This window comes from Dasypus novemcinctus, chromosome 6, assembly GCF_030445035.2.
Source record: "Dasypus novemcinctus isolate mDasNov1 chromosome 6, mDasNov1.1.hap2, whole genome shotgun sequence".
NCBI lineage: Eukaryota > Metazoa > Chordata > Mammalia > Cingulata > Dasypodidae > Dasypus > Dasypus novemcinctus.
In genome coordinates this window covers 113683906-113828084 of record NC_080678.1, presented here as the reverse complement: position 1 = coordinate 113828084, position 144179 = coordinate 113683906, and the positions used below count along the sequence as shown (strand labels likewise).

Genomic DNA, 144179 nt, shown 5'->3' with positions numbered 1-144179 from the left:
ATTTGATTTGCTGGTGACATGAAAGCTGGCCTTTGGGTCCCTCCTTGGGACGGTCCCCACCCAGCCCTCCTTTTTGCACTTTCTCTGGCACAGGATGGGTGGAATGTGGCTGAGGCACAGAGTCCTGCTCATCTGTGCCTGTGTCACCCCATTAGCAATTTGGCCCCTTCAGGGCCTCTGGGATCAGGCTCTCTGGAGCCAGGACTCTTTCATACTTCCCAGAGGCGAGCAAAGCCACTCCAACCTTCGGGATGCCAAAGGTTGCCTCTCCTGTGGCTCCGGGCTCAGTAGCCTACCTACATCTTTTTTTTTTTTTTTGGTTTGTTTCTGCCTCAGGCATATTTTCTCTGTAATTTTTGGAACCCAAATATAAGGGAAATCTCATTTTCTCCATTCTGACTCATTTACAATTAAATACACTTGTTCCCATCTGTGTCTGTATACATCTGCATACATTTGCTATAGCATCACCCTTAATTTTGGAAATGATGTGGCTGGTGCTATTTTTACCCTGGCTGCCAAATTGGCTGAGAAGACCAGTGGGTGATCCAGGGATGACCCCCACCCTGGCCTGTCCCTGGGGGAGGTGGTGACATTTCTCCCATGGACTGGACATGCAGACCCCAGGCTCCTGGGTGGTACTGGTCTTTGTGGCTGCTTGTCTCAGCCGCCAGGACTGAGCATGATCCTGTCCATCTCAGCAGGAGGCCTCACTGCCCACAGAGATGAGACAGCCTTCCTATGCTGTTTGCTGGCAGCTGCTTTACCAAGCACTGAACTTGGAGGTGGGGGTGGGGGCTTTGGTGACTCTCACGTCTGCTGAGGAAGCACTGCCAGGCCATCTCGGCTCCATCCCCTCTATGCCTGGGAGAAGTAAGGTGCTCTTTACTCTTCCGAAGGATGCTGTGGCCTCGTGCGTGGGTACTTTCCACACCTACCTACTTAAAAATACCACACTGTGATTGTCAACCTCATTCCCCCCCCCCCAAAATCCAAGTTACATTGTATTCACAATTAATGAGATGGTGGTACCTGTCAGCACACTTAGAGCCTTTCTGATATTATCTCATTGAGTTGTTTTATTTATAACCATATGCTAAAATAGAACGCCAACAAGAATTACGGGATGCAGAAAACAAGATGTCAACTGCTGCCAATCAAAACAAGCTAATATCAAAACAATATTTGAAGCAATTCTTATTTTCTGCTGACTTTGAGAAATTTTGTGACTGGACAGTGCTGTGGCTGGTGCTGGTAAATAATTTGGTTCTACTCAGGGAAAGGCTGGGCTTTCATGATATTTCTGCATCAGTTTCCAGACATACTCCATTTGGAGCCAAGTGCGCTGTAAGAGCAGTTTCCTCCTGGCCCATCTTTAAGGATAGCATCTTCATCATCATCATCGTCATCAAACTTCAGCAATCATCAGCAACAGCATCATCCAAAAGGCCTTTCTTAAAAGCAACTATTTGTACATTTTGCTGTTCTGTATTTTAGACAATAATTACACAGATTTCTAAAAGCTTAGCAACTACAGCTTTGGTGAGCATGGTAAAGGCTCCCCAGTAAGGGTACAGAATAAAGGCACAGCCATACAGCACCTTGCTCCTGGTGGTGTCTCTGTGGGCAGGCTGCTGGACCTCTCAGACTCACTGGCAGGATGTTAACTACTTTCCTTCCTCTTGGACCCCAGTGAGAGAAGTTTTAAGGAAGCGTTTAGTGGAGTGGGAAGCACTGTGCAAGGTTTAGCTGGTGCTTTTCCCCGACCTCTTTGTTTGGTCCTGCCTACTTGGATAGTGAGACCCCTCCTGCATCTCTCACTAGTGAATTACTGGCTCTCACCCACTTGGAAGTGCATGAAGGATGAGAAGCAGAGTCTTTTAGGCCATGTCCACCTGCTTTTGCTCTTAGTTACCAGCATTTAATATAGCATTATTTTCCTGGTTTGGCCAATAAGAAGGGGCTGCCTCTCTGCTGTAGATTTAGGTTTGTGATAACCCCTCCTACCATTGTCATAAAAAAGACCATGGTTTTCTAATCTATGTTTCTCTGAACTACATCTTGCTATCTGGTCAATCAATCAACCTTAGTGGAGCACCGACTGTGTGCTGATTATTGTGCTAGGGATAAGGAAGTGAATGGGTGCCTTTTTTCAGGAGCTCACAGGTAGGGTAGGCAGCTGACTGCATCTGCAAGGCTCATCTAGTCTTGATAGAGGTATGTTCCAGGGTTGACTATCTGGAAGGATTTCAGAATCTAGAAGAAAAAGGAAAATGAGTGTGGGGGGGGAATGTTGGTGATATTCCAGGCTGAAGGAATTCGGGGCCTCAATTCACAAGGCAGGTCCGAAGACCCCCACAGACCTCCATTTGTCTAAAGCTTAGGGAGTGAGTATAGGAATGGAGTGAAATGAGGCTGGGAATAAAGGCCAGGACCATTCATTCATTCATTCTTTCATTCATTCAGCACCTACGATGTGCCAGCCATTGTTCTAAGTACTAAGGTTAAAACAATGAGAAAGAAAGATAAATCCCCAATGTTAGGCTCAATTCTAGAGGGAGAAGACAGACAATAAGCAAGAAGGAAACATAAATGATAATTTTATATGGTGATGTGCTATTAAAATAAACAAAAGATTAATGGGTTAGTAATGAGTAGCCAGCTCCCTGTGAATGCTGGTCAAGCAAACCATTTTGAGGGGGTAATATTTGAGTTGAGACCAGAATTGTGAGAAGGAGCCACCATGAGAAGATCTGAAGAAAGAGCTTCCAGGCTGGTAGAAAGGAACAGATCTTAAAAGGTTCGGTACTACTCTTTCCCTCAGGCCAAATTGTTTAGGTTTTATCCTGTAACAAATGGGAAGCCATGTGAAGTTGGGAGGACCTGCCTAGATCACAAATTAGAAAACTCACCTGATCCCCTGGGCCTCAGTCTCAGTGAACACCTTCTCCTCCACCCTCTAACTCTAAAGACGCTTGGAGGACAGGGAAGTCAGAAGGCACTGTCCAAAAACCAGGGGGAAAAGGGCTTTGGTCCATAGAGTCAGAGTTTGTTTGAAAGTAGTTCATGGTGAGAACAAAACTGCTGAAGGCAGTTTTGATCTTATTTTAAGTAAATTAATGAGGAAGAATAAACCATTGAGCTCTAAGTGGTCCTTGCCTGTGTACTGCATCACTGTCCATTAGGCAACAGAAATGGGTCCCTGTTGAGCTCAGTTCTAGAGACATTCGTGGTTTGGTGCTCGGCATAAGGAGCAGATGTCTTCAAAATCCATGACACCTGCAGTGCACAGGCTGGGCCACTGAAGAGGCAGCAATGAGATGGCCAATGGTATTTGCTAGTCTGGCCTTCCCTCAACCCAGAGAAACTTACCAAGAGGGATTTCACGGAGGATTTGCTGTGTTAGATAAAGGCCCCTTGTGGGGCGTCACCCAGCCTCCCCTCTGTGGCCGAAGCAGTCTCAAATATTCCTTTTGGCCCTGTCACTTTCTTGCTGCCCTCAAGATAAAATTTAAAAGAATGTCTTAGCATGGCACAGTTCTGATCCTGCTCACTTCTCCACCTTTTTCACCATGCCATGTAGGCCCACTTTATTTTTATTTTTTTTCAAACAAAAGGTCTCACATATTTACTACTGAACCAACTTATGTATGCCAAAGCATTAAAAAAACCCAACAAAAACAGTATTTTCTTCCAATAAAGCCTAACTATTCAGAAAGAGTCTCTTTCAACAAGATGTAAGTGAACTTGATATGGTGTAAACATGTGAGTCATCACATGTGCGATTCCTTACAGACCCAGCTTGGTTCTTCTCCAGCGTCTTCTCTTGGAGTTGAACCTGATTTTATTGCCAGTTTTCATTCGAATCCATTGAGGAATGGGGCAATTCTGTTTTTGTTTCTTGGCCAGGAATTGCTTGATTCTAAAAGTCCTATGAGAAGACATGGCAAAACTGGAAGGCAAACGCACACACGATGATGGACAAAGAGAGATTAACCCGGCCCACTTTACAGCCGACTTGTTGAAACACTTGCTTTTCCTTGAATCCGCTAAGTTCTGTTGCCTTCACGCCTTTGCACAGGCCTTGCTGGAATGCCTCTCTCTCCTCTCCAACTCTCCTCATCTGGCTAACTCCTACTCATCCTTCAGGACTCAGCTTAAATGTTAGAAGGCCTTTCCTGACCCAGAGAGTTTTGGCAGGAGCTCACTGGGGCCTTAGCACTTTCCCTTTTTACCTACTTTACTTACTTGCAGTTCATTCTTCAGACCTCAGCTCAAACAGCTTCTCCTGAGTCCTCCTGGACTATACCCCAGGCTTACCTCTTAGCCACTCTCATGTTATTTTTCTTGCAATGGGTAATGATATGTCACTGACAGTGTCTGATTAATGTCTTTCTCCCCCACTTATCTGTAAATGCTGTGAGGGTATGTGCTTGTCTATTCACTATTTTATCCCAAGAGCTTTACACATAAATATTTATTAAATGAATGAATGAATGAATTCCTCTGGGTTCTCTTAACACATGGAAATTACCCCAGCACAGCACTTAGCTCATTACACTAAAAGGGCACACGTACTTCTTTGTTTTCCCAGCTGACCTGTAAGCTCCTTGAAGGGAGGAATAATGGTTTACCCACCATGATTTCCCAGTGCTTGCACAGTGCCTGGCAATTAGGCACTCAAAAAATAATTTTGACTAGACACACAAATGAATGAATGATAACAGGCATGCATTCATGTTCCCTTACACTTCATTCTTCATATAACAGCCTAAGTGACTTTTTTTTTAAATTGTGAAAATATCTTTATTATTTTTTTAAAAGATTTATTTATTTATTTATTTATTTATTTATTTATTTATTTCTCTCCCCTTCCCCCTGCCCCGGTTGTCTGTTCTCTGTGTCTATTTGCTGCGTCATCTTCTTTGTTTACTTCTGTTCTGTTGTCAGCGGCATGGGAATCTGTGTTTCTTTTCGTTGCATCATCTTGATGTGTCAGCTCTCCGTGTGTGCGGCGCCATTCCTGGGCAGGCTGCACTTTCTTTCGCGCTGGGCGGCTCTCCTTACAGGGTGCACTCCTTGCACGTGGGGCTCCCCTACGTGGGGACACCCCTGCGTGGCAGGGTACTCCTTGCCCGCATCAGCACTGCGCACGGGCCAGCTCCACATGGGTCAAGGAGGCCTCGGGTTTGAACCGCGGACCTCCCATGTGGTAAACGGATGCCCTAACCACTGTGGCAAGTCCACTTCCCCTAAGTGACTTTAAAAAAAAATTTTTAGGAGGTACTAGGGATTGAACCTTTTTAAAAAATACAGACCAGATCATGTTCATGGCACCCAGGGGTTTCCTATTACTCTCTCTCTCTTTTTTTAATATAATAAACTTTATTTTAAAAGAGGCTTTAGATTACAAAAAAGTCACATAGAAATTATGAGGAATTCCCATGTACCCTCCTCCCTCTCCCATATCATCCCCTATTTTATAAAAAAAGATTTTATTTATTTCTCCCCCCACCCCCCATCTATTCTCTGTGTCCATTCACTGTGTGTTCTTCTGTGTCTGCTTGTATTCTTATTAGGTGGCTCTGGGAACTGATCCTGGGACCTTCCGGAGTGGGAGAGAGGTGATCATTCTCTTGCACCACCTCAGCTCCTTGTTCTGACACATCTTCTTATTGTCTCTCCTCTGTCTCTTGTTGTGCCATCTTGCTGTACTAGCTCTCTGCATTAGCCGGCACTCCTGCATGGGGCAGTTTTCCTGCATGAGCTGGCATTCGTGTGGACCAGCTCGGCATATGGGCCAGCTTGCCTTTACCAGGAGGCTGTGGGCATCAAACCCTGGACCTCCTATATGGTAAACAGGAGCCCAACTGCTTGAGCCACATCCATTTCCCTTATCCTCTATTTTTTAAAATGTAGCAGTACAATTTATTATATATCTATAAAATCCAGTCACTAAAAAAATGCACATTTAAGAAAAATGACTCATTTGTAGTAAGGACTAACTAACTTACAGTAATAATCTAAAAAATAAAACCATCATTGTGATATTATCAGTACTTCACACATGTAACAAATACTGAATGAGGCAAACTTCCATTGTTATAATTTCTTTAAAGCCAAAAATTTAAGCACAAATCAGAATTAAGAGAAACTTCAGAATGTTCACATTTGGATGCATTTTTGGCTGAACTTTCAAAGATTCCACATATAACAAAACCACAATTTTAAGTCAAAATGATTATTAAAAACATTTAAGGTTTGTGACAAACCTACTCTACAGAAGCAAGGAAAACAGTGCATAGTAACAGCAGTATATTTTTAGGAGAGAGAGCAATCTCTTATTTCCTTTATCATAAAACAAAAGTCAATGAGTAGACATTTTAATAACAATGACCAAGTTATTTACTACTCAAGAATTTGCTTTTCAGGTTGTGTCTTTAAATATATCCATCCATATATTTGGATTAAATTAAATTTACATGTCAAAAACATTTTGCTCAGAATTCTGATCTTAAGTACAAGCCATAACTTATCAAAGCATAGCCCAAATACTATACAATAATGTTACCATTTAGATTTATATGCTTCATCTGAAAAACTTATCTTACAAATAGTAGTTTTGCCCCGTTTCTCTGGAATAAATGTCCCTATGTCTAATACTGTAAATGATAATCAAAAAGGACAGATTCAAATAATTCATGCTATGCATTTTCCTTCATCGGGCTTTGATAGGAACTGAGTCATCTGGTGTTGAAGCACCATCTTCCTTCTCCCTTACAGTCTCTACAGTCCCAGAAGCAGACACAATAACCATTGTTTTATTTGTTGAAGTTGTCTTCTGTTTCTCAGCAATAGCTGCATAAACAGTAACAATCTCATCACTTTCAAAGTCATGCTCAGGAATTGACTTTGGAGAGAAATCTGTTTACTTCTGCTGATGATTCACTCTTTTTAATCCGCTGTGCCACTTTCTGCTGCTCCTGGAGTGTTCTTGCCCAAGAAAGGTCATCTTTCCATATTTCAGGGTTCTTTGGATAGATGTGAAGAGCTACTTGAAAACTTCAAATTGCTTCATCCATTTTGTCCTTCGGCTCTGCTGTCATCATTCTATTGTCTGTATTCTTATCCTTTAGTTTACCCTTCCTAATAATCTTCATTTCTTAACTCTTCTACAACTCTCTCACCTGTTTTTTTTCCTTCCAGGCTGCAGCACACCCTTTAGTATCTCTTGCAAATATGGTCTTTTGGTAACATTCTATCAGTTTTTGTTTGTCTGTGAAGACTTTAAACTCACCCTCATTTTTGAAGGACAACTTTGCCAGATACAGAATTCTTAGCTGGCAGTTTTTCTCTTTCAGTATCTTAAATAAATTTTTTTAAAAGATTTATTTTATTTCTCTCTCCTTCCCCCCCCCCCAAGTTGTCTGTTCTCTGTGTCCATTTGCTGCGTGTTCTTCTTTGTCTGCTTCTGTTGTTGTCAGTGGCACAGCAACCTGTGTTTCTTTTTGTTGTGTCATCTTGCTGCGTCAGTCCTCCGTGTGTGCAGTGCCATTCCTGGGCAGGCTGAACTTTCTTTCATGCTGGGCAGCTCTCCCTATGGGGCGCACTCCTTGCACGTGGGGCTCCCCTACATGGGGGACACCCCTGCATGGCACGGCACTCCTTGCGCGCATCAGCACTGAGCATGAGCCAGCTCCACACGGGTCAAGGAGGCCCAGGGTTTGAACCGCAGACCTCCCATGTGGTAGAATGGATGCCCTATCCATTGGGCCAAGTCCACGTCCCTTAAATACATTATACCACTTTCTTTTCTCCTCCATGGTTTCTGGTGAAAGGGCAGCACTTAATCTTATTGAGTTTCCCTTGCATTTAATACTTTGCTTTTCTCTTGCTGCTTTCAGAACCCTCCATCTTTGATATTTGTCATTCTGACTAGTAGGTGTCTTGGGGTAGGTCTATTCAGATTTATTCTGTTTGGGGTGCATTATCATTCTTGGATATTGATATTTATGTCCTTCATAAGGGTTGCGAAGTTCTCACTCATTTCCTCAAATATTTTTTCTGCCACTTTTCTATTCTCTTCTCCTTCAGGGACACCAATAATGCAAATGTTTGTGCATTTTGTATTGTCATTCAATTCCCTGAGACTCAGTTCCATTTTTCCCATTCTCTTTCTGTTCTCCTGTCTTTTCCAGTTCAGATGTTCTGTCTTCAAAATCACTAATTCTGTCTTCAAGCAATTCAAATCTGCTCTTATGTGCCTCTAATGTATTTTTAATCTCATCCATCATGTCTTTCATTCCTAAGGTCTGTTGTTTTTCTTTGCAAACTTGCAGGCTTTCAAATAGTGCTTTATGCTCTCCCAGTGTCTTTTTTTTATATATATATTATTTATTTCTCTCCCCTTCCCCCCCTAGTTGTCTGTTCTTTGTGTCCATTCACTGTGTGTTCTTCTGAGTCTGCTTGTATTCTTGTCAGCAGTACCAGGAATCTGTATGTCTTTCTGTTGTGTCACCTTGTAATTTTTTTTTTTGCTAATATCTAGGTATCTGAATATGTTGGTATATTTACCCTGATGGCTAATTTCTCTCTCTTGCCTATTGTGTTTCTTTCCCCCCACAGCTCTTCTTTGATATTTGGGTCAACTTATTCTCGGTCTTTAAAAACTGCCCAGGTTAAGTTTTCAAAATCAAGCCAGGGACTCACTAGTGGGGCGCAGATTTTCTCCCAGGGTTTGGATACAGAGAGTGCAAGCCATTTTTGTCATGCACTTTCCAGACCAGCCAGCAGATGGCACTAGTCAATGCACCTTTCCATGGAGGTGTTAAGCCTCAGCTTTCTTGTATTCCTGTGTTGAATCTCCACATCAGAGATTCAAAGTGGGCTCTGCTGGCCAAATTCACTGAAGAAAAGCACCCTGACATCCCCTCCCTTTTCTCTTGAAAACAGCTGATAGGGAGGAAGATGTCTGTACCTCTCAGTTGGCTACAGTGAGACAAGGGTTTTACCCCAACCTAGTATCTTGGGGGTTGGGGAGGGGAGCCCTTGCTGGCTGCTGTGGGGGTTTGGTAACTCACATTTGTCTTTTCGGCTTCTTTGTCTGTCTGTCTCTCTCCCTCCTGGGAGTTATGTAGCACTGTCCTGGTCTGCTGACCTCCAAAGCAGGTCCCTGGGGTGCTCTTGGTTCTTTCTCAGTTGTTTTTGTGAGAGCACTCAGCTCTGCCTACCAGTCTGTCGCCATCCTCCTATTACTCTTAAAGTAAAACTTGAACTCCTTACCATCACCTACACAGCTTGACGTGATTAGACTCCTGCCCACTGCTCACACCTCAACCAGTCCTACTCTTTTCCTCCGCTCATTACCCTTGGCACTTTGGCTTTCTTTCAGTTCCTTGGACATGCAAGGCTCATTCCCACCCAAGGGCCTTTGTACTTGCTGCTCATCCCAGGGCTCGTTCTGGTCATTCAAGCCTTAGCTCGAACATCACCTTTTCAGTGAGGCCTTTCCTGACTCCTCTACCTAAACTCTTCCTCCTTAACATTAACCCCCATCTAAAATATCGTTCATTTAATCATTACCTGCTTATTGTCTATCTTCCTCTCTAGAATGTAAATTTCATGAGGACAGAAATCATGTCTGTCTTGTCCACCACTGTATTTCCAAGGATTTGGTACAAGGTGTGGCACATAGTAGGTGCTCCAAAATATTTCTTGATTGAGCAAATGAACTGGTGAAGGAATGAATATGATTATTAATAGTCTTTTGTGATGGTGGGACAGGTCCTGCCATACTCACAGAAGAGTGACTTACCATGATTTTAAAAATATATACATACACACATGCAAAAATACTAGCTGGACTAGTAAGACTGATGAAGAGAGCCAGACTGTAGGTTTGCTGGACTCCACTGTGAGCTCCTGGAGTCCAGGAGTCCCAGGACCTATGCAGCCTGCTTGACTCCGGTCAACCCAGAATCAAATTCTACATGGGTAAACCAAAAACAAAGGCTGCCTCGTTTTCCACTTTTAGTTCTCCTGGATTCAGAGTGCCCATATGGGGAACTATGAAGTCATGAAAAAATTCCTGGCAGATGTATCAGTCAAATCTGTTTCAAACAGGCTTTCTTTTTCTACAAGTTTCTTGGAATTTTTAGAAAATTGTTGTTAGGCAACAGAAACAATGAATGGAGATAGATGACTCATTTACTGATACAGCTGATATCTAAAATGCATTAATTTAATTTGGTTTATATTATAATGCAAAGATTCTTATTTATTTATTTTTCCAAATTCTACTCAATTTATTCATTTTTTAAAAAATATTACATTAAAAAAATATGAGGTCCCCATTCACCCCCACCGCCCCCACCCCACCACTCCCCCCACAGTAACACTCTCCCCCATCATCATGACACATCCATTGCATCTGGTGAGTACATCTCTGGGCATCACTGCACCCCATGGCCCGTGGTCCACATCATAGCCCACACTCTCCCACGTTCCATCCAGTGGGCCATGGGAGCACATACAATGTCCGGCAATTGTCCCTGCAGCACCACCCAGGACAACTCCAAGTCCTGAAAATGCCTCCACATCTCATCTCTTCCTCCCATTCCCCGCACCCAGCAGCCACCATGGCCACTTTTTCTACACCAATGCCACATTTTCTCAATTATTAACCACAATAGTTCCTGAATAGGATATCATTAAGTCCACTCTAATCCTTACTGTATTCCTCATTCCTGTGGACCTTGGCTTGGTTGTGTCCATTCCACATCTATGTCAAGAGGGGGCTTAGATTCCACATGGATACTGGATGCAATCTTCCTGCTTTCAGTAGTAGGCCCTCTAGGCTCCATGGTGTGGTGGTTGACATTCTTCAACTCCATGTTAACTGAGTGGGGTAAGTCCAATAAATCAGAGTATAGGAGCTGAAGTCTGTTGAGGCTCAGGGCCTGGCTATCACATTGTCAGTCCAGAGATTCAAATCCCCTAGATATATCTTAAACCCCAGCACCAACTACAATTCCAGTAAAGTAGCATGAAAGCCTTGTGAAAAGAGATCCCATCTGAGTCCAGCTCCATCACGCAGAAACACCAGCTCCAAAGAAGGGCCCACTGACATGGCAGTGAACCCCATCTGCCATGATATTTATTTTTATTTACTATGGGCTTGGGATTGAACCCCGGGCCTCTCATGTGGGAAGCTGGCGCTCAACCACTGAGCCACACCATCTTCCCAGAGTTGGCTCTTTCATCTGTTTTGCTTATTGTTCGTTTTTATTTTTTCAGGAGGCACTGGAAACTGAACAAGGTGGGGGGCAGGAGCTCAAACACTTGAGCCATATCCGCTCTTAACAATTCTTACTTTGATAACACTTTTCGTACTCTATAAAAAGCTGAATATCCAGATTTGAAAAAAAAAAAAAAAGAGGGAAGTGGATTTGGCCCAATGGATAGGGTGTCCACCTACCACATGGGAGGTCCAAGGTTCAAACCCCAGGCCTCCTTGACCCCTGTGGAGCTGGCCTATGCACAGTGCTGATGTGTGCAAGGAGTGCTGTGCCACGCAGGGGTGTCCCCTGTGTAGGGGAACTTCACGTGCAAGGAGTGCCGCCCTGTAAAGAGAGCCGCCCAGTGTGAAAAAATTGCAGCCTGCCCAGGAATGGCACCACATACACAGAGAGCTGACACAGCAAGATGATGCAACAAAACGAGACACAGATTCTGGGTGCCTGTCAAGAATAGAAGCGGATACAGAAGATCACACAGCAAATGGACACAGAAAGCAGACAATTGGGGGTAGGGGAAGGGAAGAGAAATAAATACAAAATAAATCTTGAAAAAAAGAAAGAACTTTTAAAATGGTGAATACAAAGAACCAGTTTTCTATAATAAAGCCCACTTATGCTTTAAGGAAGTAAAAAGCACAACCCCCTTCTCAAACCTCTCCCCTTTCTAAATGACTTCTTTTTAGACATAATTTTGCTTGGTTGTCACAGTCTTTAACTCTCGCCCCGCCCCCCCCCGCCAGGATCTCTTTCCCATTGTTATAAAAAAATACATGAGCATGAAAGGGGCAGGAAGTGTCTGTTTTTGTGTACACGTCTTTGATCACATTGAAGAGGAAAGAATCATGAACACCCACTGCCAAATGATTTTAAGAACTAAGTGTTGATTTCAGTTTCTGCAGGGAAGATGAATAACATGAATAAAGAGATGCTTACACATCTTTCAAAAGTGTCAAGGGACTATGTTTGGTTCTTCTTATTTAAAATTTAACTTACAGTTTAAAGCCAATGGCATCTTCTGTTAGAAGAGGCCAGGAAAGTATTCAAGTGAGCTCCTGCCCCAGACCCTCTCCAAACCCCCAACCAGCCCACTTATCAGACTGCTTGAAGCTATGTAAAAAGGCAAAAATGTATACAGCATAACAACTAGACATTTAAATGACCTCCAGCAGGGGGTAATCCTGACGTGAAAACAATTTTCTTTTTTTAAAGATTTGTTTTTTTATTTATTTCTCTCCCCTTTCTTTCTTTCTTTTTTTTAAAGATTTATTTATTTTATTTAATTTCCCCCACTCCCCTGGTTGTCTGTTCTTGGTGTCTGTTTGCTGCGTCTTGTTTCTTTGTCCGCTTCTGTTGTCAGCGGCTTTGTCCGCTTCTGTTGTCGTCAGCCGCACGGGAAGTGTGGGCGGCGCCATTCCTGGGCAGGCTGCTCTTTCTTTTCATGCTGGGCAGCTCTCCTCACCGCACTCCTTGCGTGTGGGGCTCCCCCCACGCGGGGGACACCCTTGTGTGGCATGGCACTCCTTGAGCACATCAGCAATGCACATGGCCAGCTCCACACGGTTTAAGGAGGCCCGGGGTTTGAACCGCGGACCTCCCATGTGGTAGACGGACGCCCTAACCACTGGGCCAAAGTCCGTTTCCCTCTCCCCTTTCTTGCTCCTCCCCTGCAGCCTCCTGTGTCTGCTCTCTGTGTCTATTCGCTGTGTGTTCATCTATGTCCGCTTGTATTCTTGTCAGTGGCACCGGGAATTTGTGTCTCTTTTTGTTGTGTCATCTTGCTGCATCAGCTCTACAGGTGTGTGGCACCATTCCTGGACAGGCTGCACTTTTATCTGCGGCGTACTCCTTGCGTGTGGGGTTTCCCTACACGTGGGACACCCCTGCATGGCATGGCACTCCTTGTGCACATCAGCTCTGCATGCGGGCCAGCTCACCACAGGGGCCAGGAGGCCCAGGGTTTGAACCTTGGACCTTCCACATGGTAGGCGGACGCTCTATCAATGGAGCCAAATCCGCTGCCCTGAAAACAATTTTGAAGATCAGTGTTGGCTTTTCCACATAGTTTTTTTGGTGTGTGTTTTTTCAATGCCATTACCATTTTAGAGGCTAAGTGGGGATGGTTAAGTGCCTGGTTCTGGATTCTGGCAGATCCAGGTCCCAGTGCTACCAAGTGTTGAGCCTGTTTCCCATCTCTAGAATGAGGAATATAGTAGTAACTATCTTAGGATTGTTGAGAGGTTTGGGTGAAACATGAAGCTCTTAGAGCAGAGCTCAGCATATACCAAGGACTTAGTAAATAGGGGTTATTAACTTTTAAAAAATTAATTTAAAAAAATCAGTTTTACTGATACATATTCATAAGGCATACAACCATCTGAAGTGTACAATCAATGGTATTTGGTATAATTACGTAGTTGTGCATTCATTAGTTCAATCATTATTAGATACTCCAATAATAATAAAAAAAAGCAGACAAACAAAAAAACCTCTAACCCCTAGTAATCACTTCTCATTCTCTCTATCCTTCCCCTTCCATATATAGCTGTTATTCTGTTTCCATCTCTTGAATTTATTTATGTTTATATTTTGTATAGGTGGAGTTAAACAATATGTAGTAGCTTTTGTCTAGTTTTTTCCCTTAGTACATTTTCTTTTCTTTTTTTACCCTTAAAGGAATATTATTAATCTATTACCAAACACTACTGTCCATAGTTTGCTTTGGTTGTATTTTTTGCCTGATATTAACATCTTGTAACGTTAACAGAATTTGTTCAGTTTCAAAGAAAATATGGGTTATTATTTTTAGTTATTGAGAGTAATAATTACTGTATGAGCAAATGAGTTTTTTTCTCCCCCTGCCCCCTACCCCTCTGTTTTGCTGTGTCCATTTGCTGTGTGATCTTCTGTATGTTTCTTTTTGTCTTCTCATTTTCTCCTCTAGGCTTCGCCGGAATTTGATCACTGGGGACCTCCAGTGTGGGAGAGACAGTTCCTGGTTTCTGTTGCATCTTGCCTTGACTCTCCCCTGTGTCTCTCTTTTGTTGCATCATCATCTTGCTGCGGCGCTTGCCTCACGGACTTGGCTCTTCTTTTACCAGGAGGGCCCAGGGATTGAACCCGGGTCCTCCCATATGGTAGGCAGAAGCCCAATCGCTTGAGCCACATCCACTTCCCAATGATTGAGTTTTGACTAATATATGGTTTTTCTTTTTTTCCACTCAGGCTTAGGCTAGGTATCAATACTGCACAACTCTGTCTGCACATTAGAAACACCCAGGGAGATTTTTTAAAAAGTGCTGATCCTTAACCAAGAACAATTGAATAGGAACCTCTGGGCGGTGGTGCTGGGTACAGTATTTAAAAAAAACCAACGAACTCTCCAGGTGATTCTAATGTGCAGTCAATGTTGAGAATTATTGACCTACACAGAGAAGAAGATGTGAGCTAAGCAAACAGGTAAAACCCCAAGGTGGCCTTGGCCTTCACAGCTTCCCTCCCCACCACACTACCCAATCTGAAAAAGAACTGAAAGTGCCAGGCAGCCAGGAGCACCAGACATACAGTTGCCTTTGATGTAGAGAGTGGTCCCAGGCTCTGGTTGTACCTTATGCTTGTACTGACTCTTCTCCACATCTGACCCCCGTGGTTGCCTTCTCCAGGTGAGTCCCTTTGATCTCCTCTATTAGGGGATTGGTGGGAGGGGCAATCATCAATTCATGGCCAGCCAAGGTGGTAAAGAGTTTCCATCCTCTCATTTCAAAGCTGCCAAGTTCAATCTCATCTTCATCATTCTCAGATCTTCATTCATCTTGGTTTTTATCTTCCTTACAGGTTGTGGAGGGCCTCAAATGAGAGAACACCCAGAAGAGAGCTTTGTAAACTGTAAAGCTATTTATCAGTATGAGGTAGATAAACAATAATGATGCTTTCACCATGTAGAGGAGCTCTAAAATGACCTCTGACTGTTCATCTTTATTAACATTTTGACTCTTTCTGTTATTTTTTAGAATACTCTATAAAGTCTTGCTGTTTGACTTGTGTTTTCTGTAATACTGTTAGCATATCCTTAACCCTTGTAGGTATGTGCACTATATTCAGCAATGTCACATAAGAAAGTTTCAACCCAAATGCCATCAATTGATATCAGTGACCAAATCCTTGGCTCTGATGACACCTGATTATCCTCCATTATAGAGAGGGGTGAGTGCTATAAAAAATAGAAATGCAGTGATGTGGTAGAGAGAGACTGGGGTGAGAGGGTGGGGTAAGGAAGGGCTCTGACCTGGTGACATCCAAGTTGTCCCTCAAGAATGAGAAGAGATTTCCAAGTACGGGGTGCAGCAAATGCAAAGTCTCTGATATGGGAAAGGAATTGGTACATTTTAGGAAAGAAAAGGAGTTATTTTTTTAATAAGGTGTGAGATAGGGACCCTCTTTCCTTCTTTTGGCTATGGATACCCAGTTCTCCCAGCACCATTTGTTGAATGGACTGTTCTGCCTGAGCTGGGTGAGTTTAACAGGCTTGTCAAAATCTCTTAACCTTAGATGTTAGGGTCTGTTTCTGCACCATCAATTTGGTTCCATTGGTCTATGTGTCTGTCTTTATGCCAGTACCTGCTGTTTTTACCACTGTGGCTAGGTAATATGATTTAAAGTCCAGAAGTGAGAGTCTTGCAAATTTGCCTTTCCTTTTTGAAGATGGTTCTGTCTATTCAGGATCCCTTACCCCTCCAAATAAATTTGATAACCATGCTTTCCATTTATTTAAAAAAATGCTAGTGGAATTTTTATCAGGATTGCCTTGAATCTGTACACCAACTTTAGTAGAATTGACATCTTAATGCTACTTAGTCTTCTAATACAAGTGCTTTACATCATTGGTTAAGTTTATTCCTATTTGAGTTTTATCTGTCATATTTTATTTTCACCACTCTTTTGAGACTTTCAGTTACTTTTACTGATATAATCTTCATTTCTAGACTTTTTTTCTAGGCCTCTCTCTCCTGTTTTCTTTTTTTTTTTTTTCAGGCTGTAACATACCCTTTAGTATTTCCTGCAAAGCCAGTCTCTTGGTTATAAACTCTCTCAGTTTATTTTTATCTGTGAATATTCTACACTCACCCTCATTTTTGAAAGACAATCTTGCCAGATATAAGATTTTTGGCTGGAAGTCTTTCTCTTGCAGTATCTTAAATAGATCATACCGCTGTCTTCTTGCCTCCATGGTTTCTGATGAGAAATCAGCACTTAATCTTATTGGGTATTCCTTATATGTTATGCTTTGCTTTTCTCTTGCTGCTCTCAGAATTCTCTCTTTGTCTTTGGCATTTGACATTCTGATTAGTATGTATTTCAGAGTTGGTCTATTTGGATTCAGATGGGAGTACATTGTGCTTCTTTGACATGGATATCCATGTCCTTCAATAGGGTTGGGAAATTTTCTACCATTATTTCTTCAAATATTCCTTCTGCTCCTTTTCCCTTCTCTTCTCCTTCTGGGACATCTATGACACATATGTTTGAATGTCTCTTGCTGTCGTTTAGTTCCTTGAGACCCAGTTCAATTTTTCCATTCTTTTCTCCATCTGTTCTTTTCAGAGGCTATTTCTTCAAGCTCACCAATTCTTTTTTCTGTCTCCTCAAATCTACTATTATATGATTACAATGTATTTTTAATCACATTTATTACACCTTTCATTCCCATAAGATCTGCTATTTTTCTATGTAAGCTTTCAAATTCTTATTTGTGGTCATCCAATGTTTTCTCAATATTCTTAATCTCTTTAGCCATCTCATTGAATTTATTAAGGAGATTTGTTTGAACATCTATGATTAGTTGTCTCAACTCCTTTATGTCATCTGGCTTATTTTTGTCCTTTACCTAGGCCATATCTTCTTGTTTCTTGGTGTGGATGGTAATATTTTATTGGTGTCTTGGCATCTAGCTTACTAGATGTATTTTTTTTTTCTTGGGTGCAGTTTTCCTCTTTAGTTTAGGGCTTTCTTGCTCTTTCTCCCTGGATGGTTGTGTAGTATCAGCCAATGAAGTAGTTGGCGCTGTAAGATGTGGAAGCTCAAGCTGCCCTCATTGCCCCAGGGACCCATGAAGCTTCTCCTAACTTTCCCCTTTGCCAGGGGTAGAGACAGAGCCACAGCTGTGTATAATAATCCCAAGTCAGTGCAGGCCTAGACTGTAGTTGCCCAGAGAGACTGATGAAGCTTTAAGCCCCTTTCTCCCCTGCCTAGGGTGAGGATGGAGCTGCAGGTGTGGACAGCAATATATGCTGTGTGGGTCCAAAATGACCACAGGTGACCTGGTAGACTTCTGACTATTCAGTCTGTGCCTGCCGAATGTACCTGCAGTTACCTAGAGAGGCTGGTGCAGGGTCTGCCAGCTTCTTCCCTGCTAGAGGTGGGCTAGGGCTGAAGGCTGATCTGGGTGAAAGAAGTTGGTCCCTACCGACACTGAGATTTTCAGGCAGCCAGGCTTCCCCTCATACTGGGGGCAGAGTCAAAATGGTGGCTACTAGTCTCTTTCTGACTTGGAGAGGTTCAAACTTTAGCTGTTCTTAGGATTATACTTTAGCCAGACGAATTTGCTAATCAGTAGCTGAAGTTGGTGGCCAACTATCTTTTTCCTCCCTATTTTTTGGAAATGGAGCTTCCAATTCCAACCACAGAATAGCCCCTGAGGTGGCTTGTGCCACCAGAGTAGGATGATCACCAGCCTCTGTGGCGTGGCCTGTATTTTCCTGGAGAGGCTGGTGCAGGTTCCCTCAGCTTCTTCCCTGCTGGAGGTGGGGCTGGAGCTTATCCTAGAACTGCAATCTGATCTGGATGAAAAGAAGCTGGTCCCTACCAGCACAGTGATTTTCAGTCCATCTGCTTCCTCTCATGCTGATGACAGAGTTAAAATGGCAGCTACCAGCCTCTTTCTGACTTGGACAGGTTCAAACTTCAGCTGTTCTTAGGATTATACTTTAACCCACCAAATTTACTAATCAGTAGCTGAAGTTAGTGCCCAATCATCTCTTCTTCTTCCGTTTTTGACAAGTAGAGCTTCCAATTTTAGCCACAGAATAGCTCCTGAAGGGGCTTGTGCTGCCAGTGGAGGAGAGGCACTGGCCTCTGAGGCGTGGAGAGATCTACTTAGGAATCTTCTCTGCAGATGGGCAGTCTCCTCCTTCCTTTCTTTGAAGGATGTTGCAGGATGGTCATGGTGTCTTGGATACCCCAGACAGGTGCTTTAGGTAGCTCTGGGTGATTACTAACTGCCCTGTAGCAGGAGCTGACTCTAGGAGCTCCTTACTTTCGCCATGTTGCGGATTCCCCCTAGATTTTTATTTATTTTTATTTTTTAATTTTTTAAAGATTTATTTTTTTATTCCCCCCCACCTCCACCCCATAGTCTGTTCTCTGTGTCTATCTGCTGTGTGATCTTTTGTGTCTGCTTTCATTCTCATTAGGCACTCCAGGAACCGATCCTGGGACCTTCTGGAGTGGGACAGAGGCACTCATTCTCTTGTGTCACCCCAGCTCCCTGATCTGCTGCATGTCTTACTGTCTCTCTTCTGTGTCTCTTTTTGTTGTGTCATCTTGCTGCGCCAGCTCTCTGCATGGGCCAGCACTCCGTGTGGCCAGCGCTCCTGTGTGGGCCAGCTCTCCTGCACAGGGCAGCACTATGCATGGCCAGCTCTCCACTCAGGCGAACTTGCCATGCAGGCAAGCTTGCCTTCACCAGGAGACCCCGGGTACCAAACCCTGGACTTCCTATATGGTAGATGGGAGCCCAATTGCTTGAGTCACATCCGCTTTCCCCTAGACTTTTAAATGAATCATCTTGACTGCTATGAAAAAAGGCCATTAAAACAAGTATGTATTTTGTATCTAAAGCTCCTTTAAAAATAAAGAGGGGAAAAAAACAAATATGTACACAGTTTATAAATATATATGGAATATTATATGCCCTGCTTTACAATCTGCTTTTTCCAAAATGAATTTTTGATCATGTCATCCTATTGTTTAAAATCCTTTGTGGCTCTCAATCCCCTCACAATACAGCCCAAAGCCTTACAAAGCCCTTTGGTCTGGCCTCTGCCTATCTCAACAGCTTCTAACTGTAGGTTTTTTTTTTTTTCCTGGAATGGGCCTTGGGGCCTTCACATTTGCTTGTTCCCTTGGTCTAGAATCAAACTCTCCCTCCCTCATTTAGATCATTTAGGCCTTCTTTAGGTCCCACCCATTCATCCATCTATCAAATATTTATGAGATGTCTGCTGTGTGCCAGGCACCATGCTAGGCACTGGAGATAGAGTAGTGAACAAAACAGGCAAAAATTCCATACCTTATGTAGCTTATGTTCTAGTGGGAAGAAGATTGGAAAAAACAGAAAGGGAGAAACCCTACGAAAAAACATAAAGCAAAGAAGGGGATGAGATGTTGAGGAAAAGGCTTGTAATTTTGGATAGGGTAGACAAAAGAAACCCTGGCTTAAAAAACAACAGCTGAGCAAAGACCTGGAGGAGGTGAGGGAGTGAGTCAGGCAGCTAACTGGAGGAAAGCAGTCTAGGCTGAAAGCAAAGGCCCTAAGGCACAGCCTGCCAGATAAGTTCCAGGAATAGCAAAGCGGCCAGTGTGTCAGAGAAGTGTGTGGGGGCTGGAGGGAAGGAGCAGGTGAGCTTTGGAGGCCCTTATAAGGAACTTGCCTTTTACTCTGAGTGAGATGGGAGCTATTAGAGGGTTTGGAGCAGAGCAGGCAGGAGTGATATATTCTGACATATTCTAACAGGATCACTCTAGCTGCTGAATTGAGACTAGATTTAGGAATACAAGGGCACAAGGAGGAAGACCACTTATGGGGTCTGTTAGTATTCTAGGACTGCTATAACAAAATATCACACACTTGAATCACATCAAACTACAGAAGTTTATTGTTTCATAGTGCTGGAGGCTAGAAGTCTTCAGTCAAGGTGTCAGAAGGTTGATTCCTTCTGGAAGCCCTAAGGGATAATCTGCTGCATGCCATTCTTAGCTTCTGCTGGATGCCAGCAATCCTTAGTGTTCCTTGGCTTCTAGATGCTTTACCTCAGTATCTTCTTTTGTTATCACATGGTGTTCTCCTTCTGTGTCTGTGTCCCTGTGTCTTCACCTGGTTTTCTTATAAGGCCATTAGTCAGTATGATCTCATCTTAACGTAATTACATCTGCAAAGACCCCATTTCCAAATAAGTTCACATTCATAGGCACTGGGGTTAAGACTTCAACCTATCTGTTTGGTGGACACAATTCAACCCACAACAGGAGGCTACTTAAGATTTTGACTAAGGTATGATGATGGCTTGGCTCAGGATGGGAATAGTGGAAATGGTGAGAAGTTGGCAGATTCTGAATATATCCTTGAGGTTAGAGCCAAAAGGATTTGCTGAGGAATCAGATATGAAATGTGTGATAGAAAGAGAATAGTCAAGGATGACTCCAAGGTTTTTTTACCTAAATAATAAGACTGGACTTGCCATTTCCATGAAATGAAGAAAATGATCAGCAGGTTTGAAGGGAAATACCAGATAATCAGTTTTGGACATAAAAAGTTTGAGATGCCTGGATGCCTACTGGATATCCAAATGGAGATATCCAGTAATGTGCTAGATACATGAATCTAGAATTCTGGGGAACATGGAATTGAGTGAAGTAAGCCAGAAACAATAGTACAAATATTTAATGATTTCGCTTACATGAAACTAACTAGAATATGCAAATTTATGGAGACAGAAAGTAGAATACAGATTTCAGAAGGGGAAAAGAGGGAGTTAATGCTTAATGGACACAGAGTTTCTGTTGGAGTAACGGAAAAGTTTTGGTAAAGGAGGGTGATGATAGTAGCACAACATTGTGAAAGTAATTAATGTCACTGACTTGTATGCTTAATAATAGTAGTTAAAATGGAAATTTTATGTTATATGTATATTACCATAAGAAAAATTTAAAAATTGATAGAATTCAGAGAAGATTTTTAGGTTGGAGCTATAAATCTGGAGTTGTCAGCACAATTGAGAGCTAAAACACTGTATAGCTCACTAAGAGATTAAGGGTAGAAGTAAAAGGATAGAGTCCTAGCACACTCTTAAAAGCAATTCTTGGGAAGTGGATTTGGCTCAACTGATAGAGTGTCTGCCTACCACAAGGGAGATCCACGGTTCAAACCTAGGGCCTCCTGACCCATGTGGTGAGCTGGCCCATGCACAGAGCTGATGCGCACAAGGAGTGCCCTGCCATGCAAGGGTGTCCCTGCATAGGGGAGCCCCACACGCAAGGAGTGTGCCCTGCAAAGACAGCCGCCCTGTGTGAAAAAAAATAGTGCAGCTGGCCCAGGAGTAGCACCGCACACACAGAGAGCTGACGCAGCAAGATGACACAACATAAAGAGATACAGATTCCCAGTGCCGCTGATAAGAACGCAAGCAGACACAGAAGAACACACAGTGAATGGACACAGAGCACACAATGGGGGAGACGGGAGATAAATAAATAAATCTTTAAAAATAAATATAAGCAATTCTTAATCTTTTTAATTTCAGGACCTGTTTGCACTCTTGAAAATATTTGAGGATATCAAAGAGCTTTTGTATATGTGAGTTTTACCTGTCAATATTAGAAATTATAAATTAAAATAGAAAATTTCAAAATATGTATTTATTAATTCCATTAGAAATAACAATAACCTAGCACATTATCATAAATAACACTTTTTTAAAGAAAAAATAGTTTTAAACCAAAAAAAAAAAATCAGTGAGAAGTGCCATTGCTTTGCATTTTTTCATATCTCTTTAATGTCTGCCTTCATAAAAATAGCTGGATTCTCTTATCTGCTTCCGTATCCCACTGACTTCCTAAAAGGATTCCAGGGGCCCCAGACTGCACTCTGAGAACCCCTGTTGCTCTAACATGTAGAGGTTGGGAGGGTTTAGAAAGAATCATTAAAGGAGACTAGGAATCTGCAGCCAAGTAGGAAAATCAGAAGAGCTTGGTGCTCTGGAGGCTGAGTGAAGAAATTATTTCGAGGAGAGTGAGCAAATGCTGCTGATGGTACAAGTTAGCCTAGGACTGAGACTGGCTGCTGGATTTGGTGATGTGGAGGCCTTCTGGAACCTGGATAACAGCAGTTTTGGTGGATCTCAGCATAAAGGCCACTTGGTCAAGGCACTGATCTGAAGTTAGGTTAATTTTCCCCAAAACCTATTTATTTTATATCTCCCCCCATCTTCACACTTTCCTTTTTTCATTTTTTAAGTTTACTTGTTTTAATATCTGCCTCTTCCACTACATTTTTCTTTTAAAGATTTATTTTATTTATTTCCCTTCCCCCTTGTTGTTTGGAGTTGCTGTCTGCTCTCTGTGTCCATTTGCTATGTGCTCTCTGTGTCTGCTCATCTTCTCTTTAGGAGGCACCAGGAACCAAAACCGGGACCTCCCATGTGGAAGAGAGATGCTCATCGCCTGAAACACCTCAGCTGCCTGGTTTGTTGTGTCTCTTTTGTTGCACCATCTTGTTGCATCAGCTCTCTGTGCCTGCCCACCGTGCCAACTCACCTTCTCCAGGAGGCACTGGAAACTGAACTCAGGACCTCCCGTATGGTAGTTGGAAGCCAAATCGCTTGAGCCATATCTTCTTCCCATCCACTACATTTTAAGTTGTGTGAGAAGAGAGAGAAAATCAGTTGTATTTGCTGATGCTTCCTCAGCACATAGCAAGTGCCTGGAAGACAGTGAATGATCAAGTCTTCTCCAGGAAGCTTTTTCAAAGTATTTCTGAAACTCCATCCTTACGGGACACTGTAAACCTCTCATCATATTATTTCTGTCATTTGGACCCTTCTTCCCCAAACAAACCCTGCACATTGATCTTCAGTTCTAGCTTTATTTATTCCTTCACCTGTGAGGTTTCATTTCTCTCTTTTGAAATCGTATACGTTCTTCAAGATTAATGACACTCATTCATTCATTCAAGAAACAGTTATTGATAATCTACCATATGAATAGTTCCTGCCCTTTAGGAACTTCACAGTTTGTTGGAGGATTCAGATATATAAATTCAGGTAAATAAAATATGGTATGGGAAGTCTGGGTCCATGCTTACACAGGCCTGGTGCTTGGTTTAATGCTATACTGTCATCCTCTTGAAATTTTTAATGATTTTTGTACACGGAGCCCCTCAAAGAAAGTAGATGGTCCTGAGTGAAGTGAGGGATATACAAATTTCTGGAACATAATCCCATTGCTTTTGCTCTTGATACTTGAAACAAATATTGATTGAATATTCTGTTCTGAGGTGACCAGGTGAAGTGGAGGGAAGGCATAGCCACTCCAGGCAGAGGCAATTACAGGAGCAAATACCCTGGAGCCAGAAACAGCACAGGGTGTGGCAGGAAAAGAAGGGTCTAATCACGTGTATTAGTCAGTCAAAGGGGTGCTGGTACAAAGTACCAGAAATCTGTTGGTTTTTATAAAGAGGAACAGCCCAGTTTACAAACATAATCCTTCTTTTTGGAATTCATAAATAATATCAAATTGCTACATCAAGGTATGCTTTTCTCTTTAAGGCCTTTTGCCCCCCACCTCATGATCTTATTGCCCATTGTCAGCACCTCTTAACTACACAAACCTATAGTAGTTTAAATCACACTGTGAACATCCACAGATGTTCACTGGACATTTCATAGGGGATGGGCATTGTGCTAGAGAACACAGCACAAAGAAGTGTGCATTCCTTAGGTGAGCGAGAGATGTGAATAATGGGTGGTATGTTGAGGAAAGGTCTCTCTTGTACACAGTTCATTACTCACCACAGAGACAGCAGTGGATGTTGTTGTTTTGCATTATTTTGGATTCATAGGTCAATGCTGAAATCAACTTTGTTCAGCATTTCAATAGGAGATTTTCTATCTCAGGTTAATAGCAAGTATGGGAGAACCTCTGGGAAGATGGTAGACTAGACACAGGATTCTTTTCCCTCTCAGAAAAATAGAAGACAGGCAGAAACAGCATGGAAAAAAAATATTCTAGGGTTTAGGACACCAGGGGAAGGCTGGACACTGCCCAGAAGAGAAGGGCAAAGGAAAAGAATTGCAATTGCAAAACTGTGAGTTAAAAGCCACAGTTGCAACTACCAGCATCCTCCCCCAACCCATTATAGACCAGGGTTTTTAACAAGGGGTCCATGAGCTTGATTTGAATTAAAAAAAAAAAATTCTTGTGGGGACATGTTGGTGAAGGTGTGATATATTTATTAAATAACACACAGTGTAGTGTAGACTTAGTAAGGGGTCCATGGTTTTCACCTGACTGGCAAAGGGGTCTGTAGCAGTTTGATATAGTTATGAATTCCAAAAATAAATATTGGATTATGTTTGTAATCTGGTCTATTAGTGGGCATGATTGAGTTATGGTTAGGGCTTTGACTGGGCCACGTCATTAGGACATGGAGTCCCCACCCCTTGGTGGGTGGGGACTCACAGATAAAAGGCATGGCAAAGGACAGAGTTGAAGCTTTTGATGTAAGTGTTTCTGATATTGGAATTTGATGCTGAAGATTTAAACTGGAGCCCCAGGAAGTCAGCATGTGGAGGAAAGAGAAGCCAGCCCCAGGAAAGAAGGAACCTTGAACCCAGAGAAAAGAAAGCCCCAGGAACGGAGGAACCCAGGAAGCCTGAACCCTTCCTTGCAGACATCAGCAGCCATCTCGCTCCAAATAGACTTTGGTGAGGGAAGTAACTTATGCTTTATGGCCTGGTATCTGTAAGCTCCTACCCCAAATAAATACCCTTTATAAAAACCAACTAATTTCTGGTATTTTGCATCAGCACCCCTTTGGCTAACTAATACAGGATCCCTGGAACAAAAAAGGTTAAGAATCCCTACTATACCCCTATATTTTTTAATGTAACATTTTATGTAATCTATGTATCTTTTTTTTTAAAAAAAGAACCCTTGCTATAGATACTTTTGTTTTGTTTTTTAAAGTTGAACTACCTTTTTTTTTTAAAGATTTATTTCACCCCCTCCTTCCCACTGTTGTCTGCTCTCTGTGTTCATTCACTGTGTGTTCTTCTGTGTCTGCTTGTATTCTTATTAGGTGGCTCTGAGAAAGCTGCCCTGGGACCTTCTGGAGTGGGATAGAGGCAATTACTCTCTTGTACCACCTCAGCTCCCGTGCTATGTCTTCTTATTTTCTATTCTCTGTGTCTCTTTTTGTGTCATCTTGCTGCACCAGTTCTCCGTGTTGGCTGGCACTCCTGCATGAGGTTGCTTTTTCCCACGCAGGGTGTCTCTCCTGCACGGGGTCACATTCCTGCATGGGCTGGCACTCTGCGTGGACCAGCTCAGTGCATGGGCCAGCTTGCCTTCACCAGGAGACCTGGACCTCCTATATGGTAGACGGGAGCCCAGTTGGTTGAGCCACAGCCATTTCCCCTGCTACAGATACTTTTGAATTCGCGGGCCTTGTACTAGCAGCTACAGACAAAGGGGGTCCCAGGGATCCACCTTCCCAGGAAAGGGGAGAGAGACAGACACGGCTTAAGGCTGACTCAGCTTTGACCCACAAATTTGACCTGGTGTTCCAGGAGCCCTTCCTTCCAGCCAGGCACGGCCATGCCATTGTTTGTCTTGGTTGCTGGCAAGGGACTAAAGAGATCCAGCTCTCTCCATTTCCCATTCTACTCATCAGGACTGGCTGTTGAAGATGCAGAGGGGAGTGGAATTAGTTCCTACCTGGGAAAAGGGAGGTGGCTGCTGGCAAAGGCTGGAGAACTGCCTCTAAGAAAGTTTGAATCACAAGTCTCTTAGCCTCCAGGAAGCCTTCCCTATCACAGTGATCCAGTCTGTGTTGCAGCAAACACACTCTGACAAGGCACTGAACTGTGAGGGCTGCCAAAGAGCACCATCAGCGGGTGGACTAGGGAAGTGTATGCAAGGAAATTAAAAGTAAATAAGTAAGAAAGGTTTTTTCTGGCTTTTACAATCTCCTTCCCCAAGGCCCTTGGAAGTGGGTCTGCAACCGATTACTGGGTGCAGGGCCCAGATTTGAGGTAATAACAGGGACAATCCTAAAGACCCAGAACAAGCTGAACTAAGAATAGCAGTAACACACAGCCTCCCACCAATAAATCCCTATGAAAGAGAGAGAGATCGAGCATCTGAATAAACTCAACATCCTAAACAGACACCTAGACATCAGCAGAAACTTACAGGCCATACTAAGAAAATGGAAGAAATGGCCCAAGAAAAGGAATAAATCAAAGTCCCAGAAGAGACATAGGACTTCAGAAAACTAATTGAGATGCATATAAATTTCCAAAATTTATGAGTTGAAAGACACTATGGCTAATGAAAAAAGGACATCAAGAAGACACTTGGGCGAGCATACAGAAGAATTTGAAAACCTGAATAGAAAAGTAACAGAGCTCATGGGAACAAAAGACATGATATGTGAGATAAAAAAACACATTAGAGGCATACAACAGCAGACTTGAAATGACAGAAGAAATGTCACAGTGTGGGCTCGCCTGGAGGGTCGCTGCAGGGGCGGTGTGGGCTCAGGTGGAGGGCTGCAACACACGGAGGGGCCTTCCGAGAAGGCGCTCCGGGGCCGGCAAGGTGCGGAGGACGTGCGGTAGGAAGAAGACTACCGAGGAGACCAGGATCTGTGTGCAAGTCTGATTTATTCAGGAAGTACAGCGGTTAATATAGGGTGAAGATGGGGGAGGGGCAGGGGGCATGGCCGGGGGCCGGCAGATGGCTGATAGGTTCGTGCAGGCATGCATCACTGGTTGCGGGCAGAAGACAGGGTAGCCAGGGTTCTCGGCGGCAGTGAGGCGGGGCTGTCATGGCGTGGCGGTGGCCCTCGGGGGAGAGGCGGGGTTAGGCCACCGAGGGGGAAGCGGGTGCAGCTGGGCAGAGGGGCGGGCAGTACGCCCGAACCCCAAGCGGAGGGCCTTAACGCCCGTTCCCGCCACCCGGGTCCGACTCGCACCGGTGCCTGGAGACGAGCCGACCCTTGCTGTTGCCACGCTCCCACACGGTGCCACCCTACATTTCCCCCTTTTCTTTTATTAAGCGCCGAAGAAGGTGGAAGAGGAAGGGCCAGCGCTCATTTTGTTGGGGGGGGGCCTCGCCAGGCAGCACGTTCGAGAAGCCTGTCTTGGGGGGGGTGAAGGTGGGTGGCGGCGGCCGCCGGGCCCTTTCAGCTTGGGCTAGGTGGAGTAGCCGCAGAACTTGTTGGCGGAGAGGGTCGGGCTCGGCATTCAGGGTCATCATGGCCATCTGAGGGGCGAGGTGTCGCTGGCGACGTTTCTCTCTCCGGGTCAGGCGGTTCGGCAGTGGCAGGCCGGATGAGGTGTCCTGGGATCCAGATGGGCTGGGCGGCGTCATCTGGAAAGACACAAGCAAAACCCCTACCCTGGGCAAGAAGGGGGGCAGGCCCTGACCAGATATTAGTCTTGGGGTCTTTCCACTGAACAAGGGGGGCCTGTGTGGGCTGGTAGGACGGGCCCCAATGAGCATGTACTGGGGAAAGGCCATCCTCATCAAAGCAGAGGAGGTTGTGGTGGATTAAGGCAGAGGTGACAATTTCTCCAGGTGTGTGGCGGGGATGGTTGCTCCTTTCCTTTTGAATAAGATGCTTGAGGAAGAGATGAGTGTGTTCAACCATGCCTTGACCTTGGGGGTTGAACAGAATTCCAAAGTGATGAGTGATGTTGTATAGTCTCAGGAACGCGGCGAAGGAAGCGCTGCGATATGCTGGTCCATTGTCGGTTTTCAGGTCCCATGGGACTCCCATGAAGAGGATGGCTTGTCTGAGGGCCTGAATGCAGTGCTTGGCTGTTTCTCCTGGGAGGGGAACGGCATAGCACAGGTGGGAGAAGGTGTCGATGGCCACATGGAGATACTTGAGCCTGCCAAACTGGGGCACGTGGGTGACGTCCATTTGCCATCGGGCATTGGGGCGTAGCCCACGTGGATTAACTCCTTGCGGCTGTAGTGGCCCAAGGGGCAGAAGGGGTGCACAGGTTTGGCAGCATCTGACCATGTGCTTGCAGGCCTGGATGGAAAGTTCCGGGAACAACTTGTGAAGGCTCCTGGCAGAGAAGTGAAATCGAGAGTGGAGTAGCTTTGCTTGGTTGAGGAGGTCGCCAGGTGGAGGGGCGGGCGGTCGGCCTCCCGAGCACTCTACTGAGGCTGGGAGGGCTTGGATGGCTTGATCGGCGAGGTTATTGCCGGCGGCGATAGGTCCAGGAAGGCCAGAATGGCTCCTCACATGGGCGATGTACCAGGGCACTGTGCGGTTTTCCAAGAGACTCTGGAGAGTTAGGAGTGCTTGGTCGATAGGCCTTTTGGCAGGAAAAAACGTGGCGAAAGCCAAGACTTGGCAGACTTGCAAGGTGTACAGGCTTTCGGTGAAGATGTTGAGGGGTCTGTCGGGACAGGCGCGGAGAGCTAGGACGACGGCTTGGAGCTCTCCTACCTGGACAGAGTTCACATTGATGTGGATGAGCATTTGAGGCTCTGACGTACCAGGCGAGTAGATGACAGCTGCGAACTTGTTCTTGGAGGCGTCAGTGAAGGTGGTGGTGGCATGTGGGTAGGGGCGGCGAGACGGGAAGGGGTGGTGCGGTGGAGGGATGAAGGATAACTGGGAGATGCCCTGAAACAGCTGATGGCTGGGATAGTGGTTGTCAAATTTGCCATGGAAGAGTTCCGCAAGGACTTGCATGTCTGGACTGGACAGAAGCAGCGCAGTGGTTTTCTTGGCATCAAGCGGCCACACAATGGTGTCAGGGGGAGTACCATATGTGTGGGTGCATTGCCGGACGAGGTCAATGGCCAAGGAGATCCAGAGGGTGACTTGCAGGCCGATTTTTCTGAGCTTGCTTTTGGCAGTATGGAGCCAGAGAAGGGGCCCCTTCTGCCAGAGGAGCCCGGTGGGCATACCCGTGGTAGGCAGGATCAGTGCCAAGATGGCTCGGTTGGGGTCGTGACACTGCAGTTGGCATTCTCGCAGGGCATCATTGACAGCTCGGATGGCCTCCTGCACAGCCGAGGTAATAGCGATTTTCTTTGTTACGGCCTGCGGAGGGTCTTGGTCGGTTTGCAGAAGGGTGAAGAGGGGTTGTAGTTGAGCGGTGGTGATCGGGAGAGCCGAACGGAGCCAATTGATGTGCCCACAGATTTGCTGTAGCTCTGTCAGAGATAGCTTCTGCGGAATGGCCAGTTGGGGGGCCGCAGGCGTAATGGTGTTGTGGATGTTGAAGCCTAGAAAGGTGAAGGGGAGCTCCATGCGTACCTTATCTTGTTGGACTTGTAGGCCAAGGTTGTTGAGATGGCGCAGTAATGCCGTGACGATGGCTTGGAGGCCTCCGGGGGTTTCATGCGCCACGAGAAGGTCGTCCATGTAATGAACAATGTATGCAAAGTTCTTTAATGGCTGAATTGCCTTATTGACATAAAGCTGGCAGATGGCCGGGCTGTTTCGCATTCCTTGCGGGAGGACTCGCCATTGGTAACGCTCAGCTACTTCTTGGTGATTGGTGCACGGGAGCGTGAAGGCTAATTTTGGGCGGTCTTTTGGGTGCAGTGGAATGAAGAAGAAACACCCCTTGATGTCGATGGTGGCGGTGCACCAGTGTCTAGGTATAGCCATGGGGTGGGGGCACCCCGTTTGGGGGGAGCCCATTGGGCGGATGTGCTTGTTGATCTCACGCAGGTCGTGGAGGAGCTGGTACTTGCCTGACTTCTTCTGAATGACGAAGACGGGTGAGTTGTACGGACTGGTGGATGGCTCAATGTGTCCTGCGTCGAGCTGGTCATAGACAAGAGCTCGGAGAACTAAGAGTTTCTGGGATGAGATGGGCCACTGCTCCACCCAAATGGGCTCCTCGGTATCCCATTCAAGAGGAGTGGGTGCTGGAGGTGTAATGCGAGCAGTGGCGTATATCATTGGGGGGGAGCCGTGGATAGAATGGCTCCGCAGTTTGAGAGGACATCCTGGCCCCAGAGGATATTGTTGATGCCGGGCAGGACAAGGGGGTGGAAGATGCCTTGGTGGCCTTCCTTGTCCTTCCAAATAAGATCTTGGCTGGTTTGGAATGAGGGAGCTGTTTCGGTGGCTCCAATGACGCGGGGGCCAGGGAGCACACCCCAGTTGTGTGCGGCTGTTTCTGGGAAGCAGGATATTTCTGCCCCGGTGTCAAGGATTCCCTCGAACCATTGGCCTTCAACCTCTAACTCCATTATTGGTTTCTTGGGTCCCAGTGGAACGGTCCACATTACGGCAGGGGGTGGTGGCGTGGATGAGTGCCTCTTGCTGGCGGGGCTGAGGCCTGCCCCCTCTCACGTTTAAAGGCTGCCGTTGGCTGTTGGCGGTGTGGCAGTATGGGCCCAATGGTATCCTTTGCCGCAGCGGGGACATGGGGTGGGAGGCGCGCGTGGCCTGGCTCCTCCGGTGTCTCGAGGCGTGTTCGTGGATGGTCGTGGTCGGGCAGCATGAGGGCATTCGCGGGCAAAATGTCCGGTTTCTCCGCATTTGAAGCAGTTGGAGGAGAGGGACATGGCCGTGGCTATGGCCTGAGCCAGCACGGTGGCCTGCGGGTCTATGTGGGAGCATGCCAGGATCCAGTTGTGTACTCCCCTTTCCTTCATTGGTAGGATGTCTTGTCGGCAGGCATTGGTGGCCCTTCCAGAATGAGTTCCCGGGCAAGGGCTTGTTGTGCATGCTCGCCAGGGACCTTGCACTTGCAGGCCTCCTGAACCCGGGATACGAAGTCGGCGAAGTCTTCGTCTTTTCGTTGGACTAGCTTGGCAAGTGGCTCAGGTCTGGTGGCGGAGCAGCTGCGGAAAGCGCGTAAAGCCAGCTCGTGAAGTTGGAGCCAGAACTCGGGGGGGGGGCGTTGTGATATTGGGCCAGATTGGCAAATTGGCCCATGCCTGTGTAAGCGTCCGGGGGATGGCGAGCCCCGACACGGGCGTTGTGTGCCACTTGCTTTTCTGCCTCTGATGTAAAGTGAGCACGCCAGTCGATGAATTGGCCGGGGGTTAGAATGGCCCGAGCGAGGGAAACACAGTCATACGGAACCGCGAGCTGAGTGCTAAGCTCCTCAAGCAAATGTTGGGCGTACGGGCTACCGAGGCCGTCCTCTTTAACTGCCTTGTGGAGGTTTTTTATTTTGTCGGCTGTAAAGGGGTACCGATCCTGCGGACGGTGCCGCGAGGGGGCGGCATTCAGCGGGTATAAGAGCGGCATCTGATGCGCGGGGGCCTCTGCCCGTGGGGGCCAAGTACCCATGGGCCCTCTGGCGGATGAGGGATCCGCAGTGGGGGGTGCCCAGGGGGTGGGGAGAGAACGTGGCTCGTCCCAAGATGGCGGCGCCTCACAAGATGGCGGACTGCCCCAGGGGGTAGGCGGCTTGTAAGATGGCGGCCGCTCCTCTTCCGGTGGGGGCCAAGATGGCGCCGTGGCCGGAGGGGGCGGGTATAGGGGGAGGGACTTCCCTTTATCCTCCCAAGAAGAAGGCGGAAGTTCGCCATCTTGGGGTAGGCGCGTCTGGTTTGGGCGGGCAAGAGTCCAGGGCGTTGTTGAGGCAGCTGGACAAGGACTCGGTGTTGGAATCACTGTCTGACTGAGACCCCTCTCCCTTGCTCTTACCGCAGGTGCAGTGGAAAGCGACCCGATTGACGGGGGTGCCCTGGAGGCACGAGCGAATGGCGATGAGCGTGGGGAGAAGGCTGGGGGGAAAACGCTTGTTCTCATATTCCATAGCCGCCATGACGCGGTCAATGAGGTTAGTGTATGTGTCCGGGTCCCACAGCTGGCAAGTGGAGAGCCAGGGGTTGAAAGGCAGCAAAAGGTCCCAGTACATTTGGAGCTGCTTTACTGAGACATTCATATGATTGGTGTCTAAAAGGCTGGCAAGGGCCCTAACCTGAGGCGCCTGGTGGGAGGAAAGACGGCCGCCCATGGCGCCGACGGCGGGGCCTAGCGAAGACGGGGGTCCTTACCTTGCGGGCGAGGCGGGTGGGGGTCTGGCCGGGAAGTTGTTGCCCCCATGTTGGACGCCAAATGTCGCAGTGTGGGCTCGCCTGGAGGGCCGCTGCAGGGGCGGTGTGGGCTCAGGCAGAGGGCTGCAACACACGGAGGGGCCTTCCGAGAAGGTGCTCCGGGGCCGGCAAGGTGCGGAGGACGCGCGGTGGGAAGAAGACTACCGAGGAGACCAGGATCTGTGCGCAAGTCTGATTTATTCAGGAAGTACAGCGGTTAATATAGGGCGAAGATGGGGGAGGGGCAGGGGGCATGGCCGGGGGCCGGCAGATGGCTGATAGGCTCGTGCAGGAGTGCATCACTGGTTGCGGGCAGAAGACAGGGTAGCCAGGGTTCTCGGCGGCAGCGAGGCGGGGCTGTCATGGCGCGGCGGTGGCCCTCGGGGGAGAGGCGGGGTTAGGCCACCGAGGGGGAAGCGGGTGCAGCTGGGCAGAGGGGCGGGCAGTACGCCCGAACCCCAAGCGGAGGGCCTTAACGCCTGTTCCCGCCACCCGGGTCCGACTGTGAGCCCTGGGATTCAGATCTTAAGTTTGGGGAGAAAAAAAAACTTTTCTTGGATTAGAGTTTTAAATATTGTACTGTGTTGTTTTGTTTTTCTTCTTAAAGGAATCCAACAATATGCATACTGGATTTTACTTATTTGCCTACCATTCATTTTAACCCCTCCCCTTATTTTAATTTTATTGAATGTTTTCCATTCCTTCTTCAGTGCTTTTAATTACATTTTTATTCATTCTATTATTCTTTGGGCATCTTTAATTTAGTCTCAATTGCTGATGTGATATTGTCAACTTTACGTATTTGTTTCCTGAGTTCAATGAATTTTGCTTCATTTCTCTCCTGTCTTCTGTCCATTTATGTTCTTAATTTTCATAATCCTGTTGAAGGTATTTTTCTCATACCCCCAAATGCTTTTTTGAGGAAATTTAATTTAGTTTGGAGTGTGATTCAGTTTTCCTCTGCCTCATGGTTGTTTATGGCCGTTTTCACTTTCATTTTTTGTTTTCTTCCTATGGCAATGTAGTATAAATTGAGACTCCTTTTATTTATGGATTCCTTTGGTAGGCCTGGCTATTAGGGTTGTTTACACAATTCCCAGTTATAGAATGCTCTCCTCTGTAATGTAGCAAAGTGTGGTTTCTTTAATGGAGAAATCTTTCAGGTGTAGCAGGGTAAAGAATTATTTGCCCTTTGATTTTTCGGTTCTCTTTTGTTCTGCACATGTTCCTTTGTGCCTCCTTTACTACCACGTCCACCTCTAAATTTTGACACTATTCCAGAACTGCCAGTGCCTGTAGGGCACAAATATTAGGCTTTTCCATCTGCATCTGTTTTTTTCCTGCATCTTGGCCATGTCATAATCATTTACTGACTCGTTAGCTCCTCAATATCATCCAACAGATTTTTTTAACAGTCAATTTGATTGATATTTTACCCTCAAATTCCAAGCAAAAATAATAGGTCCATAATCATTAAAAGTCAGTAGTTTTTACCCTGGGTTTGCTTTTTGGCTTTTCTTTTCTAAAAAATTATTAGGGTGACATACATAAAACAAATTTCCCAAGATAACTGCTTTCAGGTATAGGGTTCAGTGGTATTAAATACATTCACAATGTCGTGCTACCATCCCTACCATCCGTGACCAACACGTTTCTACACCCTAGAAACTCTGAACCCATTAAGCCCTAACTCCCCATTTCCCACAGCAGATATATAAGCGCAGTTTCTGCACCCTGCCTGGTGTTCTGAGCAGGACGGGTGGAGGGAAGGAGCTTGCTGTGTTGAGAGGCAGGACCCCCCTCTGCAGATTCTCCTTCCAGCCCCCAGAGCAGAGCCAGATGATCATTAAATGAAACTAACCGAGGAGTCAGCAATTTTGGCCATTAAAGTCTTGCTGGGACTTGAGGAGCAATTTGAGAATTGTCTTGCCAAGCCGGGTCCCTTTGAAGGCTGCATTTAGACAACACACTCTCATAATTTCACTGGGATTCTATAAGGCCCCATCTTCACAAGGGGCTCCCTAAACCTGCAAACATCCACACTTCTGTCTCCACAGTTTTTGGGAATCAGGTAGTTTTGATCCGGTCACTATAGGTTCTCTTGGCCACTTAATCTCTCCTCAGCCATGAATCCTGTTCTTTTTTTTTTTTTTTTAAATAAAGTGTTCTTCTGTGCTGCCGGCCATGAGCTCCTTCTGGACACATGCTCGTGTCCCCTCCCCTGCCAGGTGCCTTGTCCTGCTTCCACCATGGGAAAGACCAGATGCTTCTGCCATTGCTTCAGAGTGAATTATTATCAATGCCACCGCTAGATTACTAAGTGACTGATATCCCATACATATTTCAACTTCAATCCTGATTATGTGTTTTAGAATTAATGATGAAGAGCTCCTTTGAAATCACTTAACTTTCACAGGCTGTTTATTAAGTACCAGCCTCTTGTGATACAGGTGCTTCAAGAACTGCTTCCATTATCGATCATGTGAAAAAACATTTTGATGTTGTAAAAATAAAGATGCCCCTATTTTCAATTTGATAATGGTGTAGCTGTATTTTGGGGGGTGGGGAGGGTAGAGTGTTTGGTAAAGAATATTTTCAGAGGCAAAAAATGTTTACTTTTAAAGAACTGGTGAAAAATGCAAATACATCTTATCTACCCCTTTTAACGTCTGCCCATGAATTGTGTCCACTACCTCTTCTCAGGTGTTGTATGTCCCAGCCAGCAGATTCCAACAGCCCTCCCTGCATGTAAACACCCCAACTGCCTGTCCACAGACTATCTCACCACCTTCCATTTGTCTGTTGATCTGTTTATCATTATCCCCTCCCATGACCCGTTCCTGAAGAAGGTAAACGCAGGGAGCGGGCACTGTGTCTCCAAGACCCTGGCACATGGTAAACACTAATTTTTTTCTTTAACGAGTAAATGAATAATCTGGTTAGGAATGCAAAGTACCAGCCAGTTGTTGAATGAGGGGCACTGAGGAGCCAGAGGGATGCAGATCCAGAGCTGCGCCTGCTCTGCCCTGGCCTGGCCTGCGGCAGGCATCATTAATCTAACTCAGAACATGGGAGTCCACGGAGACCCCAGCTCAGAAGCCTCACTGTGCAGCCCTCCAGGGAGCCACTCCCCACCCTTGAGAGTTGAGCGGGGTAGAGTGGAAGGTGCGCCTTGTGAAGAGGCTGTGCATTCCTTGAGGATGCCCGAGGAGCCAGGGAGGCTTCCTGGAAGAGGTGGCAGGGTGGGCCTGAAAGGCATTGGGGGCAGAAGGGGAGAGAAAGGAATACTTTGGGGGTGGGGAATAGTGTAAGATTTGGAGGAAATAACGAAGTAGAGGGGAGGGTGTGTGATAGGCTGGCTCGGGGACCTGCTGGGCTGCCCCAGATCAGCTCCTGCAGGGTGGCACAGCTTGGCACCTATGCAGAGCCTTGCCTTCTGCCAGCTGGAGAGGAGAAGTTAGGGGGTCTGAGGAAAGGAGAGGCAAAGTGTGTGCACTGCTCAGGACGCAGGGCAGAACACGTTTCCAGTCGTGAGAGAACGGAGGTGATTTCCTGGGTTCCTTACGATCAAGAGTTGAGAGGTGTGTCGAGGGGCCTTTGTCGCATGCAGCCTGATGCAGCCTCTCCTGACACCCACCCAGGAGGGCACAAATCTCCTCTGCCCTGGGCCCAGGGCCCCCTCCTTTCCTTGGGTCACACCCAGTGGTGGGAACATGTCTCCCTTCTCCAGGAGCCTGCGAGGAAGCCCCCGAGGGCAGGGACCCCCTTCCCTCTCCCCCAGGGGGCTACTGCGGAAGCCTCATGCCCTGGGTTTAGGAGGACGTGCATTTTTCTTATGCTGATGACAAAGCCATACATATTCACCAGAGAAAGTGTGGGAAACAGCCAACAGGGATAAATGAAGAGAAGAGGAGTCGAAAGAGAGCAGGAGAGAGATGAGGCCCCCCTATCCTGAGAGTGCTTGTGATCGCCTGCTGTGTGAGTCCATGCACACGCGTACATGTGACATGGAACATGTATGCTTCCCAGCACTTCTGCACACATGTTGTGCAGACATACACACACGTGCTAGATGCAGACATGGAGACACACTCACCACACATATACATGCACAAACATGTGCATACATGCAGAGGCACACAAACACGCATATGCAGACAGAAACACACGTACACAGGGCTACATGCACACACAGACACATCACACACGTGTGCACACACACACTCAGATGGGCTGTGTTTTAATCGCTGTCTGTGGCCCAGGGCCGGCATTCCTCCCACATGACGTCCATGGAAACCTCTCTGTCACCCATTTTCTCCTTTTCCTCCCGTGACCTTGGCCTTTACCCTGCCTTGAGCTCTGTGTTACCTTAAAAGTTACTTTGTGTTTGGTGACTACATTTTGGAGCACTGCTGCTCCGCATGGATAATAGTTTATGCTGTAGTTTACCCTCTCCCCCAGTCCACCCAGTGGGTTATGGCAGCTCTTCTCTCAACATCCACTCAAAATATAAGTGATACGCTAAGGAAAAACAGGAATATCATTTCTTTTTCTTTAGAAGGCTTTTACAGTTCTTTGATTCTGAAAACTATGTATTTGTTTTAAGTACCTTTATTAAAAATAATTAAAAATTAAATGTAAAAAATTAAAAAGAAAAGTTACTTTGCAGCTTTCACCGGTGAAGATGGATGGCTCCGAGCTTTAACGCTCTCTGAGCTCTTCCTGCAGCAGGGCGGCCTGTGGGGGGAGTGCAGGACGCTGTCTCTCTGTGGGCCTGCCCTGTTCCTGGCCATCTTTGGAGTGCTGTTGGGGGTGGGTGTTGGGCGTTTGTCCCGGGCCATGGAGCTTGCTGAGACCCGCCTGTGCTTTCCTTGGGCTCTTCCATGGTTTCCATCCACTTCACCCCTGCTCCTCCCCCAGGGCCCCTGCTCACCCTCCCCCCTCCCCCCTCCCACCTCCTCGCTGGCCTCAGCCCACCCACCACGCTCAGCCCGCCCACGCGTCCTGGGCCTCCCCAGCTCCCGTGGCCCTTGGGATGCCAGCTCTGCCCCCCCACACCCCTTCTCTTCGCGCCCTGAGTGCCTGTCCCCCAATCTCCCATCTCTCACCATGTGTGCCTTCCCCCTCCCCAGCTCCCTGCACCTCTCATGCGTCACCCTGCGTCACCCCCACCTTCAGTGCAGCCCTCATCTGCCCAGCCCTGCGTGTTTGCCACCTCGCCCTCCTCCACGCCCTGGCTCCCTCCAGCCTGCGCTGTGCTGTGCCTCCTCAGCATCGCTTCCTGCAGTCTCTGGGCCAGCCTACAGCAGTGCCTGTTTCTGAGTCCCTGCACACCCACGCAGGCAGAGGATCTGAGCTTGGCCTTGTTCACAGGTCTGGCAGGAGCCTTTGGTGGGCCCTGCCTGCCCGACACCCCTGGGGCGTGGCTGCCCCCTGCTCAGCCCAGCCCTGCACCCCAGTCTCTTCTCACACTACTGCTGCCTGCCTTGGGACGCTGATCATGGAGGGCGGCTCAGGAGGGGTTCGGGGCGACCGGCATCCCCTCGGCCTGCAGGAGGCAGATGCCTGATGGCTGAGCTCCTGAGCACCTGAGTGAAGAGGCAACTCACCTGTGCGGCCCCTCTGGTACAGGTGCAGCCGTGACTCGCAGCTGATGGCCGAGGACACTGCATTTTCAGTTACCGCTGCTGTCCCTCAGCCAGGCCACCCCTGGGCCTGCCCTGGGGTGGTGCCTGGCTCCTGGAGGCAAAGCGGGATTACGGCCCTCCTCTGGTGTTTATGTGGGCAGGGAGGTGGGTCCCAGGCCGGGCCGGGTGGGCAGGGGCACGGCAGAGCCTCCTGCTGCTGCAGCGCTCCTCCGGGAACCCTTGCCCCGTGGACGGGCAGGAAGAACCGGCTCTGCGGGCAAGCACTTTGGGAAGGCTCCTCTGGACAGGGCTGCCACTCCAGGGTGCCAGGCGTGTGGCTGCGGGCGGGCTTGCTTCCCTTAGTTCTCACAGCACTGGAGCGCTGCTGGGCCCCTGGGCACACTGCCTTGCGAGGGAAGTCCCATGGCGGGGAACCAGAGCCCCCAGCGGCACCAGCCTTGCTCTGTCCCGGAAGCTCAGGGGTGTCAGGGCACCCTGAGTCACACCACTGAACCGCAGGGCCCCTGCTGTTTTGCTGGCCACCTCGAGCAGGTCCGTGCTGCTTCTAAGCCTTGCTCTGTGGGGTGGGCAGAGGCTGTGCCCAGAGTGCATGGGGCTGTGGGTATTGGGTGTGACCCCACCTTAGGGTGGTGCTCAGAGCCCCTCCTGGAGGTCTAGAAGAACCCAGGGGGCAGGTGCAGAGGGTGGGCATGGGGCCAGGCCTGGGGCCGGGCGGAGCAGGAGCCCCCCACACGCTCGAAGATGGCGGAAGGACAGTGGACTGGCCGTCCTGCTGGGTGCACGTCCTCAGCCTGACCCCAGCTCCTAGGAGGATTTGGGACATCAGCTGGGGCTCTGCACACTCCTGTGCCTCGGTTTCCCTCCCTGTAACATGGAGAAGGGGACATGTCAGACTCCATGGCCCGTCGCTCCCTCCTGCCCACCTCCGGCCCGAGCCATTGCTGCAAGCCCTCTCCATGGCCAAGGCACTGTCCTCAGCCCTCGCCTCCCCCTGGGGAGGGGGCACCCTCTACCCATCCCTGTCACAGTGGCAGGAGAACCGCGCCCCCAAATCCACCTTGTGGGGAAGAAAGCATCTTCAACTCCTGGTGCTGCCACGACCAAGCACCACAGGCTGGGGCTTAAACGACAGAAGAGGATTCCCGCAGGCCCCGAGTCCAGAATCCAGACCTGGCCAGGCTCCCTCTGGGGCCTGCAGGGGAGACTTCCCACACCCCTCTGCCGGCTTCTGGCAGGGGCAGGCTGCCAAGCCAGGGCATCCCACCTTGGCTGCCCTGTAGCCTTCTCCCCTCTGTCTCTCTGTGTGTCTCCTCCTCCTTTTTTTTGAGGTATCGGGGATCGAACCCAGAACCTCATACATGGGAAGCAGGTGCTCAACCACCGAGCCACATCCAGTCCTCTCTCCTTGTAAGGACACTGGTTGTACTGGATTAGGGCCCATCCCAAGGGCCGTCAGAGGTTCAGGGGTTTGGACTCAAGCAAGTGCTTTTGGGAGCCGCCGTTCAACCCATAACAGAACATTGAGTCCCATTTTATGATGGGGAGACCGAGGCTCCCAGAGGCCAGCCACAGCGGGTGTCTGCCTCCCAAATCAAGAGCTCAGACTCAGCCAGGGGTGGCTGACCGTAAGTCTCATGTCCTTTTAATGGCACCCTCTGGCCCAGAGACAAAATCACCCTTGGGCACAGAGCGGCCTCCATGGGCCCCCAAGGTGGAGGCTGCCCAGCCCAAGTCCCGTGGCTTCCAGAAGGCCCAGCCTCAGGGCCATGCCCTGGCACTCCTGCCCCCACGTGCCAGGACTGCTGCAGCCCGTGGAACCCCAGCCTCAGAGCTTGGGGGCCGGGTCCTGTGTCAGACTTCCCCAGTGGAGCCCTCCGGCCCAGACAGGTCCCGTGGAGGGGTGTGCTCCGTGGACAGCAGGCGGGCCCTCATCACGGACCCAGGAAGCTCCTGTGGGCGCCCCGTGAATGTCCATCCCACCCTGCAGTCCCAGCTCCGGGGGGCACCCTCCCCTCCTGCGGCATTGCACAGTTGCTGTGGCGAACAAGGGCCTTCCAGGTGGTCCTGGGGACCCACAGCGCCCGCTGGGCAGTGCAGGACACTGGACAAGGTCTCTTGGCAGTCAGCAGGTGGAAGGAGGGTGCCTGGGTGTCCCCTGGGGGCAGGTGTCCAAAGGGGCCATGTCTCTGGAAGGCGGCAGCTGCCTGAAGCCGCAGTGGGTGCCGAGCCCGCGCTGCCCCATCTTGGGGCGCTCCGGGGCGAGGGTGCTCCGTGCAGCCCCTGAGATTGGCTGGTGGCCCCTGGGTCCCACCCCCACCTGTGGGGCACACCTTCCCACCCACAGCCACCCACCCAGGGGGCTGGGCCCTGGGGAAAGGCCCAGCGCCCGAGGCCCTGCAGGCAGCGTCTTCCTCCCTCTTCACCATAGGGAGAAGCTGTGGCCTGAGGTTGGGGCTCACACGGAGAGGCAGGGACCCCACAGCAGCGGGGTGCACGGAGCCCCTGGGCACAGTGGGGCCCGGAAGGGCTTGGCGGAGTGAGGGGGGCACCGGGGCGGTTTCTGGGACTCACTAAGTGTTTCATTCGTTTTGTTCCTGCTGTGCCAGTGCCCCAAGAGCTGGGCACCGTCCCTGTGTCGGGCAGGAGTGGACGGCTCAGAGCGCCCCGCCCTGCCCGCTGTGGGCTGTGGGGTGATCGGCAGGAGCGCAGCTCGGCGGGATGGGGAGGGGGTGTCCCTGCAGGAATGGGGAGCTGGACCACGGCGTGCACGATGGCATGCGGCCCTCAGAGAGCTCCTGTCCCTCTGTCCTCAGGGAGCTGACTCCTCTTCGACTCGGTTTCTCCAGGGGCTGCACCACCTGCTCCTGCCTGGGGGTGGTGGACGCTGGCTGACCGGTGGTCCCACGGCCTGGCCCCATCCTTGAGCCTGCACCCGAGGGAACCGGCCTCCTGCCTCTGCAGGGTCCTGCCGAGCCCTGGCTGCCTCCTTGCCTGTGCTGCCGTGGGGGTCCTTGGGGACCTTGGCAGCCCTTGGCAGCCCTTGGGGACCCTGGGGACTGGCTTCCTCTGCTCTGCGAGGTCCGTGAGCCTATCCCCCGTCCTTAGGTCACCTGCATCTTCCAGAACCGCTGGGACACCTCTCACCCCTTACTGCCCCCCCCACCGGCAGCCTTTGACCCTGCTTCTGGGGGAGCAGAGCCGTGAGGCCATGTTTACCCACAGCCTGCCTTTTCCCTGGGGGGCTGAGAGAGAGGCCGAGGCCCCCGATATCCCCCAAACGCTCCTCCCCCTGCGCCAGCTGTCTTGTCTAGGGTGCAGCCAGTAGCAGGCCTGGAAGGGCCCTGGGGCATGCGCGCTGCCCCTGCCCTGCCCCAGCCTTGCTTTTTCTCCCTGACACCTTGATTGTTGCACGTGGGTTTGAAGTGTAAGATGCATGAGTCCTTGGTGATGTACCAGGCGGGGAAAGCATCTGTGCAAGCAGCCTGGGCTCCAGAAACCAGCCCCTGCTGGGTGCCCCAGTCCCCGCGAGCCCCCACCCGCCTAGTCCCTCGCCCCAGGGATCAGCCCTCCTGCCCTCCAGCCTCACAGGCGCCCCTTGCTGTGTGCGGCTGTCCCCCTTCCCGCACGCGGCTGCCCCATCCGCGGTGTGGACCATGACAGTGCGCTCAGCCGACCTGCCAGGACCGGCCCACCTCGGCTGGGAGACGGCAGTCGGCCCTGGGCCAGGCCAAGCAGGTTCCTAAAGAAAAGTCTTTCTGTGGTCTGTTAGCCATTTCAGAACTTTGGAAATGTTATAGTCAATTCACTAGAAAGTGATTGGAAAAAAAACCCAGAGCTGTTGAGTGCCTTTGTAGCACCAGGCCAAAGCATCTTAGAAGCTCTAGTGTTGATTGATTAATTATCAAAGTTGTTTAAAAATATTTAAATTTTTAGATGTATTGATATTTAAAAAGATAACAAAACAAGAGATCCATTTGGGGAAATTTTCCCTCCAAAGTATTTTTCTAAAAGTTCAGATACTTAAAGTACTCTGAAAAATTCATTATGAGTGACAGATAAGTGAGACATTATTTACTCTAGTTCTAGAGACTGGGAATCATTTGTCTCTTAGGACCTTCCCATTACTTTTTTTTTTTAAGATTTATTTTTTTATTTTATTTCTCTCCCCTTCCTGCTCCCCCCCCCAGGTGTCTGCTCTCTGTCCATTTGCTGTGTGTTCTTCTGTGTCCGCTTGCATTATCTGGCGGCAGTGGGAAATTGCATCTCTTTTTTGTTGTGTCATCTTGCTGCCTCAGCTCTTCATGTGTGTGGCACCACTCCTGGGCAGGCTGCATTTTTTTTTGTGCTGGGCAGTTCTCCTTACAGGGTGCATTCCTTGCGTGTGGGGGACACCCCTGTGTGGCACGGCACTCCTTGCATGCATCAGCACTGCATGTGGGCCAGCTCACCACATAGGTCAGGAGGCCCTGGGTTTGAACCTTGGACCTCCCATGTGGTAGGCAGATGCTCCAGCAGTTGAGCCAGATCTGCTTCCCTCATTACTTTCTGGAGAATGTACAGAAGCCCCTAGCTCTTGGGGTTCAAGCTGGAGCCTGGAGAAGGACTGAGGGTCATGGCTCTTGGTTATATGTGAATGCAAAGCGCCAAGGCTTCTGGAATAGACACAAAAAGTCAGAAAATAAAGCCTTGTAGACAAATTATAAGTGTTGGGATGGTTTCAAACCCAGAAAACTGGACTTAAACAACCCTTGGTATAATCTTCATCCTCTCTTCTAAGAGGCCCTGACAGTTCACATCCAGCTAGGTGATGTCTCCACTGAATGGCATGAGTGCTGGCCACAAAGAAGAAGAAACGTTCCCAGGAGCATTCCCAAGGTGAAGGAGACCAGAGCCCTTGTTTCCTGGCACCCTGACCTTATTTTTATACAGAATACCCACCTGCTGCTTAAAAACATCTTGTTTCACATCTCTCACAGGGTCAGAAGAGAAATCCCAAGGGCCGTCAGAATGAAAGAGCATTGATCAGTCTCACAAGGTGCAGGGCCTGGCCTGGGAGTTCCCAAGGAGGCCCTCCCAGGCCGACCTACAAGAAGAGATGCTCAGCAGCCCGGATGCCAGAATGGGGCCTGCAGGTAGGGCCAGCATCTCTTCTGTCTGGGATTCAAAATATAAAGTGGGCAGAGCCGGGGATTTGGGCCTCCTGAACTTGGGCTCCTGTGGCTGTGATTAAGCTGAGCCTTCCATTGAAAAATTGTGATAGCCTGCTTTTAGGAACAGTCCATTTTAATCCATGATGTCTTGTTGGAAGCCATTCTTGGAAAGGAGACTGAAGTATCTTCACTTCAGCTGCATAGCTATATATGTATTTTTTTCTTTGTCTTTTTTTTTGTTGTTGTTACATTAAAAAAAATTTGAGGTCACCTATACCCCCCACCCCCCTCGCCCCACTCCTCCCATAACAACAAGCTCCTCCATCATCATGGGACATTAATTGCACTTGGTGGCTGCATCTCTGAGCATAGCTAGATATTAACAGCATCCTCAAACCATGAAACAACCTTTTCTAGTGTGGACCCACCGAGCCACATGTACCAAGTAAAATCTCAGCTCTGCTGGTTCTGTGTGTATAACAAGGCAATAGCTGAGTATGCTTGAGTGGGTCTTGTGCCATTGCTGAGATCTGTTTCTTCTATTGCATGTTTGCTTTGGAGGGGACAGCTTCTGACAGAAGTGAAATCATCACCAAAAGAACAGGGCATAAGGTGGGACAGAACTTGTTAGCAGTCAGCCTCATCAGGTTAACTGTGATTTCGAGGCTAGGAGAAGTCCAAAACCACGGTGTCAACAAGGAGATGCTTTCTCCCTTAAGGCTGTGGCATTCCGGGCTCACTCCTAGCTATCGTTGGGCCTTGTTTTAACTGTCACATGGTGATGGACTCTCCTTTCTCTTCTGGATTCCCTTGATTTCCCTTGCTGGGATTTTGATAGGAAAAGTTGTAAACCAATAAATCATTTTGGGGAGAAATTCCCATCTATGAACACAGCATGTCTCTTCATTTACTGAGATCTTCTTGGATATCTTTCATAAGCTTTTTGTAGCTTCCAGCATGCAAGTCCCATCTATATTTTATTAGATTTACATCTAAGTTTTTAGTTTTTTTGAGCAATTGAAAATGGTTTTGTATTTTTAGTTTAGATTTACACATACTTTATTGCTAATAGAAATACAATTGATTTTTGTACATTGATGTTGACACCTTAGTTCCCTAGGGCTGCCTAACTTAAGTATCACAAAATGGGTGGTGCTGCTGAAGGCGGCTTAAAACAACAGGAATTTCTGGTCCCACAGTCTGGAGGCTTGAAGTCCAAACCCAGGTGCTGCTGGCAGAGCCAGGCTCCCCTGAAGTCGGTAGGGTTCTGCCCGGCTGGTGGCATAACTCCATCCCTGCCTCCGTCACATGGCTCTCTTCTCTCTGTCAGAGCCTGATCCAGATTGGTCTCATCTTAAGAAATCATATCTTCAAAATCCTGTATCCAAATAGGGTCACGTTCATGAGACTGGGGGTTGGGATATGAATATGTCCTTTTGGAGGACACAACTCAATCTGTAACAGTTGATCTTGTATCCAGTGACCTTGCTTAACTTATTTGTTCCAGGGGGTTTTTGTAGTTTCTTTGGGATTTTCTATGTAGCACAAGGGGCTCTCTAATGTCTTCTGTTCCAATCTGCCTTTTCATTCCTTTACTTGCCTAATTTGGCTGACAGGGACTTCCAGTACAATGTTGAATAAGAGTGGTGAAGTGGACAGCCTTCCCTTATTCCCAACCTGGGGGGAAGCATGCAGTTTTTCACCATTAACTATGTTAGATGCTCTTTATCAAGCTATCAAGTCGAGGTGGTCCCTCTAATCCTAACTCGTTTGGGGTTATCATGAAAGCTTGTTGGATTTTGTCAGATGTCTTTTCAGTGTCAACTGATATGATTATATGATTTCTCCTTTTTAGCCTGTTGATCCTCTAGATTACATTGATTATTTTTAAAAAATTTTTAGTTTATTCATTCCCTGTTCCCCCCCCCTGTTGTTTGCACTCACTGTCTGCTGCTGTCCGCTCTCTATATCCATTTGCTGTGTGCTCTGTGTCTGCTCATCTTCTTTAGAAGATGCATTGGGAACTGGTTCTGTGACCTCTGATGTGGGAGGGAGGTGCTCAAACACTTGAGCCACCTCAGCTCTCTGCTTTTCTTATATCTTTCCTCTTTGTGTCTCCTGCGTTGCGTCATCTTGTTGAGTCAGCTCGCCACATCTGCCCATTGCTCCAGCTCACTGTCTTGCTGGTCTTCTCCAGGAGGCACTGGGAACCTAACCCAGGACCTCCTATGTGGTAGGCAGGAGCTCAATCACTTGAGCCACATCTGCTTCCCTGCATTGATTTTTTTTTAAGGTTTATTTTTTATTTATTTTTCTCCCCTTCCCTGCTCCCCCCTAGTTGTCTGCTCTCTGTGTCCATTTGCTCTGTGTTCTTCTGTATCTGCCTGTGTCAGCGGCACCCAGAATCAGTGTCTTGTTTTTGTTGTGTCATCTTGTTGTTTCAGCTCTCCGTATGTGCAGCACCATTCCTGGGCAGGCTGCACTTTTTTCACGCTTGGTGACTCTCCTTACAGGGTGCACTCCTTGCATGTGGGGCACCCCTATGTGGGGGTGCCCCTGTGTGGCACGGCATTCCTTGCACACAGCAGCACTGCGCATGGGCCAGCTCCATACAGGTCAGGAAGCCCTGAGGATTGAACCCTGGACCCTCCATATGGTAGACCGACGCTCTATCAGTTGAGCTACATCTGCTTCCCTCTATTGGGAATTTTTGCCCCCTTTTTTCCATTTTCTGGAGTAGATTGCATAAAATTGGTTTAATTGTTTTTTAAATATTTGGTGTAATTCTCTAGTGAAACCATCTGGGTCTGGAGATTTTTGGGGGAGTTTTTAAAATTACAAGTAAATTTGTTAGTAACTTGAGGGCTATTTAAATGATCTATCACATGTTGGTTATAGTAGCTTTTTTTTTAAGATTTATTTATTTATTTCTCTCCCCTCCCCCCCTCCGCCCCCGCCCTGGTTGTCTGTTCTCTGTGTCTATTTGCTGTATGTTCTTCTGTATCTGCTTCTGTTGTTGTCAGCGGAACGGGAATCTGTGTTTCTTTTTGTTGCGTCATCTTGTTGTGTCAGCTCTCTGTGTGTGTGGCACCATTCCTGGGCAGGCTGCACTTTGTCGCTGGGCAGCTCTCCTTACAGGGCGTACTCCTTGTGCGTGGGGCTCCCCTATGCGGGGGACACCCCTGCATGGCAGGGCACTCCTTGCGCGCATCAGCACTGCGCATGGGCCAGCTCCACACGGGTCAAGGAGTCCTAGGGTTTGAACCGCCATCCTCCCATGTGGTAGATGGACGCCCTATCCACTGGGCCAAGTCCGCTTCCCATATAGTAGCTTTTGAAGTGTTGGTAAATTTCACCAGAATTGTCTAATTATGTAGAAATTGTCATAGTTTTCCCATATTACCCCTTGAAGTCTTTTTCCAAAATTGGAAAATTTTCTGCTATTATTTCTTTGAATAATTTTCTAGCCCCATGTTCTTCCTCCTTCCCTTCTGGGACTCTGATGACATGAATGTTAGATGTTTTGTTGTAGTCATACAATTCTTTAAGGCTCTGTTCATTTTTCCTTTCTATTTTTGCTGTTCAGATTGGGTAATTTTATTTTTCTATTTTTCACTGATTTTTTTTTTTTCCTCCAGCCTCCATCCTGTTTTTAAGCTCATCCAGAGACTTTTTTTATTTCAGGAAAATTTTCAGTCCTAGAATTTCTGTTCAATGCTTCCTAAAATCTTGTATCTTTGCTGCGGTGATCAATTTTTTTTCATTTGTTTCAAGCATGTTTATAATTGCATTGCTCATTAAAGCATTTTTATTATGGCTGCTTTTAGAATCCTCAGGTATTCTAATATCTTGGTGTTGATGACTGTTGATTTTCTTTTCTCATTTAAGTTTTCCTTCTTCTTGGTATGATGAGTGATTTTCATCTCAACTTTCTAGTTTTCTTTTCTAAACATTTGACTTGGGTCTTTTTGTATTTTCCAAGCCTGTACTTAACTTTTTGAGTATATAGAATATAGTTGTAATAACTGTCTTTATAAGTCTTTTTCTGCTAATTCTAGCACCTGCATCTGTCTGGATCTGTTTTGATTCATTCATTATTCCCCTCACTAAAGGTTATGTTTTCTTGTCAGTTTGCATGCTTCATAATCCTTTGTTGGATGCTAGACATTGTGAATTTTACTTTGTTAGATGCTGGATATTTTTGTATTACAAAAAATCTTCTTGAGCTTTATTTTGGGACATAGTTAAGTTACCTAAAAACGGTTTTGTCCTCTTCGGTCTTCCTAGTCTTTGTATGATTTCTTAGGGAAGTCCAGTGCATTGCTCAGGTGAAAGTTATTTTCCCCCACCTCTGAGGCAAGCTCTTCCTGCAAACTCTACCCAGTGGCCTATGAATTATGAAGTTCTCCCACTGCAGGCACTGTTCCAGGTCCTCCAAGAGTCCTGGGTATTGTTTCCTCCAATCCTTTTGGATGGGTCTTTGCCTGAGCCTGAGTAATTTCCTGATCAGTACCGTGCTAAATGAATATTCAAGGGGACCCTCTGCAGATCTCTGGGGGCTCCTCTCTGTGCAACACTCTCCCCTTTGATACTTTATCCTATGAACACTGGGTAGCTGTATTGATCTCCCCACACTCTCAATTCCATCTCCTTAACCCAGGGAGTCCTCCAGGCTCCATCTTAACTGTCTACCCTGGTACCACAGGCTAAAATCTCTCTCCAGGAAGTATGCTGGGCCAGTTGTAGGGCTCATCTTATTTGTTTCCCATTTATCAGTGATATTACTATCCTTCATTGCCTGAAAACTGTTGTTTCATATTTTGTCAATTTTGCGACTATTTCAGGTGGGTAGGTTAACCTGGGCCCTGAAACTCCATCTTGCCCAGAAGTGGAAGACTTCCATATTTGTTTTAATATAAATAAATACGTTCTTTATTTAGCTATTACATGTATTTTTTTTTATTTGAGCCTCAGTTGTATAGACAGTGAGGAAATTTTTTTCCTTAATTTAAAAATACTTATGGTCATTTTGTTGTATTTATGTTCTTAGTTCCATTAATTCCCGTATCTTACTTCCATTCCCTGAACTCATATAGGCAGCAATTCTAATGTGTATTGTGGATATCCTTTTATTTATATGTGAACTTGTAAAATGTATAATTTTTTTAAAACATACTTTTAGTTTTACTTCAGCCATGTTAGGTTATTCGTGAGCTGTGAATACTGGCTATGCTACTTAGTAATAAGCCCATCGGTTCTACAAACTACATTGTAAGCTTGATCTCTAGTTATAATTTTTTTTTAAGATTTATTTTATTTCTCTCCCCTTCCCCTCCGTTGTCTGCTCTCTGTGTCCATTTGCTGTGTGTTCTTCTGTGTCCACTTGCATCTTGTCATGTGGCACTGGGAAACTGTCACTTTTTTTGTTGTATCATCTTGCTGCGTCAATTCTCCGTGTGTGTGGTGCCACTCCTGAGTGGGCTATGCTTTTTTTACGTGGAGTGGCTCTCCTGGAGGGATGCAGTCCTTGCGCATGGGGCACCCCTACGTGGCGGACACCCCTGCTTGGCATGGCACTCCTTGCATGTGACAGCACTGCACATGGGCCAGCTCACCACATGAGTCAGGAGGCCCTGGGTATCGAACCCTGGACCCTCTATATGGTAGGCAGATGCTCTATCAGTTGAGCCACAACTGCTTCCCATCTAGTTATAATTTTTTATGACCACTTATTTGTAATGAACATAACCAAGATTCTACTGGTGGTTTTTTGTTCTTTTGTCACTTATGTTGCTCTATGTGTATTCATTCCATTCAGACTGCTTCTAATTGATTCTTTCTCTGTCTACCACTTTTAATTGATGCTCTTTTATCTGCCTCCTGCCTTTCACTTGTGAGAATTCCTCTTGGGCACATTCACAGCAGCAGGATTACTAGGTCTCATATTACACACATGCCTGCTCTACATTCTATTTGATAGCTTCCATGTGGAAATTATTTGCAATCTTAGTTTTGGAATTTTATTTTTAAAAATCTATATTTTAGACTTGTCAATATCTTTTTTTTTACATTTATGGCATCACTGTTGTTTAATGCCATGTCTTCCTTTTAGAATCAGGTTTTTAAAAAATTTCATTGGTTTAAAAATGTATAGTAGAGAATAAAACAATTTAAAGTCATTATAAATTTACAGCACATTTTAATGATTCTAAATGATTTATTTTGGTGATCCTAAGTGCAAAAACCTGAGAGTTAACAGTTTTCATGTTGGCTACCCAATCTATCCAGCCTTAAAATCCAATAATGTTTAAAGTGTGCAAATGCTATGAAGGTGGAAAGACAGATTCCCATTTACTGAAAAGAAAATTAAGGCACAGACGAGACTCAAGATCATAGCACTTGATCAGTGGCACAACTACATTTATAAACACTCTTCGTATACAGGACAGGAATTCCTGTTGGCAGATTTACTTTCTTAACTGCATTTATATATGATCCAAGCATTAAAAAACAAATGTGAATTCTTGAAGTCTGGAAAACAGACTCCCAACTATAAGAATGATGAGGAAAATTCACAGTGTAACCTGGAATGGAGAGGGGGTCGATGCTAGGTGTATTAGTCAGCCAAAGGGGTGCTGATGCAAAATACCAGAAATTGGTTTTATAAAGTATTTATCTGGGGTAGGAGCTTACAGATACCAGGCCATAAAGCATAAGTTACTTCCCTCACCAAAGTCTACTGTCACGTGTTGGAGCAAGATGGCTGCCACGTCTGCAAGGGTCCAGGCTTCCTGGGTTCCTCTGGCTCAGCTCCTGTTTGCTCCACAAGGACAGCTGTAGATTATAAGGCTCTCTAGGCTTTGCGTCCCTCCACAAGGACAGCTGTGGACTATCAGGCAAACGGCTCTGTCTCTTTCCATGGGGCTCTTACACTAGACTTCAGCATCAAACTCCAACATCAAAATCCCAACATTAAGAAACCCCCAACTCTGTTCTTTGCCATGCTTTTTATCTCAACTCCCTAATCATAACTCAGTTTTGCACAGGTACAGATCAGAATGCAAACATAATCCAATACCTATTTTTGGAATTCTTAACTATATCAAACTGCTACACTAGGAAAGGGGAAAAATGATTTGAAAGATCATAATATGGCAAAGTTCTGCCAAACATAACCTAAACTAGGAGAAAGAAAGGTGGCCTACGCTGGAAAGCCAATATTCAGACAAAGGGGGAGAGAAAGGTGTTAAAATAGGATAGGAACTTATTTATCTCAGTATCTCCCAAGTGTTTGGCACACATCTCCATATGAATAATCCTCCTATTGAGGTAGAAAAATATTGGAAGTGAACTGAGTTTATGTTAAAAAAAAAAAAAAAAGAAACAACAAGCCCTATTTTTAATGCTATCCGTAACATTCACATTATCTGGAGGAATCCCTTTCAGGAAAGTAATTAGATGCCATTTTATTCCTACATTTACAGGTTTTGATATTAAGTAGTATCTTATAACCGAAGGAACAAAGCCAAGTTGGATTTAAAAACAAAAAACAAAAACCCACCGAAGTTCTCAGCAGGTCTGTGACACACGGTGCCTAAGGACCCTGCTTCCCTCCTCAGGGCCTAGCAGGCTCCTGCTGGGGTTCCCGCCTCCCGCCTGGCTCGGGGCAGCGCTCCTCCTGCCCAGGGCCGGCCGGCGCCCTCGGGCCGCGATCGCAGCTGGCCTCCCCGTGGCTGACAGCCACTCAGGGCCGAGGTGGCCTGCCTTTCCTCTTTACCTCTAAAGGACCTAGCGCTCAGAGGGAACGCAAGTTACACAGCACGTCTGACTCGTCTCCAGCAGTTCATTTTACCTAAGGTGAAAAAACGTTTCCAGTTTTTCTTTCACACTTTTAAAATGAAAGTTAATAGAGCACAAAGAACGTTACATTAAAAAACATACAAAAACCATGAGGTTCCCATATACCCCACTCCCCACCCCCACCCCATCATTTCTGTAAATTGTATTTTTTTAAAGATACACACATCACAAAAAAATGTTACATTGAGAAATATAAGAGCGAGGAGCGTGTTAAAGGGCCAAGATCGTTCGTGGCTAACCGCGCCGGGCGCTAAACTTGCTTTGCCCCCTGGAGGGGCCGCCCACGCGGCGCTGCCTGGGGCTGGCCGCGGCGGCACGGTGGCGTCGCGGGACCAGCCCACGGGCCCGCGCCGAGCGCGCGGCCCCGCCCTCCCATGTGCGCGTGCGCGCCGGGCCGCGTGGCCGCCCCAGCCAGGCTGGAGAGGGCCGAGGCTGGGGGAGGACCGAGGTTGGGGGAGGGCCGAGGTTGGGGGAGGTCCGGGTTCGCGGAGGCGGCCTTTCAGCGGGACCGCGGGGAAGGGGTCCGGCAGTGGGAACAGGCAGGCGCGAAGTGGGAGGTGCGTGGGGAGGCGGGAAGGGAGCCCGGGTCCTGGAGGGTGGGCAGCAGAGGGGCAGGGAGGGCGCGGGCCCTGGGGGGGTGGGCGGCAGGGGGGCGGGGAGGGCGCGGGCCCTGCGGGCTTGTTCTTCGCGCACCGGGCTTCCCGGGCTGGGGGTGGGGGAATGAAAAAAATGTTCTGTATCCCCCACACCCCACTCCTCCCGCACCAACAACCTCCCTCATCATTGTGGCACACTCATCGCACACCGCCAACACATTTTGGGGCACTGCTGCGCCACATAGATAATAGTTTACCCTGTAGTTCACCCTCTCTCCCAGTCCATCCAGTGGGTTATGGCAGGATATAAAATCTAGCATCTGACCCTGCCATATCATTCAGGACAACTCCAAGTCCTGAAAATGCCCCCACATCACATCTCTTCTTTCATCTCCCTGCCCTCAGCAACTACTGTGGCCACTTTCTCCACATCAGTAAGTTTGCAGTTCTTCCAATCAAATATCCTCTCAACCTATTTTTGTTCCCATTTTCCCCCAGGAAGAATTAGTCGACCAGGAAGAATTAGCAGTTATCTAGGTGAGTCCCTCTTTCTAACCTCATTTTTCCAGAATTACATTTATTTCATTAAAATATCCTTGGGGTGCAGATGTGGCTGAAGCAGTTGCGTGTCTGGCTCCCACATGCCTTCCCGCGGGTGCCTCCTAAAGGAGAGAAAGGGAGCAGACAACTACCGTGAACAGTGAGCAGACGGATGAGAGGCCACGGGGGACAGGGACGTGGAATATCCTCACGTATTTACAAGTAACAGTCCCCCGAAGGCAACAAAACGTGCTTCTTAATAATACAAAAACAAATCTTTATGATATTAGATTAGGTAAAAATAAACATTCTTGTAGCTGAATTTCATTTTTAAGAACCTGACCATGAATTTGAGACTAAACTTCCACTTGAAAGACCTCCAAGAAAAAACTCATGAATCAAATGAAGGAAAATAGCTACTCAAAGGAACGTCCTTTTGTGCTTGTTTTGCCTCCGTTTCTGCCATGCAGATTGCTCGAGTCTTGCTACCCACATCTAAGAAATGAGATGAGTGGACAGGGTGCAGCTCGGTGCTGAGCGTGACCTCCTAGGAAAAAAGAAGAGATGAGGTGAAACTTGAGCCGCAAGCTGGCTGGTGCGCACAGAACAGACGCCAGTGCGTCCCACTGGGGCACGGCCACGAGTAAGATCCAGCTGTGCCATCACCCAGTACTTCCCATCCGGTGAATGGGACCCAAGAAGGTCCCTTTCCTGTGAAACAGCCCAGGCTCCTAACCATTCCGCAGTGTCTCTATCAAACACTTGGGTTCTTTATTTCCTAGGTCATTTGTAAAGATCTCCTGTGCCCTCCACATATAATTCTGCAGGGTTGTCAAGTAGCAGGGGATTCAAACTCAAACCAGTGCCCCCACCCCTTTCTTTTTTGAGACCCCGGAGCTGGGGATTGAGCCTCGGACCTCGAACAACCACCCCACCCCCCCCACCCCCCAGCCACAGGGGCTCTTCTGAGTTGTTTCCCTCATTGCTTTGCTCCTTTTGTTCTTGGAGGCACCGGGGCCTGAATCGCACCTTCCAGGTGGGAAGCAGGCGCGCCACCCTTTGCGCCACCTCCTCCCCCCAGGGCCCTTTTGCCCGGCGTGCCCGACACCTGAACAAAATCACCAAAGGAATCGTACTTTAACAGCGCGGCCGGAGGGGCCTTCCACCAGCCGTGCTCCAGACGGAACGCCCACGCGGGGCGCCAGCCGGAGTGTCCAGGCTCGGGAGTGTCCAGGCCTCCGCGGGCACGGACGCCCCCGGGCGCTGGCCAGTGTGCCCCGGGCCGGCCGGGGAGGGAGCCAGCTGCCGCACCAACCCGGCTCCGGCGAAGGCTCAGTGCTCAGGCCAGCCCCCGCCCCGCGGCCAGGGAGGCTTTCAGTTCCACAGGGAGTGTTAGGAGCAGGGCTCGGTAAATCTTAGGGCCGCAGCACCGCGGCGGCAGGGCGGGCGGCGCCACGAGGCCGGCACCGCCGGGAAGCCCCGCCGCCGCGCACGCTCCGGGCCTCCCGCGGGGCTGGCGGGGCGCGCGGGGCCGCGGGGCGCGTGGGCTGGCGGGGCGCGGGGCGGCGGGGCGGCGGGGGCGCGGGGGCTGGTGGGGCGCGGGGCGGCGGGGGCGCGGGGGCTGGCGGGGCACGGGGCGGCGGGGGCGCGGGGCGGCGGGGGCGCAGGGGCAGCGGGGGCGCGGGGCTGACGGCGGCGGCAGGGAGCCTGGCAACGCCCACTCAGCCCGCGCCGCCCCCAGCCTTGAGCGCCCTTAGAATCAGTTTTCAGTTTTGGTACTTTACATCATCTAATGATTCTTTCAAGTAGTGCTCATGGGTTGAAATAAATCTGCGTTTATAGGCCTTATACTTAATTTTTTTTTTTTCTAATTGAGAATTTTAGGATCCAAATTACATTCCCTTAGCAGATGGAAGCCATTGCTCTCTTGGATTCCCGGAAAAATTGTTGCTGCCTTATTTTGGTTCCTTTCTATTTTATTGTTATGTTTTTATCAGAAAGTTATATCCATTTACAGTTGAGAATAGGTTGAAATCGTGGTTCCTTTCTAGAGCTGCCCAAAAGTCCTGTTGTAGTCGTCATTCATTTTCACCTTAACCAAAATTTCTTAAAAGGGTAAAGCAGGTGGTTGCTCCTGTCCACAAGGCACATTATTTTATTGGTTCTGTTAATTATGACATGATAAAAAGTCCTAGACCGTAGGTAAAAATTGAAAAGGTTTGATCAAGGTGAAATTCAACTTCCATCACCAATTATATTCTGTGAAAATATTCCTCCTAACATAAAATATGGAAGCAAGTATTATTAACTGCAAGTTTTATTATACTTAACAATTATAATTAAGACTATCACAGAAGAATAAAATTATCAAAAAATTTTTTGATGATAATATATGGAATGAATATAAACCTAACAAGAAAGCACCCTTGTCTTAACCTGACTTGTATATTCCTACTATGTTCAATAGTCTCCTGTTTTAATATAATAGTACATATAATCCAGGGGATCATATTTTTTCTCCAGTTTGGAGAAATTATCTTACTATTAAAGTACTGCCCCAGTGCATTCTCTTCTCTCTGCTTCTAAAACATTTAGTAGTTGGCCACTAGAAACCTAGCTCAGTCCCTTAAAACTATAACTCATGCTTACTCTTCTTTGGCACTGCATTCTGGAACATTGACCAGATCTTCCAGCTCAGTCTTATGCTTCAAATTTTCTTCTTCTTTGCTATTTCGTTAATATTATCTAAATTTTTTTTTCGTATTTTGACCTTTTTAACATCTCAGACTCCTAATTTTTTTTTTTTTTTTTTTTGAGTTAACCGGGCTGGGGATTGATAACCTCATATGTGGGAAGCCAGTGCTCAACCACTAATCTACACCAGCTCCCCAGAGGTTTTTTTTCCCTCCTCCATTTGTTTGCTTTTTGTTATTGTTTTAGGAGGTACTGGGGATCCAACCTGGGCAGGCGCTCAAGCACTTGAGCCACATCCGCTCCCCCTAATTCGTTCTTTTTCATAATAGGCATTTCTCCTTTTATAGATGTCTTGTCTCTCATTTCTTTGGCTATGTCAGGTAAACATCTTTCAAAATCCCCATTTTTCTGTACTGGCTACGTGTTTTCGGTGTTAGCTCTTGTCCTTCTGATTGGCAGCCGCCCTTTGGGGTGCTGGTTTTCCTCGGATGTTGTGCTTGCATTTCTTGACTGGAAAGTCCTGCCACTGACTCCAAGTCCTCTATTTACCTGTTTTCTTCTTCTTTTTTTATCTTTCTATGGAATTAATTCATTATTTTAATATATTTAAAAATTTACTTTCAAGGGGTTAAAAACAACCAAGAAAATAGAATAGGAAGAAGAGGCCATGTCCAGGGGAGCAGATGTGGCTCAAGTGGTTGAGCATCCACTTCCCACATATGAAGTCTCAGGTTCAATCCCTGCTACCTCAAAAGAAAAAAAGAAAGAAAATTGGTGCACTGATGGCCTTCATCTACTAAATTATTTTTATTTTTAATTTTCAAATTTACTTTTGAGGTACTGGGGCTGGGGTTTAAACCTGGGACCTCATTTGTAGGAAGCCAGCACTCAACCACTGAGCCACGTTGGCTCCCCGAATTATTTTTAATCAATTTTACTGATACATATTCATAAAGCATACAATCCATCCAAAATGTATAGTCAGTGGTATTTCTTGTGATCACAGAGTTGTGCATTCATCACTTCAATCAATATTAGAGTGTTTTCATTATTCCAATAATAATAATAAAAAACAGACAAACCAAAAACTCTACCCCTTAATCTCTCTTTCCATCCCCTGCCGTACATAGCTGCTATTCTGTTTCCATCTCTCTAATTTATTTGTATTTATATTTTGTATAGATGGAGTCAAACAATTTGTAGTACCTTTTTTTCTTTTTACCCTTAATAGAAGATTGTTAATAGATTACTACACACTATTTTATTTCTTTATTCCCCCTCATTGTTTACGCTCGCTGTCTGCTTCTGTGTCTCTTTGCTGTGTGCTCTTTGTCTCCTCCTCTTCTCTTTAGGAGGCACCAGAACCGAACTTGGCATCTCCCACGTGGGACAGAGGCACTCAGTTGTTGGAGCCATCTCACTTCCCTGGTTTGTGGTGTCTCTCATTGTCTTTCCTCTTTGTGTCTCATTGTTGAATCATCTTGTTGCATCAGCTCACTGTGCCTGCCCATCACACTAGCTCGCCTTTTTCAGGAGGCACCGCAAACCAAACCTGGGACTTCCCATGTGGTAGGTGAGAGCCCAATCACTTGAGCCACATCCACTTCCCCTATTAACATTTTGCATCCTTTTTTTTTTTCTTTTTTACCCTTAATGGAAAATTTTAAGTATATTAGTATACACTATTGCCCATAGTTGGCATTGGTTGTATTTTTGTCTAGTAACATCTTTTTTTTTTTTTAAGATTTATTTTTTTTTATTTATTTCTCTCCCCTCCCCCTCCCCACCCTGGTTGTCTGTTCTCTGTGTCTATTTTGCTGTGTCGTCTTCTTTGTCTGCTTCTGTTGTCAGCGGCATGAGAATCTGTGTTTCTTGTTGTTGCATCATCCTGTTGTGTCAGCTCTCTGTGTGTGCGGCACCATTCTTGGGCAGGCTGTACTTTCTTTCATGCTGGGCGGCTCTCCTTTGGGGCGCACTCCTTGCGCATGGGGCTCCCCTACATGGGGGACACCCCTGCGTGGCAGGGCACTCTTTGTGCACATCAGCACTGCATGTGGGCCAGCTCCACATGGGTCAAGGAGGCCCGGGGTTTGAACCGAGGACCTCCCATGTGGTAGATGGATGCCCTACCCACTGGGCCAAGTCCACCGCCTCTATTAACATCTTGTAATATTAATATATATTTGTTCTGTTTCAAAGAAAAATAGTGATATATACGCAATGTTAACCCATACTCCTATTTCACATGAGGTTTTGCTACGCAACACAGTCCTGTGTTACTTTTTTTAGCTTTCTTTCTAGTAATGTATATGACCTTAGACTTTCTCTTTCAACCACTATCATACCCATATTAACACCGCTAGTTACACAAATGCTATGATGTGCTTTCACCATTTCTGCACATTTCCAAAGATTTACAAAAACTTTTTAGCAATTCTGTGCAGATTAAACCTCAACTTTCATTCTCTAACCTCATTCTCTTTTCTGGTGACCTATATTCTAATTATTAACTCCATGAGTTTGCAGTCATTACCTGGGTTGTTGAATAGCAGGATGGGACATTCAGTGGGGTGTGGGGTGCCAGGGGGCAGTGTAATGGCATGGGACTCCCAAGGTGCCTGGCTGCTGGGGGAGAGGGGGCCACTGCCGCTGCCTCATTGGCCACCCTCAGCCTGCGAGTGAGCAGACAGCTGCCTCTCCAGGCTCAGGGAGGAGGGAGCCTCAGGGCTCGGACTGCCCATGGAGCTTCTCGCAGCTTTTCAACTGTCATCTCCTACAGCGTTCTGGGTGATGGGTCTAACCCTATGGTCATCCTATCTGAATTCTTCAAAATTTTATGTACATTGAGGGTGACCTTTCTCATTTTCCAGCTATGATACCCATTTATATTTTTAAAATATCTTTTGTCATTTCTATGAATTTTTGTCAGAGAGGGGACTGCAGTATGTGCTCTGAAAGTCACTTTGATTCTGTTTAATTGTGCACATCTATGAGAAGTGTTAGGTAGTTCTTGGGGGTGGGGTAAGAATGGTTGTACAAGCTTTGGAATCAGGGAGACCTGGAATTAAATCTCAGCTCTAAAATGTCTTTTTTTTTTCTTAAAGATTTATTTTCATTTATTTATTTCTCTCTCCATTGCATTGTTTGCGCTCGCTGTCTGCTCTCTGTGTCTATTCACTGTGTACTTGTCTTCTTAGGAGGTATGGGGAACAGAACCCGGGACCTCTGGTGTGTTTGGTGGTCGCCCAACTTCTTGAGCCACATCTGCTTCCCTAAAATGTCTTCTTTAAGGCCTTTGTTTAATATCACTCAAACTTACCTTCCCCACCTGTAAATGAGGAAAATAGTGTTTATTATTTCTTCTTATTAAATTTCCATTATTAAATGGAAAAGTTTGTAAGGTAGTTTTCTCTTTCTTTTCAGCCACAGGAACCTGCACACTGAGCTGGTTGACACCTGCCCTGTCAAGTCTCCATGATGCTGGGTCCCGAGGGAGGCGAAGGATTCGTGGTCAAGCTCCGTGGCTTGCCCTGGCCTTGCTCTATTGAGGATGTGCAGAATTTCCTCTCCAACTGCTAAATTCAAGATGGAGCGTCAGGCTTTCATTTCATCTGCACCAGGGAAGGCAGATGGAGTGGTGAGGCTTTTGTTGAACTCACATCAGAAGATTATACCAAGTGGCCTTGAAAAAAGGACAGAGAAACCAGAGGACACAGATGTACTGACATATTCAAGTCTTAAACAGAACCAAAATGGGTGCTGAAGTACAGTGCTGCATTTAGTACTAGTTAAGACAGTTCAAGTTAATACAGCTTATTTTCTAGGAAAACCCTTCTTTTGTCTATGCAAGGAACAGTAAGTGGTTATTTTTTATTTTTTTAAAAAAATATTTGTGTATTTTTAAAGATACATAGAGTACACAAAATATTATTTTTTACAGAAGTCTGTACTTTATGCAGTTACTCACAGTTACTATGCTATCATAACTGAAATTTCAGTTGTGTTGTTGGGAGACTGATATTTAATTGATGCCTTCTCTGATGTGGGAGTCCACTCTAGCAGGCCCCTTCAAGCATTCTGTCAACCCTGGATGTTGACTTGCCACCTGTTAGCTATAACTTGGATATTTACATTTCTTAGCGCTTTGAGACTGTGTATTTTTTTGTATAAAGAAAGCAAGTTTTTATTCAATAAACTTCTCCTAATATTGAAAAAAAAACCCAAAATCCTGAGAAAGCAAGGATTACCTCTGTAGTATAGTGCTGTCACATTTTATGGAATTTAAATCAGGATTCACTCAAATTTAAAATAATAAGAATAAATGTTTGAAAGTTGTAGGTAGTTCTCTTAATCTTTTAAAAATTGTCAGGAATCAGAATTTCAAAACACTCTTGAATAGTAAAATGGGGGCTATGTTGTTACTATATTTGGTCCCTTTAACTAGCACTCAAAACTTCAGTTCATTGCTTGCCTGTATCCTGTAAATGTTTTGTATGGCTTTGACAATTCTGTGACTGATCTGGTGACTTGTGTTGCTATTTTACTACTCAGTGTTGTTATAATTCAGAATCTTTTAAAGGTATCCATTATTATGATTTGTTGGAAGAAAATATTTCTCTTTAATAAAATTCTTATTTATTATGAAAACTAAAAAATAATTCAGAATCTTTTTTTGAAAACCGAGCTCACCCAAGTATTCATTTAGTAGTGATGTTAATGATGATTTTGTAAAATGTGAAAATTGATAACTCTGGAATAGATTTTGATTTTTAATAAAATTTGATTTTGTGTATGGTGCTGTTAAAATGATAGTCAACTGGGAAATCCTGGGGAAATAAAAAGCAGATTAAAACAAAATTTCTTTACAACATTTGTAGATTTATGTTCTTTGAGGGTGCAGCCTCTCTACATTATTCCCAATAGGAAAATTAATAAGTACATAGGGAGTGACTCTTGCCATGTCTTCAGTTACACATTCTGTACTTTGCTGCTGTGTATTGTAACATGGGTTTTGTTGTTGTTTTTTTCATTTTGGTTTTAGACTTTAGAATATGCATGTAATTTTCACAAGAATGGGAGCATGCCTTAATTATTCATGTGTAATATTCTACATGATCCAGTGAAACTGTCTCTTTTAAAAATTAATTAAAAATTTTTTTCTGAATCATAAACTGAAACAATGTTTATAGATCTTTGGACAATTATGTTTGTATATAATCTTAGAAATAGACTTGGCAGGTTAAAAGTCCATTTATATTTTGATACCCAGTAGCCTCCCAAAGTTGGAGATGGTTATGGCCAGGAATAGTTGCCCAAACCTATACCAACCATAGATAATGATTATTCTTTTTAAACTTTTCTAATAAGTCAAAATGGTATTTTTGTGGCTTTTTTACATTTGCATTTAGTTTTCAATAATGAAATTTATCAGTCATTAACTTTATTGTTTCTGCCTTGAATATTAGGCACATTCCACCTAAATACTAATATTTTACATTATTCACTTTAAGAACAATAATTTACTTAAAAACTTCAAAAACTGAACTGATATAAAATTCTTTTTTATTATGGATGAGGTACAGGTACAATCTTATTCCAGATGGTTTGTTGTCCTAACAAGATTAATTGAATTCTTTCCCCATAGCTTTGAAATACTTTTATCAAGTAAGAAATTCCAGTGTTCTTCATTCTGGTACTTTTCTTCTATGGAAGCACTACCAAACAGGTTGGAATCTTACAGTAGTATATTTACATACCTACATATCATTGTATACATCATTCATATCTCACCATTATTTTATATTTTTTTCTTCTGATGAAGATTATAATTGTTCTATTTAATAATTTCACTAAAGTTGCTTTTAAAAATTTTGCCATTATATTTGGAAACTGAAATTTAAAATACAGTGACATTGATAATCACTCAAATAAGATGAACTACTTAGGTATAAACCTAAGGTGTAAACAAAACAAACCTTAGGTGTAAACAAAACAAACATACCCCAGGACTTTTATGCTGAAAACTACAAAACAGTGATTGAAAGATATCAAAGAAATTCTACAGAAATGGATCTAAATACTGTGTTTGTGGTTTGGAATACTCAACACAGTAAAGATGTCAATTTTCCTCAAACTGATATACAGTTTAATACTGTTCTCATAAGTCTGGCAAGAGATTTTGTAGCCATCAACAAGATTATTCTGAAGTTTATATGAAACACAAAGAAATTAGAATAGCTAAAATAATTTTGAAAAAAGAAGAATAAAGTAGGAGGAATCACTTTACTCAATTTCAAGACTTATTACATAAGTATAATAATAAAAACTGTGATTTTGGCAAAGGGAGAGATATATTGATCAATGGACAGAATAGAGAACCCAGAAAGAAGCCCCATAAAAAAAGTGCAAACGCATGGAAGGATAGGATTTTATCATGGTGCTGAAGCAATTGGTTATCCAGAGGCAAAACAAACGAGAACAGCAACCCCAAAGTGTCAACTTAAACCTTATTATACCTTATTCAAGAAATAACAAAATGGATCAAAGACTTAAATGTAAACTGTAAAACTGAAAAGTTTGGAAAAAATCTAGGAGAAAATCTTTGGAACCTAGAACTTGGTGAGTAGTTTGTAGAAATGACACCAAAAGCTTAACTCATAAAAGAAAAACTAAATAAGTTTGACTTTGTCAAAATAAAATACTTTTGCTCTGTGAAGGACCCTATTAAGAAGATGAATAGAGAAGCTACTGATGGGGAAAAACAGTTGTATGTCAAATATCTGACAATAGACTCATATCTAGAATATATTAATCATTCTTAAAACTTAACAGTAAAAATCCAATTAGAAAATGTGCAAAAGACACAAAGAGACATTTCACCAAAGAGGATATAAAGATGTCAAATAAGCATGTAAATAGATGTTCAACATCATTAGCCATTAGAGAAATGCAAATAAGACCACAGGAGTTATCATTACATACCTATTAGCATAGCTAAAAAAACAACAGTGACAACATGAAATGCTGGGAAGGATGTGAAGAAACTGGATTTCATATGTTGCTGGTAAGAATGTAAAATAGTACAACCACTTTGGAAAATTGGTGTTTCTTAAACAACAAAACATGAAATTACCATGTGACCAAACAACTGCTCTTCTATGCATTTACCCCAGAGAAATGAAAACTCAAGTCCTCCCCAAAACCTGTATTTGATTGTTCCTGGCAGCTTTGACTGTAATACCTAAAAACTGGAAACAACCAAAATCCATTCAAGAGGTGAAAGGTTAAACAAACTGGTATATCCATACCATGGAATCCTACCCAGCAATAAAAAGAAATGAACTATTGATACATGCAACAAATTGGAAGGATTTCAAGGGCATTATGCTGAGTGAAAAACAGCCAATTTCAAGCAGTCACATAATGTGTGAGTCCATTTGTATAACATTCTCAAAATGACAAAATTAGAGCTGGAGAACAGAAGAGTGTATGCCAGGGATTAGGGAGGGTGGAGGGTGGGTGTGACCAAAAAGGGGACCCAAGGGAGATCTTTGTGGTGATGGAAGAGTTCTGGATCTGGATTGTAGTGTTAACAGAAATCTATACATGCGGTAAAATGACACAGAACTACACTCATACTTTATACCAGTGTCAGTTTCCTGGTTTCAATAATGTACTCCAGTTAGGAAAATTGTAAACTATGGGGAAGTGGGTCCTGAAAGACCAATAACTGAGACTCAATATCCCTCCCAGAGATGGCTCCCTTGCCTGTTTGCTTGTTGTCTGTTTTTGTTTTTTTGTTTTCCCCTTTAGGAGGCACTGGGAACTGAACCTGGGACCTCCAATTGGGAGGTGGGTACACAACTGCTTGAGAACATCTGCCTCCTGCTCGTTTGTTTTTGCTCATTGTCTTGCTTGTTGTTTTTGTCCTTTTTTTCTCCTTGTCTGTTCTCATTGTCCACTTGTTTTTGCTCAATGTCTGCTTGTCTGCTCACTGTTTGTCTTCCTTAGGAGGCACTGGGAACCAAACCTGGGACGTCCCATGTGGGAGATGGGTGCTCAACTGCTTGAGTCACATCTACTCCCCCTCAGTATATATTTTTAAAAGTAGTTTTATTCACACACCATACAATCCACCCAAAATGTACAATCAATGGCTTTCAGTATAATCACAGTGTGCTTTCATCACCACAATCAATTTTAGAACACTGTCATAGCTCCAAAAAGAAGAAATTCTCACCCCTGATTCTCTCCTGTTATTGACACTTAGCACTGGTGTGGTACCTTTGTTACAATTGATGGAGGAATATTAAAAATCACTGTTAACTCTAGACCATAGTTTGCATTAGGTGTATCTTTTTCCGTATACCACCCTATATTAACACCTTATAATTTGTTCCAGTTCATCTAAAAGTCAATATTAAGTGCTGCCTTCACATCTGGTAAAACCAGGAGGGCCTGGAAAGACCTAACCTAACTCTGTTCCTGTGGATAAGATCCTAGCCAAGCAACTCTCCTTATCACGAGACCAGTCACGGCATCTGCTTATCCCCCAGTAATGGGCTCCAGTCCCCTGCCAGTCCAGGGAATTTTCCCAACAAAACAATTACACATCCAGCAGGAACCAAACAGAGCCTGCCCCCCACAGCCCCTCCTTGCTCACTTTGCTCCCTAGTGCATCCCCCAGGTAGCCCTGTGTAGAACCTGATATTCTCTTGCCCAGTCTGTGTATATATGGCCCAATAAGCTGCCACTGATGGCGTCTGTCCAGTGGGAGGTGTCGTGTATTCTGCCTTCCCTATAACCTGAGGCAGGAAGCCATACCTCACCTAAAGAGTGAAGGGAGGTGAAGGACACAACTGGGTAAGGGTATGAGGGAGCTCTGGTTACAATCTCTGTAATTCCCTGTGAATCTATAATTATTTCAAAAATAAGTTAAATCTATCATTTAGACTATTTGGAAAAGAGGAGCATATACAGTGTTTGCTAGAGCTAGCTTGTCCTGACAGGCTTGTATTGATTCCTGTAATTAATTTCAGGAATTTTGTTGGTTGCTAACCAGCCATTATTAAAATGTTAATGAGGGCATATGGGAATCTCCTCTATTTTTTCAAGGTAACATTTTGTGTGATCTATGTATCTTTTAAAAATAAATAAAAAATATACTAAAAATGTTAATGATATAAATTTACCATGGAATAAATTATATTTAAAAACATTTTTACAAAATAAAATGAAACAGCAAGGTGCAAAAACATATACAAAAACCGAAAACCCTGAAGACATTTGATTGGATTAAAACAGTCTTTTCATTTAGGAAAGTGGTATGTATTTCTATTCATTCAAGACTTCCCCCCCCCCCCCCATGTAGCACAGTCCAGCTTATAATTTTCTTTGGAGGTTTAAAAAAATTTTAATGCTAACTAATGTATATGTTTGATGCTACTGTGAATGAGAATTTATATTCTGGCTTTTCTTAAAGTAGAAGAAATGATAGATGTTATATTGGTCATCTCTCAATAATACTATGTTTGATTAATTGTTTTATGATATTTTCCATCAGAAAGATACTTTGTTTCCCTTTGAAATTAGGGGCGATCCTTGACATTTTGAGAATGACTTATTCTCCAATAAATTTTACTCTGATACTTTACGCTTATATCAATGATACTTTCCTCAATCAATTATTACATTGGAGATTGCAAAGTGGTGTTTTCTCATTTTGTCATTCCTTTTGCATGCATTAGCTGGTGTTCTTTCAAGAAGAGGTGTTCTTTATTTTCTTTCTCATGTGTATCACTATAGACTTATGGATTTAAAAAATTTATTTATATTCAATATGTTACAATCAAATGTAGTCTTCATTTTTAAAAAGTCTGTTATTTTATGTAATTGTCTTAAATATCTCTACATAAATTGAGAAACACATGGAACAATATTATAATTATTGCTTCAACCATCAAAATCAATTTAGAAAACTTGAAAGGAAAGTCTGTTGTACTTAATCATATTTTTACTCCTTTTTTCCCTTCTTTTTTTCACTTCCTTTTGCTTTCAAAAACTTACTTTAGTTATTTTTTTAGGTTAGGTCTTCTGGTGACAAATTCTCTTGGTTTACCTTTGTCTAAGAATTTATTAAATTTCCATTTATTCTTTTTTTCTCTCTATTTTATTCTTTAATGAATTGTTTTTTTCTTGATGCTTTCAATAATTTTTTTCTTTATTTCATTTTCAGTGATGTGTTCTTCACTATGATATGTGTTGGCATGGATTTCTTTAGGTTTTTCCTGTCTGTGGTTCAGGCTGTAGACTTATGTCTTTTGTCAAATTTGAGAATTTTTCAGCCACTATTTTGCCAAATGATTTTTTAGCTCTACCTTTTTCTCGTTTTGGGACTCCAATGATGTAAATGCTATTATTTTTCCACATTGTCCTAGTAATTTTTTCAGTCTACTCTCTTTTCAGATTGGGCAATTTCTACTGTTCTGTCTTCAAGTTCACTGGTTTTTTCAGCTGTCCTCTCTATTCTACTGTTGAAACCACCACTGAGTATTTTATTGCACTTGTATTTTTTTCAGTTCTAAAATTACCATTTGTTTCTTCTTTATATCTTCTCTTTCTTTATCAAGACTTAATTGTTCATAATTATTCATTGAAGCATTTTATGATAGTTGCTTTAAAATCCTTGTCAGATAATTCCAACCTCTGGTTCATCCCACTGTTGGTGTCAGCCTTGATTGCATTTCTCATTCAAGTTGTGATTTTCCTCATTCTTGGCATGATGGGTGATTTTTTACTGTATCCTGGGTATTATGTTACCAGACTTTGGCTCTTATTTAAATCTTTGTTACACAAGCCCCCTCTGATGCAGCACAGGCCAGAGAGAGGGGTGCTGGTAGGGGTGAAAGTTGGGGTTCTCCTCTTAGCCTCCATCGACAGCAGGGCAATAAATATTCCTCAGTCAGACAGGGCAGGAGTGTGAGTCCAGGCTCTTCCCTGAGGACACCACATGGATGGGAGAGGGAGAGGGGCCTAGTCGCTCCTCCGTAAGTCATCTACACTGACATTTTAGAGGAGGTGTGGGGCTTATTGCTAGAAGCTCATGAAAATCCTAGCTTTACACTCAGCCTTTCTTGACACTGTTGGAGGAGGGAGCTAGCTATAATTATGTAAAAGGATGGAAGGCTAAGCTCCCCACTGGGTGGAGGTAGGTCTGCAGCTTTTATTATTATTATTACTACTACTACTATTGTGTATAGTTGAATATATCAGTTATTGTCTAAATGTTTTCTGTCTTACTATGTTGACCTTTTCCTTGTCCTCTGGTTAGAGAACTATGACTTTTGTTGGGGATGGTCTTATCTGTACCTGTCAGTGTTTCCAGATTGCCTGCTTCTCCAGGCCCCAGTTTGGGATATATGATGCAAAAAGAAAATGCTTGGAACTCACTGCTATGTTTTTCCTGTTTTTTATTTGAAACAAGTCAATTTTATTGATGCATATTATTTCCTGGGGTTTTCAGGTCCCTGGCCATCTGCCTTCTTATCCCTGACTTTCAGTCTTATTGTATATAATGTCCATGACTATTAGCTTAGTTAGAGGAATAGGAGAAGTGTGTCTACTTAATTTCCTATACTTTCTACTTAATGCTCAAATTTTGTCCAGTGGGAGCCACTTCAAATTGGGTCTGATTTCTTATTTATTTATTTATTTATTTATTTATTTAATCTTCCCTTGCCCCCCCCAATTGTCTGCTCCCTGTGACCATTTGCTGCATGATCTTCTGTGTTCAATTCCATTCTTGTCAGTGGCATGGGGAATCTGTGTCTCTTTTTGTTGCATCATCTTGCTGTGTCAGCTCTCTGTGTGTGTGGCGCCATTCCTGGGCAGGCTGAACTTCCTTTTGCGCTGGGCGACTCTCCTTATAGGGCACACTCCTTGCACGTGGGGCTCCCCTACTTGGGGCACACCCCTGCGTGGCATGGCACTCCCTGTGTGTATCAGCACTGCACGTGGGCCAGCTCCACACTGGTCGAGGAGGCCCTGGGTTTGAACTGTGGACCTCCCATGTGGTAGGCAGATGCTCTATCCGTTGAGCCAAGTCCGCTTCCAGGTCTGATGCCCTTTTGACGTGACATTGTTATTCTTTTTTGCACTTCCCTGTACTTTGTCAAATCACAATGTCTCAGGCACACCTTCTACTTTCTTTGTCCTCCTGAACAAGATAAAGGAATGTCACAAAAGACAAAGCAGGGTGGTGATGGTAGCACAACACTGTGAATATAATTAGCAGCACTAAATTATATATTTGAAAGTGGTTAAAAGGGGAGATTTTAGGTTGTATATAAGTTACTAGAATAAAAATAAAATAGCCCAAAAAAACCATAGGACTGTACAACACCAACAGTGAACCCTAATGTAAACTATGGACTATAGATAATAGTACAATTATAATATTCTTTTAGCAATTATAACAAAGCTTCCACACTAATGCAATATGTCAATAATGGGAGGGAAGTATATGGGAACTTGGTATTTTCTCCATGATTTTTCTGTAAACCTACAACTTCTCTAATAAAAATTTTATTAAAAAAATAAAGCAGTGGTAGCAGAGTGAGGACTGTTTGGAATTTAAAAAGGGTAAAATGATAAGTAAACCAAGTACAATGTATAATTCTTTTTTTTTAATGTATAATTCTTGACTTGATCCTGTTTTTTAAAATAACTTCAAACATCTTAATAAAAGTGTTGTAATAGAAATTCTTGGGATAACTGGGGAAATTTGAACAGGAACTTGATAGACTTTTTTTTTTATTTCTGTTCAATTTTATAGGTGTGATAATGGTATTGTGATTATGAAGGAATATGTCCTTAATTGTAAAAGATTCATGATGACATATTTAGGGCTGAAGTGTCATCATGTCTGCAATTTATTGACCAAGATTGGTTTTCTCTTGAACAGGCTGCCGGCCTTGCTCCTTGCATGCCCCTACAGTCTCCCTCCTCCAACCTGACTACTTTGAAATTTATCTGGCAACTGAAGGACTGCAGAGAAAAACAACTCAGACTGCAGGGGAAAAAGGAGGGGAAAGACAAGTTCAGATACTAGCTATTCCAAGCTATCAACCTTGGCCCTTCCTTCCCCCTCTTCCCTTCCTCTGTCCCAGCTCTTACAGATGACAGGTGGCCTAATTACTGCAGAGTAAAACAATCTAACCAAGTGCTCCTAACTCCACTCTCATTAAACTACTGCCAATGTCAAAGATCAAACCTCTACCATCCTCCAAGCCACACGCAGCCCTTGAAAAGCTTGCTGTCCTTTTTATCAATAGAGTTGAGGTTTACTCTCTCTCCCCTTCCTTGGTAGCTATGAATAAAGTCATCCTTGCCTGTTTCCCACAGTCCAGTACAGCTTTTTTTTTTTTAATATTTCTTTCAAATGGCTCAGCACAAATAAAAATTAGTATATACAAATAAAGAAAATATGTCAAAATATTAACAACTGGTGACTCTAGGTAAGGTATGAATACATCTATTGCTCATTGAATTCTATTGCATTTCTATTTGAAACGTTTGTAAGAAAATGCCAGGTTTTGTTTGACCAAGAAAAAGATAGTTGTTTACTGAAACAAGCTACGTAACACTTATGCCCTTCAAATCGCGTTTTTTGTGAAATGCTAAAAGGTTGTATACAGTCCTTTTAAGAGTGACAAGGCTGTGTGAAAATTTTCTCATAAAACAGACTAAGTAAACTACAGGAGTGTGTGTGATAAGCTCATGTGTCAACTTGGTCAGGTGATGGTGTCCCGTTGTTTGGTCAAGGCAAGCACTGGCTTGCCTTGTTACTGTGAGGATATTTCATGGACTTAAATAATCAGTAAGATGATTGCATCTATGGCTGATTAGATCTACAATCAACTGAGATAGCTTTCAATGAGGAGAGAAGTTTGAGCCAATCAGTCAGCGGCCTGAAAAGGAGAGGTAATGGGAAGCAGATGTGGCTCAGGCGATGGGACTCCAGTCTACCATACAGGAGGTGCAGGGTTCGATCCCCTGTGCCTTCTGGTGAAGGTGATCCGGCTGGAGTGGCAAGCTGGCCCAAGAAGAGAACTGACTTGCATGGCATGCTGGCCTGTGCAAGAGTGCTGGCCTGTGCAGGAGTGCTGACGCAGCAAGATGATGCAACAAAAAGAGATGCAGAGGAGAGACAGTAAGAGATGCAGCAGACCGGGAGCTGATTTGGCATAGGAGAATGAGCACCTCTTTCCCACTCCGGAAGGTCCCAGAATTGGTTCTCAGTGCCACCTAAAGAAAAAACAAGCAGACACAGAAAAACACATAGTAAATGCACACAGAAAGCAGAGAGCCAGCACAAAAACAATGAGGGGGCTAGAAAAAAAAAAAAGTATAAATATAAAAAAGGAGATGTGATGATTTTAGCAGCCAGAAGAGAGAACTCCCATTTCTATTTCTGCCAGCCTGGGAAATTCATTGAAAAACTTTCATCAGAGTTCCCAGCCTGCCCTACAGAATTGTGCATCCCACAGTCACTTGAGACAATTCATATAAAACTCTAATATTTACACATATTACCTGTTGGTTCTGTCTCCCTAGAAAACTCTAATACAAGGAAGGATCCTTTCAGTTGGTGTGCATGAGACACTATACTAGCTTTACAATATTTTATCAACTCCACTACTTCTGCTACCCCACCAGCCTTGTGCGCTTTACTGCCAGGAGCAAAGCCCTGCTGTCACCGCGCTGTTCCTCCTTCCAGCTCTTTCCGCTTATAGAGTCCGAATAAGGCTTTCCACGTGGGGTCCCGCCCGCTCCCTGCCGCCCCCTGCCGCCCTCTGCCGCTTCCCTGACGGCCCCTGCCGCCCCCTGCCGCCCCCTGCCGGCCCCTGCGGGCTCCTGGCAGTCCCTGCCGCACACCGCACCGCGCCGAGCCCAGGGCGCCAATCAGCCGCTGGGGCTGACGGGAAATGGGCCTTGGTCCCCGTTGCGCCGGAAACGGGTAAGGCCCCTCTGCGCATGCACCATCTCGCTCGATCTCGCGGGCGCTGGCGCGGGCGCTGGCGCGGGCGCTGGCGCGGGCGCTGGCGCGGGCGCTGGCGCGGGCGCTGGCGCGGGCGCTGGCGCGGGCGCTGGCGCGGGCGCTGGCGCGGGCGCTGGCGCGGGCGCTGGCGCGGGCGCTGGCGCGGGCGCTGGCGCGGGCGCTGGCGCGGGCGCTGGCGCGGGCGCTGGCGCGGGCGCTGGCGCGGGCGCTGGCGCGGGCGCTGGCGCGGGCGCTGGCGCGGGCGCTGGCGCGGGCGCTGGCGCGGGCGCTGGCGCGGGCGCTGGCGCGGGCGCTGGCGCGGGCGCTGGCGCGGGCGCTGGCGCGGGCGCTGGCGCGGGCGCTGGCGCGGGCGCTGGCGCGGGCGCTGGCGCGGGCGCTGGCGCGGGCGCTGGCGCGGGCGCTGGCGCGGGCGCTGGCGCGGGCGCTGGCGCGGGCGCTGGCGCGGGCGCTGGCGCGGGCGCTGGCGCGGGCGCTGGCGCGAGCGGGGTGGCGCATGCGCGGAAGAGCTCGCGGAGGCTGGGGAGGGCCCTGCGGCTGAGCCGGAGGCGGAGCCGGGCTCTCAGGAGAGGCCGCCGGGGGGCGCTCTCGGGCTTCTTTCGGGTGCTCTTCGCTATGCCCTCCGCCCCTTTCCGGAAGGACCCTGCGTGCCTCAGAGAGGTGTCGCGTTGAGCCCTCGCCCACCGGGAGGTCGGGAGAGTCCCTTGCCACAAGTCGAGGGCCGAAGCGCGTTCCCCCGGAGCCCCCAGCCGCAGGGGACGGGCTCCGGTGAGCGCGTCCACGGCGACCTCCCTTCCCGTTTCCTCCTTCCAAACAGCGATTCTACCCAAACTCAGCATTGTGTGCTTCAGGGCAGGAGCTCAAGGACGGCACTGTCCTGTGTCAGATGTGGCCTCTGTTTCATTATGTGACCATTGTGTTTCTAGGTCCTTGGTGTCCTATCAGAGCGCTACTATCCAAGGGTTCTGGGCCTGAGCGGAACCGGCCAGTCTGTGTATCCCCAGAGGTCCGGGTTTATTTGCGTTTTTTGAAAGACTAGCCTGAGATCCTGGGGTCAGAGAGCTCCAAGGTTTGGAGCTCTGATACCTGTTCTGACTCAAATAATTTTGTCGCTTAGGCCCAGGTCCTGGTTCCTGGGAACAAAGCAGCTCTTGTGCGGCCAAGAGGGAACCTTAGGAAGAGAAATCCCACCTGGAAGATGGCCCACCCTCAGAGCTTCAGAGCAGAGGCAGAAGAGCCAGAGAAAGCGAAACCTACCTGTGAATGGCTAGAAGCAATTTGCAATCCTTGAGCTCCATCCAGAAGCCACCCCAAACTATAATAGGAGCTTTGAGCCAGATTTCAGAAGAGACATGTGAGCTGGGGCCAAGGCAGAGGGGCCGGCCTGCCCAGGAAGTGTTGCTTCATTTGAGGATTTGAGAGGGTGTGGTCTGGGGGTGGAAAAGAAGTGCCACCTACTCTAAGGAATTTCCTCTCAGGCCTCCCTAACTGCCCTCGACTCCTTTCAAATGCCCCACTATTTGCAGGTGACCAGGGGGCCTGGCTCCATGCCCCTTAGCAGACGGGGCGCTGAGAGATGCTGCTTCCATCCTGACTCCTGGGCTCAGAAGGTCGTGGGGGAAGGGCATCCTGGATTGCCAATTTCTGCCTAACATGAAAGATGAGAACTGCTGAGTCCAAGAGGGTGAATGTGCAGTCAGGTTTTCTGGTATAGTTAAGTAAAAAACCAGTTTCTTTTCTTTTCATTTTTATTTAAAGGTGGTACCAGGGATTGAACCCAGGACCTGGCACATGGGAAGCAGGCGCTCAGCCACTGAACTACATCAAAACTGGTTTCTGTCAAAAGATGGAGAAACTGCTACCAACATAGAGAAGGGCCAAAGGACATTTTCCTATGGGAGGGCGTTCTATTCACCTGGCAGGTGGAGCTTTTTAGGCAAGAGAATCCAGGAGGGGAAAGGCAGGTTAGATTTCTTGTGGTCTCATTCTTTCTTTTTTCTTCCCCAGCTCCCCCCTTCATTATTCTCTACATGTTTCCCAGAGCAGCAGAAAATGGACAGATCTCAGGTGAGCTGTTTATTTTATTCCTTACTTTGTTTACTGTGTCTTGTACGAGGTCTTTAAGGTCTGTAGTTGAGAATGGGAATGCAGAAATGGATGGAAATTAACATCAGGAATAATACACGGAAGGCTATCAATATCAGGACAAAGTGGAATACAGAACTATATAGGCGCTATGATGTTATAGCTGATTTGTCTGATCTTTTTCAGGGCATAGCAATAATGCAGACATTATCTGGGATGTGCTTTGCATTGACCATGGAAAGAAATCATGCTAAATCCTCATGAGGCATTTAGAGCTCTTGGCATTGAAGTCTAGACAATGTTCCTTTCCTGGTTTTTGTAAAGGTAACATAGACATGCTTTCTAAGTGAGTACCTGAAATCAGCGCAGCCTGCAGCCTGCCATTGATCCTCAGGGGAAGCATGGCACTGTGTCAGAGGTGAACTCAGCCAATCCAGGTTTCCAGGGGCCAAAACACCTTGGTCCCGTGGATTGCTTTCTGATGGTCCTAGTTGAGCCAGGCATAGAATTTAGAATATCTCTGAAAAGAAAGACTTGTATCACCTTCAGATAATCTCTGTAAATATTATGTATACATGGTGCAGGAGATAGATTTCAAGTTGTGCGTTCTGGCAGATGTTTTCCCATTTCCCTTTGGCATTTTAAACTGCTTCACTTTGTGGATCTGTCTGATGAGGGACACCAGTGACCTTATTATGGCAAGGTTGTGGATACTTTAGTGCTTGCTTTAATTGAGCTTTCTGTCCAGTTGGTGCTCATGTCCAGTCTCTCCTAGAGTGTTGTCTTGGCTGGTTTCTGGTTTTTTCCTCTCTCTGTGATTATTTCTTTTCACTTCTCTCCACGGAGCTATCTTCCTCTTGTGCCTTTCTTAATTGCTTCTCCCAAGGTGTCCATTCTTGATCCTCTTTCATCCTTACTCTCCCTGATTCGCCTCTATGGGAAGGCATTATTTGCCGGACTGCTTGGCTCTGTCTTTCCCCTACTTTTAGACCCTAAAGGCCACCACTCTGCTGTATATCTCTGTAAGTATCCAAAGGCTCTTTAAACTCCATCGATTCAAATAAAAGTATTATAGCCCCCGACTCTTTCCCTTTATTTCCCATCCAATATGATCACCAACCAGCCTGTCATCCAAGTGAAGAATGGCATTTATCCTAATGGATGTCTTTTACCTGCTACACAGCCAGTGATCAAGTTTTATTACTTTCAAGTTATTAATTTTTGTTTTTTTGATTGAGTTAAAGGGCACAAGGCCCAGGTGAACTACTTGACAAATTTTTCTTGTACATAGATAGCTGTCACTCAGTTCAAGATATGGGGCAGAAAACTATTTTGTGTTCTCTCCAAGACCTTACTTCCCCCATTGCCACTCAAGGGTAACCATTATTTTGCCCTCTATCGTTATATATTATTTTGTCTGATTTTAAACTTCATATAAATAGAATCATACAATATATATTCTTTTTAAAAAATATACTTTTTCTTTTTTCTTTTTCTCCCCTTTCCTACCCTGCTGTTTTTTGCTGTCTATGTCCATTCGCTGTATGATCTTTTGTATCTGTTTCTCTTTTGGTCTTCTCTTTTTTCTCCTCTAAGATTCACTTGGATTCGATCCTGGGGACCTCTGATATGGAGCGGGGTTCCCTGTCGCTTGTGCAACCTCAGTTCCTGGTTTCTCTTGCGCCTCACCTTCATTCTCCTCTTTGTCTCTCTTTTGTTGCATCATCACCTTGCTGCGTGACTCACTTGCGTAGGCACTGACTCGCTGCACGGGCACTCAGCTTGCTGTGTGGGCACTGGCTTGCCAGGCAGGCCTGCTTTTTTTTTTTTTAACCAGGCTTTAACCTGGGTCTTCCCATGTGGTAGGCTGAAGCCCAGTCACTTGAGCCACATCTGCTTCCCAATAGATATTCTTTTTGTGTCTGATTCCTTTTATTCGACATTACATCTGTGAGATAGCCATGTTGTTGCATGTTGCAGGAGGTTTTTTCCCCCATCATGTGACGATACCTCAATTTATCCATTCTAGTCTTGATGGACATTTGGGCTGTTTGTAATTTGGGTGTTTGCACATGTTCTTTGGTGTACATGTGCATTTGATTCTGAGGGATGTAAATCTGGAAGTAGAATTGATGGCTTATTGCACATATATATGCTTAGCTTTGATAGATTCCACCAAACATTTTCCAAAGTAATTGTATTATTTGATACAAATGATATAGTCAGCCATATGCAAGAGATCCTGTTGCTCTATAGCCTAGTCAGCACTTGGTTTTGTTGGTGATGCTTTTTTTTTTTTAAATTTATTTATTTCCTCCCCCCATTGTTTGCATTTGCTGTCTGTTTGCTGTGTCTGTTCATTGTGTGCTCTCTATGTCTCCTCGTTTTCTTTTAGGAGGCACTGGAAACCCAACCTGGGACCTCCCATATGGTAGGCAGGTACTCAACTGCTTGAGTCACATCTGGCCTTAGGCTTTCTCTCTCTCTCTACCCCCTTCCCCTCCCCCTCCACCTCCCCCCCCAAACTTGTGAGTGTAGTGGTATCTCTCTCTCTCTTTTATTTTAGGTAGATACTGGGGATCAAACCTGTTACCTCATACATGGGAAGCAAGTACTCAACCACGTGTGCTACATCTCCTCCCCTCATTTTGTTTTTTTCGTTCTTTTTTAAAAAATTTTATTTTATTTCTTAATTATCTTCTTTAAAGTTAATAGATCACACAAAATATTACATTAAAAAACATAAGATGTTCCCATATACCCCACTCCCCACCCCCACCCCCATCATTTTTTTAAGTTGTATTTTTTTGAAGATACAAGGTCACAAAAAATGTTATATTAAAAAATGTACGAGGTTCCCATATACCCCCCCCACTCCTCCCACATCAACAACCTCTTTCATCATTGTGGCACATTCATTGCAATTGGTGAATACATTTTAGAGCACTGCTGTACCACATGGATAATAGTTTACATTGTAGTTTACACTCTCCCCCAGTACATTCAGTGGGTTATGGCAGGATATATAATGTCCATTATCTGTCCCTGCAATATCGTTTAGGAAAACTCCAAGTCCTGAAAACGCCCCCACATTACATCTCTTCTTCCCTCTCTCTGCCCTCAGCAACTACCATGGCCACTTTCTCCATAACAATGCTACAATTTCTTCCATTACTAGTCACAATAGTTCTATAGTAGAGTATCAGTAAGTCCACTCTAATCCATATTTTGTTCCTCCATCCTGTGGCCCCTGGGAGGTGATGTCCAGTCCACCTCTATATTGAGAGGGGGCTTAGATCCCACATGGATGATCGTTGCAGTTCTTCTGCTTGTGGTTGTAGGCACTCTCGTTTCCCTTGTGTGGTTGTTGACCATCTTCACCTCCCTGTTAGCTGATCTGGGTAAATCCAACGAACCAGAGAGTAAGAGTTGAAACTCTGCTGAGGCTCAGGGCCCAGCTGGCACATGGACAGTCCAGAGATTCAAGTCTCCTGAGTATACACCAACCCCAGCACCAACCACAGGTTCAATAAGTGACAGAAGAGCTCATTTTGGTTTTGATTTGCATCTTTCTGATGCCTGATAGTATCAAACATGCTTTCATATATTTCCTGGCCATTATTTTATCTTTATCTGATTTTTGGTTAAAAAAAAATCTATTCCGGTCTTTTGCCTATTAAAAAAAAAATGGTGTTTGTCTCTGCCATATTAACTTGTAGGAGATCTTTATATATTCTTTATATGAGTCCTTTGTCAGATAGAGGTATTGGAAATATCTTCTTTGAGTCTGATACTTGTTCTGAATTTTAATGAAGTCCAATTTATTTTTTTTATGTGCTCTTAGTCTAGTCTTTACTTCTGTGTGCTCTTTATGTTCTGTTTAAAAAAACTTTACACCAAATGCAATGAACGTTTCATGATGATGGAGGAGATTGTTGTTATGGGGGGAGGAGTGGGGTGAGGGTCGTTGGTGGTATATGGGGACCTCATATTTTTTGAATGTAATATTAAAAAAATAAATAAGAAAGGAGAAAAAAAAACTTTACCTATTCCTAACTCAAAAATTCTATTTTCATCTAGAATTTGAATGTTTTAACTTTCACATTTAAGTATGATACATCTTAAAGTATTTTATATACATATACACATATGCGTATGTATACTTAGATACACATATACATATGTACATACATATTTTGATATGAGCTATGGCTATCCATTTCCTCCAGGACCATTTATTGAAAGACATTCCTTTCAAATTTGCAGTGGCGTCTTTGTTGAAAATCAGGTAGCCATCTACTTGTGGGTCTCTTTTTGGATTCTCAGTTCTATTGCAGTTGTCTCTTTGTCTAGCATTGTGCCAATATTTCCAGCCCCTGTTACTGTAGCTTTATAACATAAATAATATGTGTAACATATTGAATGATTAAAAAAATTTATGTGTCCAGTACATTTAATTGAGAAATGTATGTTTTTATTCAACTGTTTTCTTTTTCAAGTTATTGTCTATATTTTCAATTATTAAATGTACAAATATATTGAAAAAGGAAAAGCATTTGCAGGGAACTGATATGGCTCAAGTAATTGAGACCTGCTTCCCATATGGGAGGTCCTGGTTTGTTTCCCAGTGCCTCCTAAGAAAAACAAACAAATGATAAAACCAAGCAAACATGAAAAGAAACACTTCAGCTTAGGGGCCGAAGTGGCTCAGTGGTTGAGCACCGGTTTCCCACGTGCAAGGTTCCGGGTTCAATCCCTGGCCCCTGGGTACTTGAAAAAAAAAAAAAGGGAAAAAGAAAGAGGTAATTGCAGTAGTTCAGATGATGCAAGGTGGTGGTGGTGGCTGGAGGGCAGAGAGAAGCCTGGAATGTTAGCAGAGCCAGGTCCACTGTAGGCCCAGCTCAAGTGTTCTTTTCACTCCCCTTCACATAATATCTTCAGAACCATAATTACTGGCACCGCAGTCTTAGACCTGCCCTTCTGCCTTCTCCTTGCCCTTCCATTTGACGTCAATGTCTGAACTAGGTCAGAGGAAAAAAATTATAATTTTTTGAGACCTTGTCCATATCCCAAATTCTCTGCAGAATGTAAAGAAGTAGGCAAACTAAATTTATGCAAATGCCATTATTTTTTTCTTGAGATATAATTCACATATCCAAGTATTCACCCTTTTAAAGTGTACAATTCAGTGACTTTATTATATTCACAGCTATGTACAACCATCACCACTATTTAATCCCAGAACATTTCATCACCCCAAAAAAGCCAACCCAGTGTTACCATCACCACCATCCACTACCAAAACTTAGTGAATGTAATTAATATCACTGAAATGTATACTTAAAATGAGAAATGTTAATCCTGTGTGTATGTTACCACAATAAAAATTAAAGGAAAGAAGCCCCATATCCATTCATAGCCGTTAACCATGCCCCTGTCTCTAGCTCCTGGCAACCACTAATCTACTTTGTCTCTATGGATTTGCCTATGCTGGGCGATTCAAATAAATGCAATCATACCAAAAAAAAGTGTTCATATCTGTGGATATAAGTTCCCCACCTTTGTTTTTCAAGATAGCTTTGGCTTGGGGGAGTGGATGTCACTCAGTGATTGAGCACCTGCCTCCCACACATGAGGTCCCAGGTTCAATCCCCAGTACCTCCTGAAAGTAAAAAGTAAAACAACAGCAGCAACAAAAAAGATTGCTTTGGCTATTTTAAGTTCTTCGTATTTCTACATAAATTTTATGATCATCTTATAAATTTCTCCCCCAAAAACTTGCTGGAATTTGGTATTGCTTTGAAAACCAAATTGATCTGTAGATAGTATAGGTCATATTAATATTGACCTTTCAATTTATGAACATGGTATTTCTCTCTATTAGGTCTTTAATTTTTCTCAGCAAGGTTTGATAATTTTTCATGTGGAGTCCTTGTACTTCTTTTGTTAGATTTATTAATAGGTACTTGAAAACTTTTTCCCTATTTGTGTGTTGCTTGTATGTAGAAATGTGGTTGATTTTTTTGTATATATATATATATATTTTTAAAGATTTATTTATTTATTTAATTTCCCCCCCTCCCCTGGTTGTCTGTTCTTGGTGTCTATTTGCTGCGTCTTGTTTCTTTGTCCACTTCTGTTGTCGTCAGCGGCACGGGAAGTGTGGGCAGCGCCATTCCTGGGCAGGCTGCTCTTTTCTTTTCACGCTGGGCGGCTTTTCCTCACGGGTGCACTCCTTGCGCGTGGGGCTCCCCCACGCGGGGGACACCCTTGCGTGGCACGGCACTCCTTGCACGCATCAGCGCTGCGCATGGCCAGCTCCACACGGGTCAAGGAGGCCCGGGGTTTGAACCGCGGGCCTCCCGTATGGTAGACGGATGCCCTAACCACTGGGCCAAAGTCCGTTTTCCGATTTTTTTTGTATATTGACCTTGTATTCGGTGACTTTACCATTTATTAATTTTATTATTTTATCTGTAGAATATTTTGGATTTTCTACTTATGCAATTATCTATTAATAGATGGAAATTGCTTCCTTTCTAGTCCTTAAACTTTTATTTTTTTTTCTTTCCTTCTTGCAGTGCCTAGGAGTTTTAATATACCATGAACTAGAAGTAGTACGTCCTTGTTTTCTTCCCAGTCTCAAGGGAAACTTTTCAATATTTTATCATTATGTGTGATTTTTGCTGTAATTTTTTTGGTGCATATTTTTTGGGAAGTTTCATTATTTTCCTAGTTTGCAAGGAGTTTTTATCATCCAAGGGATGCTGCATTACTTATTATTAAGATGAATATATAGTTTTCTCCTTTATTCTTTTAATGGATTAAATAATATTGACATATTAATTGAGGTAATTCTACTAATTTTTTTTTTTAGATTTTTTTATTTGTTTCTCTCCCATTCTCCCTCACCCCCCTTTGTCTGCATTCTGTATCCATTCACTGTGTGTTCTTCTGTGTCCACTTGCATTCTTGTCAGGTGGCACTGGGAATCTGTGTCTCTTTTTGTTGTGTCATCATCTTACTGCATCAGCTCTCCGTGTGTGCTGTGCCATGCCTGGGTGGACTGCGTTTTCTGTGCATGGTGGCTCTCCTTGTGGGGCGCACTCCTTGAGTGTGGGCACCCCTACACAGGGGTCATCCCTGTGTGACACGGCACTCCTTGTGCATGGCAGCACTGCTCATGGGCCAGCTCACCACACAGGCCAGGAGGCCCTGGGAATCAAACCCTGGACCTCTTATATGGTAGGCGGACATTCTATCAGTTGAGCCACATCCGCTTCCCTCTATTAATGTTTTGATTTTCAAATGTTAAACCAATCTTATTTTCCAGGAAAAAATCCAACTTGATTTTTGATGTTTAAAAAAAAATGTAATTCATGATTATTGGTTTAGAATTTTTGTCTTTATTCATGAGATAAAGTGTAATTTTCCTTTCCTATGTTTTTGTCAGATTTTATCTTAATTTTATACTAACCTTGGAATACATCTTAAGTGTTTTCTCTTTCTCTATTCTCTGGAAGCATTTGTGTAAGACCAATGTTATTTATTTTTTAATTGTTCCTAAAATTTCACCAGTGATCTCATCTGGATCTGGATTTTCTTTGTGGAAAGTTTTAAAATTATTGATTGCATTTCTTTATATTAGGGAAATTATCCTTTAGAATATGATATAAGTTCAGTTCCTTCTCAGCTCATCTTTTCTCATCCCCAGGTGTGGGAGCAGGTGCTCTTTGTTCCAGGGAAAGCTTGGGAAAAAACAATGTTGTCTATCAGTATACCTGCCTACACCTCCAGGCCAAAGCCATGGCTGTACACATGACAGTTCAAAAATAACCACATTGGCACCCAGGATTTCTGTTTGCTTTGCTCTCTTTCTTTACATTTCTCTGGATTGCACTTGTGCTAATTTAGCATCTTGATAGGAACTAAAAGTTTTAGTCCTGTCCTACTCTTAATATTTTAGTCAAGGGCAGCAGTGACTTCCACGTCGCTAAATGCTAAATCCAGTGGTGAATTCTCAGGCTTCGTCTTGCTTGACCAGTTAGCTGCATTTGACATTGTTGATCACTTTTTTCCTTCTGATTTAACTTTCTTCATTTGGCTTCCAGAATACAACATTCTTTTAATTTTCCTTCTCTGATTGCTTGCTCCTTTTCCTTTGCTGGCTCCTCCTTTTCTTCCTACCTCTTGATGTTGGAGAGTCCCGAAGCTCAGCCCTTGCTCCTCATCCTTTCTCTATCTGTGACCTACCCTTTGGTGTTCTTGTTGATTCTCATAAGTATTTCTGTGGCCAATGATTCCTCATACTCTTTTAGTTTCCTAGGCTGCTTAAGCAAATACCATGAAATTATTTGGCTTAAACAATGGGAATTTATTTGCTTAAAGTTTTGAGGCTAAAAAAAGTCCAGATCAAGACATCATCAAGGTGATGCTTTCTTCCCAAAGACTGGCTGCTGGTGTTCCTTGGCTCCTCTGCAACATGGCGAAGCACATGGCTGCATGTGCTGGTCTCTCCCTTCTTTTCTGGGCTTCATTGATTTCATCTTCTTGCTTCTGTGGCTTTCTCTCTCTCTGTCTGAATTTCATTCTCTTATAAAGGTCTCTAGTAACAGGAATAAGACCCATCCTGATTGAGGTGGGCCACACCTTAACTGAAGTAACCTCATCAGAAGGACCTACTTACGATGGATTTACATCCACAGGAATGGATTAGATTTAAGAACATGTTTTTCTGGGGAATATACAGCTTAAAACCACCATACCCAGACCTCTTCCTGCACTTAAGAGTCATATATCTAACGGTCTACTCTACATCTCTATTTGAATGTTTAATAGACACAGCTGAACATGACTGCAACTGACTTACTGGCCACTTCCTTCCCAAACCTGTTTTATCACAGCCTTCCCCTTCTTGATTGATAGCTAACCCTTTGGAATCATCCCTGACTTGTTTTTCCTTCATGCTGTACATCTTACTTATCAGCAGAACCTCTTGGCTCTAGATCCAAAATATATCCAGAATCTGACCTCTTCTAATCACCTGCAATTACCCAAAACAACCCTCAGGCATCTCTTGCCTGGATGATGTCAGGGGACACAGAGCAGTTCTCGCTACCTGGGGAATGAGTCAGGTATGGCACTCCTCTGCCCAGCATTTCATTTTCCTCTGAGTAAAAGCCAGAGTTCTTCCAAAGGGTTATGTGGCTCATTACTTCTGTATCTCGCCTCCTCCTCAGCCCTTGATCACTCTGCACCAGCCCCACTGGCCTTCTTGCTGTTCTAGAAACATACTGGGCACAATGCCATCTCCATCCTTGTGTGAGATTTACCTGCTGCCCGGAGTGTGCTCTCCCCAGGGACCTTGTGGCCAACTCCCTCTCCTCCTCTGGACCATGTTCAGAGCCCACAGCTCAGGCAGGTCTACCTGGACCCCGAGTTCAAAACTGCTGCACTAATCCCTAGCATTCCCACCCCCCGTACCTTCATCTGTTTTGTATTTTTGCCATAGCACTTCTCACATGAAGTTTGCTCATTACTCTTTTTATTGTTTTTTTTTTTTTGGTAAGATTTATTTATTTATTTTTTTATCTTTATTTATCCCTTCCCCCACCTAGATGGTTCTCTCATCTTCTACTCATTGTTTGCTGGCCTTCTCCAGGGGGCACTGGGAACCGAACCAGGGACCTCCCACATGAGAGGCCAGTGTCCAGTGTCCTGAGCTACATCTGCACCCCATGGGCTGTGGTGTCTGCTGGCTTGTGGCAGGGGTGGCATTCTAGCTTTTTGTGGTGAGGGTCGCATCTGCTCGTCTTCTTCTAGGAGGCACTGGGACCTGAACCTAGGACCTCCCATGTGGTAGGAGGGCGCCCATCTGGTTGAGCCACATGACTTCCCTGTTTATTGTTTATCATCTCTTATTCCCCTCTTGAATGACTATAACCTTCCTGAAATCTAAGGGAGGGGGGTAAGAAGCTGTTGTTCACTGATGTTTCCCAAGTGTCCAGGACAGTTCCTGGCACATAGAAAGTATTCAGAAGTTGTTGAATGAATGAATGAATGAGTTTTTGTGTGCCATTTATTTTCCTTTGTAAGTACGATGTAGCTTAATTTTAAAATCTTAACCTAATTTTTTTTTTTGCCTTTAGGATTTTTTTATTGAAGTATATCACTCATACATAAACATACATAAACAATAAGTGAATAGTAGTAGTTTAAACTTACAAAACAAACATATATAAGATCATACAGGACTCTCACTGCCTCACCCTACCACCAATACCTTGCATTGTTGTTAAACATTTTTAACTAATGATTAAAGAGCATCGTCAAAATGTTACTACTAACCAAAGTATTTTTCCCCCAATCCACCCTATTATTATTATCTTTACCTAATTTTTATATGAATATACATAAACAATAAGTGTATAGTAAAGTTGTGAACTTAAAAGCAAACACGCATAACATTATACAGGGGTCCCAACACCTTGCATTGTTGTGAGACATTTGTTACAAATTATGAAAGAATATTGTCAAAATCTTATTACTAATTATAGTCCTTATCTTACATTTGGTGTATTTTTCCCCCAATCCACCCTATTATTATTTTTTAAATATATTTTTATGACAGAAGTTGTAAACCTACAAAACAGCCATGCACATTTGCAGAATTCCCAAACAACACACCTCTATCAATATACCACACTATAGTGACACAGTTGTTACAGGTTATAGATAATATCATCCGATTGTTACCATGTCCATAGTGTAAATTTCTCACACATTGTACATACTGCCTCATTATCAACACACTATATCTTTGGCATAGATGCAAGAATATCATATTATTACTGTTAACCACAGTCCATAGGTCACTCCAGTTATATCTTTCCCATGCTTTTCCACATTCCCAGCATGCTTCAATAGTGATGTACATTTGCTCTAGCTAAAAAAGGACACTCTTGTATCTGTACCCTTAACCACAGTTCTCATCCACCTCTCGGTTTACTGTGCTATTCAGTTCCTAGATTATTCTCTAGCATTCTGTCAATTGGCATTTATATTCCTAGACTATCATTTTCAGTCACATCCCCATTTATGAACTAGCTGTTACTCACTATGTGTTACCATCCACTCTATACATTTCCACACTTTTACAGTAAAGCTAATTAAAACTTCTATATATTTTAAACATCAGTAGTCCATTTCAGTCCTCCTCTTATCTCCTTTAAGAATCCACCACCTACCACCACGTTTTGAAGATATTTTCCTACATTTTCTTCTAGAAGCTTTATGGTTCTTTTATATTTAGGTTTTTGATCCATTTTGAGTTAATTTTTGGATAAGATGTGAGATAGGGGTCCTCTTTCCTTCTTTTGGCTATGGATACCCAGTTCTCTCAGCACCATTTGTTGAATGGGCTGTTTTGCCCAAGCTGGGGATGTGGGTTTGACAGACTTGTCAAAAATCACTTGACCATACATAAGAGGATCTGTTTCTGAACCATCAGTTTGATTCCATTGGTCTATGTGTCTGTCTTCATGCCAGTACCATGCTGTTTTTACCACTGTAGCTAGGTAAAATGATTTAAAGTCTGGAGATGAGTCCTCCAATTTCACTTTTCCTTTTTAAGATGTTTCTGGCTGTTCAGAACCCCTTACCCTTCCAAATAAATTTGATGTTCATGTTTTCAATTTATTTTAAAAATGCTGGTGGAATTTGTATTGGGATTGTGTTGAATCTGTTTATCAGTTTGAGTAGAATTAACATCTTAATGATATTTAGTCTTCTAATCTGTGAGCATGGAATGTTCTTCCAATTATTTAGGCCTTTTAAAATTTCTTTTAACAGTCAGTTATAGTTTTCTGAATACAGGTGCTTCACATTATTGGTTAAGTTTATTATAGATTATTTGGATTTTATCTGTCATATTTTATTTTTACCACTCTTTTGACCCTTTTAGTTACTTTTATTGATATAATAATCTTCATTTTTAGACTCTCTTTCAGGTCTCTCTTCTGTCTTTTCTTTTCAGGCTCTAGCACACCCTTTAGTATTTCTGAAAATCTGGTCTCTTGGTTAGAAATTCTCTAATTTTCTGTTTATCTGTGAATATTCTAGACTCGTCCTCATATTTGAAAGATTATCTTGCTCGATATAAGATCCTTGACTGGAAGTTTTCCTCTTGCAGTATCTTAAATATATCATACCATTGTCTTCTTACCTCCATGGTTTCTGGTGAGAAATCAGCAATTAATCTTATTGGGTATCCCTTATATGTTATACATTGCTCTTCTTTCTCTGTTCTCAGAATTCTCTCTTTGTCTTTGGCATTTGATATTCTGATGAGTATGTGTTTCAGAGTTGTTCTATTCAGATTTTCCTCAGATAGGAGCTGTTGTGCTTCTTGGACATGGATATCTATGTCCTTCCATAGGGTTGGGAAATTTTCTACCATTATTTCTTGAAATATTCCCTTTGCCCCTTTTCCCTTCCCTTCTTCCTCTGGCACACCCATGACACATATGTTTGCACATCTTTTGCTGTCATTTAGTTCCCTGAGGCCTTGTTCAATTTTTTCCATTCTTTTCTTCATCTGTTCTTTGGTATGCTCACTTTCAGAGGCCATTTCCTCAAGCTCACCAATCCCTTCTTCTGCCTCCTCAAATCTGCTACTATATGATTCCAATGTATTTTTTTAAGATTTCTCTTACCTCCCCCCCAAGTTGTCTGCTCTCAGTGTCCATTTGCTGTGTGTTCTTCTGTGTCTACTTGTATTCTTGTCAGCGGCAGCCAGAATCTGTGTCTCCTTTTGTTGGGTCATCTTGCTGTGTCAGCTCTCCGTGTGTGCAGAGCCATTCCCAGGCAGGCTGCATTTTTTTCTCACTGGATGACTCTCCTTACAGGGTGTATTCCTTGTGCATGGAGCCCCCCTTGCGGGGGACACCCCTGCGTGGCACGGCACTCCTTGCGCACATCAGTATGCAGTGTTGGCCAGCTCATCACATGGGTCAGGAGGCCCTGGATTTGAAACTTGGGTCTTCCATGTGGTAGGTGGATGCTCTATCTGTTGGGCCAAATCTGCTTCCCCCAATGTATTTTTAATTTCATTTATTGTGCCTTTCATTCCCATTAGGCCTGCTATTTTTCTATGTATGCTTTCTTTCAAATTCTTCTTTGTGCTCATCCAGGGTCTTCTTTTTTTTTTTTTTTAAGATTTACTTATTTTCCCCCTTCCCCTCCTCCTACCCTGCTGTTTTTGTTGTCTGTGTTGTCTTCTCATTTTCTCTCCTCTAGGACTCACTGTGATTTGATCCTGGAGACCTCTGATGGGGAAAGAGGTTTCCTGTCAATTGCACCACCTCATTCCTGGTTTCTGCTGTGCTTCACCTTGACTCTCCCCTTGTTTCTCTTTTGATGCATCATCATCTTGCTGTAATCACTTGCGTGGGCACTGACTCACCATGCGGACACTTGCATGGGCACTCGCACGGGCACTGGCTTACCACACGGGCATTTGTACTCTCCACGTGGGCAGTTGCGCTCACCGGTTCACCATGTGGGCACTTGTGTGGGCACTGGTTCGCTGTGTGGGCACGCCTTCTCTTCTTTTTCACCAGGAGGCCCCAGGGATTAAACCCAGGTCCTCCCATATGGTAGGAGGAAGCTCTGTCACTTCAGCCACATCTGCTTCCCCCAATATCTTCTTAATATCTGTAATCTCTTTAGCCATCTTATTGAATTTATTAAGGAGATTTGTTTGAACATCTATGCTTAGTTGTTTCAACTCCTTTATGTCATTTGGAGACTTATCTTGTTCCTTTAACTGGGCCACATCTTTGTGTTTCTTGGTGTGGATTTTAATTTTTTGTTGGCGTCTTGGCATCTGGCTTACTAGAGTATGTATTCTGGGTGCAGTTTTTCTCTTTAGTTTAGGGCTTCCTGCCCCTTCTCCCTTGCTGGTTGTGCAGTAGGAGCCAAAGATGTAGTTGGTGCTATTAGCTGTAGCGGCACAAGCAGCTGTCATTGCCTCAGGGACTGATGAAGTTTCTCCCAACTTTCTCCTTTGCCAGTGATAGGGGCAGAGTCACAGCTGTGTGGAATAATCGAAGTTGTGCAGGGCTAGACTGTAGTTGCCCAGAAAGACTGATGAAACTTCATGTTCCTTTCTGCCCTCCCTGGAGAGGGGATGGAGCTGCAGTCTATGCAGTGTGGGTCCAAGATGACTGCAGTTACCCCAGTAGACTTCTGACTGTTCAGTCTGTGCCAGCCAAAGGGACCTGGATAGGCTGGTGCAGGGCCTGCTGGCTTCCTCTCTGCCAGAGGTGGGACTGAAGTCTAGGCTAGGGCTGCAGGCTGATCTGGGTGAGAGAAACTGGTCTCTACCATCACTGCGATTTTCAGTCAGCCTGGCTTCCCCTTGAGCTGGGGGTGGAGTCAAATGGCAGCTACTGGCCTCTTTCCAACTTGGACAGGTTCAAACTTCAGCTGTTCTTAGGACTATACTTTAGCCAGCCAAGTTTACTAATCAGTAGCTGAAATTGGTGGCCAACTGTCTCTTTCTTCCCTGTTTTTGGGAAATGGAGCTTCCAATTCCAGCCATAGAATAGCTCCTGGGGTTGCTTGTGCTGCCAAAGTAGGGTGATCATTGGTCTCTGCAGCATGACCTGGAGTTTCCTGGAGAGTCTGGTTCCGGTCCCCCCAGATTCCTCCCTCCCAGAGGTGGGGCTGGGGCTTAGGCTAGAGCTGCAATCTGATCTGGGTGGAAAGAAGCCAGTCCCCAGCAGCATTGTGATTTTCAGCCCTCCCTGCTTCCCCTCATGCCAGGCACAGAGTTAAAATGGCAGCTACTGGCCTCTTTCTGACTTGGACAGGCTCAAAGTTTAGCTGTTTTTAGGATTATACCTTAGCCAGCCAAATTTACTCATCAGTAACTGAAGTTGGTTCCCAGCTGCCTCTTCCTTCCTCGTTTTTGGGAATTGGGACTTCCAATTCCAGCTGCGGAACAGCTCCCGAGGTGGTTTATGCCTCCAGTGGAGGATGTGGCATGGAGCGCTCTACCAATGAATCTTCTCTGCAGATGGGCAGTCTCCTCCTTCCATTCCTTTTAGGATGTTGCAGGATCCTCTTCTGGTCTCCTGGAGCCCAAACAGGTGCTGCAGATAGGTCTGAGTGTTTACTAACTGCCCTGTAGCACAAGCTGACCTTAAGAGCCCCTTACTCTGCTGCCATCTTGCTGGTTGTCCTTTATCTAATATTTTTATCTTTTAATAGTAGATTTAAATGTCTTTACTTTGAGTGTTTCTTTGTTTTTTGTTTTACGTTTCATACCTATTTTGCTCAAACTTTTAAAATTCGTTATGTCAACTATATTTAATAAATTAATCATCCTGTGCATTTCTAAATTGAAGTTGTGATTTTATTGTATATTAAGGTACTATATATATATTTGAATCTATTTCTGGACTTTTTTCCCTCACTGACCTAATTTTCTTTCAATCAAAACAGCTTTATGATAAATAGTTAATGCCTAGTAAGGCAAAAGCCCACTCTGCAGTTTTGTTTGGAGATTTACTTGTCTCTTTTTCCTCCTGAATTAAAAAAAATATATATCTAGTGAAATCTCTTCCCTCTTGTAAAAACTTTAAGAAAAACAAACAAAATAATTGGCTTGCTAAATATTTACCTTAAAATTTTATTGTTAATTATTTTATTTTATTTGTTTCTCTCCCCTTCTCCTCCCTGCCCCAGTTGTCTGTTCCCTGTGTCCATTTGCTGCGTGCTCTTCTTTTGTCTGCTTCTGTTGTTGTCAGCGGCATGGGAATCTGTGTCTCTTTTTGTTGCATCATCTTGCTGTGTCAGCTCTCCGTGTGTGCGCCTCCATTCTTGGGCAGGCTGTACTTTCTTTCACGCTGGGTGGCTCTCCTTATGGGGAGCACTCCTTGTGCATGGGGCTCCCCTACGCAGGGGACACCTCTGCATGGCACAGCACTCCTTGCACGCATCAACACTGCGCATGGGCCAGCTTGACACGGGTCAGGGAGGCCCGGGGTTTGAACCATGGACCTCCCACGTGGTAGACGGACACCCTATCCACTGGGCCATGTCCGTTTCCCTTATTGTTAATTTTGATGGCTCAATATTTTGATAAGTCGTAATTCTCAAAAACATTGTTTTATGTCCTTCAGTAATACTTAAAAAACAATAGCTTTATTGAGATATAATTCATAATTTAAAAAAAGAGATTTATTTATTTATTTCCCTCTCTCCCCCCCTCCCCAGTTGTCTGCTCTCTGTGTCCATTCACTGTCTGTTCTTCTGTGACTGCTTCTATCCTTATCAGTGGCACCAGGAATCTGTGTCTCTTTTTGTTGCATCAACTTGTTGTGTCAGCTCTCCATGTGTGCGGTGCCACACCTGGGCAGCTGCATTTTCTTTTGCGCTGGGTGGCTCTCCTTATGGGGCACACTCCTTGCGCATGGGGCTCCCCTATTCGGGGGACTCCCCTGCATGGCACAGCACTCCTTGCGCACATCAGCACTATGCATGGGCCAGCTCTGCATGGGTCAAGGGGGCCCAGGGTTTGAACCTTGGACCTCCCATGTGGTAGGTGGATGCTCTATCCATTGGACCAAGTCCGCCTTCCATAATTTTTAAAGTGTACGCTTCAGTGTGCACTTCACTTTAGTATATTTACAGAGTTGTGCAGCTATACTACTGTCTAATTTTAGAGCATTTTCATCACTCGCAAAAGAAGCCCTGAACTTGTTAGCAATCACTGTCCACCCTTCTTTATCCCCATTGCCTGGCAACCACTATCTACTTTTTGTCTGTATAGATTGGCTTATTCTTGGCATTTCATATAAAGGGAATCATAAAGCATGTGGCCTTTGTGTCTGTCTTCTTTTACTTGGCATGTTTCCATCGTTCAGCCATGTTGTAGTGTGTCAGTACTTTGTTCTCTTTTATGACCAAGTAATATTCCATTGTGTGGATATGCCATACTTTTTTAATCCATGCATCAGTTTGTGGACATTTGGGTTTCCATTTTTTGGCTGTTATCAATAATGCTACCGTGAATATTCACGTACAAGTTTTTATGTAGACATATGTTTGAAGTTCTCTTGGGTGTATACCAACGAGTAGAACTGCTGGATCATATGGTAGGTAACTCTGTGTTTAGCATTTTGAAGAACTCTTAAAACCATTTTCTATGGCAGTTACACTAATTTACATTCCCACCAGAATTATATGAAGGTTCCAGTTTCTTCACATCTTTACTGACACTAGTAATTTTCCATTTTTTAAATAATAGCCATCCTAGTAGGTATATTTCTGTGTGGTTTTGATTTGCATTTTCCTGATGATTAATGATGTTGAGTGTCTTTTCATGTGCTTATTGACATTTGTGTATCTTCTTTGGAGATTTATCTATTCATATTCTTTGCCCCTTTTTAAATTGGATTATTTGTCTTTTTATTATTGCGTTGTTACAGTATTTTACACTAGACGCATTACCAGATGTATGATCTCTTCCCTAACGTTTTACATGATTTTTAATCTAAGTCATATACCTTTGTAGCTATTTGTCATTTTCAACATTGCTCCAGGTTGTTATGTTTTCCTCCCTTTTCCATTATTAAATCAATATTGCTAATGTGTAGTTAAAATTCTGCATCTAATTGCTCATTAGCTAGTGATTTTCTTCTTGCACACAAGATTAAGGTATGGTGTAATGATTCATCATTGAGAATAAATTGGATAAGTTTTCTATTTTCAGTTGGCCTTATGTTATTGAAATAAACCCTATTTGTCCTTCCATTTACTTAAAAAATTTATTGAGCACCTACTGTGTTTTAGATGAAAAGACTGCTGTGAACAAAAGAAAGCTACCACTTTCATAGAGAGAATTTTCCAATGGATCATGATGTTTTTTTTTTTTTTTTTGAGAAGGAAAAATGGTTTATTGATGGCCGGCCAGACTCGGGAGCTTTCTGTTTCAATCTCAAGCCCTGAACAAGATTTTTGAATCCCTTTTATACAGAGATAAAAGGCCAAATGGTCCATTTGTTTCAGTTCTCAGTAGGCTTGAATTAGCATATATATCTTCCACATCTTAGGTAAATGATGTATTATTTTAATAATAATCTTCTGTACTTTGTTTGCTAACATTTCATTAGGAACATTTGCATCCAAACTATAAGAGAAATTGTCCTGTAGTTTTCTTTTGTTGTACTGCTTCATAAGGTTTTAATTTTAAGATTACCATAGTTCAGTAATGACTTGGGGAGCATTCCATATTTTTTGGAAGAGTATATGGCAATGCCAGACTCATCTGTTCCTGAAAGACTGACTAGAATTTACTTTAAAGATTCCAGTGCTGCTGGTTTTTAAATCATCAGTAGATTTGCAAATCTCATCTTCAGTTATTGATCTGATTATCTTGTTTGGGGATGAGTTTTGTTAAAATTTTACTAGTAAACAATCTGTTTCCTCTATATTCTGAAAACGTATTGCTGTGAAATGTCACATATGATTCTTCTATAATTTATACTCTTCCATCTTTGTGGATATATACCTTTCCTCAACTCTGTTATATAATTTTGCTGTTTTACTTTTCCCCTCGAATTTGCCCATTGGGTATATAATGTCTTTTTTAGGATATACTGAAAAAGTGCATTTGGTTTTATTTAGCCTTCCTCATTTATTTTGGCTTTAATTTCATTCATTTAGAATTTTATCCTTACTTTTCATGCTTTCTTTTTATTTTGTTATTTTTCAAAATTCTTGTAGCTAAATATAGAGTTTATAATTATTTTCAGTCTTTCAATTTAAAAATCAGTTAAAGACAATTTTTCTCTGTAGTAGCTTTAATTGTGGCTCTCAAGTTTTCATGTAACTTATTCCCTTCTGTTTCTTTCTAGGAAATTGTAAATTGGATGTTGATTGTTTTTTCTTTGATCTAAAGTTTTTGTTTGTACACTGTATCTCATTTCACGAATCAATAACTTTTGGGTGAATTTTTTTTTCCATTTTAGTTTTATAGCCCACAGTCAAGACAGTGTAGCTTGTAAAACTTCTGACTTTTAGAATTCAGTAACAGTTTCTCTCTAAGCAAAGCACAGCATAATGATTATGAGTAGAGCCTTGTCAGATGAGCAGGGTGACCTTGGGAAGTTGGTAACCATTCTCTGCCTCGATTTTCACATCTGTTAAATGGGGAAAATATATCTGTTATAGGTTTATAGTGTTATAAGAGGAAAAATATATTTATAATATCCTTTAAAAGTCGCTCTTCTAAATAAAAGTATCCACTAAATTTTAGTTATTATTATTACCTGACCAGTTTTTGCAAAATTTTCTAAAACATAAGAGTTAAATGATCTCTATTTGATAGTTGAGCTTTCTTCTATATAGATATACATTTTCTCCCACTGTAATGTGGTTTTGTTTTCTTTAAACAAATTCTCTTATAATTGTAGCAGCTTTTCCTACCTCTATTTGGATACACACAGATTTGTCTTTTCTTGATTAATTTTGCCGTTTATCATTACATGCCACCTTTCTTTGCCCCATTGAAAGATTAAGGCTGCACATTCCACTTTATATAATATAATAATGCCACGCTTGCTTCCCTTTATTTGCATTTTCCTGAAATTTTTGTCCATTCCTTCATTTTCACCATTCTTTTTTATTTTTATTTTTTTGTAATGATCCAGTGAAATTTTATTTACAAAAGAGGCAGCTAGATTTAATCTCTGCCTTCTTGCCTCTATGGTTTTTTTTTTTAACTTAAAAATTTTTGAAACATATTTCTATTACATAAATCTTACAGAGAGACTTTATAGGGCAATTTTCACCATTCTTTATCACTTTGTTTTAGATTTATATTTTATAAACAACAAATGGCAAGATTTTTTTAAACCAATATGACAGTCTTTCTTAGATAAATTCATCCAGTCATATTTTCTGCAATTATTCATATATTTGATTATATTTATCCATCTTAGTTTACTGACTCTGTAAGAATATAATAATATATGTTATATACATTAATCATACTCTTTTAATATGCCTGTTCTGGCTTGTTCAGATTTCTCATTTATTCATTTTTCTTCTGTTAATCGGGTAATTTTCTGATTTTCAGTTCTCATAGTTACCAGCTGATCCTTAATTATAACTAAGCCTTTATCTAGTAATATCAGGATTAGCTACTTGTTCTTCTGCTGCTTCATGGTGTGGTTGTCACTCCTTCTCCAGATCTCCTTAGATGACCTTCACAAAGCTTCAATCCCCCCACCTTGATACCCATACTCCTTCATTTTGCTAGTTGGTTTCCCCTTCTCTTCTGTTTCAATTACTCTACTCTAACATTACATTATAAATGTCAAATCATGTTAATACCATCCATTTAGTTGTAACCATCTATCTATAACAAGATTTTTTTGTTTCCCATTTCTTCCCTACCTTTCATATTCCCCTGGCTTGAGAGGTGTTTGCGTGCTTGTTAGAGCACCTCCTCAGGTGTTTTCTCTACAGAAGTTACCTGGGTGATGTATTCCTCCTGAGGCCCTGCTGTCTGAATACATCTGATTTTTGCCTTTGAAAAACTGTTTATGTGTAGAATTTCTAGATTGAAATTTATTTTTTTCATGATCTTAAACAATCTTTTTCCTTCTAGCATTGCAGTTGAGACATGTAAAGCTAGGATAGTTCTCTTCTTTATGAATAACCTTTTGTTTTCATTTGGAAGGTTTTCAGATTGATTCATTGTCATCAGAATTAAACAAAGATAAGCTTCAGTGTGTCTTTTTCATTAATCATTAATTCTAGATTAGTGTTTTTTTTTCTTTCAAGACTTTTAATATTATTCACTCCTCTCTCTTTTTTAAAGTTTTATTGAGATATATTCACATACCATAAAATCTATCCAGAGTATATAATCAATGGCTTTTGGTATAATCACAATGTTGTGCATTTGTCACCACAAAAAAATTTCAGAACAATTTTATTACTCCAAAAAGAAAAACCCTGTACCACTTAGCAATCGCCTCTTGACCCTTTATCCTTCCCCAGCCCTACATAACCACTAATCTGATTCCGTACTTATAAATTGATTTATACTTACATTTTATATAAATAGAATCATATAATATTTAGTACTTTGTATCTGGTTTCTTTCATTTAGCATAATGTGTTGTGTTTTTTTTGCCTGATATTAGCATATTGTATCATTAACATACATTTGTTCAGTTTCAAAGAAAAGCAGTGTTATATATACAGTATTACTCATATTCATATTTCACATGATCCCCTCTCTTCCTGCTTGTATGGTTTTTGATGAGAAGTCTACTGTCATTCTTATCTTAGTTCCCCTCTAGGTAAGATGTGTTTTTCCCTTCTGTATTCTTTCAAGATTTTTCCCTTTGTCTTTGGTTTTCTGCACTTCAATATGATATTCTTAGATGTGGTTTTCTTGGTAGTTATTCTCTTTGATGTTCTCTGAGCTCCCTTTATCTGTCATTAATTTTACAATGTTTTCAGCTATTATTACTTCCAGTATTTCTTCTGGTCCATTCTCTTTCTTTTTCTGGTATTTCAGTCATGCATTTATTATACCTTTTGATGTCCCCAAGTTCTTGAATGCTCTCTTTTTTAATTCTTCTCTTTGCATTTTAGTTTGTGACATTTCTGTTGACACCTTTTCAAGTTCACTGGTTCTTTCCTTGGCTTTGTGTGATGAACCTGTCAATGGCATTCTTCTTTTCTGTCACTATGCTTTTGATTTCTAGCGTTTCTGGTTGAGTTTTTCTGCTTACATTATCCATCTGCTCTTTTTTTCTCCCCTCCCCTCTTTTGCCCTACTGTTTTTTCTGTCTGTATCCATTCGCTGTGTGATCTTCTGTATCTATTTCTCATTTTGTCTTCCATCTTTCTCCTCTAGGATTCACTGGGATTCAATTCTGGAGACCTGTGATGTGGAGAGAGGTTCCCTGTCAATTGTGCCACCTCAGTTCCTGTTCTCTGCCATGCTTCACCTTGACTCTCCCTTTCGTTTCTCTTTGGTTGTGTCATCCTCTTGCTGTGTGACTCACTTGTGTGGGCATTGGCTCCCTGCTCGGGGGCTCAGCTTATCACCTGGGCACTGGTTTGTCACGCATGCACTGGCTTACCATGTGGGCACACACGTGGGCACTCGACTCACTACATGGGCACTGGCTTACCACACGGGCACCTTTGTGGGCACTCGGCTCACCATGTGGGCACTTACTTGGCTTACTGCATGGGTACTTGACTCACCATGTGGGCACTCAGCTCACCATGCAGGACTTGCGTGAGCACTTGGCTCACCACATGGGCACTCAGCTCACCTCATGAGCACTCGGCTCACCTCATGGGCACTCGGCTCACTGTGTGGGCACTTGGCTCACCATGCTGGCACTTGACTTGCCATGGGGACACTGGCTCACTGTGCAGGCACGCTTTCTCGTCTTTTTCACCAGGAGGCCCTAGGGATTGAACCCATGTCTTCCCATAAGGTAGTCGGAGGCCTTATCACTTGAACCACATCACTTCCCTCCATCTGTTCTTCAAGTATTAATCGTAATTATTTTAAAGTCCCTGTGTAATAATTCCAACATCTGTACCACACCTGAGTTTGATTCTGATTGCTTGCATCTTCAGGGTAAGTTTTTCTTTCCTTTTGGCATGTCCTGTCATTTTTTGTTGAAAGCTGAACATGTTGTATCTGGTAATAAGAACTGAGATAATAGGCTTTAGTGTGAGGATTTATGTGAAATCTGCCTAGGAGTTGGGCTCTGTTTAATGTTTGTTGGACCTATAGGTGGGAGAGGCTTCAGATTCCTCGAGTGTCCTTGTTTTTCCTTCCCTCTTGACTTTGCACTTCCCTCTGTACTTCCCAAGACTGTTGAGAAGTCTGTCTCGCAGCTCTTGGAGCTGACAGCCACTGTTCCTGCACTGAGCCCTGCTGGTGTGCTGTAAGGTGGGGCAGGGGAGCATTCTACAGCTCACGCTTCACTCCGCCCTCTGGTGGCCATGCCCCTGGGTGGTGACCTTCACAGTGTTACTGATAAGCTGAAAACTTCCTCCTAGCACCTCCTATGTGGACTTTTGTCCTGTGTTCTAGAAGTCTGTTCTTTATTTTAGTAATTTTCTTCTCAGTATATGTAAGAGTATCATTGAAATTAAAAGCTGATTTTCTTCCATTTCTTGCTGTAATTTTGTTTTCTCCATGTTCAGTTGTTTTGATTATCTTAGTTCTTATTGTTCTATTTCTAATTTCCCTAAAATATCTGCTTCATTTTCTATTCATTTTCTGTAAGTGAAAAACTAGTGGTTGTTTGGGTTCCTACTAAACTCTTCTCTCCTGGGTTTAGTGTTCCCTTTCAGAGAATTTTTTTCTCATTCTTCATGGCCTGGGCTTCTCCCAGGCTCCTGAGGAGGGCTCTTTCAGATCCGGTACCTGCTCTTCTGCCCCCACAGGCTCTTCCCTTGGGAGCCGTCTGACTCACTGCTGGCTTCAGCTACCACTGAGATGCCAGCAACTCCCCCAGGCCTTAACTTCATCCTGGGCTTCTGTTCTGAGCCCCAGAAGCATCCCTCCAGCTGCCTCCTGGGGAGCCTGCCCTGCTTTTCCCAGAAACACTTGAAGCCCAGCCTCTTTCTCTCCACTTTCTGGTTTTGCAAATGGTACTGGGTTTTACCTGGATGCTCATAAAGATACCCTTGGTGATCATTTCCCCATATTCCCTTTATAGCATGAGTCAGGCGCCTGATTTTTGGTGACTGATGCATCATATCCCTGTGTATCATCTTTCCTCTGCCCCTCCATTATTACTGCCTGAATCAGCTCTCTTACTGTCCTTTGCCCTCTCTTTTCCCTTAAGCCAATCTCCACTGTCCTTCTGGCTCAGCGCTGACCAATAGAAATATAACATGAGCCCACACATTAAAAAAAGGAGTGAAAAAGAAGCAAGTGAAATTAGTTTTAATAACCTATTTAATTTAAATCAGGATACAGAAAATAATACATTTCAACATGTAATCGATATTTGAAAAGGCACTCTCAGTGAAATATTTCCTTTTTTTGAACTAAGCTTCTGAAATCTGCTGTGTATTTTATACGTATGGCACTCTCAGTTTAGCCTAACGACATTTCAGTTGTTCAATAGCCCATGTAGCTAGGTGCTACTGTATTGGTTACCACAATTATACATCATTGCTCCTGCAATGCAAGTGTGGACATGGAAGTCCAGTGTTTATTTCATGTCTTTACTGGTGCTAATATTTGTACCTATGATTTGAGATGTGGGGCTGTATACCCTAAGGCCGTAAATCCTAAGGCGAAGATAGTCTGAAAGCATGGTTTCTGGATCAGCCGCAGCATGAGCATCACCTGCTAACTCGTTAGAAATGCTTGTTCAGTTATTCACGAGGCAGTCCCTTTGGTTCTTTAGGGCCCATTTTATGGGATCAGTTTTGATATGATCGTATTTTACCTTGTTTGCCTAGTCTATAGATAGGTCAAACCTGATCTGCCTCTTTTAAAAAAATTTAATTTTTCAATTTTTAATTTTTTCTTTACTAGAGAAGTTGTGGGTTTACAGAACAATCATGCATAAAATACAGGATTCCCATATACCAGCCCACCACCACCACCTTGCATTGGTGTGGAAAATTCATTACAACTGATGATAGGACATGTTAATAATTGTACTGTTAAAGTCCGTGGTTGAACTTAGGGTTCTCTGTTCATATAATACAGTTCTTTAATTTTTAATTTTACTTGAGATCTTGGGGCTGGGGATTGAACCTGGGACCTCAAATGTGGGAAGCTGGCACTCAACCACTGAGCCATATCGATCTCCCCTGAGTTAGTTTTTTCATTCATTTATTTATTTATTTTTAGGAGGCACTGGAAACTGAACTCCAGCTCTCCCATGTGGGAAGCAGGGGCTCAACTGCTTGAATCACATCTGCTCCCTCCCCCCTTATTTTTTTTTTAAGGATTTTTTTTTATTTAATTCCCCTCCCCTCCCCCGGTTGCCTGTTTTCTGTGTCTTTTTGCTGCATCTTGTTTCTTTTCCTTTGTCCGCTTCTGTGTCTTGTTTCTTTTCCTTTGTCCGCTTCTGTTGTCAGTGGCACGGGAAGTGTGGGCAGTGCCTTTCCTGGGCAGGCTGCACTTTTCTTTCGTGCTGGGCGGCTCTCCTGAACGGGTGCACTCCTTGCACGTGGGGCTCCCCTTCGCAGGGAACACCCCTGTGTGGCAGGGCACTCCTTGCGCCCATCAGCACTGGGCATGGGCCAGCTGATCAGCTCCACACGGGTCAAGGAGGCCCGGGGTTTGAACCGCGGACCTCCCATGTGGTAGACAGATGCCCTAACCACTCGGCCAAAGTCCGTTTCCCCCTCCCCCCTCCCCCCCCTTATTTTTGTTCTTCTCTTAGTCTTGAGGGATTTGGGATGATGCCTGCTCTGACTGCTTCAGGCTGAGAGGGGTCTTAGATATCATGGGGAAGAGGAAATACATCTCTGAGAAACATATTTGACAAGTGCATTGAAAATTACAGGTTTGTATAAAAAGAGTAGAAGAATCATGATTAGGGGAATTTTAAATAAGTATAACTGTTATATTTGGGAAATAGATTTTCATATTTTCCCAAATAGGGCCCACCAAGGGTTGATTGCATGAGTCTTTGTGGCTTGCCTATGGTGTCTGGATGTCCCTAGAGCCCTCAGGAGCACTTTTTTTTTTTTAAACATATTTTTTTATGAAGTTGCAAACCTACAAAACAATCATACAGGTGTATAAAATCTGAGGAGCACTTTTGATTGAGGCTTTGTTTAAAAACTCTGTTTTATTTAATATTTTCCCCTTTTGGTAAAGGTCTTTTTCCAGATGCACTGCTGATTAACACTTGGTAATAATCCCTCGATGCCAGGGAGGCTCATGCCCAGAAGTCATGTCCCACTTTGGGAGCAGGTGGTGAGTTTATTTGCAGAGCTTGGCTTACAGGGAAGTCCTCCACAAGGAGGTTTTCAGGAGGTAACTCTTAGGCATTGATTATAATTAGGCTTAGTTTCATTATTACAGGAGTAAGTTTCATAAGTGCAAGCATTAAGATTGAGGGCTTGGCATATTGGACTGTTTTCTTTTATTAGGTAAGGCTTATGTAGTCCAGAGTTTGTTTTTTGTTTTTTTTACCATCTCATTTGAGAAAGAAGCAGGACTTCCCCAGGATGAAAGTTTAATATTTTGATAGCTACTGTATGAGCTTCTACCTATCCAGAGAACATACCTATGACAACAAGAATACAGTTATACCCCATTCAGGTATACTTGTACTTATGGCATATATTTGTTTTATAGCTCCTGAACAACCTTTTTTTTTTTAAAGATTTATTTGTTTATTTGCCCCCCGCCCCCCATTTGTGTTCACTGTCTGCTCTCTGTGTCCATTTGCTGTGTGCGCTGTGTCTTCCTGTCTTCTCTTTAGGAAGCACTGGGAACTGAACCTGAGACCTCCCATGTTGGAGAGAGGCATTCAATCACTTGAGCCACCTCAGCTCCCTGCTTTGTTGTATCTCTCATTGTCTTTCCTCTTTGTGTCGCCTTGTTGCATCATTTTGTTGTGTCCGCTCACCATGCCTGCCCATTGGGCCAATTTTGCTGTCTTGCTTGCCTTCTCCAGGGGCACCAGGAACCAAACCCGGACCCCCCCATGTGGTAGGTGGGAGCTCAATCACTTGAGCCACATTTGCTTCCCCAAACTTTTAAAAAATCATGTCAGTTTATTCCATTTATCAGCATAATCAATGACATATCAATTTGAAATTATTTTTTTTAAAGATTTATTTTTCATTTATTTCTCTCCCCTTCCCCCTTCAACCCCCGTGTTGTCTGCTCTCTGTGTCCATTTGCTGCATGTTCTTTCTTTGTCTGCTTCTGTTGTTGTCAGCAGCACAGGAATCTGTGTTTCTTTTTGTTGCATCATCTTGTGTGTCAGCTCTCTGTGTGTGCGACGCCATTCCTGGGCAGGCTGAATTTTCTTTTGTGCTGGGCGGCTCTCCTTACAGGGTGCACTCCTTGTGCGTGGGGCTCCCCTTCGCGGGGACACCTCTGCGTGGCATGGCACTCCTTGTGCGCATGAGCACTGCGTGTGGGCCTGCTCCACACGGGTCAAGGAGGCCTGGGGTTTGAACCGCGGACCTCCCATGTGGTAGACAGATGCCTTATCTACTGGGCCAAGTCTGCTTTCTCAATTTGAAATTAAAATGAATTTTATTTATAAAATGTTACAAATATTTTATTTATATAAGCAAATCAGTATTAAAACAGGGACACCAGTATCATTGTTATGTTGAATTCATAGCTAGAGGAAGAAGTATAATTGTTTGGATGAGAGGTGAGACAACTTCTTAAAAGGTATTCTCCAATCCATAGATACATGTTTACCTTCTCAAGCAACACATATTAACAGCGAACAATTATATAGTGTTTGCCAAGTGCCGGATACTCTTGAACTTATTTTACAGATTTTAATTTGAACCTCTCATGGGAGATAGATACTATCATTATTCCAATTTAGAGATAAAGAATCTGATATAGGGAGGCTCAAAAACTTGTTCAAAGTCAAAACTAAGAAGAGGCAGAGATAAGATTCAAACCAGGAGACTAATCTGAGGCTCCTTGCTGGCCAACCAGGCTATAAACTCTTTCTTTTCTTGGAAAAAAAAAAAGATTTAAACCAGAGTCCATTCATTTAAGCAGAATGCTGTTCTATCTCTCCTGCACAGCAATTACTGTACTAACAGGTGAGAGCTTGTAGAATTTTGATTTCTTATGAGTATGGAAAGCATTGTGATAAACATTGCACTAGCGTTTCCAGTTTAGTTTTCATAAATAAATAAAGCCAGCTTTCTGTCATTTTCTTTGCCTAGTGGAAATGACAAATCAATACAAGAGAAAAACAGGAAAACTACCAGTTAACAACAGAGATTCTAGGAATTTCAGAAAAAAAATAATAAATGATACATCCAAACACGTGTTGGTCCATTTAAAATTCTCATTCTGATAAGCTAGAACTCACTTCAGTATCTCTAGAATGTTCCCCCAAATTTTGAATGATATATTTCTGTATACCATGTGTGTATGTGTGTATACGTACGCAATTATGTGTGTGTGTATACGTACGCAATTATATATATACACACATATATAATAGAGGTTCAAATGGTGAAAACTTTTTGTTCTTTGAGGATGGATTTTATCTAGGGATAATAAAAATCTTTAGAGCTAAGGTGGGTGGGTGAGGTAGAGTTGGGCAATACTGATTTGAAGTGAATTTAAGTTTTCACTAAAAATAACGAAATGGACTTTTGAACATTCAGTTACCACCCTTGACATTTTCTTTATCTAGGATCCAGATCATTTGGAATTGATTCTATTATAAAGTAAGTTTTTCTCTGCTAAATTATTTCTGCCTCTCTCAATTAATGAGGATAGTAAGTTGGAAATTTGGACTGTAAGTTCTTTGTAAATGGACTCCATATGGTTTTCTGGATTATGCAATAATGTTTACATATTGTGGTAAAAGGAGCCCTCTCAAATAATGCTGTGAAAATGTAGACATTTTAATCACTTGGTTAAGTCCTTCATATACAGTTCATCAGAAGAATTTTCCCTTTTCTACTTGACTGCAACTCAGTTTTCCATGTTTCTCACATTTGTGGGGAACAATCATTTACACACTTGAAGAATGGTTGAGGGAAGCAGATGTGGTTCAAGTGATAGGGCTTCTGCCTACCATATGGTTAGATCCCTGGGGCCTCCTGGTGAAAAAGAAGAAGAGAAAGTGTGCCTCCGTGGCAAGCCAGCACCCACATAGTAAGCCAGTGCCCACATGGCAAGCCAGTTCCTGCATGGCAAGCTGAGTGCCAGTGCGGTGAGCCAGAAACCAGGAAATGAGGTGGCGCAGCTAACAGGGAACCTCTCACATCAGAGGTCCCAGAATTGAATCCTGGTGAATCCTAGAAGAGAAAAAAAAATGAGAAGACCAAAAAAAGAAATAGAAGCAGATGTGGCTCAACTGATAAGAGTGTCCACCTACCATATAGGAGGTCCAGGGTTCGAACCCAGGGCCTCCTGGCCTGTGTGGTGAGCTGACCCAAGTGCAGTACTGCCGCACAAGGTGTGCCATCTCATGTGGGAGTGTCCCGCACATAGGGGAAACCCAAACACAGGGAGTGTGCCCTGCAAGGAGAGCCTGTCCGGCACGAAAAAAAGCGCAGCCTGCCCAGAAGTGTGGTGCTGCACACACAGAGAGCTGACACAGCAAGATGATGCAACAAAATGAGACACAGATTCCCAGTGCCGTCGAGAATGCAACTGGACACAGAAGAATGCACCGCAAATGGACATGAGTGCAGACAACTGTGGGGGGGGGGGGGGGTAGGGAGCCAGAAGGGGAGAGAAATAAAAATACATCTTAAAAAACAAAAAGATACAGACTACCACACAGTGAATGGATACAGACAGCAAAAGCAGGGTGGGGGGGAGGGGGACAGGAAGGGAATACATAAATATATATTGTGAAAAAAGAATGATTGAGGTCCATTTATAATTTGAAAATGAACTCTTTAAGGAACATTGTTGCTGTACTGGCAGAGATGGCCTTTTAACCACTGCTGCCATCTGCTGGTCTTTTGATTGTTAGATCTTAGAAAGAGCAGGGCCTAATCCTCCCATCAAGATGATACAAAATATAAATATCATTAACAGGTAGTATTTTAGACTCTGTATTTCCTTAAACAGGAAGATATCCCACACTGGAGTTATGAATCCTGGATCAGCAATGATGATTGGAAAACTGACCACACACTTAAGAGAGTGATTAGTTAGCGATTAGCTAACAGCAGGTAGCTATTGCCCAGAGGATTCCTCAAAGGAATCCTCCTAAGATTGCTTCAGAATATAGTTTAGGACTATTTTTCATGGCTATGTAGTAAGCCAAAAAGTAGACTGTACTTGTGAGAAAGATGCCACTGAAGCGTACGAAGACATAGTCAAAATCGTATTGACTTGCCCCTACATATTTACCACCATTTTGTCTACTGTGGTCCTTGATATAAATGACTGGCAAATGTGGATCCAGAGTATTCCAGCTATCACTGTGAGACTACAGCCCACTGTGTGGTGTAGCACTGTAGAAGGTTTTTTTTAGAACCTATTTATTTCTCCCCCCTTCTTCCCCTGTTGTCTGCTCTGTGTCCACTCGCTGTGTATTATTCTGTGTCCGCTTGCATTCTTGTCAGGCAGCATCGGGAATCTGTGTCTCTTTTTGTTGCTTCATCTTGCTGTGTCGGCTCTGCATATGTGTGGTGCCACTCCTGGGCAGGTTGTACTTCTTTCATGCAGGGTGGCTCTCCTTGTGGGGCGCAGTCCTTGTTAGTGGGGCTCCACTACATGGGGGACACCCCTGCGTGGCACGGTACTCATTGTGTGTGGCAGCACTGCACTTGGGCCAGCTCACCATAGGGCCAGGAAGCCCTGGGTACTGAACCCTGGACCTCTTATATGGTAAGCAGATGCTCTATCAGTTGAGCCACATCTGTTTCCCACTGTAGGAAGTTTATCCACCCAGTAATATTCATACCAGTTATCTTGAGTTGGTTGATTGCATGTTCTGTGATTAACGTGTGGTATCTGTGGTATGTCTGTTACTTGGTATTTCACTTTTGACAAACAAAAATATGAAAGCATTTCCTACTGATAGCCCAGCTCCAATGTAATTAGCAGGGGTTTTGATATTCTTGTGCAGCCATTCCAAACCAGCCAAGCCTTGAGCTTGCCCAGCCAGTTAATCCATTACATGATCCTTAGATTAAGATTCCAAGGCTTAAACTAATTTTTTTTTTGAGGTACCAGGGCTGGGGACTGAACCCAGAACTTCGTAACTGCTGAGTCATGTTGGTAACCCTGAGTTGGTTTTTTCATTTATTTTGCTTATTGTTTGTTTTTTTTTTTTTTAGGAGGCACCGGAAACCAAACCCGGGACCTCTTGTGTGGGAAGCAGGTGCTCAACTACTTGAGCCACATCTGCTCTGTAAACCAGTGGTTTTGATAATTGGGACAACAGCTCTGTTCTCTGTTGCCCAAATGCAGCTGCCAAGCTTTGCAAAAGGCCAAAATTTAGGGCTAGGTAATATCAGAAATTGACCATCTAAGGCAATCAACCATATGGCAGCACAAAGAACCCACTGAAGAAACATTCCATTGCCATTATCACATTTTTATGGTGCTAGAAAGTTTGAGCCAAACAAAATGACAGCTACAGAAGAAGCGATGAAACCAGTGGCCGGAGCTGTGGCTTATTGCTCAGGGGTCCTGTAGTGCCCCCAGGGAGCTGGTTCACTGTAGTCTCGCTGTCCTTTCAAGAGCGTTGGGCTGCAGGCAGGCAGTGGTGAGGCTTGCTCTCGACCGGCACACCTGAGCTCTGCCTCCAGAGCACCGGTGGGGAGCCAGCACTCTCACTCCCTTTGCTCCCTGGGGCAGCCTCACCAGGCTTTCTCTGAACAAACTTCCTTGTATTTGTATTACTAACCACACACCTGAGTTCACTGTGGTTTCAGTCCCTTGTTTTATACTCTAGCTTTCCTTCTAGGAACATGTACATCCCAAGATGCAAAAATAAATTTTTAAAAATTATTATTAAGGAAGTTGCTACTTGAAAGAAAGAAGCTAGTTTTATTTATTTATTTAAGGAGGTACTAGGAATTGAACCTGTGACCTTTTATATGGAAAGCAGGCACTCATCCACTGAGCAATGCCCACTCCTCTGTCACTTTTTAAAAAGTTATTGTTTTTGGATGCTGGAGACAAACATCTTTATTAAAGATACTGCCCCAAATTTGACAAACATTTCAAAACAGATTTGTAAACATAATGCTTGCCTTTACAACTGGCAGCACTTTGGAAAGACAATACTAAATGACAGTACAACTTGAATTAACATTACTTCAAAGTCCTTATATTTTTAACCACATAATTTATGTTCCCACATGATGAAACAAGTGATAATTTAAGTCACATATATGCCCCATGAAATGAAAATGTGTGCTGTTTTGATGAATCACAGTATGATATGTTTAACTATATCTGCTTTTTAATAATCCTGGTGCCCAGGATAAAACAAACAAACAAACCAAAAAAAAACCTCAGATATATATTACATGTAGGTAATAACCTCTTTGCATATGTGTCTTCAAAAAATACTTTGTAGAAGTGGATGTGGTGCAAGCAATTGAGCCTGCTTCCCACATGGGAGGTCCAGGGCTCATTTTCTGGTACCTCCTAAGGAAAACCAACAAAACATTATAGCAGTATGTAAGTAGGTACCTGCATGTTTAATTTTATACTTTTGTTCCCAAACTGTAGGCCTCTTTCATTTTAATAACATAATGATTTTACCTAACATTATTAAAGCTGACAAACTGTTGAAATGGAAATGCATTGTCTTCTGCAATAAAGTAACAATTTGACAGAAAAAAGCCCTTGTAGTAGCATCTGTCAGTTATTTAACCTTAGCATTTGGTCTTCTAGGAGTTGCAGCTTTTTTTCTGATGCTTGCTCACATCCACATAACCTGTACACACACAGTTCAAGCACACGCTTCAGACTCTGGTAGGTGTGCTTCCTGTTGCTCTAATCAAGTGGGAAGCGGTGTAGCTTATGTTTAACCACACTATGTACTCAACTAGTAAACACCTTAAGGCAACCATTGCAATGAGGAGTTAACTTGCAGGCAGATTTACTGTTCTAGATCAAGTAAGCCTGTATATACATATGTGTATGTATATCTACGTACGTACATATATACTTAGTTTTTTGTATTTTGTGCGCAATTCTAATCATTCTACAACTTATGGCAAAGAGTTCACATTAAGAAGGGTCAGAAAATCGGTTTATGTTTATCCTGAAGCATTTGACTTTGGATATTATTATTATTATTTTTTATGCACACAACATTGAAGTGTGAGAATTGGGTTCCCAATATGTTACAAAAAAATTCCTAGTGACAAACATAAGTTTTTGATGAAAAAAAATGACTTGACGTATAGATACTGTATCTCCCCTATCTGCCTAAAATAAAAGATTTCTTATTGACATAAACACAAGTCTTTAGGGGAAAAACAGCACCAGAGAAAGCTTCAAAAATACAGGGAAGTGAAGTAAAGTGGAAAAAAAAAAGGGAACTCAAGTTTACTAATACTGAAACTTTCAACAGGTGAAATTTCATCCTTTTGGAATCTTCATGCAACTCATTTGGAATTTTAATTAAATAAACTTAACTTTATTCTCATCTTCTGGCCCCAGCAGAGTTCTAGTGCCGTGACTCTGCTTGCTGTTGGTCAAATTTGCCTATTAGTCTTTTAATATGAGCCAGCTTATTATGAAAATTCATCTGTATTTTTCTTCCTGGTAATTAGGACTAGACTGCTTGATCTTCTGATACTCTTGTAAAACTTCATGAACATTCTGATGCTTTTTTGAGCTCAGAGAAAGGTACTTTCATTTTGCACCAAGTCTGATAAATCTAGCGACAGTCTCCATCCTGGTCTGCAAGGCCCTGTACTCATAATACTTGGCATTGAAGTCATCCCTGTAATTCTGGCATTGCTCATAGGAGACAATAACAATATATTTTATCAAATAATCTGGGAGTGCCGGTGTTGAGGAAGACTCTTTTGAGGCAGCACAGCTCTCTTTAACTCCTTCATTGGAACGTGACTGGAGTTATTTAACTTGGCAAGTTCCCTCAACAGTCTCAGTGTCATTTCTTTATTTTTTTCCAAACAAATCAGTTTTATTGGTACGTACCGATAAAGCATACAGTTCATCCAAAGTGTATAATTATTGGTATTTGGTGTAATCATGTAGTTGCGCATTTATCATTTCAGTCATTATTGGAGAATTTTCATCATTCCAATAATAATAATAATAATGAAAAAAAAAAAAAAGGAAAAAAGCTCTACCCCTTAAAAATTACCTCTCAATCGTTCTATGCTTCCCCTGGCATACACATCTGCTATTCTGTTTCTGTTTTTCAATTTATTTCTATTTCTATTTTCCATAGATGGAGTCAAACAATATGTAGTACCTGTTGTCTAGTTTCTTTCTCTTAGTAGATACTACTGTTTTTTTAATTTAAAAATTTATTTTTATATAAATTGTTACAATTACTCAGTTAAAATAAGATAACCACAATAACAATAAATCTACTTTAGTTAGCAGTTACACTCCCCCCACCACCTTATTTTTGTTCGTTCCTCAGTCTTGAGGCATTTGGGATGATGGTGCCCTCTGACTGCTTCAGGCTGAGAAAGGATATAGATATTATGGGGCAGAGGAATGAAATCGTTTTGCTTGCAGTTGGAGATATCCCTTGTTTTGGGGCTGGGACTGGTCAATCACTGTCATTTTGTTAGATGTCCAGGAAAGGCCCTAAGAACAGGAGAGTAGGAGTTGGCCACATAACTTGTAGGATTTCAAGGCTCAACCAGCATAGGAGCAATTGGAAGGCTTTAAGTCTTAGAGAAATAAACTTAACAAGTAAGTGGAAGGTAGAAGAGTCATGATGAGGGGGTTTATAAATGGATAACTACCATTTTGACTAAAACTATCAGAAGGTAGTCTTGAGTCTTCTGGCCTTCTGAGTGCTAGGGGAATTGGAGTTAGAATTCATAGTCTAATAACTCAGCACTACCTCAGTTGTCGTTTGTAACTCTAACTAGTATGAAAATACCCAACGAATATCTGAACATTTTTATATACCCTATATACATGGAACAGCAACAATCCCCCAAGTGCAAGGGCAATGACCAGTGAAGAAGGATGGTCCAAAGATGAGCCCTTGATACTGATGACTATGCTTATGAGCCTGCATGCCTGAAGTTTTGACTAGGCCTAGAGCTGCAGAGTGCCTAAGAGTTACCTCCTGAGAGCTTCCATGTTGCTCAAATGTGGCCACTCTCTAAGCCAAACTTAGCGTGTAAATGCATTATCTTACCCCCAGCATGGGACTTGACTCTCGGGGATGAGCCTCCCTGGTACCAAGGGATTACTACCAATCACTAGCTAATGATGCAATTAGAAAAAGACCTTGAATAAAAGGGGAATATTGATAAAGACAAATGAGATTATATGGCTAAGAGTCTTCAAAAAAGAGTTGGGAGGTCATCAGAGGGGTCGTGCTTATGCACGTCTCAGCAGAATCCCAGAGAGAGCCAAAGTAGATACAATTAGATAGAATCCCAGGTACTGTTGCTCCTGAGAGCTATGGAGACACACAGGCTCTATGGTCATGGCAGATGGCCCTGGAGTTCAGTGCCTTGTCAGTGGGCCCTACTTTGTAATTTGTGTTCCTGAGTGTGATAGAGTTGGACTCAGATGTGACCTTTCTACACATGCCTCTTCTGTCACTTTTACTGAACCTGTGGTTGGTACTGGGGTTGGTGTATACTCAGGAACTTGAAGCTCTGGACTGGGCATGTGCCAGCTGGGTCCTGAGCCTGAGCAGAGTTGTAACTCCTACTCTCTGGTTCATTGGACTTACCCAGGCCAACTAACAGGGAGGTGAATATGGTCAACCCCCACAACAGGGAACTGAGAGTGCCTACAACTGCAAGCAGGAGAATCACATCCATCAGCCATGTGGGATCTAAGCCCCCTCTAGATTTCAAGGTGAAGTGGACATTACTATCCCAGGGTCCACAGGATGGAGGAATAAAATATTGATTAGAGTGGACTTACTGGTATTCTATTATAGAGCTGTTGTAACTCTAGCAATGAAATTTTATCATTGATGTATGTGGAGAAAATGGCCTTAGTAGGTGCTGAGGGCAGGGAGAGGGAAGAAGAGATGTGATGTGGGGGCATTTTCGAGACTTGGAGTTGTCCTAAATGATATTGTAGGGACAGAAGCTGGACATTATATATCCTGCCATAACCAACTGAATAGACTGGGGAGAATGTAAACTACAATGTAAACTAATACCCATGTGATGCAGCAGTACTCCAAAATGTATTCACCAAATGCAATGAATGTGCCACAATGATGAAAGAGGTTGTTAATGTGGGAGGAGTGTGGTGTGGTGTGGTGTGGGATATATGGGAACCTCTTATATATATATATATATATATTTTTTTTTTAAAGATTTATTTCTTCATTTATTTCTCTCTCCTCCCCCCTCCCACCCCGGTTGTCTGTTCTCTGTGTCTATTTGCTGTGTCTTCTTTGTCTGCTTCTATTGTCAGCGGCACAGTAATGTGTGTTTCTTTTTTTGTTGCATCATTTGTTGTGTGAGCTCTCCATGTATGTGGTGCCATTCCTGGGCAGGCTGCACTTTCTTTTCATGGTGGGCGGCTCTCCTTATGGGGCGCACTCCTTGTGTGTGGGGCTCCCCTACATAGGGGACAACCCAGTGTGGCAGGGCACTCCTTGCATGCATCAGCGCTGTGCGTGGTCGAGCTCCACACGGGTCAAGGTGGCCCAGGGTTTGAACCGCGGACCTCCCATATGGTAAACAGACGCCCTAACCACTGGGCCAAGTCCGCTTCCCTCTTTGAGGCTCTTTAAAACATAATCTTTTAAGGTATATGAGAGGACATTAGGATTCAGATTGGCTACCTATTTCAGAATTGCTCTGAGGAAGTTCTTGTCTTTTTAATTGATGCCATCTTTCTGCAGTGGAGCAAGCAGCTCAGGTTTCTTGTAGGCCTTCAGTGCCAGTAAATGAATCACTTTGTCCCTTTATGGCTGCTGAGAAGCACTGCTGCTGCTGTGTGTCTTTTGAATTGTATTTGTAGGGTTCATGGGAGTTGACCTTTTTCTCTTAGGTACTGCATCTGAAACATCTTGAGCTGCTTTCTGAATTTGCACTCTTTTTCCTACGTATATGGCTTGATAACCATATATGGTTTGATAACTTCTGTGCTATGGTTGTGGGATTTCTTCTCTGCCTGGATCATTCTTTCTTGTGTCATCTGATACCAGTTGTTTGTTGCACAAATTAAATTTTTTAAATCTTGTTTAAATCCCATACATTTGAGCTGGGAGGCTCCAGAGCTGGAGAATGTTTGCTGGATGCAGTTGAAACTGCCTTGAGGGTTATCTTTACCCACATTTGACAAATAAAAGCTAAAGTTATGTACTTCTTTGGGGAGATTGCTTGTTAGGAATTTTGACGAGTCCTTGGAGCCCTTGGAACTGAATCGAAGGTGAAAAAGGAATTAAATTTTTGTGGCCCTGGTAGGTCTCTGGTGCCCCGATCGCCGTCTCAGTGAGGTTCATGTGAGTACAGTGATACTGTCCTGCTCCACATGCCTGCATGGCAACCTAAAGTGGTCCTCCTCCTGCAGGCCCGCTGCCATCTTAAAGGCCACAGTGTGCCACAGCCGTCACTGTGACAGCCATCCCACTTCTGGCATACTGTAATTTAGTGCCACTTGTTTTTGTAAATAAAGTTTTATTGGCACACAGAAAAACCCCCGTGTTTATGTGTTGTCTGTGGCTGCTTTCATGTTGTAATGACAGAGCTAATTAATTTTGACAAGAACTATATGGCTTTTAAGATATAACTTACTGTATGGCTCTTTATGGAAGTTTTTCAACCCCATCTCTGGGTCTAGTTTTCAAACTTTAGTGTCTATCTGAATCACCTGGAGGGCTTGTTAAAACACTCATTGCTAGGCCCTATTCCCAGAATAATGGATTATGTAGCTGTATTATTAATTAATTAATTTTAAGATTTATTTTTCTTTCTCTCCCCCTCCCAGTTGTCTGCTCTTTGTGTCCATTCACTGTGTGTTCTTCTGTGACTGCTTCTATCCTTATCAGTGGCACCAGGAATCTGTGTTTCCTTTTGTTGTGTCATCTTGTTGTGTCAGACCTCCATGTGTGCGGCACCATTCTCGGGCAGGCTGCACTTTCTTTCGTGCTGGGCAGCTCTCCTTACGGGGTGCACTCCTTGTGTGTGAGGCTCCCCTACACAGGGGCACCCCTGCGTGGCACGGCACTCCTTGCGTGTATCAGCACTGTGCATGGGCCAGCTCCACACGGGTCAAGGTGGCCCGGGGTTTGAACCGTGGACCTCCATGTGGTAGATGGGCGCCCTATCTACTGGGCCATGTCCACTTCCTGTATATTAGTTATTTAATGCTGTGTAAAAAAATTACCCAAGAAATTAGTGGATTAAAACAACAAATATTTATTATCTCATGTAGTTTTTTTTTTAATTTATATTTTTTATTAGAGTAGTTGTAGGTTTGCAGAAAAATAATGCATCTCATACCATTTTTGTGGGCCTGGTATTTACAGGTGGCCTAGCAGGGTGGTTCTGGTTGTGGTCTCGTGGTCAGCTGGGGCTGCAGCCATTTTGTAGTTTGACTGGTTTGAAGGATGCACTGCTAAGATGACTGACTTGCATCACTGGCAAGTTAGTGCTGGCCTTTGACAGGAGGCCTCTGTTCCTCATCATGTGGACCTTGCTGTGGTGATTGAGTGACCTCATGGCATGGCAGCTGGCTTTTCATAGAGAAAGCAAACAGGAGGGAACTAAGTGAAAGGGAACAATGTCTTTTCTGACCTGGCCTCAGAAATCACACTCTGTTGTGATGGTTTGAATTTTGTGAATCCTAGAAAAGATTATGTTCTTAAATAATCCATTCCTGTGAGTGTGGGGTCCTTTGATTGCATCAAATTCAGTTAAGGGGCCTTTGATTAGAGCGCTTGATTAGATTGCTTTCAGGTTTTTGATTAGAGTATATGTCAGTGAGGCATGACCCAGGTTGGGTCTCTGCCCTCTTGCTGGGTCTTATATAAACTGAGAACACACAGAAAAGACACAGAGAAAGGGTGCTCTGCCATTTTGACCCTGCCATGTGAAGGAAAGGACTCCAGGTTCACCTACAGCTGCAGAAAGATAGAGAAGCCCCAAGAGGCTCCAGGAGCTATGCCTAGGGAGAGAAGCCAGATTGCCCACAGCTGAGCTTGAGGAGAAAGTAGAGGGAGATTGGCAGACCCTCCAGGATCTGCTGGCAGCCAGCCTTTGGTGAGAAAGCATCTCTGATGGTGCCTTGAATTGGACTTTTCACTGTCTCAGAACTGTAAGCTTTTACCTCAAATTAATTTCCTTTATAAAAGTCAACCCATTTCTGGTAATTTTGTATTGGCAGCTTTAGCAACATCCTATTGGTTTAAAAATTCATCCCTATTTAATGTGGGAGGAGATTGCACCAAGGCATGAATTCTAGGAGGCCAGAATCTTTGGAGGCCATCTTGGAAGCTGGCTGCCCCAGTAGGTCTGTGGCAAGACCTGAGAACGTGGTTTTCTAACAAGTTCCCAGGTGATGCTAATTTTGTTGACCTGGGGACCCTTAGAGAACACTACCTCAAGGAGTGCCCAAGAAAATCCACTGAATGTATGAAGGAAATACTAGCATATTTATACACGGGTATCTGTATTTTACAAAAATATGAATGAGATTTCACATATATATCAATGTATAAATAACTGTGCTGGGTGAGTGCTCAAATTTTAGTTAAGGGGTAAATGATCAAACATTATGGAACATCTAAACTGTGGGATAAGTCCCCAATTACTTATAATCTTGTTCCTGATTATGTCTGTGAGGCTTTTTATTTTTTTCTTTATTAGAGAAATTGTGGGTTTAACGAACAATGGCGCATAAAAGCATTAGAAAAGGATTCCCATATACCACCGCACCACCAACACCTTGCATTGGTATGCAACATTTGTTACAATTGATGATAGCACATTTTTATAATTCTGTTAATTAAAGTCCATGGTTTAATTTAGGTTTCCTATTTGTGTAGTGTAGTCACATGGATTAAAAATTTTTTAATTCTATTGTCATATATACAATCTAACATTTCCCTTTTAATCATATTCAGATATATATTTGAGTGCTATTTGCATTTACAATGTTGTGTTACCATCATTACCATCCATTACCAAAATGTTTCCATCATTCCAAATAGGAACCCTGTACATTTTAAGCCTTAACTTCCCATTCTCTATCCCAATCCCATCCCCTGGTAACCTATATTCTAGATTCTGATTCTTTGAGTTTGCTTTATTGTTTTGAGTCAGATCATACAATATTTGTCCCTTTGTTTCTGCTTTATTTCACTCAAAGTGATATCTTCTAGGTTCATGTTGTCATATGTATCAGGACTTCATTCCTTTTTATGACTGAATAATATTCCATTGTATGTATATACCACACTTTATTTTTTCATTCATCAGTTGATGGACATCTGGGCTGCCTCCATCTTTTGGCAATTGTGAATAATGGTTCTATGAACATTGGTTCGAATCCCTCCTTTCAGTTCTTTTAGGTATATATCTAGAAGTGGGATTACTGAGTCATATAGTAGTTCTATACTTACTTTTCTGAGGAACTGCCAATCTGTCCCCCACAGTGGTGCTACCATTTTACATTGCCACTAGCAATGAATGACTGTTCCTATTTCCCTGCATCCTCTCCAACGTTTGTTATTGTCCATTTTATTAGTAGCAGCCATTCTAGTGGGTGTGAAATGTTATCTCATTATGGTTTTGATTTGCCTTTCCTTGATGGCTAATAATGTTCAGCATATTTTCATGCACTTTCTTGCCATTTGTATATCTTCTTTGGAGAGCTGTCTATTCAAGCCTTTACCCATTTTAAAATTGGGTTGTCTTTTTGTTGTTAAGCTGAAGGTTTATATATTCTGGATACTAATCCTTTATATCAGATATATGGTTTCCAAATATTTTCTCCTATTGTGTAGGTTGTTTTACTTTCATGATAAAGTACTTTGAGTAAGAAAAATTTTAATTTTGATAAGGTCCCATTTACCTATTTTTTCTTTGTTGCTTGTGCTTTGGTATGAAATCTAAGAAACCATTTTCTGCACAAGGTCCTGAAGATGCTTCCCAACATTTTCTTCTAAAAGTTTGATAGTTCTAGTTCCTGTATTAAGTTTTTGATCCATTTTGAGTTGATTTTTGCATATTGTATGAGGTGGTGGTCCTGCTCCCTTTTTTTGCAAATGGAGATTCAGTTTTCCCAGCACCCTTTGTTGAAGATACTGTTGTTTCCCAAATGAGTGATTTTTGCCACCTCGTTGAATTCTATTCCAGTGGTCTATATGTCTGACTTTGTGCCAAGACCATGTTGTACTGGTTACTGTGGCTTTATAACAAGTTTCAAGATTGGGAAGTGTGAGTAGTCTGACTTCATTCTTTTTCAAGATGCTTTTAGCTATTTGGGGCCCCTTACCCTTCCATATGAATTTGATGATTGCCTTTTCCATATCTGCAAAGAAGGTTGTTGGAATTTTATCTGGGACTACATTGAATCTATAAATTGCTTTGAGTAGTATTGACATCTTTTTGTAAATTTTATTTTCATTCTTAAAGATGTATTTTATTTATTTATTCGCACCCCCCTCATTGGCACTTGCTGTCTGCTCTCTGTGTCTGCTGGTCTTCTCTTTTGGAGGCATCGGGAACTGAACCTGGGATCTCCCATGTGGGAGAGAAGTGCTCAATTGCTTGAGCCACTGCAGCTCCCAGGTTTGTTGTGACTCTCATCGACTTTCCTGTTTGTATCTCTTTGTTGTGTTATCTTGTATCAGCTCTCTGTGCTTGCCCATCACACCAACTCACCTTCTCCAGGAGGCCCCAGGAACCAAACCCAGGACCTCCCATGTGGTATTTGGGAGCTCAATCACTTGAGCCGCATCTGCTTCCGAGTATGGACATCTTAGTAATGTTTTGTCTTCTAATCCATGATTATGGACTATCTTTCCATTTATTTATGTCTTTAATTTCTTTCAGTAATGTTTTGTAGTTTTCTGTGTACAAGTCCTTTGCATCCTTGGTCAGATTTATTCCTAAACATTTGATTGTTATCATAAATGGAATATTTTTCTTGATTTCTTCTTCTGATTATTAATTGCCTGTGTATAGAAACACTATTGTTATTTTTGGATGTTGATCTTGTACCTTGCCACTTTGCTGAAGTCATTTATTAGGTCTGAGAGCTTTGTTGTGGATTTTTCAGGATTTTCTGTATATAGGATCATACCATCTGCAAATAGGGAAAGTTTTACTTCTTCCCTTCCAAATTGGATGCCTTTTATTTCTATTTCCTACCTAATTGTGCTGGCAAGAACTTTCAGTACAATGTAGAATAACAATGGAGGCAGTGGGCATTCTTGTCTTATTTCTGATCTTAGAGGGAAAGGTTTCAGTCTTTCACCATTAAGATGTTAGCTGTGGGTTTTTCATATTTGCCTTTTATCATGTTGAGGTTGTTTTCTTTTATTCCTAGTGATATAAATTTTTTTAAAATCAAGAAGTGGTACTGCTTTTGTCAGTTGTTTTTTCTGCATCAATTGATATGATCATGTGGTTATTTTCCTTCATTCTGTTAATGTGGTATATTACATTAATTGATTTTCTTATGTTGAGCCAACCTTGCATATCAGGGATAAATCCCACTTGCCATTGGCATATAATTCCTTCAGTATGCTATTGGATTTGGTCTCCTAGTATTTTGTTGAGGATTTTTGCATCTACATTCACAAGAGATATTAGTCTGTAGTTTTCTTGTATCTTTATTCAGCTTTGGTTTAATGGTAAGAGTTTGAGCAGAATTGAAGTTATCTTCTTGGAATGTTTGGTAGAATTCCCTGTGAGGCTATCTGGTCCTGAGCTTTTCTTTTCGTTTGTGTGATTTTTTGGTTTGTTTATTATTATTATTATTGTAATGAAAATGAAAATACCTTGGGTTTTTCTTTGTTGGGAGGTTTTTGATGACTGATTCAATCTCTTTACTAGTTATTGGTTTGCTGAGATGTTCTATTTTTTCTTGAGTTAATGTAGGTAGTTTGTGTGTTTCTACGAATTTGTCCATTTCATTTATATTATCTAATTTATTGGCATACAGTTGTTCATATTATCCTTTTAATTTCGGCAGGGGTCAGTAGTGTTGTTCCCCTTTTCATTTCTGATTTTTGTTATACATATCCTTTCTCATTTTTTTCTTTGTCTAGCTAAAGATCAGCTTTATTGATCTTTTCAAAGCGCCAACTTTTGGTTTTATTGTTTCCTTTGTATTTTTGTTTTCTATTTCATTTATTCCCCCTATCTTTATTTCCTTCCTTCTATTCACTTTGGGTTTGGTGTACTCTTCCTTTTCTAGCTCTTCTAATTTTGAGGTTGGGTTTCTAATTTGAAGTGTTTTTTAATGTAAGGATTTAAAGCTATAAATTTCCCTCTCAGCACTGCCTTTGCTGGATCCTGTCAGTTTGAGTATGTTACATTTTCATTTTCATTCACTTCAAGAGATATCCAAATTTTGCTTTTGATTTTCTCTTTAACCCATTGATTGTTTAAGAGTATGTTGTTTAGTTTCCACATACTTGAAATTTCCATTTCTCCCTCTGTTATTGATTTCTAGTTTTAGTCCATTGTGTTCAGAGCGCATACATTGAATGATTTCAATATTTTTGAATTTACTGAGACTTTTGACCCAACATAGAGGCTATCCATGGGAGAATGACCCATGTGTGCTTGAAATATGTATATTCTGTTTTTATTGGGTGAAGTGTTCTATATATGTCTGTTAGGTCTAGTTGTTTTAATATATCATTCCAAGTTCAGTACTTATAGATCTTCTGACTGTATGTTCTATTCATTATTGAGAGTGGTATGTTAAATCTCCTACTATTAATGTAGAACTGTCAATTTCTTCCTTCAAATCTGTCAGTATTTAGTTCACATATTTTGGGGCTCTGCTGTTTGGTTCATATATATTTATAATTGTTACATCTTCCTGTTGAATTGTCCAAGATCTTTATAAGTATGTAATGACCATTGTAATCCCTTATAACTTTTTTTAAAGATCTATTTATTTATTCATCACCACCACCCCCATTGTTTGTGCTCACTGCCTGCTCTCTGTGTCTGCTCGTTTCCACTAGGAGGCACTGGGAACCAAACCTGGGACCTCCCATGTGGGAGAGAAGTGCTCAATCACTTGAGCCACCTCAGCTCCCTGGTATGTTGTATCTTTCATTGTCTTTCCTCTTTGTGTCTCTTTGTTGCATCAGCTCACCTTGCCTGCCCATCATGCCAGCTCGCCTTCTCCAGGAGTCCTCAGGAACTGAACCTATGACCTCCCTTGTATTTAGATGGGAGCTCAGTCTCTTGAACCACATCTGCTTCGCACCTCATAACTGTTTTTGACTTAAAGTTTACTTCATCTGGTAGTTGTATAGCCACCCTAGCTCACTTTGGTCACTACTTGCGTGGTATATATTTTTTCATCCTTTCACCCTCAACCTACTTGCATCTTTGACTTTTTGGTGAGTGTCTTGCAGATAGCTTACAGTTGAGTCATCCTTCTTTATTCATTCTGCCAATTTCTGCCTTTTGACTGGAGAGTTTTATCCATTTACATTTAAAGTCACTATTGATAATACAGGACTTTTTTCTCCCATATTGCTATTTGGCCTTTGTAAGTCTTCTACCATTTCCCCCCAGTTCCATTAAAGCCTACTTTTATATTTATTATCTTTCTTCTCTTGTACCATATTGAGTGCCTTCTTTCTATCTAGATAAATTTTCATCTGTTTTCCTTTTGCTTACCATAGGGTTAAAATTGAACATCTTAAAGGTACAATAATCATGTTTGGTTTGATACCAACTTAACTTCAATAGCATGCATATATATTTTTCCTATTCCCCTTTGTCATCCCCCCAATTTTTTGTACTTGTTACCACTTATATCTTTGCACATTTTATGTCCAAAACCATAGATTTATCATAACTTTTTTTGCATTTGCATTTTAGCACGTTATACTAATGGATGTGCATATTCATATCTTTTGTTAAGTTTGGGAAGTTCTCTGTCATTATTTCATTGAATATCCCTTCTGCCACTTTCTCTCCTTCTTTCCCTTCTGGGACCCCCATAATGTGTATATTGATATGCTGGATGGTGTCCCACACTTAATATTTCTTTTTTCTTTCTATTCCTCAACTGACTCATTTCAGGTGACTTGTCTTCAAGTTCAGTGATTCTTTCTTCTGCCAGAAATCCTGGGCATTTTTTATTTTAGTTATTGAGTTCTTCAACCTGAGTAATTTTGTTTGGTTCCTTTTCAAAATTTCTATCTCTCTGCTTAGACTCTCATATTGTTCATTCATGGTTTTCTTGATATCCTTTAGTTCTTTCTCTGTACTTTCCTTTATTTCCTTGAGTATTTTTATTTTTTTATTTGTTTAAATATTTATTTTATTTATTTCTCTCCCCTTCTCCCCATTGTCTGCTCTCTGTGTCCATTTTGCTGTGTGTTCTTCTGTGTCCACTTGCATTCTTGTCACTTGGCACGAGGAAACTGTGTCGCTTTCTTTGTTGCATCATCTTGCTGTATCAGCACTCCGTGTGCGGCACCACTCCTGGGTGGGCTGTGCTTTTTTCACGTGGGGCAGCTGTCCTTGCAGGGCACACTCCTTGCACGTGGGGCACCTCTATGTGGAGGACACTCCTGTGTGAACGGCACTTCTTGCATGCAGCAGCACTACGCATGGGCAAGCTCACCACACAGGTCTGGAGGCCCTGGGTATTAAACCCTAGACCCTCCATATGGTAGGCAGACACTCTGTCAGTTGAGCCACAACTGCTTCCCATCCTTGAGTATTTTTGAATTTTTTTTAAAGGCTTTGTTCAATATGTCCACATTCTTATTTTCTTTGTTGATGTTTTTTGGATTTTTGTCCTCATCCTTTTGATGGGCCATCATTTCCTGTTTCTTTTTCTTGTACTCTTTTTTCCCATGGTACATTTTAATATTTTAAATGTTAAATTTGAAATTTACTCCCTTGGATGTCTGTTTCTTGCTTTCGTAACCAAATGGTGATCAGACATATGTTTTGAACTTCAGCCCTCTTGTAAGGCAGGCATCTAGCCAAGGCAAAAGCAGCATGCATTGTTTTTCCTGTTGTTCTGGGTCTCTGTTCTGTTTTGGGCTCTTGCTTGTTAGTTGTTTTGGAGTTTACCTGTTTATAGGAGTTTGGTTGTCCGAGAGGGGACATACTTCCCTTTCCTGGATATTTCAAGTTGGCAGGACTTTGTCCCAGACTTTCTGCCTTTGTAGTTTCCTACATTGTTTCATTGTCTCATGCTACTTTTGCCTGGAGCAAATTCTGGTAGGAGGGTCACCCCACAGAGGACTTTCCCAAGTCGGTCTTTACTAACCAAAACAGGGTCAGGGATCCACAGAACGGGTGCAGGCTGCCTCCGCATGCCCTATAGAGGGGATAAGGAAGGATGCTAAGAGCTTCTCCGATGTCCCCAAAGCTGAACATTTCCGGCCTGCCCAGCAAATATAGCCCATCAGCTAATTGTCTCCTGCAGCCCCTGAGGAGGTGCTCCATGTTTAAATCTCCTCTGTCTGGGGAGGGTTGAAACAATGCCTGCTGCAGTCTTTGGGTTTGGGGGAGGCTGTAATGGGAGTTGAACAGTGGCTGCCACCACCTTTGTCCTGGGCTGGGTTGAAATAATAGCTGCCCTCAAGGCCAGGACCCAGTGATCAATCCAAATTGCTAATCACAGGCCATGATCCATTGATCAGCCGTGCCCAGCCCTCTTCTTGGTGAGGAGGATTTTTATGTCTCTTTCTGTCAACACCGTATAGCCAGGGGCTGGACCCCATGGCGGCCTGCAGTGAGAATGGGGAGTGCGCACTGATAGATGCTGTGAGTGGAGAGGGTGATTTACAGTTCTTTACTGTAATTTTTTAGCCTCGTCCTCCCACTCTTCCCTGGATGCTGTACATAGTTCTTTTGGTCTCTGGGATTTCAAAATTCTTGTTTCAGACAGTTTCTGCCTCTTTAATAGTTGTTTTGGTAGAAGGACTGAGCCCTGGAATTCTACTCCCTGCCATCTCTCCTGAAGTTCTGTGAGGCTTTATCTTAATACATCTGAAACCCTATTCTCCTATCATCTTGTGCTATTTTTAGTTCCATTAATTTATCAAGTATTTTTATGCCTCCAAGCCCTTGTTGATGTAGTCAGTCCATATTTATAAGGAACACAAGATTTATGGGTCAAGACTCAAAGCTTTTTTTCTCAATGGAGCTCAGTCTGATAGTTCAAAATAGAACTTTTCTTCTTCCTTTGCAATTATTTGTCCACCTTTCAGATATTTTTAGCATTCTACTGTAATAATTATTGCTGATATTTATGCCTCTGACCAGATTATTTTCTTAATCATCTTTATATTTTTAGGAATTGGGACAGCTTGTGGCATGATGACAGGACCTAGTGTGAAAATGTGTAAATAAAATTAGTGCCCTGGAAGAATCCTTATACTATGTTATATGTTGTGGGGAGCGATTTCTCATTTTCCACAACATATAATATTTGTAGTAGGCATCCTATGTCGCAGTTTCTCTTCATCTATGAACAGTTAACGTGACAAGTGTTAATTACCAAACATATGTTGTATGTAATCCAGGTTCAGTCAGTTTACATTGAATATGAATGTGCTGTTCCAGGGGTCACTGTCATTCAGGGACATGACCGTGGGCTCCACCCAGGAGGAGTGGCAGCACCTGGACCCTGCTCACAGGACCCTGTACAGGGACATGATGCTGGAGAACTACAGCCACCTCCTTTCAGTGGGTAGAGGTTGTGTTTTATCTAACTCCCAATAACATTTGTTTCCTTTTTTAGTTGCAGATATATACATGGTTTCTTTGTAGAGATAATGATTTATAAGCTTGAAATTCAGGAGTCAGAAACTGATTGATTCCTTTTGGACACTATAAAAACTTTGTGTTCTTCTCTCCAGTGAAATGTTCAAGTGGGCCTATTTTTGTTAAGCTTCTATCTTCTTGGGGCATGCCCTGTCCTCTTTTAAAAATCCTGAACTTCAGGCCACCTGGCCCAAACACTGTCATTTCCCATCCACAGGGTATTGTGTAACCAAAGCAGAAGTGATCTTCAAGTTGGAGCAAGGAGAGGAGCCATGGTTAGAGGAAGAGAGCCAAAGCCAGAGCCTCCCAGGTGAGTTAGCGAGTACACAGGGAGCCACAACCAGGGAGTTCATTCAGACACTGGCATCTCTGAATTTTCAGGAACCTTTTCTTAGAATTACCAGAACTTTGGAGGTGACTGAGAATAATTGGCCTGCCTGCCTCAGATGCATGTATCACATTTGCAGATAATAGCTAAATGCTCTTTTTTTCCCTTCCAAAAATCCAGTCCTTGCTTATCTCATTACAGGTATTTTTTTATTCTTTCTGTATCCATTTTATTTGCCTTTAAAAAATTGTTGTAACATATATACCTCAAAAAATTTCCCATTTTAACCACTTTCATGTGTACGAATCAGTGATGTTAATTATTTTTACAATATTGTTCTTTGAGCACCACCATCTATTACCAGAACTTTTTCATCACCCCAAATAGAAACTCTGTACGCATTAAGCAGTAACTCCCAATTTACCCCAATTCCCCAGCACTGGTAACTTCTAATCTGTCTTCTGTCTCTCTGTATTTACTTATTCTAGGTATTTCATAGATGTGGATGCATACAATACTTGTCCTCTTGTGTCTGTCTTATTTCACTCAACATGATGTCTTTGAGGTTCATCCATGTTGTCACATGTCTCAGAATTCCACTCCTTTTTTATGGCTGAGTGATATTCCACAGTGTGTATATACTACACACAGTGTATACTCCTTTTGTCTATCCATTTACTTTTTGATGGACACTTGGGTTGCTTCCACCTTTTGGCTATGTACATTGGTGTATCAGTCAGTTGTCCTGTTTTAACTGTTAATGTATTCATTCAACAAGTATTTAATACCTAACGCCTGCCAGCTATATCTGTGTGCTAGGGAGATAGCTGCTGACAATATCATGACTCTGCTGTTGTGAAGCCTGCATTCTAATGGTAGAAGATAATGTAATGTGGTGTGTTGTTTATGAAAGTGCAATTAGGAAAAGGCCTCTTAGAGGTCACTGTGATGATTAACACAAATTTGGGTGAAGTGAGCCAGTGGGTTCTGAATATTCTGGCTAGATGGTATACCCCCTGCCACCAAGCTGAGATCAGAGTGTAGAATAGCAATGAACAAGGCTGTATATTGAAGTGAGTGTGTCTGGGGAGCGTGTAAGAGATGATATCAGTAGTAGTTGGGGCTCGGTTATGCTTGGTCTTACTGGCCATTGTGAATTCAGTAATTTTATCCTAATGAGGTAAAGTCTTTGGAAGGTTTTGAGCAAGCGAGCACATGCTCTGATTGATATAAATCTCTAGCTATTGGGCAGTGGAAATGCTGGCAGAGGGTTGGGGAAAGAGGGTAAGAGTAAAACCAGGGAGATCAGTTAGCCAGAGTCAATGGGAAGGATGATTGTGGATTGTATTAGTTGGGAAATTGTGAAAGTTAGGTGATATGATTGAACTCTTGATATATTGTGAAGTTGTAGCCAAATAGGATTTGCTGTTAGATTGGGTTATGGGTATATGAAAAAGAATAATCAAGGATAATCTGAGAGGTTTTATCCTGAGACACTGGATACATGGTGATACTTTTGACTGAGATGGGGGAAATGGGAAGCAGCAGTTTTGGGAGGAAATAAGCAAATATATAGGTTATCTAATCAAATATTGTCATATAAAATGGTAGTAATATTCTGTTCAGTATAGAAAGGACACAAATAAACATAAAATGTTGAAAAATGGTAGCATATAAGCCAATCAGAATCGTGTTCTAACATCCTCTAATTGTTTAGAAGAAATTTTATTGTTAAATAGGAATGATAAAATTTAATTGGAAAATGATACAAGTTTGTAACATGTACAGCTTTAAAACTTGATTGATTGATTGATTGATTTTTAGAGAGGTCGAACCCAGGACCTTGTACTTGGGAAACTAGTGCTCAAACCATTGAGCTGCACCTGCTTGCTCCCACAACTTTAAACTTTCATTTTATTTTTCTGGGTGACAATGGTCTTTGTATAGGGTTGATCCCTTGGTTCAGCCATATGTGTACAAATGTATAATTTAAAAGCCCTGGAATGTGGGGGGTAGAGGTCATTTCTGGGCTGCTTCTGCCCAGGTTGCTAAATCTGCCTCTTTCTAGCAGCCAGAAATATGGCTCACTTCTTCTGGAAAGCTGCCAGTTCCTTCACCACAGGAAAGCCCAGGGAATAGGCAGAGTCGATGAGGGAGTGGACAACCGAGGACAAGGGCATGTCTGCAGGGAAGGGCATTGTCCTGAGCTTTGATGTGGGCAACCTCATTCCTGTGCTTCAAGGTCACCAGGCCTGCCACCTTTCTCTTTCTGCCGGGCCCCTTCTCAATTCCAGAAGGCAGGAAACAGTGGGTTGTCCAGCCTTGATTTCAAATGTCCTGTCAGGCTTTGCAGAAATCTTAGTGGCAGAGGAATGCCTTCTGCGGTGTCGTTTGTCTTCTTGTTGAATTCCTTGCAGACCTGGCTGATGGAGGTGCCTCGCTGACCCGCGCCTGGCCTGATGGCGGTGCCTCGCTGACCCGCGCCTGGCCTGATGGAGGTGCCTCACTGACCCGCGCCTGGCCTGGCCTGGCCTGCCTGGCAGTGGGTGGGATCACAGCTCCGGCCTCGGGCTCCCGAGTGGCCCGACTTAGTTTTGACAGATGTGGGGCTCGGGGACACAGTTCACCCCACAGGAGCAGCAAGACTGCTTTAAAAGTTTTAAAGAGAAGAAAATGGAAAAGAAAGGAAATCACCACGTATATTGGATCAGACTAAAAAAAGATAATGAAACAATGGAAATGAACAATGGGATGAACACATGGAAACTGTAAATGAAACAGGAAACCAAATCCAGATATTTTAGTAATTACAGTATACTGAAAGGGTCTAAACTCTCTTATTAAAAGATATTGTCAGATTGGACTTTTAAAAATCTAGCTGCATGGTGTTTGAGAGCCATACCACCAGGGCTCCAGTGTGACCAATTTTAGTTTTTGAGGTTTTTTTTTTTTTTTGAGCAATTCTGTGTAATGATTGTGGTTTCTTGACTTTTATATTTTTTTATAATTCATAAAAATTTAATTTGAATGAACAAAGGAAATTTACTTATGGTTTTTTAATTGAATAAAACCTATCTTGCAATTACCATATGAGCCACTTGGTCCCATTTATAATCTAAGAAACATTGTAAGATTGTAGTTGATCTTATTTTTCCTAAATTTGAAACAGTTTGCTATTTTATCACCTTAGCAGCTATTTAAACACCACTCATTAATTATGTCCAACAATGTGAAAATAGACTGAAATGCTAAGAAAATAGAAGAATGATGAATTTCCTTAGAAAGATAATGCAGGAGCTGATGTAGCTCAGTAGTTGAGTACTGGCTTCTTCCCACAAGCGAGGTCCTGGGTTCAATCCCCTGCCGATACCTAAAAAAATTATAATATTTACAATAGGGAAGTAAATTATCATTATTAAATCATCCTTCCGCTTTCTTATTGAATTTCCTAAAATATTGTGACGGCTATGATGAAGGTATAAAAGAAGCCTGGAGCAGAGCAGGTGTAGCTCAGTGACTGAGCATCTGCTTTGCATGCATGTGGCCCTGGGTTCACTCCCCAGTACCTCCTCAAAAAAATTATAAAAAAAGAGAAGCCTGGAGACAACATCTTTATAGTTTTTCTTTCTTTTTGAGATTTCATTGAACACAGTTGAGAATTCAGAATTTTTCATTTTCTGCCCTTAATGTCAAAGAGCAGAAAATTGACAAGAGGAAGACTTTTGACAATTATTACACAAATCAGAAGACAAATGCAAAGAGAAGTACCCTACACTCTAATGATGATGACTTAATTGGTTGTATAAGTGATCCTCAGACTGAGTTTTAGATGATATACTAGATGACTCAAGGTATGCATCTGACCCTGTTGTAAGAACAGCCTGAATGTGTACTTACATTGGTCATTAGTGCTTTTTGTGAATTGCAGCTGGAATGCATATGTAGCCCACATAGTAGAATTTTCCTTTGAATGTGTGTATTAGTTATTTTTGAAATTTAATTTGGTGGTTGTATGTAAAATAGATAAGAGGGGATGAGGTCCCCATCTAGATCTCCATCTAATTGTTGCTTTGAGATCTCCCCTTACATTATTATCTACTATTTTCCTTGTGCTTCTACTTACTATTTTTTGACTTGTTGGGCTGATTCTGTTTTCTGTGAGGTTCCCCATTCCAGGACCAAGCAGTTAGTCAAACATTTGTTTTATTGTTGTTTATGTTTATTTCAAATTCTCTATCCATTTTTTTAAGTTACATTGGCAAAAGGTCAGATTATTGTGTTTTATTGCTGGAGGCCCTGTAATTTTCCCCTACTGCAAGTTATTTGTTTTTTTCCACACATACGGGAGCCAAGAAGGATGATGCCTTTGGGATCACTTTCACAACCAAAGGCTGGGTTATAATAAGACATTTGAGTATACATTTCCTTTTCCTGTGTTAACATTTATAAACTATGATAAATTATTCTCATTCTAGATTTCTTCATAGTTGATGACCTGGTGGAGAAGAGCCAGGAAAACCAAGACCAGCATCTGCAGGAAGTCGAGTTCATCAACAGCAAAACATTGTCTCAGGCAAGGAGTAGTACATTAGGAAAAACATTTTATCTGGACACAAACCCTGCTTCATCAAGAATATCTGGTAAATGTGACCCATATGGAATGAGTTTGAATTATATTTCAGAATTAATTATTAGTAATAGAAACTCTTTTGTAAATAAACCAGAGGAGTTTAATACACATGGGAAATTGCACCTCTGTACCAAGCATGAGAATCCTCATTCCAGAGAGGAACCTTTTGCATATGATGGAATTGGAAAAGCCATCGTGGAAACGAGGACCTGTTTCAGCATCACAATATTCAGACTTGGAAGCAGTCTTCTGAATATAATGAATGCAGGAAAGCCTTCCATGAGGAGGCAGCCCTCATACCCATAAAAGAGCATGCTCATGGGAGAAGCCCTGTGAGTATAATAAATATGCAAAAACCTTTTCTAATAATTTGACCCTTCTTGTCCACCACAGACCTTGCATAAGGGAGAGTCGCTGTGAATTTAATGACTGTGGGAGGAGGTCTGTTGGGGAAAAGTCAGCTCTAATTAATCACCGTAGAGTTCTGGTGGGGGAGAAATACGTTGAGTGTAACGTGAGTGAGAAGAGTTTCAGCAGAAAGTCACTCTCCACTCACACTCAGAGAACTTATAAAGGAGAGAGTACATTTGACTCTAATGAAAACTGGGAGATATTCTGCAAGAAGCCAGATTTCACTGAGCATCAACAGACACATATAGGAAAGAAAGCCTATAAAACTAATCAGTATACTGGTGCATTTTGCAAGAAGCCAAACCTTCCTACATATCAGGAAACAGATATAGTAGAAAAATTTTATGAATGTAGTGAATGTGAGATAACCTTTGGCCATAAATATTCTCTTATCTTATCTGAAGGAAACTATGTTAGTTTGGGATTTGGGTTTAATTTGGGAATTAAAACTTTGATCTTAAAGTATTATCTTAGAATACCTGTTTCAGATATGATGCATTTTTGTTGAAGGTATTCTGCTATAGACATACTGTGGAAAGGAATCTTTTATGGTTCCTTTTGAATCATGAAATGTATAAGGTTTCCCATACTTAATATCTATGTATTTTTTTGTTTTAATGGAAATTTTTGATAAGATTATTTTAGATTGTAAACTGCATTTGTAAGAAATCATAGTAATCCCATGTACCCTTTACCTAATTTTTCCAAAGATAACTTCTTGCAAAACTATAGCACAGTATCACAAACAGGATAATGGCATTGATGCAATGCACTGATCATGTTCACATTTTCCTAATTTTACTATTCTCATTTATGTGTGTGTGTATTTAGTCCTGTACAGCTTTATCACATGTAGGTTTGTGTATCCACCACCATAGTCAGGATAAAGAACTATTCCATTACCACAAGGATTTTGTGTGCTGTCCTTTTATAATGATCACCCACCTCCCTCTTGTGCCCCTCATCCATCCCTAACTCCTGGCAGCCAGGAATGTGTGCTTCATTTCTAAATGTTGTCACTTTAAAAATGCTGTATGAATGGGAACATACAGCATGTAACTTTTTAAAAGTGGCTTTTTTCACTCAGCATAATTCCCTGGAGATTCATCCAAGTTTTTATGTATATCAATAATTTGTTCCTTCTTACTGCTGAGTAATATGCCATGGTATGGGTGTACTGCAGTTTATTGGCTATTCACCCGCCGAAGGACATCTGGGCTATTTCCATTTTTTGTCTATGATGAATAAAGCTGGTATAACATGGTTAGAGATTTTTGTGTGAACATAAGTCTTCATTTCTCTGAGATGCATGCCCAAGAGTGCAGTTGCTGCATGGTAGGGTAGTGCATGTGTATTTTTTGAGAAATTACCATACTTTTCCAGAGTGGCTGCACTATTTTACATTTCCACCAGCAATATATTAGTGATCCAGTTTCTCCATATCCTCACCAGCATTTGATATTGTCACTATTTTTAAATTTTAGCCATTCTGATAGGTGTGTAGTAATATATCATTGTGGTTTTAATTTGCAGTTCCCTGATAGCTGATGGTGTTGAACATCTTTTCATGTGATTATTGCCAGCTGTAAATATTCTTCGGTGAAATGTCTCTTCATGCAACCCTCTTTCTAATTGGATTTCCCCCCCTTTTTTAATATCTTTTTTTTAAAGATACATAGATAACACAAAATGTTACATTAAAAAATATGAGGTTCCCATACATCCCACTCCCCACACCCCCACTCCTCCCACATAGATAACTTCTTTCATTAGTGTGGTACATTCATTGCATTTAATGAGTTTTAATGGTTGAATTTTGAGAGTTCTTTATTCTAAATACTAGTATTTTGCCAGATATGTGATTTGCAAATAATTTTCTCCTAGTCTGTAGCCTGTCTTTTCATTCTCTTCACATGATCTTTTGCAGAGTGAAAGATTTTTGGCTCCGCTGAGCTGGTATTTTGTTTTGCTTGTTGTTGTGGTGGTTGCTTTTTAGGAGGCACTGGGAACTGAACCTGGGACCTCCCATGTGGGAACCAGGTGCTCAACCACTTGAGCCATGTCCACTCCCCAGAATGAAAGTTTTTAATTTTGATGAAGTCCAGTTTATTAATTTTTCCTTTTATGGATTGTACTTTGGTGTCAAGTATAAGAATTTTTTGCCTCTTGCTTGATTGTGAAGATTTTCTCCCATTTTTTTCTAAAAGTTTATATCTTTATTTTCTCTTAAAAATTTTTTTAGCAAATCAATTTTGTTGATACATATTAATAAAGCATACAGTTCATTCAAAGTGTACAATCATTGGTATTTGGTATAATCACATAGTTGTGCATTCATCACTTCAGTTGTTATTAGAGCATTTTCATTATTTCAGTAATAATAATTGACAAAAAACAGACAAACAAGAAAATTCTTCAGCTCTCAATTGCTCTTGTTTCCCCTGCTGTACATAGCTGCTATTTCTAGCTATTCTTTCAGTAGTCAGAAATAGTTTTATTGAGATATATTTACATAGCATATGATCTACCCAAAGTGTATAATCAATGGATTTTAGTATAATCACAATATTGTGCATTCATCACCACAAGAAACTTTAGAACAGTTTTATTCCAAAAAGAAAAACTCCATACCCATTGGCATTTCTTCCCCAGCCCTACCTAACTACTAATCTAATTTCATCTTTATAAATTGATTTATATTTACATTTTATATAAATGGAATCATACAATATTTTGCTCAATATATTTAGTTCATAGTAACATAATCATACAATATTTGTCCTTTTGTGTCTGGCTTTTCTCAACCTAATGTCATCTTGGTTCATCCATGTTGTCATATGCTTTATGACATTTCTTCTTACAGCTGTGTAATTTTCATCATGTGAAATATCAGTTTGTTTATCCGTTCGATGGTTGATGGACACTTGGGTTGTTTCCAGCTTTTGGCAATCATGAATAACGCTGCTGTGTACTTCGGTGTGCAGATGTCTGTTCGTGTCACTGCTCTTAGTTCTTCCAGGCATATATCCAGTGGTGGTATTGTAGGGCCACATGGCAAATCTATATTCAACTTCTTTAGGAACTTCCAAACAGTTCTCCACAGTGGCTGTACCATTCTGCATTCCCACCAACAGTGAATAAGTGTTCTTATCTTTCCACATCCTCTCCAACTCTTGTAGATCTCTGTCTTTTTAAATAGTGGCCATTCTCACAGGTGTGAAATAACTCGTTTTTATCTCTGACTTGCATTTCTCTGATTGCTAGTGATGTTGAACATTTTTTCATGTTTTTTTTTTTCCAATTGTATTTCTTCTTTGTACATATGTCTGTTAAGTCTTTTGCCCATTTTTAAATTGGGTTATTGGTCTTTTTATTGTTGAGTTGTAACATCTCTTTATGTCATGGATATTAAATCCTTATCAGATGTGATTTCCAAATATTTTCTCCTATTGAGTTGCCAACCTTTTTACCCTTTTGACATAGTACTGTGAGATGCAAAAGTGTTTAATTCTGAGGATCTCCCATTTATTTATTTTTTTGTTGCTTGTGCTTCAGTGTAAGGTCCAATAAACCACCACCTACTACACAATCTTTGAGATGCTTCCCTATGTTATCTTCTAGGGGTTTTATGGTCCTGGCTTTTATATTTAGGTCTTTGATCCATTTTGAGTTGATTCTTATATAGGGAGAAGCTATAGATATCCAGTTCTCCCAGCACCATTTGTTGAAGAGACTGTTTTGTCCTGTTAACATGGCTTTAGTATGTTTGTCAAAAACCAGTTGGCCATAGAGATGAAGGTTTATTTCTGTTTGTCAATTCTATTCCACTGATGGATGTGTCTGTCATAATGCCAATACCATGCTGTTTTGACCACTGTTGCTTTGTAGTATGTTTCAAGGTCAGGCAGTGAAATTCCTCCCATGTCACTCTTCTTTTGTAGAATGCTCTTGGCTATTTGGGTACACTATCCCTTCCAAATAAATTTGGTATTTGCCTTTTCTATTTCTTTAAAGTAGGTTATTGGGATTTTGATTGGTGTTGCATTGAATCTATAAATCAGTTTGGGTAGGATTACCATCTTCAAGATACTTAGTCATCCAGTCCACAAACATGGAATGTCCTTTTTTTTGGCCAATAACTTAATAGTGTATTAGTTAACAATATTGTAAATATTTAAAAATTACTTAATATAAATAATTGGCAACAAACTATTCCATTACAGAGTTAAATTACAAGTACAACAGACAGACTGGAGATTTAGACACCTGGAAGATAACAATAAAGTAAAATATTTAGCCAAAATTTTAAGCTGAAGGTGTTTACCTAGTGTCCATAAAAGCGTGGGTTCTCTTTTCCTTTAGGAAAAAAACAAAAGACAAAATGGCTTTAACATCCCATTAGGAATATAAAATAAAATCAACTGAGAATACTAACTTGCATATCAAAAATCATTTATAATTGCAATCCAAATACTCCATAAACCACTTGTGTGATTCTATGCAGAAACTGGAAATTAGAAACTAGTTGCTTTAATAGTACAAAGATTTCAGCTCCAAAAATAGTTCATGGTATGTCTTTCTGTTTGTTTAGGTCTCTGTTGATTTCTTTTAGCATTGTTTTGTAGTTTTCTGCATACAGGTCCTGTACTACTTTGGTGAAATTGATTCTTAAGTTTTTGAGTCTGTTCATTGCTATTGTAAATGGAATTTCCCCCCTGAATTCCTGCTCAGATTGTTCAGTACTAGTTTAGAGAAACATTATTGATTTTTGCATGTTGATCTTGTATCCTACCACTTTGCTGAACTCATTTATTAGCTCAAGTAGCTTTATCATAGACATTCCAGAATTTTCTAAATATAGGGTCATGTCATCTACAAATAGTGAATGTTTTACATCCTCTTTTCCTTTTTGGATACCTTTTATTTATTTATTTTTTCTTGTCTCATTGCTGTAGCTAGAACTTCTAGTGTAGTGATGAATAACAGTGGTGACAGTGGGCATCCTTGTTTTGTTCCTGATCTTAAAGGGAAAGCTTTCATCCTTTTCCTATTGAGGACAATGCTGGCTGTGGGTTTTTCACATATGCCTCTTAGCATATTGAGGAATAATCCTTCTCTTTCTTTTTTTTCCAAAGATTTATTATTTATTTCTCTCCCCTTCCCTGCTCCCCCCCCACCCCAGTTGTCTGCCCTCCGTGTCCATTTGCTGTGTGTTGTTCTGTGTCTGCCTGTATTCTTGTCAGCAGCACCAGGAATGTGTGTCTCTTTGTTGCGTCATCTTGCTGCATCAGCTCTCCATGTGTGTGGTGCCATTCCTGGGCAGGCTGCACGTTTTTTGTGCTGGGTGACTCTCCTTTGAACCTTGGGCCTCCCATTTGGTAGGCGGATGCCCTACCCATTGGGCCACATCTGCTTCCCATATCCTTCTATTTCTATCATTTGAAGTGTTTTTATCAAGGAAGGGTGCTGGACTTTGTTGAATGTCTTTTCTGCATCAATTGAGATGATCATATGTTTTTTTTTCCCCTTCAATTTGTGTGGTGTATTACTTTGATTGATTTTCTTATGTTAAACCAGCCTTGCATACCAGAAATAAATCCCACTTGATTGCAAAGTATAAGTCTTTTGATAAGCTGTTGGATTTGATTTGTAAGTATTTTGTTGAGAATTTTTGCATCTATGTTCATTAGAGAGATTTGTCTGTAATTTTTTGTACTGTCCTTATATTGCTTTGGGATTAGGGTGATGTTGGCTTCATGAAATGTGTTGGGTAATTTTCCTTCCACTTCAAGTTTTCAGAAGAGTTAAACAGGATTGGTGTTACTTCTTCATGAAATGCTTGGTGGAATTCTTTGTTGGGAGATTTTTGATGATGGATTTAATCTCTAAATGTGATTGGTTTGTTAAGTTCTAGTATTTGTATTAGCGTCAATGTAGATTGTACATTTCTAGGAATTTGTACATTCATCTAGGTTGTCTAGTTTGTTGGCATAAAATTTCTCATTATATCCTCTTATGATCCTTTTTATTTCTATGGTGTCAGTTGTAACTTCCCCCTTTTCATTTCTGATTGTATTTATTTGTATCTTCTCTTATTTTTCTTGTTGGTCTAGCTAAGGGTTTGTTATTTTTGATCTTCTCAAAGAACCAGCTTTTGGTTTTGTTGATTTTCTCTACTGTTTTTTTGTTCTCGATTTCATTTTTCCTGCTCTGATTTTTATTACTTCTTTCCTTCTGCTTGATTTGGGATTTGTTTGCTGTTTTTTTCCTAGTTTCTCCAGTTGTTCACTTAGGTCTTTGATTTTAGCTCTTCTTTCTTTTTTAATATAGGCATTTAGGGCTATAAATTTCCCTCTCAAGACTGTCTTCACTGTGTCCCATAATTTTTGATAACTTGAGTTCTCATTTTCATTTGTCTCAATATATTTACTGATTATACTTACATTTCTTCTTTGACCCACTGATTATTTAAAAGTATATTGTTTAGATCCATATATTTGTAAATTTACATCCTTCCTGTCAAATATTGATTTCCAGGTTCATTCCATTATGATCTGAAAAGGTGCTTTGTATAATTTCAATCTTTTTATATTTATTGAGAGCTGCATTGTTCCCAACATATGGTCTATCCTGGAAAAAGATCCATGGGCACTTGAGAAGAATGTATAACCCGCTGAGTTTAGGTGTAATGTTCTGTATATATCTGTTAGGTCTAACCTGTTTATCATGTTGTTCAATTTCTCTGTCTCCTTGTTGATCTTCTGTCTAGTTCTATCTACGATGTGAGTGGTCTGTTGAAATCTACTATTTTTCCCCCCTCCAGATGGCTCCCTTGTCTGTCTGCTTGTTGTTTGCTTGCTGTGTCTGCTTGTCTCTGCATGTTGTTTGCTAATCGTGTCTGATTATTGTCTGCTCATCTTCTGTAGAAGACACTGGGAACCAGACCCACACAGGACCTCCCATGACCTCCCATGTGGCAGGTGGGTGCCCAACTGCTTGAGCCACATCTCCTCCCTGCTTGTTGTGTCTACTTACTTGTCAGCTTGTTGCCTCAGTTTGTTGCATCATCTCATTGTGTCTGTTTGTCTTCTTTAGGAGGCACTGGGAACTGAATCCAGGACCTCCTTTGTGGGAGGTGGGTGCTCAACTGCTTGAGCCACATCTGCTCCCCCTCCTTTATTGTAGAGATGTCTATTTCTCCCTTCAGTTTTGTCAGTTTGTCTTATGTATTTTGGAGCACCCTGGTAGGTCCATAGATATTTACAACTGTTCTATATTCCTATGGACTGTCTCTTTTATTAATATATAATGGAAAAACATTTTTAAAAAGTCAATTTTAAAAAAAGACATGGACTGAAAAAAAGGTGCAGAGTTTTCTGTAAAAAAAATATATATATTTATATATATAAAATGGCTTTCTTATCTCATAACTTTTTTGCAATGAAAGTCTGCTTTGTCTAATGTTAGTATAGCTAGCCCTGCTCTTTTTGGGTTATTATTTGTGGGAAGTATCTTTTTCCAACTTTTTACTTTTTTTTGTTTTTATCGCTGGGTCTAAGGTGAGTCTCTTGTAGGCAGCATATGGTTGGCTGATGTTTTTTTATCCATTCAGTCAGCCTATATCTTTTTTTTTTTTTTCCTTTTTAGATACTGGGGTGAGTGTTGAACCTGGGACTTCGTATGTGGGAAGGCTGTGCTCAACCACTGAGCCACATGGGCTCCCCTAAGCTGTTTTTTTTTAAGGAGGCACGGGGAACTGAACCCAGGAACTCCCATGTGGGAAGCAGGCCCTCACTGCTTGAGCCACATTTGCTCCATAGCCTATTTTTTTTGAAGATTTATTTACTTTATTTTCCTTTTTTATCTACCCACCCCCTCCTTCAGATGGTTCTCTCCTCTGTCTCCTCACTGTTTGCTCACCTTCTCCAGGAGGCACTGGCAACTGAACCTGGGACCTCTCATAAGGAGGTGAGTGCCCAATAGCCTGAGCCACACTTGCTTCCCACAGGCTGCAGTGTCTGCTGGCTTGTGGCATCTACTTGTTGCAGTGAGGGTGGTGTCTGCTGGCTTGGGGCATCTACTCATTGCAGTGGGGCAGTGTCTGCTCATCTTCTTTTAGGAGGCACTGGGATCCAAACCTGGGACCTCCCATGTGGTAGGCAGGTGCCCAATTGGTTAACCCACATCTGCTTCCCAGCCTGTATCTTTTGATGGGGAGTTTAGTCCATTCATATAGTCAATGATATTACTGTAAATGCATTATTTAATTCCACCATTTTATTCTTTGTTTTTCATATGTCATATCTTATTTTCATCTGTTTACTCCTTTGATTATCCTTTAGCTTTTCTTCTATACTTCCCTCCAAGCCTCTCTCTTTTTTTTTAAAGATTTATTTCATTTCTTTCTCTCCCTTTCTCCTCCTACCCTCCTGTTGTCTGCTCTGTGTCCATTTGCTGTGTGTTCTTCTGCATCCACTTGTATTATCAGGTGGAACTGGGAATCTGGTCTCTTTTTTGTTGCGTCATCTTGCTGCGTCAGCTCTCCGTGTGTGTGGTGCCACTCCTGGGCAGGCTGTGCTTTTTTCATGTGGGGCAGCTCTCCTTGTGGGGCACACACCTTGCATGTGGGGCACCCCTACACAGGGGTGCCCTTGAGTGGCAAGACACTCCTTGTGCATGGCATGCTGCACATGGGCCAGCTCACCACATGGGTCAGGAAGCCCTGGGTTTGAACCCTGGACCTTCGTTGTGGTAGGTGGATGCTCTATCAGTTGAGCCATGTCTGCTTCCCTCAAGCCTCTCTCTTTTGTCTTTTTCTCTGAGGCCCTAGGCTTTCTTTAATATTCCCCACAAAGGTAGATCCTTTTTTACGAACTCTCTTAGTTTCTGTTTGTTTGTGAACATTTTAAGCTTGCCTTTATATTTGAAGGACAATTTTGTTGGATAAAGAATTTTCTTTTTTTTTAAAGATTTATTTTTTATTTATTTCTCTCCCCTCCCCTCCTCATTGTGTGCTCTCTGTGTCCATTCACTGTGTGTTCTTTCTGTGTCCGCTTCTATTCTTGTCAGGGGCCCAGGAATCTATGTCTATTTTTGTTGCGTCATCTTGCTACATCAGCTCTCTATGTGTGTGGCACCACTCCTGGCTGGGCTTTCTTTCGCGCTGGGTGGCTCTCCTTATGGGGCACACTCCTTGTGTGTGGGGCTTCCCTATGCGGGGGACACCCCTGGGTGGCACAGCATTCCTTGTGCACATCAGTACTGCGCATGGGTCAGCTCCACATGGGTCAAGGAGGCCCAGGGTTTGAACCCTGGACCTCCCATGTGGTAGGCAGATGCTCTATCCACTGAGCCAAGTGTGCTTCCCTTGTGTCATCTTGCTGCATCAGCTTTCTGAGTGTGTGACACCACTTTTGGGCAGGCTGTGCTTTTTTTGTGTAGGGTGGCTCTCCTTGCGGGGCACACTTCTTGTGTGTAGTGCTCCCCTATGCGGGGGACACCCCTGCATGGCACGGCATCAGCATTGTGTGTGGATGAGCTCACCAGATGGGTCAGGAGGCCCTGGGTTTGAATCCTGGACCTCCCATATGGTAGGTGGACACTCTATCAGTTGAGCCACATCTGCTTCCCTGGATAAAGAATTTTCAGCTGATAGGTTTTCTCTTTCAGTATCCTCATTGTATCATATCACTGTCTTCTTGCCTCCATGGTTTCTGATGAGAAATCCACCCAGTTTTACTGGGCATCCCTTGTGTGTGACGGTTTGCTTCTCATTTGCTACTCTCAGAATTTTCTCTTTATCTTTGACAGCTGACATTCTGAGTAGTATGTGTCTTGGACTAGGTCTCTTCTCGTTTGTTCTGATATACTCTGGACTTCTTGGAAATGTAAGTTCATTTCTTTTGTGAGAGTTGGCAAATTATCAGCTATTTCTGCAAATACTCTTTCTGTCCCCATTCCCTTTTCTTGTCCTTCTGGAACTCCCATGACATGTACTTTGTTGCATTTGTTATCACTGAACTACCTGAACCATGCTCAGTTTTTTCCATTCTTTTCTGTCTTTGTTCTTTTCTCTCTTTAATTTCAGCTGTTCTGTCTTTGGTATCACTTATTCTTTCTTCTATCATTTTGATATGTTGTTGTATGCTTCTAATTGTTTTTTTCTTTTAATATAATGAACTTTATTTTTAAAGAGGTTTTAGATCACAGAAAAGTTACGTTGAAAGTATGAGGGATTCCCATGTATGCCCCTTCCTCTCCCACATCATCCCCTATATATATTTTAAATGTATCAGTACAATTTATTATGATGTATCTGTAAAATCCACTCATTAAAAAAATGCACATTTAAAACATGACTCACTTGTGGTATCTAAACCCAATGTAATCTAAAAAATAAAACTATCATTGTGACACTTATCAGTACTTCACACATCTAACAAATACTGAAGGAGGCAACTGCCTTGTTATAACTTCTTTAATGCCAAGAACTTAAGCACAAATCAAAATTAAGAGAAACTTCAGAACGTTCAATTTGCATGCATTTTTGGCTGAGCTTTTGAAGATTCCACATGTAACAGAACCACAACTTTGAATCAAAATTAATATTAAAAACATTTAAGCCATGTGACAAACTTACTGCACAGAGGGAAGGAAAACAGAGTGTATAGTAACAGCACTATGTTTCTAGGAGAGAAAGCAATCACTTATTTCCTTTATCATAATACAAAAGTCAATGAGTCAGCGTTTTAATAACACTAAGTTACTTACTATTTAAGAATTTGCTTTTCAAGTTGTGTCTTTAAAATGTATTCATCCATATATTTGGATTAAATTAAATTTATACATCAATAACATTTTGCTCTTTTTTAATATTATATCTTTTATTTATTTTTAAAAGATACATAGGTCATACACAATATTACATTAAAAAATATAGGAGATTCCTCTTCCAGAATTCTAATCTTAACTATAAACCATAATTTACCAAAACATAGTCCAAACACTATATAATAATGCTACTGTTTCAATTTATATACTTCATCTGAAAAACTTACCTTACAAACAGGAATTTTGCCCTGTTCTTCCAGATTAAATGTCTCTATGTCTAAAACTTCAAACGATGAGAAAAAAAGATTCAAATAATTCATGCTATGCATTTTCCATCATCGGGCTTTGATAAAAACAGAGCCACCTGGTTTTGGGGCACCATCTCAGTGACAGTCTCTACAGTCTCTACAGAAGCAGACACAATAACCAGTGTTTTGTTTGTGGAAGCTGTCTTCTGTTTCGCAGCAATAGCTGCAGAAACAGGAATGATGTCTTCACTTTCAAAGTCATAGTTAGGAATTGACTTTGGTGAGAAATCTGTTACTTCTGATGACTCACTCTTTCTTTTCACTTTTTTATTTTTTAAACAATACTTTGATTACATAAATGTTACAGAGAATATATAGGGGATTCCCATATGCCCTTCTCCCCACACCTCTCACATTTTCCCATGTTAGCAACATCTTTCATCAGTGTGGTACATTCATTGCAATTCATCAACACATTTTGGAGCATTGTCACTAAGCATGGATAATAGTTTACATTGTAGTTTACACTCTCTCCCATTCGATTCTGTAAATTATGGCCAGATATATAATGGCTTATATCTGTCATCATCATGTCATTCAGGATGATTCCTAAGTCTCAAAAACACCCCCTATTACATGTGTTTTTCCCTCTCCCTAACCCCAGAACATTCATGGGTCACTGCCTCCAAAACAATGGTATTTCCTCTATTGCTAGAATCACAATAAGTCTATAGTAGAATTTTAGTAGGTTTATTTTAGTCCATAGTTCATTTCTCAATCCTGAGGACTCTGGGATGGTTTGCCCACTCCATTAATTGAGGGGCTTTGATTTCATACATCTGCTGGATGGGACACTCTTGCTTGCAATTGTAGGCACTCTTGGTTCCTTGGTATGTTGTTTGTCCATCATCTCCTCCCTGTTAGTTGTCCTGAGTGAGTCCATTGAATTGGAGAGTAGGTGTTGCAACTCCATTGAGATTCATGTCTCAGTTGGCACATGGACAGCTCAAAGATTTAAGTCTCTTGGATGTCCACCTACCAACTCTAGTACTAATTATAGGTTCAAATAGAAAGACAGAAGAACCTGCATAGGGAAACCACTGCTGGGTCTAACTCTGTCACACTGGGGAACATAAATACCAGATTAGGGCTTTCTGGCAAGAGGCCAAATTCCTGAGCTATCTGCCCTTACTACAGGGTCTGGATGTCTCCGTATCCCTGAGGAACTTCACTATTTGGGGTAGTACCTACTTTGGCTGTCAATGAAATCCTGTTGGTATGTGCATAAGCACTATCTCTGGGATGGCCTCCTGACTCACTTTCAAGTCTCAGCCATACAAGCTCATTTGTCTTTAGCTTTCCCCCATTTTGGTCAAGATTTTTTTTTTTTCCGGATGCATTGATTGTTTTCATCATGCCCCAAGCTGGGGGGGGGGGGGAGTTATTGCTTTTGATTCACTCTTTTTAATCTTCTATGCCACTTTCTGCTTCTCCTGAAGTGTTCTCACCTGAGAAAGGTCTTCTTTCCATACTTCAGGGTTCATCGGATAGATGTGAAGGGATACTTGATAACTTCAAATTGCTTCATCCATTTTATTCTTTGGCTCTCTGTTGTCATATTGTTCTATTGTCTGTCTTCTTATCCTTTAGTTTACACTCTTCCTAATAATCTTTATTTCTAAACTCTTCTCCAAATCTCTCACCCTTGATTTTTCCTTTCAGGCTGCAGCACCTCCTTTAGTATCTTTTGCAAATCTGGTCTTTTGGTATCATATTTTATCAGTTTTTATCTGTGAAGACTTTAAACTTACCCTCATTTTTAAAGGACAGCTTTGCTGGATACAGAATTCTTGCTGGCAGTTTTTTTCTTTCAGTACCTTAAATGCATAATACCACTCTTTTCTCTCTCCCATGGTTTCTGATGAGAGATCTGCACTTAATCTTATCTAGTTTTCCTTGTATGTGATGCTTTGCTTTTCTCTTGCTGCTTTCAGAATTCTCTCTCTCTGTTATTTGTCATTCTGAATAGTAGGTGTCTTGGGTAGGTCTATTTGGATTTATTCTGTTTGGGATGTGTTGTCCTTCTTGGATATTGATATTTGTATAAGGGTTGGGAAGTTCTCAGTCATTATTTCCTCAAATATTCTTTCTGCCCCCTTTCCATTCTTTTCTTCTTCTGGGACCCCAGTAATGCAAATGTTTATGCATTTTGCATTGTCATTCAGTTCCCTGGGACTCTGTTCCATTTTTTCCATTCTCTTCTCTTTGTGTTCTCCTGTCTTTTCCAGTTCTGATGTTCTGTCTTCAAAATCACTGATTCTGTCTTCAAGTAATTCAAATGTGCTCTTATGTGCCTCTAATGTATCTTTAATCTTGTCCATCATGACTTTCATTCCCATAAATTCTGTTACTTTTCTTTGCAGGCTTTCAAATTGTTCTTTGTGCTCTCCCAGTGTCTTCTTAATATCCTTTACTTCTTTCGTCATATATTCTTTAAATTCTTTGAAGCGATTTGGAGAGCTGTGTGATTATCACTGATTAATTGTATTAAATCCTATATCTCTTCAGGATATTTGGTTAGTTCTTTTGGCTGGGCCTAGTATGGCTTGTAATTTTTTGCTGATGTCAAGGCATCAGGCATCTGAATATCTTGGTGTATTTCCTCTGATGGCTAATTTCTCTCTCTTGCCTATTGTTCCCCCTCTCCCCCAACAGCTCTTCTTTGATATTTTGTTCAATTTATTCTCAGACTTTAAAATTTCCCAGCTTAGGCTTTCAAAACCAGGCCAGGGAATCACCAGTAGGGTGCAGGTTTTCTCCCAGGGACTGGATACAGAGAGCACAGTTTTTGTCAGTGCAGTTTCCAGAACCGCCAGCAGATGGCACTAGACAGTGCATCTTTCCACAGAGGTGTTTCAGTCTTGGCTTTCCTGTGTTCCTTTGTTGAATCTCCAGATCAGAGATTCAAAGAGGGCTCTGCTGGCCGAATTCACTGAAGGAAAGCAGCCCATCCTCCCCTCCCTTTTCCTTTGAAACATCTGACAGGGAGGAAGATGTCTGTTCCCCTCTCAGTTGGCTACAGTGAGCCAGGGGTTTTACCCCAGCTTAATATCTTGGGGGTGAGGGAGGAGAGCCTCTCCTGGCTGCCTCAGGGGCTCGGGAACTCAGGTTTGTCTTTTTGGCTTCTTCACCTCTCTGTCCCTCACCCTTCTGGGAGTTGTGTAGCACTGTCCTGGTCTTCAGACCCTCACAGCCGTTCCCATGCACAGCTTTTGACTCTTTCTCTGGAGTTTTTGTGAGAGTATCCAGCTCTGCCTGTTAGCCCATCACTATCTTCCCACAATTCCCTCTAAAGTATTTTTGATCTCACCTATCATTTCTTTCATTCCCATGAGCTGTTACTTTTCTATTCAGGTTTTCAAATTCTTCTTTGTGCTCTCTCAATGTCTTTTTTTTTCTCAAAGATTTATTTTATTTTTTTCTTTCCCCTTCCTCCCCCATTGTCTGCTCTCTGTGTCCGTTCTCTGTGTTCTTCTGTGCCTGCTTGCATTGTCAGGCAGCACTGGGAAACTGTGTCTCTTTTTTTTTGCTGTTGTTGCATCATCTTGCTGTGTCAGCTCTCTGTGTGTGCAGCGCCACTCCTGGGCGGGCTGTGTTTTTTTCACCCAGGGTGTCTATCCTTGCAGGGTGCAGTCCTTGCATGTGGGGCACCCCTACATGGGGACACCCCTACACAGGGACACCCCTACACAGGAACACCCCTGTGTGGCACGGTACTCCTTGCTAGCAGCAGCACTGCACATCAGCCAGCTTACCACATGGGTCAGGAGGCCCTGGGTATCGAGCCCTGGGCCCTCCATATGGTAGGAGGATGCTCTATCAGTTGAGCCATGTCTGCTTCTTGACTCAATGTCTTCTTTCTTTCTTCTTATTTTTATTTTTTCATTTCTCTACCCTTCCTCACCCTCCCCCCTCCCCAGTTGTCTGCTCTCTGTGTCCATTTGCTGTGTGTTCTTCCTTATCCACTTGTATTCTTGTCAGTGTCTTGTCTGTGTCTGTGTCTCATTTTTTTTGTTGTTGTTGCATCATCTTGCTGCTTCAGCTCTCCATGTGTGTGGCACCACTCCTGGGCAGGCTGTACTTTTTTTGTACTGGGCAGCTCTCCTTACAGGGCACACTCCTTGCATGTGGGGCTCCCCTACGTGGGACACCCCTGCATGGCAGGTCACTTCTTGTGCGCATCAGCAGTGCATGTGGGTCAGTTCACAGCATGGATCAGGAGGCCCGGGGTTTGAACCTTGGACCTACCATGTGGTAGGGGGACTCCCTATCCATTGGGCCAAATCCGCTTCACTCAATGTTTTCTTGATATCATTTATCTCTTTAACCATACTGTCTTTCAACTCATTAATTTGATTTTGGGAATTTGTGTGCATCTCATTAGTTTTTGCAAATCCTGCATCTCTTCTGGAGCTTTGATATGTTCCTTTTCTTGGGCCACATCTTCCATTTTCTTAGTATGGCTCATAGTTCTTTGCTGATATCTAGGCATCTGATTAGGAAGTAGTTTGCTCAGATGCTCAATTTCTTTCTCTTTTGTAGGGATTTAGTGGAGGGAGGCTGTGTGTTACGGCTGTTCTTTGATTCTTGTTTCAACCTGGGTCTTTAGGATTGTCACTGTTAGTTGCTCAAAAGTGGGTTCTGGACCCAGTAATGGGCTGCAGACCTGCTTCCTAGAGCCTTGGGGAAGGAGGCTATAAAGGCCAGAAAAGCCTCTCTTATTTACTTTTGATTTCTTCATTGCAGATCTTTTGTCCTTCAGAAGATGGTGCTCTTTGGCAGTCCTCTCAGTTCAAAGACTGGTTGGAGTGTGTTTGCAGCAAGAGGGACTGGATCAATGTGATAGAGGATCTGCCTGGAGGCTAAGAGCCTCATAAATTAAACTTTCTCAGAGACAGTTCTCCAACCTTCACTGGCAGCCACCTCCCTTTTCCCAGGTAGGAAATAATTCCACTGCCCTCTGTGTCTTCAACAACTAGTCCCAGTTAGTAGGGAGGGTATTTGAGGGGTTGGGTCTCTTTAGCCCCTTGCCAACTCCCAAGGCAAAAACTGGCACAGCCACACCTGGCCTGGAAGGGCTCATGGGACACAGCAGACCAAATCTGTGGGTCAAGAGCTGAGTCAGCCTTAGGCTGTGCCCTCTCTTTCCTGCTTCCTGGGAGGTGGTTCCCTGGGGCCCCCTTTGCATCTGCTGGCCCCAAGGTGGAGAATTCAAAAGTGTCTGTTGTGTGGGCGAGGTTGCCAGCAGGAGCAGCTGCCTCTTTATAACTTGCAGTTTGGTTATCACGGTTCTTTTCTTCCGTCCCTCTCTCTCCTGGGCTGTGTCCGGCCTTCACCCAGTGTTCTAAACCCTAGAAGATTCCACCCCCCCTGACCCCCAGGCTGTTTCTGCCTGTCCTCTGGCTATTTTTCTGGGAGAGAAGAGAGTTTCATGTCTTTCTAGTTTGCCATCTTCCAGGAAGTGTATATATTAATAGCTTTATTCTATATTTAAGTCTGTGATTCATTCTGAGTTAGTTTGTGTATAAGGTGTGAAGTTTAACTTGAGGTTCAATTTTTGACCAGTTGGTCCAGCATCATTTGTTGAAAAGGCTATCCTTCCTTCATTGAGTTAATTTTGCACTTTAATAAAAAATTAATTATAACACTTGTGTGGGTCCATGTCTGGGTTTTCTTTTGTTTTATAGATCTGTGTCTGTCTGTCTGCTGATACTACACTGTCTTGATGGCCATAGTTCCACATAAAGCCTTAACTTCAAGTTTCCTCCACTTTATTTTCTTTGTCAAGATTGTTTTAGCTATGCTAGGACCTGTGTTTTTCCTCACAATTTTTAACAATAGGCTTATCTACATGTACAAAACCCTTGCTGAAATTTTGATAGGATGTGTATTAAATGTGTAGGTAAGTTTGGGGAGAATTGACATGCTTATTGTGTTGAATCTTTGAATCCATGAACATGGTACATTTCTCCATTTATTTAGTTCTTTGATTCTTTCATTAGTATTTTGTAATTTTCATCATGCATATCCTGTACATGTTAGTTTTATACTTAAGTATTTAATTTTCTTGGAATAAATAGTTTTGTGTTTTTACTTTTGGTTTCTGCCAGTTCATTTGTGGGTTGCAGAAATGCAATTATTTTTTTTGTGTGTGCTTTTTAAAATTGTCTTTTTTAAAAAAGATAAATAGATCACACAAAATGCAATTGATTTTTGCATGTTCATCTTGTATCTTGTGAACTTGCTGAACTCCTTTGAGTTTTTTTTTTTTGTAGATTCATTGGGATTTTGTGTGTAGACTTTCATGTTGTCTGCAAATAGGGACAGTTTAAAATTTTATGACTTTTTTTCTTTGCTCATTGCAGTTACTTAGAACTCAGTACAATGTTTAATAAGACTGATGAGAATAGACATCTTTGCTGGGTGAAAACATTGTCTTTTAACTTTAAGTATGACATTAGACTTTTTTGTAGATTCTTCATATCAAGTTTTGGTGATTTCTCTGTGTTGGGTGTCCCCATGACACTCCCAGGTTTGGTGATTTTATTGGAGAACTCACAGGGACTCAGCATGTAGTCAGAGTCATGACTAATACTGATAACCGTGAAAAGAATCAAAGCAAAACCAGCCAAGGGAACAGGTGCATGGAAGTGAAGGTCAGAGGGAAAGAGGCACACATTTCCAAGAGTCCTCTCCCAGTGGAATCACACAGGAGGCATTTACTTCCTCCTGCACCACACTGTGACCACCCATGTGAAGTGTTGTCTACTGAGGAAGGTCATTAGAGACTCAGTGTCCAAGGTGCTCTGTCTAGCACATACTAAAATTCTCTCTCTCTCTCTCTCTCCCCCCCCCTTCCTCCTCTCCCCCCACCCCGGTTGTCTGTTCTCTGTGTCTATTTGCTACGTCGTCTTCTTTGTCCACTTCTGTTGTCAGTGGCATGGGAATCTGTGTTTCTTTTTGTTGTGTCATCTCGCTCTCCATGTGGGCGGCACCATTCTTAGGCAGGCTGCACTTCCTTTCATGCTGGGTGGCTCTCCTTAGGGGGCACACTCCTTGCATGTGGGGCTCCCCTATCCGGGGGACACCCCTGCATGGCAGGGCACTCCTTGTGCACATCAGCACTGTGCATGGGCCAGCTCCACACAGGTCAAAGAGTCCTGAGGTTTGAACCACAGACCTTCCATGTGGTAGACGGACGCCCTAACCACTGGGCCAAGTCCGCTTCCCTAGGGAGCCATTCTTACCAGGGAATGGTGAGAATATTTCTGAAATTCATAGTCCCAGGTGCCAGCTAAGGGCCAAAATTGCAACCAGGCATTTTTAAGGCTATCAATCTCAGGCTTGCTGTGTTAACTCTTTTTTCTTTTTCTTTTGGTTTATCTTCTATTCCTAACTTGCCAACAGTTTGTTCAGGTGTCAGACTTTGTAAATGATTTTGTAATTTTGTGATTTTGTAATTTTCTACATCAGTTGATATGATCATGTTTTTTTCTCCATTAGCATGGATATATACATGGCTTACATTATGGATTTTTAATGTTAAAACCAGCCTTACTACTTGGAATAAATCCCTCTTGGTCATAATATATAATTCTCCTTATATATTGTTCAATTTGGTTTGCTATTATTTTGTTATGGATTTTTGTATCCATGGTCATGAGACATCTTGGTCTGCAGTTTTCTTTTTCTGTACTATCTTTATTTAGCTTTTTATTTTTATTTTATTTTTTGAGATACCGGGGCCAGGGATTGAACCCCAGACCTTGTATATGGGAAGCTGGTGCTCAGCCACTGAGTCGTT

General features: G+C 42.8%; 1 protein-coding gene, 3 long non-coding RNA genes and 2 pseudogenes across 4 annotated transcripts; 3 read left to right on the top strand and 3 right to left on the bottom strand.

Moving 5' to 3' along the window:
• Nucleotides 1–24660: 24660 nt before the first annotated feature.
• LOC139439243 (uncharacterized) lies at nt 24661–34898 on the top strand. Its single transcript, XR_011649091.1, has 3 exons — nt 24661–25051; nt 31998–32128; nt 34548–34898. It is a non-coding gene; the product is annotated as an uncharacterized lncRNA (long non-coding RNA).
• A 16572-nt stretch (nt 34899–51470) lies between these two features.
• On the top strand, nt 51471–59664 carry LOC131278801 (uncharacterized). The gene is made up of 3 exons (XR_009186235.1): nt 51471–51599; nt 52137–52175; nt 58296–59664. It is a non-coding gene; the product is annotated as an uncharacterized lncRNA (long non-coding RNA).
• On the bottom strand, nt 52432–53649 carry LOC131278802 (uncharacterized). Its single transcript, XR_009186236.1, has 2 exons — nt 53315–53649; nt 52432–52725 (listed from the first exon to the last, which is right to left on the bottom strand). It is a non-coding gene; the product is annotated as an uncharacterized lncRNA (long non-coding RNA).
• Nucleotides 59665–70406: 10742 nt separating the features above from the next.
• LOC131278798 (putative zinc finger protein 487) lies at nt 70407–126508 on the top strand. The gene is given in 7 exon segments (XM_058299260.1): nt 70407–70695; nt 71935–71994; nt 74408–74443; nt 120086–120178; nt 124672–125019; nt 125022–125117; nt 125120–126508. Coding segments are annotated over 6 exon segments (1236 nt in total). The 5' UTR covers nt 70407–70695; nt 71935–71957; the 3' UTR covers nt 125746–126508.
• Nucleotides 101744–102247, bottom strand: LOC139439189 (transmembrane protein 144 pseudogene; annotated as a pseudogene).
• Nucleotides 106515–109756, bottom strand: LOC139439188 (RNA polymerase II elongation factor ELL2 pseudogene; annotated as a pseudogene).
• Nucleotides 126509–144179: the final 17671 nt, after the last annotated feature.